This window comes from Aethina tumida, chromosome 1 (assembly GCF_024364675.1).
Source record: "Aethina tumida isolate Nest 87 chromosome 1, icAetTumi1.1, whole genome shotgun sequence".
Taxonomy (NCBI): Eukaryota; Metazoa; Arthropoda; class Insecta; order Coleoptera; family Nitidulidae; genus Aethina; species Aethina tumida.
Genome location: NC_065435.1, coordinates 67,841,052 through 67,984,399, shown reverse-complemented (window position 1 = coordinate 67,984,399; position 143,348 = coordinate 67,841,052). Strand labels below are relative to the sequence as shown.

The 143,348-nt window shown below is 30.2% G+C and overlaps 14 protein-coding genes and 2 long non-coding RNA genes across 22 annotated transcripts; 8 read left to right on the top strand and 8 right to left on the bottom strand.

Annotated features, from left to right (window-relative positions):
* Positions 1-8,148: 8,148 nt before the first annotated feature.
* LOC109600284 (uncharacterized) lies at positions 8,149-8,881 on the bottom strand. Its single transcript, XR_002191607.2, has 2 exons — positions 8,773-8,881; positions 8,149-8,713 (listed from the first exon to the last, which is right to left on the bottom strand). It is a non-coding gene; the product is annotated as an uncharacterized LOC109600284 (long non-coding RNA).
* Positions 8,882-16,250: 7,369 nt separating this feature from the next.
* LOC109600096 (uncharacterized) lies at positions 16,251-19,022 on the top strand. The gene is made up of 3 exons (XM_020016176.2): positions 16,251-16,410; positions 17,505-17,729; positions 18,634-19,022. The coding sequence occupies exons 1-3, from the start codon at positions 16,350-16,352 to the stop codon at positions 18,846-18,848; spliced, it is 501 nt and encodes a 166-aa protein (XP_019871735.1). The 5' UTR covers positions 16,251-16,349; the 3' UTR covers positions 18,849-19,022.
* Positions 19,023-24,972: 5,950 nt separating this feature from the next.
* On the top strand, positions 24,973-28,018 carry LOC109600181 (uncharacterized). The gene is made up of 3 exons (XM_020016275.2): positions 24,973-25,130; positions 26,838-27,161; positions 27,609-28,018. Exons 1-3 carry the CDS (start codon positions 25,079-25,081, stop codon positions 27,821-27,823), a joined length of 591 nt encoding a protein of 196 aa, XP_019871834.1. The 5' UTR covers positions 24,973-25,078; the 3' UTR covers positions 27,824-28,018.
* Positions 28,019-30,257: 2,239 nt separating this feature from the next.
* On the bottom strand, positions 30,258-30,957 carry LOC126266536 (uncharacterized). The gene is made up of 2 exons (XR_007548856.1): positions 30,875-30,957; positions 30,258-30,590 (listed from the first exon to the last, which is right to left on the bottom strand). It is a non-coding gene; the product is annotated as an uncharacterized LOC126266536 (long non-coding RNA).
* A 1,162-nt stretch (positions 30,958-32,119) lies between these two features.
* On the bottom strand, positions 32,120-33,397 carry LOC109600200 (uncharacterized). The gene is made up of 4 exons (XM_020016315.2): positions 33,230-33,397; positions 32,920-33,050; positions 32,673-32,855; positions 32,120-32,621 (listed from the first exon to the last, which is right to left on the bottom strand). The coding sequence occupies exons 2-4, from the start codon at positions 32,975-32,977 to the stop codon at positions 32,407-32,409; spliced, it is 456 nt and encodes a 151-aa protein (XP_019871874.2). The 5' UTR covers positions 32,978-33,050; positions 33,230-33,397; the 3' UTR covers positions 32,120-32,406.
* Positions 33,398-33,673: 276 nt separating this feature from the next.
* Positions 33,674-34,767, top strand: LOC109600192 (uncharacterized). The gene is made up of 3 exons (XM_020016303.2): positions 33,674-33,836; positions 34,011-34,172; positions 34,222-34,767. Exons 1-3 carry the CDS (start codon positions 33,767-33,769, stop codon positions 34,449-34,451), a joined length of 462 nt encoding a protein of 153 aa, XP_019871862.1. The 5' UTR covers positions 33,674-33,766; the 3' UTR covers positions 34,452-34,767.
* Positions 34,768-34,985: 218 nt separating this feature from the next.
* On the bottom strand, positions 34,986-36,243 carry LOC109600165 (ADP-ribose pyrophosphatase, mitochondrial). Of its 2 annotated transcripts, none has more exons than XM_049969788.1 (4): positions 36,121-36,226; positions 35,643-36,075; positions 35,440-35,588; positions 34,986-35,391 (listed from the first exon to the last, which is right to left on the bottom strand). In XM_049969788.1, the coding sequence occupies exons 2-4, from the start codon at positions 36,053-36,055 to the stop codon at positions 35,105-35,107; spliced, it is 849 nt and encodes a 282-aa protein (XP_049825745.1). In that variant the 5' UTR covers positions 36,056-36,075; positions 36,121-36,226; the 3' UTR covers positions 34,986-35,104. The 2 variants fall into 2 exon arrangements, with proteins under 2 accessions (XP_049825745.1, XP_019871816.1); XM_020016257.2 differs by having other exon boundaries at positions 34,987-35,391; positions 35,643-36,059; positions 36,121-36,243.
* Positions 36,244-37,203: 960 nt separating this feature from the next.
* On the bottom strand, positions 37,204-41,075 carry LOC109600115 (short-chain dehydrogenase/reductase family 16C member 6). Of its 2 annotated transcripts, XM_020016209.2 has the most exons (7): positions 40,939-41,075; positions 38,913-39,217; positions 38,325-38,560; positions 38,108-38,269; positions 37,484-37,683; positions 37,282-37,431; positions 37,204-37,218 (listed from the first exon to the last, which is right to left on the bottom strand). In XM_020016209.2, the coding sequence occupies exons 1-6, from the start codon at positions 40,968-40,970 to the stop codon at positions 37,329-37,331; spliced, it is 1,038 nt and encodes a 345-aa protein (XP_019871768.1). In that variant the 5' UTR covers positions 40,971-41,075; the 3' UTR covers positions 37,204-37,218; positions 37,282-37,328. The 2 variants fall into 2 exon arrangements, with proteins under 2 accessions (XP_019871768.1, XP_019871759.1); XM_020016200.2 differs by lacking the exon at positions 37,204-37,218 and having other exon boundaries at positions 37,269-37,431.
* An 8,456-nt stretch (positions 41,076-49,531) lies between these two features.
* LOC109599978 (epidermal retinol dehydrogenase 2) lies at positions 49,532-76,714 on the top strand. 2 transcript variants are annotated; one of them, XM_020016038.2, is made up of 6 exons: positions 49,532-49,658; positions 66,491-66,866; positions 73,226-73,350; positions 73,418-73,528; positions 75,722-76,086; positions 76,379-76,714. In XM_020016038.2, the coding sequence occupies exons 2-6, from the start codon at positions 66,623-66,625 to the stop codon at positions 76,629-76,631; spliced, it is 1,098 nt and encodes a 365-aa protein (XP_019871597.1). In that variant the 5' UTR covers positions 49,532-49,658; positions 66,491-66,622; the 3' UTR covers positions 76,632-76,714. The 2 variants fall into 2 exon arrangements, with proteins under 2 accessions (XP_019871597.1, XP_019871605.1); XM_020016046.2 differs by lacking the exon at positions 49,532-49,658 and adding an exon at positions 52,026-52,155.
* Positions 76,715-77,115: 401 nt separating this feature from the next.
* On the bottom strand, positions 77,116-84,570 carry LOC109600327 (FAS-associated factor 2). Its single transcript, XM_020016470.2, has 6 exons — positions 84,379-84,570; positions 82,624-82,948; positions 80,946-81,230; positions 80,546-80,877; positions 78,060-78,233; positions 77,116-77,995 (listed from the first exon to the last, which is right to left on the bottom strand). Exons 1-6 carry the CDS (start codon positions 84,433-84,435, stop codon positions 77,816-77,818), a joined length of 1,353 nt encoding a protein of 450 aa, XP_019872029.1. The 5' UTR covers positions 84,436-84,570; the 3' UTR covers positions 77,116-77,815.
* Positions 84,571-86,807: 2,237 nt separating this feature from the next.
* On the top strand, positions 86,808-108,366 carry LOC109600317 (NPC intracellular cholesterol transporter 1). Of its 3 annotated transcripts, XM_020016458.2 has the most exons (12): positions 86,808-87,069; positions 93,726-94,006; positions 95,733-96,126; positions 101,027-101,219; positions 102,571-102,711; positions 103,163-103,829; positions 103,894-105,044; positions 105,102-105,332; positions 105,389-105,864; positions 105,918-106,266; positions 106,893-106,972; positions 107,282-107,424. In XM_020016458.2, the coding sequence occupies exons 1-12, from the start codon at positions 87,001-87,003 to the stop codon at positions 107,285-107,287; spliced, it is 4,038 nt and encodes a 1,345-aa protein (XP_019872017.2). In that variant the 5' UTR covers positions 86,808-87,000; the 3' UTR covers positions 107,288-107,424. The 3 variants fall into 3 exon arrangements, with proteins under 3 accessions (XP_019872017.2, XP_049817928.1, XP_049817935.1); XM_049961971.1 differs by lacking the exon at positions 106,893-106,972 and having other exon boundaries at positions 107,282-108,366; XM_049961978.1 differs by lacking the exons at positions 102,571-102,711; positions 106,893-106,972 and having other exon boundaries at positions 86,809-87,069; positions 107,282-108,366.
* An 867-nt stretch (positions 108,367-109,233) lies between these two features.
* LOC109600605 (protein smoothened) lies at positions 109,234-114,445 on the bottom strand. Its single transcript, XM_020016781.2, has 10 exons — positions 113,926-114,445; positions 112,383-112,707; positions 111,741-112,160; positions 111,463-111,687; positions 111,208-111,409; positions 110,978-111,148; positions 110,521-110,908; positions 110,273-110,462; positions 109,950-110,216; positions 109,234-109,890 (listed from the first exon to the last, which is right to left on the bottom strand). The coding sequence occupies exons 1-10, from the start codon at positions 114,235-114,237 to the stop codon at positions 109,403-109,405; spliced, it is 2,988 nt and encodes a 995-aa protein (XP_019872340.1). The 5' UTR covers positions 114,238-114,445; the 3' UTR covers positions 109,234-109,402.
* Positions 114,446-115,972: 1,527 nt separating this feature from the next.
* LOC109600043 (60S ribosomal protein L37a) lies at positions 115,973-116,968 on the bottom strand. Its single transcript, XM_020016113.2, has 3 exons — positions 116,813-116,968; positions 116,360-116,488; positions 115,973-116,158 (listed from the first exon to the last, which is right to left on the bottom strand). Exons 1-3 carry the CDS (start codon positions 116,813-116,815, stop codon positions 116,012-116,014), a joined length of 279 nt encoding a protein of 92 aa, XP_019871672.1. The 5' UTR covers positions 116,816-116,968; the 3' UTR covers positions 115,973-116,011.
* Positions 116,969-117,271: 303 nt separating this feature from the next.
* Positions 117,272-119,909, top strand: LOC109600052 (F-actin-capping protein subunit beta). Its single transcript, XM_020016125.2, has 4 exons — positions 117,272-117,414; positions 117,728-117,936; positions 118,869-119,041; positions 119,097-119,909. Exons 1-4 carry the CDS (start codon positions 117,412-117,414, stop codon positions 119,534-119,536), a joined length of 825 nt encoding a protein of 274 aa, XP_019871684.2. The 5' UTR covers positions 117,272-117,411; the 3' UTR covers positions 119,537-119,909.
* Positions 119,910-120,589: 680 nt separating this feature from the next.
* On the top strand, positions 120,590-133,854 carry LOC109608742 (serine/threonine-protein kinase Tor). Of its 2 annotated transcripts, XM_020025268.2 has the most exons (17): positions 120,591-120,935; positions 120,994-121,211; positions 121,322-121,908; positions 121,963-122,123; positions 124,387-124,680; positions 124,737-125,168; positions 127,670-127,938; positions 127,992-128,334; positions 128,388-130,134; positions 130,192-130,429; positions 130,485-130,799; positions 130,865-131,097; positions 131,153-131,434; positions 131,490-131,704; positions 131,763-131,976; positions 132,030-132,189; positions 132,243-133,854. In XM_020025268.2, exons 1-17 carry the CDS (start codon positions 120,713-120,715, stop codon positions 133,596-133,598), a joined length of 7,287 nt encoding a protein of 2,428 aa, XP_019880827.1. In that variant the 5' UTR covers positions 120,591-120,712; the 3' UTR covers positions 133,599-133,854. The 2 variants fall into 2 exon arrangements, with proteins under 2 accessions (XP_049817913.1, XP_019880827.1); XM_049961956.1 differs by having other exon boundaries at positions 120,590-120,935; positions 121,322-122,123.
* LOC109600557 (fructose-bisphosphate aldolase-like) lies at positions 125,083-127,617 on the top strand. Its single transcript, XM_020016724.2, has 2 exons — positions 125,083-125,168; positions 126,364-127,617. Exon 2 carries the CDS (start codon positions 126,454-126,456, stop codon positions 127,549-127,551), a length of 1,098 nt encoding a protein of 365 aa, XP_019872283.1. The 5' UTR covers positions 125,083-125,168; positions 126,364-126,453; the 3' UTR covers positions 127,552-127,617.
* Positions 133,855-143,348: the final 9,494 nt, after the last annotated feature.

Here is a 143,348-nt window from a genome sequence, read left to right as displayed (position 1 = left end):
AAAGTGATAGAAAGTTATAAATTGGAATAAAATAATTATTATTATTTAATTATATTATTTTATTTAACTTAATTTATGTAACAAAATAAAGTTTATTTAGAACAAATACATACAACTTACCATAAAACTGCAATTTTTTTTATCAAATTTTACATAAAATTTAGTACATTACAGATTTCCCACGCGCACAATTCCTGAGACATTCAGTCGCATTGCGGTCATCATGCTTTGACATGGGTATAATATAGACGACAAATTGCTCCCCATACCATAATGAAATTTCATTGAAATGTATAAAATTCTTGATGATTTAGTGGAACATCTCGTCTATATCAGGCGAGAACTCAACGATCATCAGTGTACGGCATATGTCATTCGTTGTTGTTTATGATCGAAGATCAAATGTTAGCATCGCAATGGTGTGTTTTTCGTGAACAAAAACCTCAATTTCCGAACCCTATCGATACCATAACTGGAGCAAAACGAGGTCTTGTAGCATTTTCTAGCTGATCACCCAGCACAATTGCGAGGGGGCACTGAATAGTTCCTACTAGCTCTGAATTGAAAATATCGAACTTTATTTTCGGTAATTTTCTTTGGTCTCCCACTTCTTGGTATTCTTGAAGTAGACTTTAATAAAATCAAGTACACAAGTGAGACGTAATATTTTGTGCAACTGGGGAATTTGATCTGACTGATCACAGATTCCAATATTCTAATCTGCGCCTCTAAACTGGAGTATTTACTTCTAGAAATAATTATCCGAATAAATATCGACAAATACCTGTGCAAACACTATTGAAATAAATTATCTTTATATGTAGAATTTGATAAAAATTAATAAAATAATAATTGCTTGTAAACACAGTCAAGTACAATTATAATAAAATGGGCCCATTTCAATATCTGCATCTTTGAACATTAATTGGTTATAGGCTGAAAGAATTGTCAAAATTACAGTAATGAAGGTAAACTATTTAATTACGATATACTGTTAATATCAAATAAATATGTTGTTAAATAACATCTTTTTAATGAGATATCACTTTATTCCCCATTCCCATTGGATAAAAATTAGGAAATTGAAGATTTTGCTACGCTTTTTGTGTCAAAAACTGTCCCTCTGTGACTGTAACGCCTGTGATACATTTTAAATGTGTCACCCTGTATTAACTTTATCATATGATTAGTTATCATTATATATATACCATACTCTTTGCATTACAACTTATAAAGCATACAAATATCAATTTGGGTCGGAAAATAAATATGGAATCACATCATTTTTCGCTTTAATGACTGCTTTAATTCGTCTGTTGAGATAATGTCCGTTGTGGAATGTTTCTTAATGTTTGTTTTATTTTATGCCATACAGTTTCAGAGACATTCTGATCAGGACTGCCGGAAGACCAATAAAAAACGTTGGCTGCTCTATCCTGTTGAAAAATGTAATTTTTGCCAATATCCGGTTTTTCGATACTTGTCAGCAGACTATTTCACAATATTTGTTGATACTTTACAGCATTCACAGTCCCATCAATATATTTAGAAAACTTCTTTGGGAAGGTTTACGATGCATTTTAGGCAATCATTGTCAAAAACCTCATGTTTATTGCGAAGAACTCGATTTCGATAATCACCAACACAAAAAACATCGAATTTTGATTCATCGATAAAAATTACCCTGGGTCAATTTTCTACTGACAAGTGCAGCCTTGATTTTGCCAACGTAAGCCTGTTTTGCTTTTGTTTGGACGTTAACGGTGGCGTTTCTTTTGCCTATACACATATGAAATTTTTAATGATACACACCTTTAAGTCATTTTATATTTTACCTAATAAACCTTAACTCAACATTTATGAATCCACTTGCGACAGCATTCCTTTGATAAATTTAATCAAGTTTCATTCATCTACTTTAATTTGCCTCAAAGTAATTCTTCGACCATTTTTACATATTATTATTAATTTCTTTTATTCTCTTCAGAAACTAATTTTGGATGACTCGGGTTTTTACCTTTTTTTCCAGAATATTTCCAGATTGACTATAATGCCCAATTATATTCCAGACTGTTGATGTTAAGTTCATCTGTTACTTCACGTATGTTTTGCTGCGACAATAATTTTTAACCACTAACTCACAAATTTTGAAACTTGCAGCTATACCACGCACCATTTAGTTCACTTAACGTAGCGATTGACCTAACACGATAACACACTAGTAACATTTTTGAATTTTCTTTTTTATTAAAATTTTTAGTTTCTCCAATATTTAGTTGTCACACAAAATGAACATATTTTTCTTAATAAGTGATAATGGAATAAATATTTTGTTTAGTGTATTTTTAATCGATAATGTTTATTTAAAACTAATTGTATAGCATTAACTTTTGGAAAAAAACTCGTATATCATACTTATTTAAATTATTACTTAAAAAATTTTTAAAAATTAATAATTACTCAGCTTATTACTTAATATTATTTACCTTAATTTATAATTACCTGTTGTAGGTGGCTGAAAGAGTTTTCAACAATAATTAAATCAATTAATTGTTTATATAATACAATTGTATATTTTAACTTAATTTAAAAAATAATTAAATATATTCATAATTCATTCATTTATTAAAATACATTTTACGTATAAGAATAAAAATCAAAACAAATCGTTTATTAGTACATAGCCTACAAATGTACACGTCAAAATAACACAAAAAATATTAATAGATATAATATATAATCGGTACAAAAATAAATATATGAAATACAAATTATGAACAAGTCTCAATATATGTATACACAAAAACAAGTATAAATTATTAACAAGATACAATTAAGTAAACTTATACTTCATATAATAAGTTACAGGTACTTTGATTCTCTTTCGAGACGTACCTTTCTTCATCACTTAAAAAAAATCGTCGTATTTTGAAATACATATACACAAAAAGGAGTATCAGTATCGACAAACAAATAGAAATAATCAGTAATAGAACATCTAGTTGGTAGTTCACATGATTTTGGGATCTTCTAAAAAAAAAAACGATAACTATATCGATAATTTATAAAAGATGATTTACTTACCGATGAATAAACGTATTGTTAATAGTAATATTTTTTGCCATAACTTGAACGAATTCGTGTGTGCGACAATTGTATACTGATGTTTGAATCTCACTCTCTTAGTCTTATACTCCACGCTTATCTTGTTATCTTATATCAGTGAGTCATAATCTTTTTTTCGTCGCAACACCATTTTTGGCGATTTCAGTTCACTTATTTTTACAAAAGTAATTTATTTTATTCTAAAATATACGCCTTTTTTGCTCAGTGCCTCTGAAATATGGACTTCCATTTGGTACTTTGGCGTTTGGTTTCTGGGTTATTTTGGAAACATCACGTTACTCTGAAGAGTAAACAGTGGGAACTTTCATTAGCCCAAATCCTCGGTCAAAATAAGATGAATTAATGATTTGGACATACCCAATTCCATTTTCATAAATCTCATTATTATTAAAAATAAAATAAAACTTAATATTCGATCTTTGTCCTAAAGACAAAAATTGCCTTAACCTAAATGACTACATGTTATTAAAAACCTTCAGTTTAAGTTGGGACGTACCATGGGTTTAATAGTATGGGATGCTATTGCTTATGGTAGTAGGTCACCTTTAGTTTTTATTAGAGACAATATGACGTCCCATCAATATGTGGATGACGTTTTGGAGCCTTATTTCCTTCCCTACATAAGAAGAGATATCGGATAAATTTTTCAGCAAGATAATGCCCATCCACATATTGCCCGGAATACATTAAACCTAGAAGCCTCCCATGTGAATTTACTGCCTGGGCCACCCAGATCTTTAGATCTTTTCCATCGAACATATGTGGGATATGATGAGGCAACGCTTAAGGAATTTATGGTGCCCTCCACGGACTCTTATTAAACTAAGACTTCAGATTCAGTTCGTCTGGGATGAGCTGCCACGACACGTCAGTGAGTGCTTTAATCAAAGAGGGGCTCCGACCCATTACAACAGTGTTACTTTCCGAATTTCTGAATGCCGTTTCAGGACATCGTGATAACATTATTGTACTGATCCGGATGTCGCAATGGAATTGGTAGAGAGGATAACCAAGGAAATCCAAGCGATGTTTGAAAAATACGAAGCCAAATTTCCTGGTAAATATAGAGGTAGTGGAGAACACGAGGTCCAATCGGAATTTGGATGGACGAATGGGGTGGTTTCAATCTGATAAAATCGAGTACATAAACGACAAATGACACTTTGTGTAGATTGCGAATTTGATCCGATTGCTCACAGATTTCAATGTACCCCAACCCTTCTGATATGGAGTGTTTACGCCTGAGCATAATTTTCCGACCCGCACAAATACGCAGCAATGATTATCATTTATTCTTTTTATGATTCACATATTTTATCTCAAATTTGGACGGTTGTTTGATAACAATGATGATACATTGGAAGATTCGATGATTCATTGATAATGACACCAAAAGTGTAGTAGAAAGACAAAAACAATTTTTTTGATTTTTCATCAAATATATTATTAGTATTTCAATCGAGTGAATGCTTTTTGCATTTTTTTTTTCTTTTTTTCTTCTAAATTTTATAACTCGTAGAAGTAAATATTATAAAATGCCCAATTTATTTGCTCTGACTAAAACGACAAAAATGATTTAATGATAACATTGAAATGAAATGTTTCAGTCATAATCAGAAAACTGAAACCATAAGGTTTCAGTTCTCTGATTATTCCATGAGGAATCGATGTGATTGAATTTGGAAATTGATTTAAAATTTTATCACCTAATGGTGGACTTACCAGCACATCTAGTAGGCTCATCCGTAAGGCTCCCAATTATTTGATTTTATATTCTGTTAAATAAAATACTTCTATCTATTTTGTTATACTTATACAATATATGGAAATACTAATAAGTAAGATATTTGTTTTGATTCCCTGCTTATAACTGTAGAATCAGTATATATTTTATAGGTCAGTTTTTGTAAAATTTTAGTAAAATTCATTCAAAAATTAATTTTAAAATGAGTCACCGAAATTCTTGGGTGATAATAATCTGCGTTATTACTATATTAAATAAAGTGTTATTAAAAAAATTGGATGATTCACCTAGATTTTGGTATATCACATTATCATAAGGTTATGATGTTATGATTATACTAGATTATAGAATGAATGTCAAAGACCAATAAATAATATTTGATGGTTAAATTCCCACAATACTCACCTCGAAACAATCAAATGAAAAATGATCTACAGCTGATGAAAAGTTAGTTTAATACAATTTTTCCCACAATAAATAAATTCGGTATTTTATATATTTAATTGACAATTTATTCATTTACAAACATTTTAACTACTATCAAACTAAAAGTGAATAAAAAATGATATCATTCTGATACAAAGAAGAAAAAAGTAGTTCTTAAGTATGCTGGCTAATTATAAAAAATTTGACGTAGAATTCGGTTTTACAATAAAAAAATTGGCAGTTATCGTTGTAGAGACTGCCGATAGAAGTGAAAACTTAGAACCTTTAGTATTAAAATATGAAATTTCATAATGTCTGAATTAAGTATCAACATCAATCTGGTTTTCACATCTATTGACATTCCGAGCAACAATTATATGCATGTTTATGTGATTTTTTATTATTCAAATATATTACAGGCTGTACAAAATTATGACAAAATATAAATACAATTCATTTGAAATAACAATTAATATACAATCATATTAATTTCAATGTACTTCATTTTTAACATTATTTTAATTGTTTGCATCATTATAATCATTAATTTAATTAATTAATACTTAGACTTTTTATACTTTCAATTATTTAATTTAATTTAATTTAATCGTTTAAATCAATCAAGATCCATTTGTTCTTCAGTCATCTCGTTTCCCTTACTACTTATATATATAACAGAATTAAAAATAGCCATTGCCAGTTCCTTATAGAAAAAGATCTAATCAAAAACCTCGCTTGCACCGTTCAAATGATTTTTTTTCTTGTTTCTTACGTTCAGTTAGCTATTTAGTGGCAAACTTCCGATGTTGGCCTGATGTGGCTTAAAATTAGTAATTAAACAGTTAAAAATATAAATAAATATTCAAATAATTTATGACTGGAATGAATTCAAAATCGTTATATATTGTTTGGAATTTGAAATTTCACCAACTCAGACATTTTTCATAATCGTATGAAAAATGTCTGAGTTAGTATTCAATTCGTTTCCATCCATCCGACAGTATTCAATTCGTTTCCATCGGGAAACGAATTGAATACTGTCGGTACCGGTGGTAATTTAATCTTCTTTCTAAAGATTACAATGTGATCAGACTGGCTGTTCGATTTTTTAAGTAAAGTCATAAAAACAAATTAAAAATACATGTGAAATCGACAAGGATGATCAAACAACGATTTGGCGCATCCACCAAATTTACTATCGTTATTTAATAATATAATCAGATAAGATAATACACCAAACAAATTTGATGTTACGAAAAATAAAAAGGACCGAACGACCCAATATGATATTAGAGATGTGAAAGTATACTCAATGCGTGAAATATTTAATTTACTATTATATTTATTGAATAATGAGAAATAAAAAATTTGTTTTTATCAAAAAAAAAAAAGTAAATTAAAACAAATCTAATTGTTTGAAACGTTTACCATTTTTGGAATATGTGTAATTTAGTTAACGAAAAAGATGTTCTCCTCTTTTATGACAGTATTATAGAACCAAAAACCGTTATTTTATATTTCATATATTAATCGTAAAATAGTAGTATAAAGTTTATTTTAAAACGTTTTCTTACCATCTATATGTGGAAATTATCGAACTTGAACACTTGTCGAGCGATGGGGTCTCATTGCACAATGAGATTGATGTTTAACTTGTAAAATGTTGGCGTGTGTGTTTTCAAAAATAGTGTGAAATAATATAAAATAAAGTTTGAATACATTTTGTTTAATATGACATTTTTATTATTTTATAGAATTATGAATTTGTTTTGTATATGAGTTTTATATTGATCAATAGTCGCACAATACAGTTTTTCTTTATGCAAAGGTTATCGAATTCTAAACATGTTTGAATTAATGTATGTTAAATTTCATTAAAATCTTTTAGACCAAGTACACCAAGTAAGTTTTCATAATTAGTGAAATTCTTAAATTAGTTACATAATAAACACAATAATGTTGTGAAAGATATAAACAATTGTTTCGTTTGTTTCATTGGTTGAAGTGCTCTTAACGAACTTAAGTCACCACCTACTTCATCCGTTCCTAATAACCAAGTTTATAAAAATTCTGGTTTTCGTTTATTTCGTTAGATTTTACCATGTTTTTTCATACTTGTAATTGATTTTCTTTATTTTATTTCTTTTGTTTTCCCATTATTTATTATAAATTTGTATATATGGATGTCCCAGAGCAGCAATATCCCGGATTCAGATATAACACATAAAACTAATAGGAAGTTCCTATAATTTTTTCCAACGGCATTCTTTACGCAGATATAATTAATTTTTTTAACAAAATGATTCAATAGTCTAGAACAGTGTGGTGTGGGTTTTCTTCAGAATTATTAAGTAATAGTAGTATAGTTAAAAAATTTATAAAAGGGAAAATATATACCAAAAATTCTACCTGTGACATATTAAGGTATTCTTTATATTCTTCTGCTTTAATCTTTAATTTAATAGTTAAAGATCACTTAATAAAAAATATTAATATAATAATTGTTCTCTAATAGAACTTTTATATAGATGTTTTTCAACTACAATTAATAAAATTAAAATTAAAATAGTTTGTATATAATTTTTTTATATTTATTACACATAAAAAATAAAGTTATTACCTACTGCTTCATACTTTTCAACAAATAAAGTGTAAGAGTGTAAAATATAAAAGGTTTAAACAGGGCAGGACGTTTAGAACGATGTATAATACAAACAACATATTTTAGGTATTTCGAAGACGCATATTTTCCAGGTCGCTTCATATCTTATGACTTTTCGAATTTTTTGGACTGTTCAATGTGATAAATTGGGTGAAGGAATGAAATAAGACAAATGATACACTGTTGAATTTTATTTATTTTTACTGTTAAGGTAGTTCCTCCAGTTTTGGTGAAAACGCCAGATATTAATCGTAGGACCATGATGTGCAAGGTGTCAAATTTTTAAACTTTTTTCTACACCATAAAAGAATAATCTATTTTTTATATAATTATAATTTTATAAATACGTAATAATATATAGCTATCATGTAAGAATTTGTTTGTAGATACACATCTATTATTCTATAGATAAGACGCCTGTTTGACATTGGATTCTCATTTCAATCGTTTCTTTTGTTAAACGTATTTTTTTGAAATTCTAGTTGCTAAATGAATAGCCATTTTTTTATGAAGGCAAAGTACTACTACTACTAGTAGTGTTCTTTTGTACTTGCTACACATGATGTCCTATAATTAGGAACAGTAAAAAATGCATTTCATTATTAATTAAAGATTATATATATCGTGTATATGTCATTGTGAAAAGTTTTTAAAGGCACAATAAAGAATATATGTACCAACAGCCAAGACCATAAATACTATTATAAAAATAATATCGATATTACTACTATTTATTTTTTTCATTAGGGTACCATCTAAAAATAACACATTTAGACATCAAACGAATAAATTATTAATTAAAAAATTATATTACCTATTATTAGCCCATCAGTAATTTCAATTAAACGAGTGATGTTAATCCACATTTTTCTTGGTTTATAAAAACCTACGATAAATAAATTATGAAAAAGTTTTCTTGTAATAATTAGTAAAAAAGCATCAAAATTGTCACTCACCTTATAAAAATGTAAACTAATCTAATCTATATGATACATGTATATGCTGATCGATGCCATCATCGATTAATATTATTTATCAATACACGAACCGTACTATCCATGGGCATGACACTGTGTCACTAGAAATTCATTGGTTACGCGATAGAAAGTTCAATGCTAATATATCATGTTACAGCCTGCAGCCAGAAGACGCACCGGCACATTATCAAAGTGCCTTCTTGGCGAATTAGTATGAATTGGCGCGCACCGACGAATCACATTTTATTCGAACATTATAAACATATACAGTGGGGCTCATTTGAGCCTCCATAAAATTTTTAGTCCGATTTTTACAAACTTTTTTTCAATTTTAAAGTGTGCAATGTATATTTATAGACAATTTCTCAGAATCATTTTCCACAGAATTATGGAAATGGATAATATTTTTACGAATTGTGGTATAGGGTGTGCTTAATTAGATTTTCTATAAAAAATTTGTTAGTGTGATTTCTTCAATTTTCATGCCAAAAAAATTATCCAGTAGGTTTGTGCATAAGTATATATTTACATGCAATTGAAAAAAATTAAAATCACACAAAAAATACAAATTTTATAAGAGTGTCCCACTTTGAAATGAACGTCACAAATCAAGCATATAAATAAATAATTTGTAACACTTACTAAATCTTGAATCTGAAGGACAGCAGAAAGGAATTACTAATCACCACCATAATACTGTGGAATCAATGAATCCTATTTACCATCCGGTATCGTTTCTTGTTTAGGTCTTTAAGAGATACGTTTTTTGACTCGGAAAAAAGTATTGAATGTTATTTTATTTGCAGTCAGTTGTATTTAAATTCTTAACATGTTCAATCGGTTTCAACGTAGTAATGCCTAAATACGTTTACATTTCATTTCAATTTCAATTTAGAAAAATAGTAATTGAATTTTATGAAAGTGGCAAAAACATTAAATATTACTCAGAGTATTATCGACATAAGCCAGGACGTTGACGAGATACCACTTTCAAGTCAAAATTATAAAAAGGTCCTCCCTCAAATATGCAATATCAAGTCAAATCATGGAAGACATTTTTACACAATTTTATCTAGAGCGTCCCGTTTGACGTTTGCAAAATCCCTCTTGCCATGGACTCATTTGGTGTTAAAAAGTCACTTAAATGTGGAAAAAAGCTGATAATTGTGAAAAACTGCAATTTTTTTTAGTTATAAATAACTATTTAGTCCATTCTAATGTTATTCATCTCAAATGGGCTGTTGATACAGGAGACCATTTTAAGAAAAACTAATCTACAGTGAAGGAATATTTTTAAAAATTGGATTTTTATGCCCTTATATTTTTCATATCTGTTGTAATGGTGTTAAACAAATTCACTAGTTTGTGTTTACCGGTATACTGTTGATTTTAAATTCTTAATATATTCAATTTCAATTTAGGAAAAGAGAAGGCTCTCCCTCAAAAATCTTTGCAAAACATCAAGACAAATCACGAAGGAAATTTGAACACAATTTAATCTAGAACAGTGAGAAATCGCCTTACTGGTGCAGGACCACGTGGTCGAATTGCTGCACAGCTATCAAAAAAAAAACAGAGCGTCCCGTCTGGCATTTATAAAACCCCACTTGTCGTGGACTCAGGAAAAATGGAGTACTGTCCTTCAGAGTGTCGAAAGTAAATTTAATTTGTTTGAGTCGGATGGTAGAACATTTGTAAGACTGCCAGTGGGGCAACGATACTATTTTAAATACCAAATTCTTACGGTTAAACATGGTGGTGGAAGCATTATGGTCCATCCAATGTTGAATCCTTTATACAAGTGAAGAGTAAAATGGATCCTTTTCATTATAGGGACATACTGGATTCGCTGAATATTTCAACAAGAAAACGCATCTAAAATTATTAAGCAGTAAGTTCTAATGAAAAACTTGATTATTCTTGAATGGCCGTCTCAGTTCCCCGATATAAATCCTATTGAGTATATTTAGGAAGTATTAGACCGTCGCATTCAAACAAAAAACATCAAAAGCAAAGAAGAACATCTTCAAACCAATCAGGAGCAGTGGCAACCAATTCCTGTTGTTACATTGCAGAGACTGACATATTGTTATATCAATATTGTTCTTGTTAATTTTTTATTCATATTAACATATTCTATACTTCTTTCCAGACCAAATTGGTTTTTTATTAAAAAAATTATAAACCTGTAAATATAATAATTATCGTGATTAAGGGACTTGCAGTAAATTATATTTGTTCAGGCTTGCAAGAAGTAAACAAATATTCCATAATTTTTTCCACCACTCTCTGTCTATAGAAACAAAAACTTAAACCAGACGCTTGGATCTAGTAAGAAACATAGAGTTTTATTTGTTTTATATTTTTGTTTTTTAATGTAGTTTAATTATGTAATTCTTATGTAAGAATTTTAAAGAAATTGTAATACTAATTACAACAATTATAGTTACAACTTTAATAAATGTTAGAGCTTGTGTCAAAGGATCCACATTGGATGTGTGTGTTAAAAGATATCAGTATCTGAACTTTTGCCAATAAAATTTACTAAAGAAGTAAATTTATTAAAATCTTTAAGCCCACCCACGTCAGATGCTGAAATTGTAAGTGAAATCTGGTGTTCCATGACTCAATCGGTACAAAATTTGTGGATAATACCCAGGGGCACTGTTCAACAATTTTTGCTACGAGTCAGTTGAAAATTCATCCAAAAACTTCACACCATCGATCGACAGTTCTGTGACATCCCCCCAATTCCCTCTCAATTATTTGAAAAAGGAATGCTGGAACGGATAATGTGAAGGTTTCGCATCTTTCCAAACGAGTTTCCTAACAAAATATATCAGTTTTGATTGGCGGTTAGAACAGTTATTAGCTGTTCGTTCTGGTGGTCTTAATACTTCTTTACAGATTAAACCTGTTTCGTCCGGAATAAATATACTAATCTATTTAAATGTCAATGCAAGTTGCTTGCAATTTTTCACCTTTCTTCGATTTTCGATCGATAAGAAGCCGAGATAGGTTAGTTGTTGTCACGGATCCTATTTTCTTTTCGATCATTTTTTCCCTGACATCTTTATTGGTTCCGACGAACTTAGTTTCAACATCGAAGATAAGTTGTCATCCCTTGAAAGCATAACCCCAGCAGAGGTACAGAGATTATTACAGTTTTTGAACACTTACCAACATATCTGGGTTGACCCAAAAATACATTAATAAAATATAGCTATTTATATGGAAGTCTAAAGGATATTTATTATATTTGGGTGTAATAAAATACGCACAATCTGTCTGTCCCATAACTATCGTTCGAAAAACAGGAGAAATACTTATAAGTATATAATAATATATACAAACAATTCAGAACAAATTATCAGTGAGATCAAACAGGATAAATTTTCTTAATAAAATTGAAATTCAGTAAGACTGTGGAAATATTTAACACGTTCCACACTTCGTTACTCATAAATATTTTATTTTTTCATAAATATTTGTTTAGTCATTAAAACGACCTTTGTAAAAATTTAGCAACAATTAACATTGTGTCGCACTTTTTAGCTTATTTTTTAATAAATGGCATATTGACGCACTACTAAAATGTACTCCAATTGCTTTTTATTCATTGAATATCTTAGTATGACCTGAAATATAAATCATACTTTATAGAGGTTAAACTTATAATAAGCACATTTTTTGCACATTAGTTTTTATATACTGTTTACTTTTTATGGCATAAACATACTATCTGGCTCAATGTCAAAAAGAATTATTACAATTATAATATAAAATGTAAGCTTGTCAAGGAATTTACTAGTTGAAAATAATCTTTTACATTGTTCTTCTCCATTGACTCGGAAAATGATTAAAAAACAAATATGCATGAACCAATAAATGCACAAGATATTTTTACATCATTGTGATTTAGTTAATCATTCTTACATTCAACAATTTTGAAACACTAAAAATTAAAAAAAGTGTCATTTAACATGGAACATTTAGATAGATAAAAATACTTATTATATTATAATCTTATCAAAATGTATTTTTAATTTAATCTTAATGAAATAAACAATTGGTTAAACATAAAGTATGTGCGTAATTTCTACTCAAAAAGTTTCATATTAAACATTAATAAAACATAAAAATTGGTCACAAGAATATGTAAAAGGCAACTGATATTAATATAAACTTAACTTTCAATATCACATTCTGCATTTGAAATTCGCCACTACTAACAAATATCTTTTTTAAAAAGTATTCTTATTTTATAAGGGGTATACGGCATACCTTATTAACTAACTAAACTGTTAGCTAGTTTGATGCAAAGCGCAATTTTGTCTAAATTAGTAATTAATTTATAAATTATCCAAAACAATTTGGTTAATATTAACCTTACATATTCATGTGTTAAATCTGAAAATGTTTTGCAGGACCATTTTGAAACATTATGATCGTATCTTTTTTGACTTCGTTTTTTAGACAATTTTTTTTAGTAAATTAGCTAAGAACTATAGGTGCTTACATTATAAACTAGGAAAAGCATTAGTTAATTAGTCAATTGAAAAATATTCTGCTTTTCATTTAGGCACACTATATAGGATAATACCTAATATCTAGCTGGAATTTAATTAACCTTAATTTCTATTGGGTTGTTCGGAAAGTAATTTCGTTTTTTTTTCTCTCTGTGAGAGCTTCGAGGATAATCCCAGTCCTTTCAAGTGGTCATAAACTGTTAAATTTGATAAATTTAACCTCAATCCGATCTCACATATTGTTATTCGCCGGTGCGCATCAACTAATGCCTTTATCGCGTCTTTATCAGCTTCAACCGACCTTCCAGAACGTGGTGCATCTTCGACATCAAAATTGCCGGATCTAAATTTAGCGAACCAGTTCTGGCACTGGCGTACTGTCAACACACCTTCTCCATACACATCGGTCAATTTCTTTCTGGCTTGAACAGCATTTATACCCTTTCTGTAGTAAAACAGTATGATATGTCAAAAATACTGCTTATCGCTCTCCATATTTAAAAGGGCACCAACCAAAAACTACTGCGTAGAATTAATTGGAATTTTTCACACACAAGCCTTGCTATATGAGCTCTCAATGCATATAAAAATTATACGGCTTAAGTGTGAAGTTGGGTGCAAAAAAATACAATTAAATCCTCTGTCTGGAAAAAACGAAGTGACTTTCCGAACAACCCAATATCTGATAAAATAAATGAAATTGCCTTTTCTATCAAAACAGCTAACCTATTGTTTAGTTTATAAACTATTCAATTATTTTATGAATTTACATAATAATTGAAACACACATATAAACTTAATACTATAATAATTTCTATAATTAACAAACTGACAGAAAAATGTGATTTATAATAAAGTAAGGATGATCGAAAAATTAAGACTAGAAACAGGACATCATTAAATTACACAATTGATTACGGTCATTCATGACACAATAGCATTGGCAAATGAGAGTACAATGGAAGCAGACCACGTATGTACCGAATAATTAAAGTGGAAGACACTGTATTGTCCGTAAGACATCATTCATGATGTCCGCTTCGTTAATCTAGAGGTCAATTATTTAATCAACAATTAGTGGGAGACGGGGGTTAAGCGAATTAACCTTAAACAGTACAACACGGCTAGTGTTACGAAATGCCGGAAGGAAATCACCCAAAAACGTTCAGAAACTGTAAACGTACCAAAAACTTTAACTTTCCAATTATATTTTATTAAATCTTTTATATAATATTTAAAAATATGAGATTTTTAATAGAAATTATTTAAGGTGGATATTTTTCGAATTTTTTTATTGTAGATAATCAAACGTGAATGACTCACTTTATATGTAATTATTGTTGTTTATTGTTAATGTTAATTAAATTAGGTTATGTTGGGTTAAATTATGTTTGCTTACGTTAGGTGAGTTTAGGTTAGGTCAGCTATACTTTTAATATAATAATAACAAATAGTAATGGTTTTAAAGAAATGATTTGACGACTTGAATCGACATGGAATGTTATTGTAAATTATAAATAAAATTATAAATATTACCACATAATAAATCATTGCTGTTGTTTCAAAAAATATAAAGTAGTAAAAAACTAGAAATCAATAGTATTTACTACCTCCACAATCAATAAAATTGAGTTTAAATTATACATATTGCAAAATTTTAGTTTTATTGTTATGATAATAAAATTCAATTTAAAAGTTATATGAGTATGTTTCCAATATTTTCCCAAACAATTTGTATTTATCATATTCACTAGTCAATAATTAATTATAAGCAAAGGTGTAAACCTTTTATATAATATTTAAAAATATGAGATTTTTAATAGGAATCGTTTAAAGCGGATAATTGTCGAAAAGTTTTTTAGATAAACAAACGTGAATGACTCACTTTATATGTTATCATTGTTATTTATTGTTAATGTTAATTAAATTAGGTTATGTTTGGTTAGATTATGTTTGGTTAGGTTAGGTTAGGTCAGCTATACTTTTAATATAATAATAACAAATATTAATGGTTTTAAAGAAATGATTTGACGACTTGAATTGATATGGAATGTTGTTGTAAATTATAAATAAAATTATAAATATTACCACATAATAAATCATTGCTGTTGTTTCAAAAAAAATAAAGTAGTAAAAAACTAGAAATCAATAGTATTTACTACCTCCACAATCAATAAAATGGACTTTAAATTATACATATTGCAAATTGTTTATTGTATTGTTATGATAATAAAATTCAATTTAAAAGTTATATGAGTATATTTCCAATATTTTTCTAGAAAAATCGTATTATCATATTCACTAGTCAATAATTAATAATAAGCAAAGGTGTTAATTTGTTTTTTTTTTTTAAATTTTAAACATAATATCTGACCAAAACATAAACAAATTGTTGACGATATCTAAGCAGACTTGTATTTATTAAATAAGAAGTTATTTTTAGGTAAAACTGTCATCAGTTGCTAATGAGTACTCAAACAACTTTTACGACGAAAATTAAAAAAAAATAATATTATTAACACTTAAAACATTACTCATTAAAACTTGGTAAATCTCGTCACTACAGAAATAATTACTAGTGATTCATTAAAACGCTTGTTGGGCTTGTTATTAAGAATAAATTTTATTCACACTATTACAGTTAATAAATAAATTACCATTATAGATCAGATCATAGTGAACATCATGACGAATACGTTAAATAGTAGGTGGACCCGTATTGCTCACTAAGCGGTTAAATTGAAGAAAAATAGTGGGGGGCACAATAATCTGTCTTAAAGCTCCCTATGACGAAGGATCTGGTGCATTTCGTGTAAATTTATGCTACCACGCGGTTTCCCAAAAAGTTTTTTCACTGTTTCCAAGGTGCGAAATATTTTGTGATCATGTATTCACAATCGGTTGTGGTAGCCATTTTTGGAATTATTTTATCTGTTGTTAACAGTGGTAAGTGCACAAATTTATGTCTTATTTTTGAACTATAAACTTCCACATATTTTTCAAAAATTCTGTTTTTACGTAATTTGTTTTCGTATTTAACGATTTCAATTACTGTAAGATACCTTCAGCCCTTAAGTAAATTAAGTTAATTTTTTTACAGTTTTCAATAAAATATTTGTGCATAAAAATAATAATATATTTTACTTGAATAAATATTTTTTTATACTCTTGTTTTAAGTGTTAAGTTTAATTGAATTATTAAGAATTTTAAATTTGAAAATCTGTGTTAGAATTATTACGTATCCATAAAATGTTCCAAAAAAAGACGTAAACAAATGATGGTACGTCGCAATGGAACAAAACAAACAAATTAAAAAATATTTGAAAACAAATTATGTTGCATATTTATCCAATTAGTATTCGGAAACTGACGAAAGGTTCCTTTACAAAGTACCCGTAACCTTACAAGTTATTAAGTAAATTATGAATGATTGTAATAACGTAACATTCTTTATGTAATAAACAATTTTATCTTACTTTACAATTAATGAAACTAATACAAATTTAATCTACCATTTCAATATAAGTTTCTTGTTTGAAAACGAGATGTTTCCGAAGGTTGCAATTTACATTTGCATTCGAACATAAACTAGATGACAAAAGGTTGGTTCTTAATTGAACGGTGTAATTAGCCGTCCTGTTGAATCATCCAATAATTTCATAATTTAAACGACTAAAAAAAAATAATTAAGTATTTTCGCCCACTCCATAACAACTAAACGACCGTAACTGAAATAATTTTAATCGGAGATAATTCAAAGATATTAAAAAAAATTAAATCGTACCATTTGATGTTTGTTGTTCTACAGCATCGACAAATTTATGCGGATTACATGTTTCACTCATTTGCATATTTAATGTTTATTTTTATAAATTGTGTCATGTCGGAATGATTTTGCACCGAACAAAAACAAGGTAATTGCGATGCGGTTTAACATAACAATTAAATTGAATTGGATCTGAATATATGTTGTATTTATTTATATATCAAAATCTCTTTATATTTCTATTATTACATTTCTTTGCCGATAACTTTACAGGACTTGCCCTTCAATGTTGGAAATGTTCGTCGGACTTCGATATTACTTGCAGGGATCACTTCAACGTGACAAGGATACAGCAAAACAGAAGATATTTCGAACAAATTAACTACAGTGGGAGGCAACAGGCTGCCGGCAACAATCCTCAATTGATACATTGCGATGAGATGTACACCTCCAGCAATTATGACACCATTAATGTTTGCATGAAGAGGGAACACACCAGTAAGTTACCTATTTTACAAAATGACAACGTTACCTACGTTTTATATTACATTAAATTAAAAAAAAAACTATATGATTTATTCGATGCTATATTGTATATTATTAGGTACTGGTAACAAAACATTCTTTAACATAACTTTTATTCAACAAATAGAAAATTATAAATAATTTATTGTCTACATGCAAATCATGTCACGAGAAAAATAATCTGCAAACTGAAGAAAATATCACCCTCTTCATCAGAATTCAGCAGTTTATTACGGAAGAAATTAATAAATGACAAAAATAAATAAAAATCATATGATGAAATGTCAGAACTATGTGGTGGATGAGAAAAAAATCATCATTTAACAATAACTAGCCTCTAATGTAATATGTGACCTTACGTCGTAATGGAGAAACAGAAGTAGCAACAATCCTTGATCCAGACCGGTGGGAATAGTCGTGATCAGTCAACCATTTTTAGTCGGATATAACAATACAATCAATAAATGGTTTATTTACGTTACATACACCGTAAATAAACCAAGTCACAATTGTCAAACGCCTGTTATTCTCATTTAATTTATGTGAAATCCATTTTATAAAATTTCCTCCATAAAGCCTTTTTTTAATGGTTGCTTTAAGCTAAACATAATTTAATTTTATTTGGTAGAACAAAAGATTAAACATTATTTATACAATTCTAAATAAAAAATAAAATTTTAAAATGCCTCCACCTTTAACGAGTTCAATGTCAAATTTGTTTTTGTCAAGTTCATTCAACCATTGGCCGCAGAACTTTTTGGCTAATTAATTGAACCAATGTCAATAAATATTGGCCATGGTCAGTTCAATATTGCATTACAAAAACAACGGACGTACCATTGCTACGATACCTAATGTCGGTTTGTTTTTGTTGCAGCGCCCGATGGTAAAAAAGTGGTGAACAGAGAATGTCAGCTGGTGTCGAGGAGCCTGAAGGCCGGACAATGTCCGCCGGAAATCTACCAACGGTTCCCGGACATAGATTTCTGTCAAACTTGCAATTACGACGGATGCAATTCGGCGACCGGTTTGAAAACTAACTTGATGGCCGCCTGTGTGCCACTGGCACTCCTTCTGTTTCTGCGAAAATGAAGTTCAGAATTTTTTTTCTCCAATTGGAAAACATGAATAATGTATTTACTTAATATTATAAATTATAAGACCCACCGAAATGTAAATAGATAAGAGTAGATGACAAGTTAAATTGTAATTGTGTTAAGTAACTTATGTACCTAATTGAATAATAAATAAACGTGTTTCTATTCATTTTGTATTGACCCCTATGATTTCGGAATTGATTTTTTCAATTAATATTGTATAAGGGCGGTCCCTCATTATGACTATTGAACGCTATTTACGCCGTGCATTGTGAAATATAAGCACCCTACTATTAGTCTCAATAAAAAGGGTAACTTGAAACCCCTTTTTATTGAGACTAATAGTAGGGTGCTTATATTTCACAATGCACGGCGTAAATAGCACGCCGTAACTTTTGCACGCCGCTGTTAAATCAGATAAATTTTAAATTTATTCTGTTGGACAGAGTCCTATCCATATAAGACAATATTAATATTATCATATTCGATATGATGATATCTTATCAATAAATACTTGCTATATATTAGTAATTAATTAATAAACTAATTGTTACAAATAATAGATAAAAGTAATTTACAATTTTACAATTTTCTAATAAATAAATGATTATTTTATATTATCTATCATTTTGTAAATTTATGTTTATTTACATTTTCCAATATCACTATTTTCTTTTACAGAATGCTACATTTTTTGATAGTTTTCGGTGCAATTTAATAATAATATTTTGATATTTTGTGTTAAAATGGGTGAAAAATTAGGAAATTTAGAAGATCAAAGAAAATTATTTAAATTAATTAAAACTTAAGTTATAAGGTTTTAATTTTTTCAGTGAGCTTACAACTGCTTTATTTTAAAAGATACGGTAAGAAGAATTGTGGACATTAGAGCAAATGTCTCAAGGTAACTAGGGAAATGTTCTAAATACTATAATTGCTTATTAGAAAGAAAAACTAAAGAAAAATATTTTTCATGTTTTTTTTTTCAGAATCACTTTTATTAAAGTTTTTCTACACTAATTCTATTAGTAGTTTCTGTCAACAGACACATTCACTTGACCAAATGTCATAACTATTAATTTAATCTTTAAAGGAAATAACGTTAATTGATGCCTTTTTCTATTATCCCATACAAAATATGTGGATTGAATTTAAATATTAAAAATTAAACACATTTATTTTACTTCTCTTGATATATCTGGAATGAAAAGGGAATTCGGATACATTTTTATTGAGAGCCACAAATAATCCTTCAAAGAGCCGCATGTGGCTGTAGAGGCGCAGATTAGCCACCCCTGACTATCCTATTGGGATGTGTCATATTTTTTTAAATTTATTTAATTATTTTATTATTCACAAGAGAAATAAATTTTAAATAAAAATTTGACATTATATTTATCTTAATATTTTGACTAAATGTTATTGTCATATTTTCGTGATGTTAAGCAGTATGTAATTGATGATAACAAACTGTTAAACTATGAACTAAGAAGATCAAATACATACAGGAATTAAAGACAAGATAAAATTATGTATATAAACTGTTCCAAGAAATTAATGTATTATTAATTGATTAATAATAATCAATTATGAATGATAATTAATTGATTAAGAAGTGTTCCAAAGTTAATACGAACAATGTACTATTTACTTAAATAGAAATATTTATTAACAAAATTATAGATGGTACATTAATTTCTTGGAACAGTGTAGAATTTATAGTTACGTTAACATTAAACAAACTGTTTTGAATATTTTAATAATTAATTATTAATTTAATGTCATAAACTGAAATAGATTAGATTTGAAGCAATCAATACTAAGTCACTAAATATTCAAAGCAAAAATTGAAATTAATAAAATAAAAATTATATTCTTCATATTTGGTACCACTATTCAAAATTACATTTATAAACAGGTTTTAAGATTGTTTTGTTTCATTAGTTGAAATTCATACAATATCGAACAAATCAACTACAGTGGAAGGAAACAGGCTACCGACAACAATCCTCAGTCGACACACTGAGATGAAATATACAACTCCAGCAATTGTGTGCGACTCCATTAATGTTTGTATGAAGGGGGAACACTTGACTATTATCTAGAACTTTAAAATAGCTTATTTGCATTGCGTACACCTAATTATGCTATCCTTACTTAATTTATCTGGAATCGAACTGTTCAACTGTTTGATGAAATTCGTTGCACGAAGCTTCTTTCTAATGATTAATTCACCATAATTTATATCCTAACATGATACACGAGGATTTTGCCCGATTTATTGGCTTAATATTTTCGTTGGTACAGGTTTCAAGACAATCTTCATTGCATTTATAGCCAATTATCATTATTACACAAAATTTTCAAATTATTGTAAACAATTATTATAAGGATTGCACACTGATAATTATTAAATTTTGGTAAAATAAATAAAAATATAAATATACTTACACATCCGTTTAAATTTAATAATTAGATTACAGGTAATAAATATTTATATTCAAGGAGTAAGGTGTGACTCTTACGTGTTTTATTGCATTTATGCCAACACCTATCTTCTTTATACGTATAATAGCATAAACAGTGCCATTATGATAATCAAAGTAACAGGAAACCGATTTTAAATACTGGAACGTATGTATAAAAAATTACCTACCTATATTAGTTATGTTGTTAAGTTTTTTTTATAAAAGGAAAACGTTTTTTTTATAAATATTATTAAATAAAATACATATGTCAAAGAACTTAAGATTAAATATACAAACTGAGGTATAAAATCTATAGCATGACATCATCGTTAAAATTGTACGGAGGAATATAGTATTATGATAAAATAATTAAAAAATTAGTACAATATAAGATTATATCTAATACTAATGTGCACATAAATAAATAATTAATATAACAATATAATATATAATATAAATAAATAATTAATTGGGTATCCAATATAAAGATGTAAATGTGTATTTATCATGTAAGCATGCTTTAATTTTAAATATTACAAAAGATGCTGCTAAAGTAACTACTTATCAAAAATAATATTGTGAAACCCATAAATATGTAATATATAATACAATAAATATTAGTAATATTTTTATGTACATTATTAATGCAAAGTCAGTTATTTATGTTTGACGAAAGGATTTTTATTTTCATTTTCAAAGAAAGCTACGATAAACTGATTCCACAATAGCTTTGTTGACATTTTCATACATAGGTTTTCTCACACTAAGCCTCATTGTAGGAGTTGTTTTTAAGACATTTAATTGAAATAAACCCTTAATTAAATGTACTTCTATTTAGAATTTAAGATGTTATAATCATGTAAACATCAGTAAATTGTAGGAGTTTCCGGTATTATTCTAATCAATCGGTAATTGGTTTTAAAATCTGGAATAAATTTATTTCTTCTCTAGTGGATAAAGTTGTGTGTACTAATCTGAACTTTTGCTTGTCCCAGGTTGCGGGGAAGAATTCAAGTTATGAATTTTCACTTCTTGAGTTAGGACCAAGGGTATTTTGGAAAGGAATAGTCTGAGAGGAGGTGTGCGGACCTATGAGTTTTTTGAGAATATGGCACATATTTTTCGTGTCTATCGGATTTTGGTTAATTTTTACTGTGATTAATTGGGGAAGGAGTTTCTTTCTTTTTTCTGTTGCCCTGGTGTAGATTTTTGCATGCAGTTTATAAGATATTGGGATAGTCCTTTCTTCATTTCTTCTTTCCGTGATTTTTTCCTTGTTTTTCTGAAGATTTTTGTTCGTTTCTTTGTACCAGATGGTCATTTAATATTTCGATGGGTTTTCGTTTGATTGAGGAGTGTATGGAATAATTGTATCCTAAGAGGGCGTATGACATTTGTTCCTTGACGTTTAGAGATTTTCTTTTTTCTTTCATTATCCTAAGATGTTCCAAGATTGTTGAATGACATCTTTTATTCCATTTGACTAGGGTTTTCCGGTGTTATATAATGAATTTGAATTTTATGAAATTTGAATTCTGTTCCATTGTCGGCCTCTATCATAAAGAGAAGTCAATAGTGGATTACGAAAATTATAAGTGAATTTAGGATGTTTACTGCAGTTGCACCTTCTATTGGATAGGCTTGTGCGTATTTAGAAAAAAAAAAACGTTGATGATTGTTAAACATTTCCTCCGTATTTGTTGACTTGACAAGTAACGCAGAAATTTATGAGTTTTTTATTGTTGGCCAGTAGAAATATTTAATGATGTGTTTTTCGGCTTCTGTTATTCCTCGGTGGTTTGTGAATCCTTCAAGATAGTCCTTTATTATGCTCATTTGCCTTTCAGTATTGTTGACATCCTCAACGAAAATATTACACTTTACTAGATCATATGATTTTTCTTAATACTTCGCATATTAGTGGATATAAGTCTTCATTTTTAAAATAGATTTCGTATTTTCTTCAGGGGTCAATGTAATTTTTAAAAAAATTAACGATATTTTCTTCGATTTTATCGACAACTAAATGCGGTGTTTATTAAAAAATATAATGTACGGGTTTTAGTATGATTTGGTCAGTGTAATAGTTTAACGGTTTTTAGATATAGAGTACTGCATTTTCCTGTGCAGTATGCGTGGTTATGTGCTTGCTTTGTCTTCGGCGGATTTATCTTGGGGTTGCAATTCTTCAAGTAACTCGTTGATAACGGATTGTTCTTCTGGGTTTGGGTATAAGGATATTCTTCAAAAGTGTTTGTCCATCTTCTCTGTTTCATTTATGTTGATTTCTATTTTGGATAATGCGTCCGCATTACTATTCAGTTTATCTTTTTTGTAGACGATTTCGTAATCATATTCTTCTAATTTGGTGTTGGGGTCCTTCATGTTCATTAGATAGTCCAGTGGTCTGTGGTCTGATGTTTACCTTTCGGTAATCGACAACAATTCTCCATTTGATTTTTCCTAATGCATCTGCCTTCTTCGGGACTATCCAAATTGGGTGATTGACTTGGTCTAATTATTCCTTGGTCTAACATTGATGAAATCTGTATTCGGACTTCTTCTTTGTGAACATGAGGATATCTGTAACTCTTCATGTAAACTGGGGTTTTCGTCTTTTGTTTTGATGTGGTTTGTAAAAGTCAAGACGTCTTCGTGGCGATGTAAAATATCACTGTATTTTTCACACAGTTTTATAATGTGTTTCTTTTCTTTAGAATTTAAATGTTCCCTTCTATTGATGGTTTCAATGTCGGACTTTTGTTGTAGTTGGTTTGTTTGAAAAAGTTCGAAGAAAAAAAAATTCTTGAAGATGATTATTGTTACAATTAGTACATTTGTGGATTCTGTTGATTATTGCAATTCGTCGGATCAGCGTCCAGGTATTAGCATGGGGTCAACGTTTTGTAATTACCATAAGATAGGTATCATCGGAAAGGAAAAACCTGGAGGAGTTTAACTGCGACGGGAGAAATTCGACTTATCAAAGGCTGTGCCAAATATTTAGTACAATCAAAATCGAATTATCGAACTTCGACTAATAAAAGTTAACTCGAATAATTAATAATACTTAATAATTGATTACTAGTTAACAGGGTTACGAAATTTTTCGGTAAAATAATAGTTATTATCAAAAAGAACTCCTATAATTTTAATACACAAAACCTTTTTATTATTTTTTGTAAGAAAGCAAAAATTTTTTTTTTATTTTGACGGAAACTTTAAGGAGAGGAAAATTAGACATTTGGATATTATTATAAATGTTATTTGCATATAAAATATATAAGTATAAAAAATATAAGTAATTATAAAATGGGTATTTGTATTTTTATATTGATCTCTAATGTATTTAAAATTGGAGTTTTGGAAAAAAAGATGAGACTATATACAAACATAAACATCAAAATATTAATAATTTCATATAAATAAAACATATAATTACGGCCCCTGCCAAATCTATACACGACACGCCTAAAATAGTACTGATATAACAATTAACAAGACGAATTTGAATTGTCGCAGTACTAATCGAGCGATTCACCTTCACAATTCCAATTACACACACCATTTCAGCAATTAACAGTACCCTGATTTTGCTTTTCGTACGGTTTTAGAAGCAAACGACGTAACTGGTGGGAGAGGTCTCATTGGAACCCGCTGTTACGTGAGACCCGCAGGAAATATTCTTCAGAATCGTTCGTACGCGGTCGCGCATATTTTTGAGTGGTGCCTGAAGCGCGTTGTTTGTGCTGAAAATATGGGTGCGAATTTGCTTGGTGTCGTTATTGCGTTGATATGTTTGCACTACGGTAAGGGCTTTATCTCTGTTGGTTTTGCGATAATCATTTTAAATATTGTGTTTATAAGTCATGTTTCAACAAATCTATTTCAATTGTTGGAAAATTCAACATTGACTTTCACTTATCTGTACGTATGCCCAAACTGCGCATCAGGAAGTTTACGAATATATTGTGTACCTTTTGTATGACATTTAAATTGTCACGGGTTTTTGATCGTTTACATTTTTGGCGCTTTAAAAAACGGTTAGAGAATGTTTGTTTATAAGCATATTTTCGGCAGGTACCAATACCTAAATTTAGAAAACCTGTTTGAAGAGTAAAAACGTAGTACTACTAGTACCATTAAGAAATTATATTGTGAAATCACTGTTTAATTTAAATGCGTCGATATAATGAGATTTCCTTACGTAGAAAAACATTAATAATTTCAAGGTGTTATAATTAATTATATGTAATAATCGTTAGGTTGACCATAATAAAGTAACAATAACCCATTGTGTCACGTATTTATTATTATATGAGTATATATCTAATAATGTAATTTAATGTCAGGATCTCTTTTACTAACACACGAGATTTAAAACATTGTTAAAAATGGTTATAACACTGAATAATTATGTTTCGCAACCTTGAATTGCTTCTAAACAATTCAACAAAAATAAACAACCTGCACTTGTTCTAGTTGCAGGCTAAATTAGTATAGTTACTGCACTTTGATAGTCCATATACATTTACAAGCAGAAATCTTGTCTTAAAACAACTGCTAAAATATCATCTATAAACCTTGAGTTGGAATACGTATTGCATAATCATAATTACATTTGTTTATTACTTAAGTCCCGCCCGAAACAATTGCACTGAACAATATGGTGTTTACTTGAAACATAAAAAGACGTTTTAGTTATCAAGGTCATAGGTAGAAAAAGTTAAAATAGTTTAAATTGCAGTTAGTAAGATGAAGCATTACCACATCATACAATTATTAACACGGTGATTCAAGAAATACAATAATTTTATTTTGAAAAAGGATACGTTCTTACCTATCTTAGCCTTAGGAATTGGCGTTATGAAATGATGTGCGACATGTCACAAATAATGTACAATCAGTAATTTTCACAAATAAAATCTTATTAATATTTCATGTTATTAATTGATTTATTAAAACAAAAAAAATATAACGCAGTGTACAAGACAACGTTAATATGCATAAGTAGTAAATATACTTAATTAACAATAATTTCGTAAATAATATGTGATTCATGGTCCAAAGTATGCGGAAATATTAAATAATTTGTAACCTGTGACGTACATATAATTATTATGTGTTTGTTTTGTTTGCATCCTGAATAATAGTCTCCTCCATGTGTATAACAAATAAATCTATGATTCACAAACATAGAAATATTTTGGAGAAAATGCTATTGTTAAATTCACAAAGAATACCTATGTACTTAAATTCCATTGTTTATAGTAACCTCAGCAAAGACTATTTCCCAGCATTATAAGGACAACATCATTTATAATGACTGCCTCAACCGATTGTTTTAAGTTAATTTAAGATAATTAATGTTAATTTACAATAATTTAAGTTATGTGACTTTAATTTTATTTCTTTTTGTATTTAAATAAAATATGATATGAATAAACTTGATTTAATAATTATTAATTTAATAATTATAATTTTATGTAAATAAAAATATTCAATGACTATTTCAGGTGATGCACTTCAATGTTGGAGATGTTCTAGTGATATAGAACCGGCTTGCCGTGACCCCTTCAACTTCACGAATTACATAGGAGGAGGTGGTTACAACAACTACGGTAGCCAGGGTTATCAAAGCGACTACGACAGAAATCGACAATATGATAGCCAATACGACAGAAACTACGATAGGAACTACGATCCCAACTACCAAAGGGGCTACAACAGGCCTGCTCAACAATTTTCTGGAAGGACGTATCCCCAGTTAGTCACATGCGATGATAACGAAGCTAACTTGAGAAGGATGAAGAATATCTGTTACAAGAGGAAACAGACGAGTAAGCCGATATTTATAGTGTTCTTTAAATAATAACCCAAAAAATTGCACACCGTCATTATAAAACTGTTGAGAATATGCTAGTGGAAAAATCCTATCAACACTATAAATTACGCCCAACGTCAATTTAAAAAATGGTTGACCTACTTGCTGGCAACGATTACACGTGCATAGCTCTGTTACGCGTTGTAACTGTGTTTAAATGTCTTGGACTTTCACTTCTTACTTTGTTTACTACCGGCTTCACGTAGTTTAACGGTATTCAAGAAACAGACAGCTATTGACGGAGATATTTCGATAGTGGGGCACCAAAAATGGAATGATGACAATTTTATGCCATGTGATAAGTTATATGACTTCACTTCTGAGAGGGATTGCAATTAATTAATTAATTAACAAATTTTTTCATTTCCCTTAAAAACACAATTAAATGATTTTTGTTTTTTAGATGCTAATGGTTATACGACCATCATCAGAAGATGTGAGACTGTACCTTTGGATACATACGCAGGAACCTGTTACGATCCAGTCCAAAGGGGCATCAGTGTCGATTTTTGCGAATACTGTGACTATGATGGTTGCAATTCCGCCACCGGGTTGAAGATTACTTACTTGACAGTTCTTATTACATTAATTGTATCGTTGATCCTTCCTAAGTTGTGAATTAAGTGCGCGTTAGTTGACTTGATTATTTTATAAGTGAAAGGTGTTTATGGATTTTGAAGACACGTGGACAATCTAACATATATTGTTTTATATAGATGTGTTAAGTTTTTCTGCATATAGTAGATCTATTGGTTAAATTCTCATGTTTCACTTTTAGTATATTTATTTGAAAAATAAAATTTATTAACAGTTTTTGGAGTTTAATTTAATAAACCGATAATAAATTAATGTTAGATTTTGATCATATCTAATCAAATACCCGTGACGGTTAATTAGATAAGGCAGACAGGAATAACGTTAATATTAAGATAAAAATATTTTAAAACATTTTTTTTTAGTTTTTATTCTGAATATAATATTCAGACTATTGTAGAAAGGTAATATGTTATAAAACAGATAATTAAACAAGTAGTAAAATTTATATATGGAATTTACAAAAGAATTCGCGCATCAAGCATCGTAAACTGTAGTGCGTGTGGCGCTTAAGAGCGGGGACTCCCACTATGAGACTAAGTTTTACTGTTTCTGTCGCTCATAATGTCTCTTTCAAGATTCAGGCGACACAAATGGCTTCTACTATGTAATTTGCCTCATCTATGAAAATGATTGCATTGACATAATATTAATATCAAAAAATAATGTTTTTATTCTTTCCTTCTGTAGAGTTCGCATTTTATCGAAAGTACGTTTAACTAACTAACACATTTAAACGACTAATATGCTCTTTATTAATGTGTGTTTTCCCGTTTTAATGCACTCAATAAATGTAACGATTTATCTTTAGTTTCGTTAGTTTCGTTAGATTCTTTCGATTCTTTCGGTTCTTTCGATTCTTTCGATTCTTTCAATTCTTTCGATTCTTTCGATTCTTTCAATTCTTTCGATTCTTTCGATTCTTTCGATTCTTTAAATTCTTTAGATTCTTTCGATTATTTCGATTCTTTCGATTCTTTCGATTCTTTAAATTCTTTAGATTCTTTCGATTCTTTCGATTCTTTCGATTCTTTCGATTCTTTCAATTCTTTCGATTCTTTCGATTCTTTCGATTCGATTGTTTAGATTCTTTAGATTCTTTCGATTCGATTCTTTAGATTCTTTAGATTCTTTAGATTCTTTGGATTCTTTGGATTCTTTGGATTCTTTGGATTCTTTGGATTCTTTAGATTCTTTAGATTCTTTAGATTCTTTGGATTCTTTGGATTCTTTGGATTCTTTGGATTCTTTGGATTCTTTGGATTCTTTGGATTCTTTGGATTCTTTGGATTCTTTGGATTCTTTGGATTCTTTGGATTCTTTGGATTCTTTGGATTCTTTGGATTCTTTGGATTCTTTGGATTCTTTGGATTCTTTGGATTCTTTGGATTCTTTGGATTCTTTGGATTCTTTGGATTCTTTGGATTCTTTGGATTCTTTGGATTCTTTGGATTCTTTGGATTCTTTGGATTCTTTGGATTCTTTGGATTCTTTGGATTCTTTGGATTCTTTGGATTCTTTGGATTCTTTGGATTCTTTGGATTCTTTGGATTCTTTTCTTTGGATTCTTTGGATTCTTTGGATTCTTTGGATTCTTTGGATTCTTTGGATTCTTTGGATTCTTTGGATTCTTTGGATTCTTTGGATTCTTTGGATTCTTTGGATTCTTTGGATTCTTTGGATTCTTTGGATTCTTTGGATTCTTTGGATTCTTTGGATTCTTTGGATTCTTTGGATTCTTTGGATTCTTTGGATTCTTTGGATTCTTTGGATTCTTTGGATTCTTTGGATTCTTTGGATTCTTTGGATTCTTTGGATTCTTTGGATTCTTTGGATTCTTTGGATTCTTTGGATTCTTTGGATTCTTTGGATTCTTTGGATTCTTTGGATTCTTTGGATTCTTTGGATTCTTTGGATTCTTTGGATTCTTTGGATTCTTTGGATTCTTTGGATTCTTTGGATTCTTTAGATTCTTTAGATTCTTTAGATTCTTTAGATTCTTTAGATTCTTTAGATTCTTTAGATTCTTTAGATTCTTTAGATTCTTTAGATTCTTTAGATTCTTTAGATTCTTTAGATTCTTTAGATTCTTTAGATTCTTTAGATTCTTTAGATTCTTTAGATTCTTTAGATTCTTTAGATTCTTTAGATTCTTTAGATTCTTTAGATTCTTTAGATTCTTTAGATTCTTTAGATTCTTTAGATTCTTTAGATTCTTTAGATTCTTTAGATTCTTTAGATTCGTTAGATTCTTTAGATACTTTAGATTTTTTAGATTCTTTAGAAATATGGAAATTTCAATTAAATGTTTGTTTACCTATTTAGTTCAATTTTCATATTCTGGGTGGCACAGTTTTGAAACAGACTGTGTATATCAATTCACAGAAATTAACGCATCACACCAATAATAATTGATTATTATTAATATTTTATGAAAACGGAAAAAAAAATAAACGTATACACTCTACACATTTATTTAAAAATAGGTTTTTATTTATAATTATTAGATGAAATCTAAAAAAATATTGTTTTTTTTTTAAATATTAATAATTAAATTTTATGATTACATAAAATAAAAATTTGAACTTGAATATGAGATATTTCCTCCTCTCTTGCGAATAATAGCCTCACACCTTCTATTCGTACTCAAAATTTTCATTTATTTGTTTTTCCTTTAATTCTTTTAACTCTTTTCGGAATTTTTTTACATCAATATATAACGTTATAATTAAAGTCAGAATAATGAAAATTACTAATATAATTAAAATAGTTAACCCACAATTCATAGCGTCTGTAAAAGAAAAAAATTTATTAGTGAGTATATCTATACTGTATAGTAAAATAGAATAACTATTATAAAATTATTTCATGTATTGATTACCATTCCATTACCCTCTTAGCTTTACTCATACAGGATGAGTTTTATACTATGGTACAAGGAAAATAGTACTGTTTCTCTAGAAATATATATATTAGAACATTAAATACGTTCTGTCTTAAAAGATGGTACTCCAAATGGGCAATTTCAAAATAATATACAATAATATATACATATACATATATTCATTTACTTACATGAAAAATTATGGCGAGATGATAAAGGAATGCGTACCACGTACAACGTACATATATGTAAATGTTATAAATTCTACTTTTACATCTTATCTTATCAGTAACAGACCCTTCTATGTGTTAGATGGCGCTGGTTTTATTGCATTGAAATTGTTAAAATTTCATGATATTCTATTAAAAATGTAAAATTAAAACAATTTCGTGTTTTAATTTTACACTGCTTCTTGATGGAAAAAAATATCGTTCAAGCGAAGCAATGGCTTGAAAAGTGTTATGAGGACTCCGCTCCAACAGAAACAACAATAAAACGTTGGTTTCCTGACTTCAAATATGGTCGTAGTGGACGTCCAAATGAGGCAGTAACACCAGAAAATAACATCCACAAAATTTTGAATGATCGAAAAGTTGCGTGAGTTAGTTGACATCGTAAAGATATCAAAAGAAATGTTGGCTTTATATTGCATGAACATAAAGTGGGTGCTGCGTTTGCTCATTGTTGACCAAAAACAAAAATGATACTGAGTGTTTGGCCATAACAAACCGGAATGTTTGAGAATATATGTGACAATGAATGAAATATAGATCCATCACTTCACTCCGGAATCAAAACGATTGTCATCTGAATGGACAGCAACTAGTGAACCTCGTCCCAAGTGTCCGAAAGTACAACAATCGGCTGGAAAGGTTATGGCCTCGGTATTGTGGTATGTGCGTGGTATAATATTCATAATATAAGGGAAATACCATTAACGGTGAATATTATATAGCGTTATTAGATCATTTGAAGGACGAAATTGCAAAGAAACAAAATTTGTTTCAATAAGACGACGCACCGTGTCACAAGTTAATCAAAACAATGGCAAAACTACATGAATTGAACTTCGTATTGCCTCCACATCCACCCACATCTAAAGAATCTAAAGAATCTAAAGAATCTAAAGAATCTAAAGGATCTAAAGAAATAGATAATATAATAAATACAATATTTTATTTTAAACAGTATTTTTACCTCTATTTACATAGAGATTTTGATTCTACTTATTTATTCTTTTACTTATTATTTATTTTTTTAGAACATGAATACATGGAAAATTGAAATAACTTGACCTCAAACGGTCGACCCTAATATTACTTAAGCATCATATTATGTTGTGTAAAATTTATATTTACTATTTTCTTCTATTTTTTAAAGTCGAAATTTTTAAAATATGTATTAAATTATCAGGTAAGTAGGTGTTGCAAACATGGTCAGTTTATGGTATAAATTTATTAATAAAAACACTCATATAATACATTAAAATTTTTAATTATAAAAATATCAAATATATTTTATATAGGTACATTAAATTATTATAATGGACGGATTATTAAAAACTAACAATGTACATAACATGTACTAAATACATGGACAATTAAAATCAAATGAAACCATTATGTACTGTACTGTATAAAGGTCACTACAATATTTCTATTGATTTTAACAGTAAGTTGTCTGAGATTCATAAAAAAACTTACAAAAATTCAATATAAAATGGTCATAATAGAAGCTGAAAGCAAATCACTAGTACAGAAACAATTCCCAACAATTTATTTGAAAATATCAAATTTGCAGAGTTGCATTCATCTTCTGAACAATAACACTCTTCCCAAAAAACTGCATTCTCATACACTCCCCAATTGCAAACACCAGTTACAGCAGTATCAGCTACAGAAGCACACCTCCTAATCACTTGTCTCCACCTTCCATCCCCTAAAATTTAACAAATATTATATTGTAAATTGGATTATTGGACTCACTTACAAATAAATCCTTTTGGGCTTTGTTGTACAACTTTCATACAAAATGAACCTGGCATATGACTTTCTTCAGTATTGCAATCAACTGCAATGTGGTTACTTTTGTCAAACTTTTTATATGCTCCACAGTTATCTTCACCCTTTGGATCTTGATTGGAACTGCACTGGTAGCATCTCATTGCCTCCCCTTATATAAAATATAATTTGTATTACATTATATAAACTTATACTGTTGCTGGTTCATTACTTACCAAAAGATATAAGGCACAAAATTAACAAAGCTATTAAGGCACTATTTTCTAACGCCATTTTTATAGTTACTCTGTGATTGTTTTTTATAAATTGTCGTGTGGGTAACCTTTTTACAATCAATTGTGTACCACTGAAATTAAATTATAAAATGTATGTATGTATATATATATATATATATATATATATATATATATATATATATATTTTAAAATATAATATATATAATTAATTGTAATTTATCATAATATACAGAGAACACATACATCAGTTGATGTTATATGTGTGCTACAAAGAAAATAAAAAACTTACTTATGTTGTATGAACGGTGCTTTAAAATTACAAACAAATGAAAAACATTCAATAATATTAGACACGTTAATAAAAGCCAATTATAATTAATATCACTGTTACTAATTACACACAAAATTTGTAAATAAGCTTATGTCAGTTATGAGTAACCTCAAAAATGGGAGTGTCACATTTCAGTGACACCAACCTTTTTTCTTGAAATATTCGTAATAATATTATTGCATACTGATATTCAGAAAAAAAATTGTATTAAATTACAAAAAAAAAGAAAATTAATGTTCTATAATCATAAATAATTAATGATAAAAGTTCGATCAAGTTCATTTATTTATTTTTTGATAAGGTAGTTAAATCTTATAGAAATTAGAAGAGATTATTAATGGTAGTTTTTAATTTTACTAAAATCAGTATATAACTAACAGATTGGCAACACTGTCAGTTTAGTTTATTAGGGCCATAACCACCTGTTTGTGTATGTTTGTATTTAAATTTTAGAAATTTTCAGTTAAAAAACTATATAAAATAAACACATAAATAATGGAGAAAACGAATCTCAAAGTTCTGTGCCTTGTCGGTTTTGTGGCATTAATATTTGCAGTCAAAGAAGGTATGAGTTTAAAAATTTCTTGGTGACACTCCTTTAACCAGGAAAATAAACGTTTTTAATAGATTTTAGTGTGTTAATTGAGTAACTAATATTATCGTCTAATATACATTTTATTATCGAAAATATAACAAAAAGGTTACGCCCAGATTTTAATTATGTGCATGTTAATTTTAGCAAGTGGAATTAAATGCTGGGACTGCAGATCCGACGCCGATCCAAAATGTTCTGATCCATTTGACAATACAACTTTTGCCATAACTGATTGTAAAAAACTTGAACCTCTGAGTTATTTACCTGGTGCATACCCGACAATGTGTAGGAAGATAAGACAGAAAGGTAAATATATAAAGATGTGTAATTCACATAACTATTCTGTTTATTCTAGTGCATGGTGTCTGGAAATATATTAGGAGTTGTGCATACTTGGGCGAACCAGGTATACAAGGTGATGAAAGATTCTGTTTAATGAGGACTGGGACTTATAATATTTTCATGGAATATTGTACATGCAATACCAAAGATGGATGCAATACTTCTTCAAATATACATATCTCATATAAATTAGTTATAATGTCTCTTTTCATTATTTTACTGGCTTACAAGAAATTTACTTAAATAATTAATTATAGTTTATTTTAGAAAGATATGTGAAAGCATGACTGATATGTGCCTTTTTTATATGTACATTTTTTATTGCAATTTGTAAGACTATAAATCCGTCCTACCACAAAATACTTATAGAATTATTATACTCATAGTTAATTTAGATTGTAACATAATGATGCACTTCGCTAATTGTTTTTTTTTGTACATAGTCTACACAGTTTTTATATTTTTATATAGTCTTTATATTTATAAGGCGAAAAGTTGTGTTCAGCTTTTAACAATTGTTTTGACATTTCAATTTTTTGAATAAAATAAAATAATTCTGTATTATTGTTTTCTTTAAGTCCTACAAATATCTTTTCTCTCTTCTTTCTATATATATATATATATATATATATATATATATATATATATATATGTATATATATATTAGTTTTAAAATTATTATTAGTGTAGATTGTAAGTGTGTTAAAAATGTTTAATATAACATTTCAAAGTGCTTAGGTTTCTCATATAATGTATTAAAATATTGCTTGTAGTATAAAAAATATTTTATTTATAAAAATTACAACTGAAACTATATAGTTTACTATTCTGTTACTTAGACATGAACTTCTTTAATATGACTAAATCTCTTATTAGGAACATAAACTAGATATTGTTTACCAATGTGCTTTATGTAATTCAGCAACACTTTTAATAAAATTAGCATGACTGGCATACAAATCAATATTTTTGTCAATATCCATCCATGTTACACTTTTAGCATCATCTCCAGCTTTTAAAGCGATCTTTCCAAGAGTTTCACCAGTTTCATCATGAAAATTGACAGCAACTGTTTCCATCCATGCATTATCTGTATTTCTTGGGTCATCCACATACCCTTTATACACCTCATGTCCATTTTGAAACAGTTTTTCAATTAAGCCAACATCTTTTTTTCTTTGTTCTGGAATGAAAGCTGTTTAAAATAATTAAAATATGTACACTTATGTACCTTCAGTGACTTCAAGTGAATTTAAAGCTTCTTCCAAGAACTCCCTTTTTAAAGTTTCACTAATTTGTTCTCCAGGATCTACCATACCTCCAGGAAGAGCCCATTGTCCATTGTCTCTCCTCTGAATTGCACAAAATTCCAGTACAGGTCTTTCATGAAAGTAAAACAATAACAATACTACAAACATTAAAAAATATACATACAATTTAGTGTTCTCATTTATAATTTTAATGTTGTGGTCACGCTTCCACCTGGTCACAATAGGATCAGCAGCATGATTAGGGCCCCATCTGCCAAGTCGTCCGCGCCCCTTTAACCCAGTTCTGCCCATTGGGTTTAAAGGTCTGTTGTCAACTACTTCATAAGGCCCATTAAAACTGATACGATTCACTTTGCCATCAACCTCATTCCATTTGGGTTTGAAAGTTGGCACTTCAGATGGTGGATCGGCCCAAGATTGGTTCAGAATGACTTTGGCATTGTATTCAGGTGGGTTGTAACTGTCCAACTTGTAGATCCATGACACTTCCTCATCTTTTAATGCAAATCTTTGTATTTCGCTCAACGGATAAAGAACGGATCGACACTTTGTGTGAATCATCTTGAATAATACCATCAAACTGAAATTTAGTAATTCTACTTCAAGTAATTAATTAGATTTAAATAAATTGTTATACATACAAAATTGTTTCTATAAAGAATTTTATACTTTGATTTCGATTAGAACATAGACACAAGCACTCGAACGAAATATAAATAGGGGAATTACCAAATAAAATTATAAATCAAAAAGTTAGGTTGGAAAAACATAAACATAAACTAGGCAACCACATTAACTATATGTTATGAATTTTTCAAACAATATTTTTAAATAAGTGATAAGATATATTCAAATAAACACATGTTCAATATTGAAAAAAATATGTAAACATCTAATTCTTAATTAAAAGTAAAAAAATAATATTTATATAATAAAAATATATTATATTTATTAAATGTAACATTTAGCAATATTTAGCAATTTTTATTTGTGATCAAAATTATACACACATAAGGTTTAATACATTGTATATCCCTCATGCACGTCCTCTGCATACTTTCTATGAGTTTATTCAATTCTTCTTAATATATTGGCCCATGTCATACGAGTAACATGCTTGAACTTTTCGTTGATTTCGCACGACATCTCGTCTTGACCAGAAACGAACTTGACTATCATCATTATATAGTCCAATTCTACCCTCGTCTGTGAAAAATACAAATTTCCATTCTTCCATTTAGTGAACATAAGACTTTGCCCTTTCCGGCCGTTGTTGCTTATTATTGCGTTGCAATGGTCTTCATGAACGAAAATCTGCATTTGCCTCCGTACCATAATTGAAGAGATACGAGCATTTCTTAGCTGACCTGCGAGGGAGTCGATATAGATCTGCACTGGGTCTCTCTATTGCAAATATTGATCTTCATTTGCGGTAATTTTTCTTGGTCTACCATTCCTTACTCTTTCTGAAACAGAACCAGTTTATAAGTACAAAAGCGACAAATTGTGTAACATTCCAGTTGCTTTACTCTTCTCATCTGGAGTTAATTTATGTCTGGACATAATTATCCAAACAAATTTAGATAAATATCCGTGCAAACACTACATCTATATTTTATAGGAATATCTCATTTTTAATTAATAAACACAAAACACATTAATGGAATGGTCCATAACTCTATAATTACTCATCCAGCATTGAATAGAGAATGATGTAACCCAAAATCATTCTCTCTGAACTTAAGAATTAAATAAATTCTGATTTTAAACAGTTTTATTAACAACAACATCTATTATATTACTCATCTACAGCATGCTAAATTCATAATAAATATTCACAACAAATAAATCAAGCAGCTTCTACTTCATGGAAGTTGCGCATTCCCATCATGGATTGGGGTCCTTGTATTACCCTGTACATGAACGCCCAGCCCAATTTGGCCGGAACATAACTAAAATAATTAACAAGTTAAAAATGTAAAATAATAAAATTTTTATTGTTACTTTTTAAGTGGCAAGATGAATCGTGAGAAGGAAGGCATAGTGACAAATACTTCTTCGCGGCGAATGGCTGTGATTATTCTTTTAGCCACGTCTTTCGGTTCCAACATGCTCATGTTTCTTGGTTTGCAGCCGTCAAACATGCCTGTGTTGATGAAGTAGGGACAGACTAGTGTCATATTAATCCTATCATATCCATGAGTCTAGAAAATTATAGACAGATTTTAAATTATATTTAAATATTCTGTTTACATATAAATTATTAAATAGAAATAATTAGTATTAATGTAAATATTGTAAAAAATTGTTTACTACCCATGACTAATGACAATAAAATTATGAACCTTTTACCTGATGATCATTGCATTGAATATCCTTATTAACCGGAGAAAGTAATATAAAAAGGTAGAGAAAGTACTTGTTTTTGTTATTAATTTTTTTGCATTTTCCATACAACCATGTGATAATAGATATAACAAAGCTAGGCCAATTAACAAATTCTTCATCGCATGCATTTTTGAGCATAGCAAACAACGATTTCTAAATTTACAAAATTCAATAAAATTCACAATATTCATGAACAAACACTATTTTTCCAATTATTAGGAAAACATTTGTCGTATTTACCTTTAGTTCAACCAATAAACTTTCATGAAAACCAATCGTGGCGTGTTTAGTAGCCGCATAGTCAGTGCATTTGTAAGTTCCCAGCATTCCCGTTAAACTGCCAACTGTTACAATATGTCCCTTCCTTTTCTTCATCATGTCAGGAAGAAATGCTTTTACAGTCTAAAAATCATCAATTAATAATAGAAATTAATAGAATAGAAATTAATGCCAATACCCAATAATGGGAAAGAATGTTAACTTTGTACGTCTTCTCAATCATATAGTCGGGAATGTCCAGAAGTGGTTGTCCGCAAACCACTCCGGCGTTATTAATAAGAATGTCTATCGGACCCAAATCTGCTTTTACTTGATCTGCCGCCTTATATACGTCTTCTCTATCGGATACATCTACCAGGTAAGTGTAGATTTTAAAACCATCAGCCTCGATTTTATCTCTCACTTTCTCCATTGCTGAAAGTATTTTTAGGTTCATTTTTTTCTTATGGATTGTATTCATAAAAGATTAAAAAATCTAGAATACAATCTAAAAATTGTATTTTCTGTGACATTATCATCATAAATTTACAAATCTATTTTAACGAAACATATAAAGAAACGCGAACAAACACATTTGAAATTAAAATAAAATATTGTAAACAACAATAGCTAGATGTTTTTAGGGTGAATAAATGTATTTATAATACTGCTACAACAAGAAAGTGCAACAATATTCTACACTCTAACAAATAACAAATCAGTTTACAAATGCACATTTTTAAATAACCACAGCGGGAAATCATGAATTTTTCTGTTAGATCCATACCTTTCTCATTGTTATCCCAAACAACAACTCTCGCTTTGCACCTGGCCAATCTCAAGGCCAGCTCTTGACCGACACCGCCAGCACCACCAGTAACAAGTACCACTTTTCCCTTCAGGCTCTTCTGTGCTCGCAGGAACGACGGTGTGAAAGTCAAGATCACCGCCTCTGTTATGTAGTAAATCGCGAGCGTGCATAGAATGGTCATTTCAATTATCCTGTTGACTATGTCAGTCGTCACTTGCCAAGTCCACAGTGCCCATATGTAGATCAACTGGCCGGTCCATACGACCGATTTGTATATTAAGCTGAAATTAAAAAAGACTATTAAATAAAAGTATTGCGACTGATTTATAATTATAAAGAGTTTATATTAAAACAAGAGGAGGATTTTAATGTTGACGTTATAGGAAATATTTAGTCAAGAACAGGAAATGACTTTTAATGCTGTTTTAAATATAGATTCTGATTGTAAATATATTAATGTATATTAATCAATTAATTAACATTTAGCATAATTATCATTTTTTAACAAGCTAATTTATAACTAAAAATAATTTTTTACATGTAAATTTACTGCTCTTTCTATAATTTAAATAACACCAAGAAATAATAATATATATAACGAAAAATGAATTTTAGATAGTACTTTAAAAATATATTCAAGCTATAAAATATAATAATCAATTAACCTTGATTTTTGTAATATGTAAATCAGTATAAGATATTTATTTATTATATCCAGTTTTACTACTATTTGTATAACTTAACATTTATAAATTTTTCATATATTTTTTAATTATTTAAAAAACATTATCGACAAGTAACTTTATGAAAACTGTTCAATGATATGTCATATAAAATTATAACGGCAAATTTCTTAAAAACTGATGAGAAGATTTCTTCTTGGTGAATTCTCCACTTTCGCTTTCTTATCTGTTGCGCTGTAAAACAGATTTTCACAAGATTCCATTCAACATTTCAAAATAACGTTCGTTAGTTTCTTAACACTGACGTATTTACTTTAAGTAATTTATAATAATATATCATTAGTAGATGCCATTAAAATAATTTTACATTTGTCAATATGTATGCACTTTTAAATACATTGCTGCAACACATCTCAATAATTATTAATAGTATATCATAAACATTTGAAATATACTTTTTAATAATGAATGAAATAATAATGTTATAAAGATTTATTTTATTAACAATAAAAAATATAATATTAAACAATTTAAAATTTTGACATTGTTTTGTCAATTTTATTAATTTAAAATTATTGTTTAAAACAAAATTGAGTACATAAAAATAGATATACGCAGAATTTGGAATATATTTTTGAACATCTTGCCTTATTTTATATTAAATTTATGAAATTTAAAAAAATGATTAATAAGAATACTATACTGAATTGTTCTATATTTGTGTAAATATTGAAATAATTTTGTAAACCGTACCCCTGTAATAACATATCTAAAGAAAGATTATCACAAACTTTGTTCATGTCATAAAATTGTCTTGTATCATTCGACATTTTTTATAATTCAAAAAGGCAGCAAATTTTATTAGAACCATGGAATAAAATGTTAAATCAAATAATATCAAGTTTCGAATTTTTTTCTCAGAATTATTGTAATTATTGGTGCCAACAAGACGCACAAGTAAAATTTTGTCTGTTGATCACTGTTTTCTGTAATGACATCTTTCATTTATACATTTTCATTTCTATTTGATTAAATATAATTTTAAAACTAAAAAGAGTATAATATCATACATACATTTAAAACTTATATTTTCGTTTAAGTAAAAACTGTTTAAATATTATATTTAAGGTTTACCGGTACAAAACCCGAAATAACGGTAACATAATTTTAAAAGTCCAGTTTTATTATTGGCAATAATTCAAAGGCAAATTAAAAATTTGTTAAAGCCGTTGTTTATTCACAACTATTATTCATTAACAAATTTCTATTGCTTTAATTCGTTTATTCGCATCATGTTTCAAAAAGATTTCGGTACTCACTTGTTCAGATACTGCATGTAAGTCTGCGTCATGTTTACGAACAGCCGAGAAACTATTAAACAAATCACGTAAATTGTTATCTCGATCGAACCGCGCTTGCTGAATGTTAAACGAAGACTCCACACGCGAAATTGGGAAACGCCGTACGTCTCGTTCAATTTCTAGTTCTCGTGGCTAATGGAGAAAATTGTTTGCAGAGTTTGATGACCCAGTCGCTAAAACGAACACGGCAATTGAGCCTTTCTCCGTTGTCCGTAAACACTGGAACATGTATTTACGTGCTTCGATGTTCTTAATGCCGGATGATCTTGTCCAGGTCAGGAATTGTTTGATTGATTGATTTGATTTGAATTTTGATTTTCTTGAATTTGGTCCTTAATCAATTTTATATTATTCCTTAAAGTGCTTGACGTAAATTTATTTGTCAACATTTAAATTGTGTAGTCATTTGAGTGTTAACATACATACAATAAATTTATTCATTGCTTGCATATATAACATGATATTTTTTTAATAAAATTATATTAATTAAAACTGAATTTTGATTTGTTATTCAATTTTATAGCTTATTGCATTTTGCACGATTAAATCAAATTAAAATATGATTCAATTTTAACAATCAAAAATAATTAAATTATTTTTTATATCTCAATATTTCAATATATCAAAAATATCAAAATATTATTTATTTATTGTTTTTTATTATTTATTATACAAATATTTAAGAAATGCCATTTACTTAGAAAAAGTTAATAGATTTTTTTTATTATTTTTTTTTTTTTTCAATTTTGGTTAAATGTATGACAAAAATTGTAAGGAAATTATACAAAATTAACATAACTAATTAACTTCATTAATATCCTATCCCATATTATATTCAGATTCAGATTTGACTATACAAATAATAAAGAAATTTTGACTTTTTAAAAATAAAATCTTCCTGAACTAGATAGGTACAAATAAAACATTATTTAGTTACATATTTTTAAATTTAAACGTTTATAATAGTTATTTCATTATAAAAAATTATTCCGTTGAAACGACGGTTAACGAACGTTTTTTTTTTTGTGAATTTAAAAATTTAAAATATTTTTCTTAAAATTGAATTGCTTATTATTGTTTTGAAAAATATATTTTAACTTTTTATTTATTCTAGAAAGAAAGTCCGTATATTATTATTCTTTTTCTCATAAAAGACAATTTGTAGTGGAAGTTTTTGTAATTGGGGAAATACAATTAATAATTTTTAATAAATTGATTACGAAGCCCACCCTGAACACATAAGGTAATAAATAAATCAATGGCCAAAGTCACTAATTACTAATCACCGCTTCCTTGGGATCAAAACGAAGGAAATATCGACAGGATGTGTGTGCAGGTATTTTTGAAAAACTAAATTTTAAACATCGATAAACGCTAAATGTTCAATAAATTTAAAACCGTAGTGCACTTTCAAATTTGTAATTATGTGTCTTGGCTATTTATTAAATAAATACACACTATCGCTCATATGTAGAGCAACAAATTTAAAAAAAATCTTTATTTACTTAGGTTTTGTACAATATTTTATTTCGGACAGGGTTCACAAGTAAAGCAACCATGTTCAATACAATTGATTTTATAATTTATTTCTGTGCACGACATCGTTCTTTAAAGGTAAAAATGCCTAGAAGTGTCTATTTAACGATACAAATTAAACAACAAATTGTAGAAAAGTTCCGAAATGGTGAAAAACAGAGTAAAATTCCAGTAGATTTAAATTTAAACCAATCGATCGTTTCAAGAACGATTTCCAATTTTAATAGAAGGAATACACTAGAAGGAGTTCCCAAAAGTGGTAGAAAACGTAAGACTAACAAAGCTGTGAACAGGAAAACAAAAACGCTTTTTGTTCACTACACTTTTATCAGCGCATCCCGCATAAATCAAAAAATAAACGAAGTCAGTATGTTGGTGAGTACCATAAAATGAAGACTAAAAAGATAAACTATAGAGCAGCGAAATTACTATTTGCAAGAGAACATATGAACTGGACAGATGGACAATGGAAAACAATTTTGTTTTCCAATGAAAGTCTGCTCCAATTATTTAAATCTGGCGGTATTTCAGATGAGAGGACCAATTAATGAAAAGTATAATCCCAAGTACACTAAACCTACTGTGAAGCATGGTGGAGGAGACGTTATGGATTGATAAGTTTTTCTGGGTTTCGCATGGGTCCACTAGTTAAATTAGACGGGCTAATGGATCGTTTTGTTTATCGTGACATTCTCAAGAATCATATGTTTCCATTCGACGAAGGTAACATCAGTTGAAAGTGAACCTTTCAGCACGATAACAACGATACGAAACATACGTCTAAGTTAGTTAAAGAGTGGTTCGCTTCTGAAGGAGTACGTGTCATGCCTTGGCAGCACAAAATCCAGACCTCAATCCGATGGAAAACCTTTGAGAAGAAATTGATCGGAAAATCCATTCAAAAAGTCTGTCAAATATGAATGAACTCTACGAAGAAGTTCAAAATCACTCGAAAGAAATTTTGAACGATTATATTGAAAAACTACTAAAATTAATGAAGAAAAGGTGTTAAGAAGTTATTAAAAGTAATGGGTATGGTACTAGAAACTAAATAAAAGAATAATATGTGCATAAGGTTGTTTTATCTTATATTTTTCAAATATTAATAAATACCTAACTAAACCCACTAATAAACAATTACATTCCTGTATTGCTTTTATCAAACATACTGCATAACTGACAATAATATGGATATTTAAATGTACACTTTTATCAAGACAAATGAAAATTTCTAAAGTTGCACTACATATGAGCGATAGTGTATATATTTATAAAACAGTATAATTTGGAATTAATAAAAAAATAATGTTTGTCTTTTATTTTATTTATGTTTGATTAATTTTAGTATAAAAATATTTATTAAGGAAACACGTACTTACCCAGCTACCATGTTAACACGATAAACACATAAAACGTGAATATGTACTTATTTTCGTCTAAAATAGAAATTTTATATTCAGTTACGAAATGATAATTTCTAAATATTAAACGGAGAAGGGAGAAACCAAATTATATTTTAAAATTCTCACGTACTCTGACATAAATTGTTTGTGTTATAAAAAATAATTTTATTACGGTTGAGTTTAGGAATTTTTAATATTAAGTATTATTTTTGTAACAACCAAAATATATATCACAAATTTATATTATTTTCCCCATCAAAAATATACAATAGAAATACAAATACGGGTAAATATAAATATGTACATAAATAACTAATACATTTATATGTATATAAATCCTATATACTATAATATAGAAAAATAACTTATTTTTATTTAGTAAATTGTAAAAAGCGGTTCATATACAAAAACATTTTCAGGAGGATATTTATTAGTTCGCAACAATAACAGTGAAGTTCAATTAACTGCAAATGTAATATCTTTAAATATAGAAAATACAGACTCGGATGTTTTGTTCATTCATTTTTATTTAGTAAAATCCAGATGACATCCAGCTAATATTTTAATCAAATAATCACATAGGATAATTATTCTAATCCTAAATGCTTATAAAAATTTTAATTTACAATTAATTTGCATTTCATAAACGATTTGTGCAGAGACCGCATTCCCTGTTTTACAGATTTTTTGTTTATTTTAACAGCACTTGAAGCTGAATTATTGTTAATATCTTCTGAGAAAAGAGTAAAAATATATTGAATATTCAGGGTTCTTAAATTCAGTGCACAAAGATTAATCACGTATTCTTTACCTGTATTTTATTATGAATTAGAATTAAATTATTATGGTATAACTGATCAATACTTTTGTTAAAAAGAATTTATCTATCCTGAATATAACATTTTTTTTTGTTCAGTAAACTTTTTGCTGCACCTTTTTGAAAGAATAAAAACTTGTTCTCATAACATCATTTTACTGCACTAAAACTTTATTTATATTTATAAAATCATACAGTTAAGGTGCCATGTTAAATTAACTTTTCAACAAACATTAAAATCATGTGACTGATTTTTATAAAAGTGGCACAAAGCAATTGAAAAGTGTTACACAAGAAACTTATTTTTTTGCAGAATCGTTAAGAGAGTTAAGAGTTCTTTTGATGAAGTTCTCACACGACCCTGAGTGCTATTGAAGATCTGAGTTCGAGGTGAGTTGGAAAGTGTCCTGTTTTGGTTCATCCTTATTAAAATTTTATTTATCGATTATTCTTTTAACCAATGGCTTCTTGACAGTTTTCGGTGGTACACATTGTAAAACTGCAAATCATAAAAGCAATTCCTGTGCACATAAAAAAATTCTTAAATTGATGCTAATACACACCACCGTGATGTTTAGTTATAATAATTTAGTTTTTGGTTTAAAAAATTAGAGAATGTGTTCAAGGGTTAATTATTTGCTGTATATAATACAATAAATAATACAACTACTTTATCATTTCTTTAGGTAGTTTACAACCGACTGTAAATTTTATACTTGTCTTTATTTCCACAAAAATAAAACCAAACAAGCATTCCTTTCTTAATAATTTATTTAATTCTCTCTATAAAAAGCCATTGTTTACCCGAAATTTTATTCGTGCAAGTCAGTATAGTGCTAGATTACTATAGAGTGAAGATATTAACTAGAGAAGAAATGATAAGGGCGGTAGGACTTTTGGAGGGTGGCATGAATCCAACTCAGGGTGCAGTGGAAATGAGCAATACTCAAAGCGTGACTGTGGGTCGCCACTTGTATGAAAACAATCTACATAGTTGTCGACCTTTGAGTGTTCAACCGTTCTCATGGGAAAATCGAGGAGTTCACCTTTTGTGGGCACAAAACCATTATTTGTGGCAAAATGAAAATAAGGCACATTAGGTATTTCAGTGATGAATCTGGGTTTAGCTGATTCTAGAAGAGTGCGTGTGTGGAGAGTGTCACACACTACAAACCACCTTCGCAATGTCCAGGAAGTGGACTCTTTTCGTTATGGTCTGAGGACAAATCAGTATCGGAGGAAGAACCGATCTCATTATGCTAGAGAAGATTTTGACGGGTAGATCATACGTGGATCAGATACTGACACCAATTGTCTTTCCATATGTAGCAGCGATTAAGCTGAATTTTTGGAAAACAACAATATTGATATGTTCTCATGACCAGTACAGTCCCCCGACTGAACCCCATCAAACACTTGCGGGAGATGCTTCAAAGAAAAGTCCTTCTTATGGAAAGGACAAGAAACAACAAAATAACTCTTTTTAAGGTTTCACGATGCTTGGAATAAGATTCCTCAACATGATATCGATAATCTAATTCTGAGCATGCTTAAACGATGCAGAGAAGTTGTCACGAATCGAAGAGGTTATACAAGTTATACATACTCTAATAACATTTTTTAGAACAACAGATTTTTTCCAAGAGGGAAACAAATTGTTCAAAAAAGAGCATAAGTATAATTTGATTTTGAAGGCTTTTTTTAAAGTATAAAAAAATATTTCACAAATTACTCCACACATCTCATTTTGATCATTTGTTGACTTACACTTTTTTCCCAAGCGCGCCAGAATTCATATTATTATGATTTAGTTCACGGTTTAAATATATACATAAACAACAACTTGCTAAAAATAAACCTAGAAACTGTTTGACTTTGTTCAAATAAGAAGTTACATACATATATACGTATCTACTTTACAATTCATTACATTTCATTTTTATTTCCATTTAAGGCATTCACGTAAATATTGGCAATTTGTGTTTCTCAGTTTATCTCAATCCAGCGAAAAGAATTAACAATATTATTACACTGCCAAGTACGAAATTAGAGTTATTTAATATTTTAGTCAATTTCAGCTTTCTCTTTGAATTCTAAAATGATACTAAACAGTAATCTCATTCTACACAAAATGTATAAAATCCGTATACATAAAATATAAATTTAGTTTTTGCAAGTTTACTTCACACTGTAGTGGACTATCGCTAGATTATATCGTTTTTAAATGAAAATGTTTATTAATCCCTTGTTTGCGGCAATAATTGTGGTGGTTATACAAGACCGCTGTGGAGATTCCGAAACGGTTCGAAACTCGTCTCTGTAGGGTGCAACGAGTGCTTTAGCCGTTCGAAGATACTGGTTTGCACACCGAAAACCTAAAGAGCTACCAAAGCCAGAAACTATTGCTTTATTATCTGCGGTAAGAAACCGTACAGCTACAGTACTTTCCTTTCAAAATCACCTACAAGAATTGAGATATGAAAATGTTAGTTTATGGACCATTCGAAGAAGTCTTTATGCTGCGAGACTATCTTCTCGATTTAGAACCAGAGGGCCTGTACTTTCTCGAGAACACAATATTGCAAGGCTAAATTTTGTATGAGAACACTAGAAATGGACCGTAGATAATTGGAGTCGGGTATTGTTCTTCGATGAATCTCATTTTTTTCTCATGGTCTCAGATAGACGTGTGAGATTTATTGTCGGGCGACTTCAATTTGATGGAGGTTCAGTTATGGCATGAGGAGGAATTTTATCGAGGATGAAAGCCTTACTGCACAGAAATACCTAATGTCATGATTATTCTAAGAGAAAAATCCACTTTTATGCATGCTAATATATGATATGTACATATCTTCATCAGATTCAAACGAATGGGACAATGTCCCACAGGGAGTTATTTGAAGCATGTCCGGTCATATGCAATCTCTTATTGGTGCCAGAGGAGGAAACAGCCTTTATTAAAACCCTCGAAAACACATATAAAATAATGTTAAAAAATTATTTTTTTTATAAATTTTGCAGTATGTATAAATGAGTCATTTTATTTGATTATTCACAACAAAATAATTGTATAAATTCAATAATTTATGTTTAAGCATAAAAAATCAATAAACATTACCCTAATTTCGTGCTCGGCAGTGTCATTACAGAAATGAGTAAATTATGCTTCCAACGTACTTTACAGTGTTAATCGAAAGAGAAATAGCTGAGTTACATAGAAACTTCATGAAATCTTCTAGCTTCAATCACTTTCGCTATTTGAACAATTTTTTTCAACAAATAATTTCATTATCACACGTCTGGTAATATTAATGAAACTATTCATGAAAAGAAAAATAAACTAATATTTAAATTTACTAATAAATTTCAAATACTTGAACTTAGTAGAAAGGTTTTCATTGATAATTTGTTTCTATTTCATCCAAATGTTAATAGAACAATTAAACTTTTTCAACGTTATGACCACCTTCGCTTTTCTGGAAAAAACTAAATAGTTGAAAAAAAATCTGGAAATCGAATTTGAGTATTTTGGTATGAATATGTCTTATAATTTGCATTACTGGGCAACTCAGTTTGCTATTTATCTTCGGTTTGCGCAGTTTATATGAATGAATAATATCGAGATTTAACTGCAAACTTATATTTATACTTATTAACTTCCATATCAATATTTTATATCCACTTTTGATCTGCCAAGACATAAACAATTGAATAAAAACCACTGTTACCAAAAAACAGATCGTCCCTTTTAGCAATATAAAAAATATAATAGTTATTTAAGTAGTGACAACAAATTCCTGTTGACAAATTGTTGCAGAGCCTGGTACATTTTATGCCTAAAGGATACCTACCAAACAGTGATAGAAGCTAAAGATTATGCCACAAAATATTTGAGTTAATTTTTTATGAATATTAATTAATAAAATATTCCTTACTATTTTCCAGACCAAATTGATTTTATATAAAAAAATAAAAACCTGTAAATATAATGATCATTGTGATTAATGGGCCAAACTTGCAGTAAATGAGAGATTTATTCAGATTCGCAACAGATTAAGGATAAGAGTAAGTTACATTTGTAAATAAATATTTCATACTTTTTTGCATTACTGTACGTAAATAGTCCAAAGGAAAAAATATAATATGATATGAATATTTAAATTATTGTAAAGAAATGTAAGACAAACTATATATATTTAAGAAAAATTAAAACAAAATGTGATATCCTTACGGTGAGACTAAGATGTCATGGTAGTTGCCTAACGCTCCCCTTCAAAAAGTAGCAAATATGGACTTACATCATGTAAGTCGTGTGAGACAACTTTTTTTTGTTTTTGTTATTTTATAAAATTAACTTTTAATTTTCTGAGTTACTATGTATGTATATCTTCATATATTTAATAAATTATATATAACATCATTGAAATTTTTACTATCTGAAAGCAGTAAATATATAAATTTATTTTATAAAATTAATTAATGTTATAAATAAGAACATAATAAAACATTATTTAAAATAATTTATGAGCTAATAAATATAAAAAATATAATAGTTATTTAACATATTTTTATTTATTTACAAAGGAGTACATTAATTAATACACATATTATTGTAATTTAATAATTAAAAAAATGAAATTATGTTGAGCCAAGAAAATTATGCATACTCTTGAACAAAACACTAAATTTAACTTATTTAAAACAGAATTAGTGAATCGTTTTAAATTGAAACACTTCGTTAATACGCATGTGTCAAAGCGTCGCGACGTCCATTCCATGCGACGTCGTGTTTATGCGGTATATCCGGCGAGTAAAAATGAACGAAAACCATGATTCGGGCCTGTAACATCTGAAGTGCATCTGCGTCTCGATCAACATTCGATAATTGTTATTTATTGCGACTGGTTTTGCACCGTTTTGTAAGTGAAAGGATATTCGTTGCATGTTTGGGTATTTAGGTTATGTTTTTGTTTTTGTTGCATTTGGTTCCGTCGATTTTTTTTGCTTAAAATTAAATTGGTTGTTACGTGATTCATATCTTAATTTAAGAATAACTTATTGTGCTGACTTGAGCAATAATCATTATCAAAAATCATCAACAATAATAAATTATTATTTTTATTATTATATATAATTATCGCTCCTATATATAAAAAGAAGGATAAAATTTTTATATCTTTGTAACCAATTAAAATGCATTATAAATATGTATTACCAATATAGTATTAGCAATAAATGCAGGAAGGTATTTTTGCAGAATATTTTGTAATGCCTTTCAGCATTTATCACATGAACTGGTTGTAAAATATTTCCAAACACGCACAATATTATTCAAAATGGATATAAACAGGTTCATTTAGAATACATATTCTAGATAACTCTTATATACAGTAGTTGCCATAATTATAGCAACTTATAAAAATATGTTAAAAATATGAACTGTACTGCTTGAATTGGAAGCCAGTATATATAATATTTGTTTTCTTTTCTATTATTGTTGTGTCCACTATGCAGTTGGTCAATATATGTTTAATCTTTAAAAATAGTATTCGTTTTGAAATAAAATTATACTTTTTTACTGTATAGTATTTCGTTCCTCCTTATAAATTTCAATTAATTATTTACTAGTGGTTTTGTGTTTATTATAATTATTTAATAATAAATCAATCGTAGTGACGTTAGGACCAAGAGAAATACTTAAAGATTACTAACAGTTTACGGCTAAATAAGTCAGTCGTTTCACACAATATTAAAATATTAGAAAAACTGAGCAAGCTACGAACAATATTGGGCGAGTTAAAAAAAATTATAACTGGATAATTCAAAATTAAAAAAATGTTCAATTGTTATCGTTAAGTCTAATTAAAATTAAGCAGCAGGAAATGGAGCTAAAATTAGTTCATGAATTGTGAGAAGGGAATGAGGGATAGTTTGGTCGAAGATATATTTAAATAATATTATATTATTCATGTTGTCAATAAAAATTGCTTGCAACATTAAAATTGCTGTATATGTAGAATTATAAAATATGAAAATATTATTTTTTAAAATATCACATTAGTAAATGAAAATTATTGTATCAATTTACGTTACATAAAATATGAACCAATAACAAAATTTAATTTCAAGTTTTATCCATTTAATTAATATGTAATACATATGATAGCAATTTTCATCCAGTCAGTTCACGTTTCAAACAATCAGATTGTTTGAAACAGAGTGGAGACTGATTTCTTGTAAGATATGACTCTGTTTATGCTTGCAATACTTTTCGCTTTTTTCGCGACTTTTTTCTTGGTATTTGTCGAATCATAATTTAACATCTTTAAATTTTAAGTGAATTTTTTATGAACAAAAAAAGCACTAACGAAAAGAAAACAACTTTTAAAATTTACCTTAACATATTGTATTGGACTACTGATTGAAAATTGAGGTAGGTTGTATTTAAAAATATAAAAAACAACACAATATTTTTTAACATATATGGCAGACATTTTTCGGACCTGTTGAAATTAGTTGAAGTAGTGTGAGAAGGTGGTTCATGGATTTAAAGTCCAATTAACTAGACCATTGAACAGTGGGCACTAGTAGTTATTTGTGAGGAGTCTACATTTAATTTATCAAAAAATTTTGCTTACAAGCTATACAAAAAGTTAGCTAGTTTTCAGTGGAACATAGAGGTGGTTCAATTATACTATGGGGATGCTTCAATTCTTCTGGCGTAGTTCTCCTTAAACTGACCAAAGCTTCTATGTTTTATCTCGCCTGTTTCAATCTCCAGATATAAACTCTATAGAAAACATGGGGGATCACGTTTATAATCAAATTAAGTAAAAAATAAAATAAATTACACAAATTTCATTTTAAATTCGCTATTATTTTAAATATATTTCTATTATTTTTTTAATATGTGAATTTGTTGTAATTTGCAATTTTTTAATAAACTCTAAATTAAATGAAAATTTATTTACTTAATATTCATGTTAAGATATAAATTGAATTTCAGCTTCTATGTCTGACATTGCCAGTTGCTCATGTTCTAAAACAAAAAGTTGATTGTAACTCAAAATAACGCACACTCATCCCGCAGAAAACTTTGACGACAATTTTTAACGTACGTGCGAAGAAATCGAGAGGTGCGTTGTAAAAAGACAAAACTTTCGATTTTTTCCGATCTCACGCACAAATTTCGTCTGTTACACAATGGACTCCTTCCACTTCTTCCGCAGTTTCGAGTGTTCGTTTCATGATTTCAAGGCGACACACTCAGCCGAAGTCGGTCCGGCCTAACGGCAGTGATATATCATCGTTGTTGCCAAATTTCGGTACTGACAATAAAGCGGTATTAGTCAGCAGAAGAAAGTATTTTATTTTTTAGGAAAAAGTGGTTGGGAAATTATACTCAAATTTTGTAATGTAAGTACTATAAATTTAGTGTTATGTTGAATTATAGTTGATTATTAATCGACCCTTCATACCTAGATATTAATAAAAAAATACTTAGATTTTTTGTACCATATTATTTAAGCGTTGCTTAGCGATAAGTTACATTAAAAATTAAAATTTGGTTTGCACTGTTCTTTCTAATTAAAGTTTAACCTATGTCGGCTAAGCCATTCTTAAATTTAAGCTGTCAAATTTTTAAACTTAGTGCTCGCTTAAAAATAAGTGACACAATTTAAATTTTTTTAACAATCTTTTTTTTTTGTTTTACATCTTATAAATAAAAGAGAAATTTTTTAAAACATAATTGTTGAGTATATTTAAGAGACGCTTACAGAATTTATTAGAATCATTACTTGCAAATTTTATCTTAAATTAAAACATTGTAATATATAATATTTTTGTGTAAAATTACTCTCGTTTAGTAATTATATACATATTAATTATAATATGTTACCTAAAATTAATTATAAATTGATGAATGTTACTTCTCTACTTTGAAAATTTGTAAAGCATAATTACAATTATAATTTTTCTGATAAAAACGCTTCTTATCTATTGAGATTATAGTATTAATTAAAATATTCCTACAATTTAACTATAATCAACAAATATTAATTAAATATTTATTACGTGATGATATACCTAATAAATAAAATAAGTGATAAATTTATTTTCTCTTTTTTATTATGATTACAAGAATAATTGAAAAAAATAGATTAATTCTAAATAAAATGTAATGAAGTAGATAAAATTTGAAGCTCTGAATACTTTGATTTTATTAAACTTTTATTCATTTTAAACTTTCACATTAAAATCTTTTAAATTAATTAATTATATGGTTGTTTAATATTTAGTAAAATTTGGGTATGTTTTTGTGGTAAAAAAATTATATTATCTTATGCCTTAGTTTAGTTTTTTTTTAATTCTATTAAATAAAAATATTTATAATATAATTATATATATTTTATATTATATGACATTTTTTCATCAAAATATTTTTAATTTAAATTATTAATTTAATTTAACAAATATTATTTTTCTAATATGAAAATTATTATAATATAATTAAATATTACTTTTATATTAATTGCGGTACAATTGTTTTTAGCTAGTGACACTTGTGTGATCTTTTCATTTTTTTTTATTTAGTGATGAATATTTTATCTAATTTAATTATAATTAACAATAATTAATCAAATATTTTTTAAATATACAATTTTGTGTCAAACTTATAAATTGCAAATTTTTTATAAATATTATTATATATTATTCTCATATTCTTCACAAATAAATCATTTTTATCTTATAAAAATACTTTAAAAATCATATTTTTAATTTTATCATTTTTATGAAGAAATAACTCATTTAAAATTAATACTAATATTTGTAAACATATTTAACAAGATTAAAATAAAGAAATAATAAGAACTTAATATTATATTTAAAAATGTACGTACCATTGTATTATGAGTTTTTGCAAAAAAGAGACAATTTTAAAGTTTCATAACATAAAATTATGTATTTATTGCCTAATTAATTTTCATCTATCTCTAATTATGCAGCATTTTGTCTCATTGAGACAAACCTATTTAACTACAAATTCCATTGCATAATGTATAATTCAATATTGCTGCTTTTTAAGAAGTTTCATTGCGAATTTGATTATGAAAACAAGCAATCTGAAACTTTGCAATAGTTATATAACAACAGTAATCAAATAATGATTATTGATTAATGTTTCATCCATTAAACTTGTAATAGTTTCACACGCATAAACTCTTGTGTTAAAATTACACTTGTATTGTTTTATATTTAAATAAATTGCCCATATTTTATATTTTTAATAATTTACGGTTTAACTTGACCTGAAATTAGAACCTTGTTCTGTTTATTTGGTCTATTAGAACGTTTTAAGAATGAATATAAATTTTAACGTGTTAAGTGATTTTCTCTATCGATACCATGGTTTTTATTAAATAAAAGAGTTTTAATTTATTAATATATGCAAACATAAAAAATTAGTCAATCAATAATTATTGTAACATTGATTAATTAAGGTTACATTAAGTTCTTCAGTAAGTTAAAAGTATCATCAAATATTCTATAAAGTCATTGTTTATAAGATTAAAAAGTGAATCACTTTATCCCATGTGACATAAAGTTCTCCACAAAAATACATTTCCATATAGTAATAACCATTTAGTTTAGTTTTAAGAAGAGTTCCCTTCAGGACTTCACACAAAAAACTAATTTAAATTTACATACATTTATGTTGATTTTAAATTCACAGAGTTTTACATAATTTGTAAAATGATGGAAACATTCCTAATTTAGTTTTTGCTATATTTATTTCTTAAGGGTTTTTTTATAAAACTATTGTTTATATAATTAGCATCTCTAAAGAATGACGTGAATCACTTCTTTCAATGCCACATAAACATTCTCTTTAATTAGACATTTCCATATAGTAATATAAATTTAACACATTGTTAAGAATGGAGTTTGCTTCAGGATTCCACACAAAAAGCTAATTTAAATTTACATACATTTATCATAACTGTTCTAAATTCACAGTATTTTACTTAATTTACAAATGGAAACATTCCTGATTTACTTTTTGCTTATTCGTTTTATAAGAATTTTTTTAACATTTATAAAGAATGAAAAAGTTAATCACTTTTTTCATTGCCATATTAATATTATCTAGAAATAGATCCCATACAGTAATAAACATTTAGCAGATTGTTAAGAAAAATATTCCCTTCAGGATTCCACTCAAAAAAGCTAATTTATAATAATTGTTTTAAATTCGCAGATAGTGTTTTACTACTACATAAACATTCCTAATTTAATTTTTCATATATTTATTTCAAAAGAATGTATTGTAAAACTTTTGTATATTAAATTAACATCTATAAATATTAAAAAAGTGAATTACTTTTTCCAATGTGACATCTCAATTTCCACACAGTAATAACCATTTATTCGATTGTTAAGACAAGGATTCCACAGAAACGCTTATTTAAATTTTATACATTTGTCATAATTATTGTTTCAAAATTCACAGTCAGTGTTTTACTGAATTTCCAAAATAGTGGAAACAGTCCTAGCTTAGTTTTTGCTATATAAATTTCTTAAGGTTTTTTATAACTATTGTTTGTATAATTAACATCTATAAGGAATGAAAACGTGAATCACTTCTTCAATGCCACTTAACCTTCTCTTCAAATTGACGTTCCCATATAGTAATAACCATTTAACAAATTGTTAAGAAAATAATTCCCTGTATATAATAATTATTTTAAATTTACAGACAGTATTTTACTCAACTTACAAAACAACACTGGTATACAAGGTTTTGAAATGGAGCAACAAAACAGTGCTTGTAAGATAATTTGGTGCGCTGAATTCGAATCTGTAATTGTTTTTTCTCTGCTTGGCCAGGTTTGCGAAATATAAAATATCTTTGTTTTCGTATATTTTTAATAAAAAATCGTACATTTATTTACAAATAAAGGGAATTTCAAAAGTGAATGACAGTGTGTAAATATCGTTTGTATTTCTCTGGATCAGTTTCACGAATCGTCCAGTAATAATCTCCCAGCATACTTTTTTCACATAAACATTTTCTTTAAATAAACATCCCCATACAGTAATAACCATTTAACATATGTTGAACACGTATTAGTTTTTGCTATAAATATTCGTTAAGGATTCCTTAACTATTGTTCTTTCTATACCACATAATATATATATATATATATATATATATATATATATATATATATATATATATATTATATTCAAATACACATTTCTTGTTCCTCTCTTTGATATTCCACACATAAAGCTTATTTAAACTTACATATGTTTATTATGATTGTTCCTAATTCGCACGCAGTTTTTTTTTTTTCAAATTTCAAATTAGAGTGATTATGACCAAATATAGATGATTAAAACCACTTTCGATTAAGTTATTGCTGCAATGCTAAGAGATCAACGTTCAACTTTTACATCTTTTAAACCAGTTGAAGGTCGATGCCAATCAAAACCCGTCAGGTGTAAATACTGTTTTGATCTAGTTAACTGTACTTTACGCAATATTTAAACTAAAATAAATTCCTCTATCTCGTCTTGATTGTTATCATTAAAATATAATTAATAATAATAATAACTTTTCATCGAAACTAGTTTTGATATGATCTTAAATTTGTCGCTAGACATTCATGGCGTGAATTTACAAAAGTTAAACAGGTTGTGCAATATCTGAGGATTTTACGATTTTACTTTAATACGTAAAATTAAAAGAAATTCGGCTTTATTAACATGTAATTTCATTAATTAACAATACGCAATTGGCCATTCATTCTTCCTCAACCCAATGGAACAATCTCATAATTATTAACGTTATCTAATTGCATGAATAGTTTCGCGTGTGTAACAATAAGAACTTCTTCCTTACATACACATGATTTCCTTATGTAAAATATGTAATAAATTTCACTGTTTTAAATAGAAATTTCTATTCTCCGCCACGCCACGTTACAAAATAACGGCCAATTTGAAACTGGCATGTGTCACAAAAATTCTTCCTAAAGGTCGAAATATGCGTGCGGTCGAAAAATCTTGCAAAAGATCGCCAGAAGCTGGTTTCGCGTTGCGACAACCGTCACACGCAATCTTCGAACGAGACGATTGTAAGAACAAAAAGTCGACGATCATAATTACTGACCATAATACGTGCACATTTGTTATTATGGTAATTTAATAATGTCACGGTTACGATTATTAATATATCGGGCTTCCGTAACCACAAATCAAGGTTGGATGTTAAAATCGTCTGTAAATATTACTGGAAACTGTTTTTCTTAATCAAATTACAAGGCGTTCTGAGACAAATAATTATGGAGGCACACTTTATTATGCAATTGTGTGGTCATAATTTATTGAGGTTTATGAACACATGAATTTTTTTTATGTTCACATTTAATTTATTACTATAAAATTAACTGTCTGAACGATTTTATAATAATAACACTGTGAACAAATTCGGTACGCTATTCTGAGGTTGGGTTAAGTTATAATTAGGTTAGTCTTCTATCTAATTATTATTTGTAGAATCCAATGTCATTATTTTAAACTTGTTTATAGGAAAAATTAAAAAATTAATATTAATATAAATTGCGTATATACAAAAATAAAGGAGAAAGAAATAAATTAGTAACATTATTTTAAGAATAGATCACGTTTCAACTTTAAATTATTGTTAATTTTAATAAAATGCAATATATAAAAAGGTTTTATGTTCACATTTACTTAATTTTAATTTATTGCTATAAAATTATCTGTTATTAGCAAAACAGCCCAATAATACTGCGAGGATAAGAAGGTTGGTTATCGACTGATTAATTTTCGATTAATTATTTGAAATTATTACTAATAATTAATATTAATAAAATTGAACACAAAGTGTCTTTTAAATTTGTTTTATGTTAAATGTTGTTAATTAAAATTTATTGTTATAAACATAACTGTTAATAGCAAAACAACTTAATAGTACTGCTAGAAATAACAATTTGGGTATTTTTTGGAGATTAGATTATTTTAAGATTCAGTTTTTTCTTGATATATAAAAAAATGATTATGAGAAGAATTGCAAATATGTAAAAGAAAAAGAAACATATTAGAAAAACTATTTTTGAAGTTAGGTTATGAATAAATTAATTTTATTAATATTAAGCTAAATTTTACTTAGTAGTAGAGCAAAATTGCTTAGTAATAGTGTTAGGAATAAATATAATGTATAATAAATGAATTGAATTGAACGGTGTATTGGTGGAAGTAAATAAAATTTGTAGATAGATAGAGTGAATGTAATATTTAGGTTCTGGGCCAAAACGTTTATTTATAAATTCATATTTTCATGTCTTATAATTAAAAAAAGAAGTTTGTCAAAATGAGACACATTTTATGGGAATGTACTGATTTCAAACGGAGTACTCTGTATGTAAGTAAAGTAAATTTTTTTAATGATATAAAATGCTAAAATATATAAAAAAATAATTAAGAACATTATTGAGTTTAAATTAAATTATCAAATAGATAATTAATATTACAGATGGCTTTAAGACTGTTTAAGAATCAATAAATTGTATCGACTAATCTTTGTATCAATTAACATAAGGTACTTAAGTGTTTAATTAAAAAGAAACTTGGTCTATGTCAAGGTTGTCCTTATGTAATTTTTAACATTAATTTAAAAAGTGTGAGTTAAATTAAACTAGTTTAAGGTGACTGATGAAATTGGAATTTTAATTAATTCGATTTTTTATTTTAATTGACCAAAGAATGATTGTTAAAATATGCCCACTTATTTATTTGATTAATTTAATTAGTTTTGTTTTGTATAAAAATGGCAAGAAATGCATTTCATAAAATATGCAAAAATTAATGTCGTTAAAATTTATTATAAGATTATGTTTAATTAAAACCAATTTCCTCGTTTCGTGACCTGAATAATAATAAAAACCCCTGCTTGGTTGATTTTAAAAATACAAGTGAGTGGATGTGAATGTATCAAAAGGTTCACAATGTTGGTGTTGTATAATATGAGTGTGTATTTAGAAATTAGCCCATTGTGACTTTTGAACATTAAAAATTTACTTGTTTTATTTATCATTTTCTCGATTCAACGCTAACAATCTTGGGTAATTAACTTAATTTCACCATTGTTTAGTATTGCACAATAATTTTCTTCAATTATTTTTGATAGCATAATTATTTGTTTAATTTAAATTTTCTGAACAAATATTTATCAGTTGTTATAATTATTTGCTTATTTTTGTTTTAATTCAACTCTTACAATTAACAATGTCTATAAGTCTAAATTAAAATGATTTGAATTGTTTTTACTTCTAATCTAACCAAGAGCCAACCCTAATCATTTTGAATAGGCAATAATTAGAAATTAAAATGTATATTCAGATTTTCGTATGACACTTTTCTTTGCACAAAATCACAATGTAAATTCTTGTAAACATCACATTTACAAAAACATATTAGCAAGATTACAATCTAAAGCCTTGATTCTTGAACCAAATGGTATAATAAAAGATCGCACAGTCTCTGTACACTTTGTTAAAACATAATTAACGGTTTGTCATTTGCACAACGAATTTCGACACGCCATTCAGTTCGCGATCTTATTGCAGTTACCTTAGAAAGTCATATATATTTTTTAAAGCAACTGTTGCAATTTCCAATACGAAAACGGTTCTTCGGCTTTTGAAATTGGCAAGAGCCTGAAATGCAGTCGAGGCAGATGTTTGTGTCGAATTTAGTTAACATGTTTGTGCAATTTTGTGTACAATAGTTTTATGGGTTTAATTAAAATTTTGTGAAAAAATTCCATTAACTTGGCGTCATTGATGTTCAGCCAACCTAATCCAACCTCGCCCAATCTAAATAAATTAAACTTAACTATTTTTCTGTTAATTGTATGTTCGTACAAACAAGCACTTTTCTTCAACTAAAGCGATCATCAAAATTAATTGACAAATACAATTTACCTTTTAATTGAATACGAGTTACAAAACTTTATTTGGCAACAAATCTCACTTATATTAGACAAATTACTACATTGCAATGTCATCTGTGTTAATAATATTACATTTTGGCTAACCAATTATTGACTTTTTTATGGTGAACGAAATAATTTTAACCTAATATTTAAAAAAAATTAATAATACAATTTCCACATTAGTATTATGCAAAACCATGCGTAGATTTATTTTGCAACAAATAGATTTGTTTTAACCTAAGTTAAACGCAATTTACTTGACCCACTTGAATGTATGGTTTATTAAAAATATTAGTTAGTTATCTATTCTAGACCTAAAGTAATTAGAAACATTGGTCTGAAATAGTTGTTTTGTTAGAATTAAATATGTATAATTTTTATTATCATGGACTGATAGTAAAAGTATAAATCATCAATATCCAAGTTATGCAATTGTTAAAGTTTATTACAACATATTTCATATAAAAAATTCTAAAAAAGCACTTCATTTTGTTTGCTTAACCATTATAGTGATCCTATTGTTTGCTCAGTAACTTTCTTTATTTGTCATTTTGTACAGGTGAAATTGCAAGAAAAAACTTGCCAGTGAAGATTAGGTAAATTCTATGCAATTATTTCAATTATGAAACCACCTATATTAAAATGAAACTATTTATTAGTTATCAGTTGTAGAAAGTGATGGATTAGTTATACTTCATTATTATTTTATCTCATCTACTTGAAGGAGATAAAATTTAAATGGCCAAAGTTTCTCTCCAACAATAAAAAGTAATAAAAAATCGAACTGAATTGTTGGTGATTTTTTTATCGTTACGTACTTATTTTTTATTTTTAATTTAAGGATAAATTTTATGTCTTAAGAAACCTGAAATAAACGACATTTTTTACTGCAAACAAAATAATAATTGCAACCTACAAACCTTCAATGTTTCCTTAGTTTATAAAAACATGTTTTTTAATGACCCGCTTTAGTACATCTGGAAATTTTGCATTGAAAAATGTGAAAAATTCCATGACTTTAAACAAGGCAAACTGAAACTGGATTAAAACTGAACATCCTTGCATGTGTCGTTATTTTTATTTTTATTTTCTTTTGCATTGTGCTCATATGATGTGTATTTTCTCAATAAATTTTGCATTTTTATTTCTTAATCGCAAACAACGTGAAGGTTGGTCATGGGGAATATACCAGACACATTATTTCGACGTACCGTCATTATATTATCGAAGTTTGCATTAGAAACTCAAAAAACATGTAGAAAAATTCTTAATTTCACCACAAACAACAATAATACAATTACAGTCAAAACAACCGAACGCGACACGAGAATGCTAATGTGAATTTCGTGTTAGTCCCGCAGAAATTGTTTCCTATAGCAAATTGATGTGTGTGTAATGATCATAAATGGGTGTTAAATTATGTGAATTGTATTTACATGTATGTTCATCGTTTATTTCCAATACAAATTGCCTGTTTCGGACGAGACACTTTTTCATAGAGATTTATTTGTCTGCATTTGTATTCTGGTGAGGTCGAGCTCATCGTTTTGAAGGTAATAGATAAATGGTTGTGTAATTAAAATTCTAACGTTGGTTGACCTCGCTTATTATTATTTTAATTGTGCGGGAAAAAATTAAATAATTTTGATTGCAAAAGAACAACTTAACATGGAAACTTTTTGCAATTTAAGATGATTTATTTTATTGAAATTATACCCATATATATGAATAAAAAATTCTGAACTTTGTTTTTATTTTTTACTAAAAATTAATTCAAGGAACATCTTAAGTGTACATATTTTTATGTTTGGCTAGTTAAAATTGTTGACTGATGTGACGTAGGTTCCTTGAATGAAAACAAGGTTGATTTGTGAAGTTAATTGAGAGGAGAATTTCAATTTTTTGTTTGTTGAATTAATTACTAATTAAAACAATATATTATTCTATAAAAAATATTTTACTACAATAAAAACTGTAAAAAATAATATATGAAAAGTGCTTGAATAAAAATTGAAGGAGTTTTTCTTATTTCTAGTCTTAAATTTATTTGGCATCTTAAATTTATTGCTCGTTGTGATATTATGTAAATTTTGTAAACTAAAGTTTGACTGAAGACATTAAATAAAGCCTTCGCATTCTAATTTCATTTTATCCGAGATTATAATCAACTTATAACATATTAATGAAAGAAATATAATATCATAGAGAAAAAATAATATTTTCAAGATAATGTTAAATCTCTATTTTTATTTATTTAGTTTTCAATTGTAGAAACAAATGGATTAGTTATTCTTCAAAGCTTCTCTAACTAAAATAAGTAATAAAATAGAATTTTATAATTAATAACTTATATTACAGATAAAAAATTTACAGTATGATAAAGGAAAATTATGTTATCAAAATAATACGAAATATAAACATTATGAGATATTTTTTTACCATTTTTTTATCGAAATGTTTGAATAATTGGAATATAAGATAAGATCATATTGATAAACTAATTATAATAAATTAATAAAATCATAATATTATCAAGGAAAAACTATTAAAGTTATACGAAGTATAAAGATTACGAAAAATCTTTTTGTATTTTTTATTTATAATGGTATTAAAAAATTTAATCATTATTTCATTCGAAGTACATTATAATTAAACTTTGTCTTTCAATTAGATAACCATTAAAATGAAACTATTTATTAGGTATAGATTGTAAAAAGTGTATAATTATACTTCATTATTTTTTTGTCTCATCTTCTTGAAGAATATATATTTTAAATTACTAAAGTTTCTTTAACAAAAATAAGAAATAAAAAATCGAATTAAATTATTGATGAACTGATTATGTGATGTAGGTTCTTTAACATAAGTTTAATCGGTGAAGTCGGAATCTTCAATTTCAATTTCGTTTTAGATAAAACTACGATGAATATATTAATATTATTAGAAATCTTTTAGAATTGATGTATTTTTTAAATAATGTATTAAATAATACATATTATTAAATTAATTAAATATAACATAATAATTATAATTTATGTTTCAATTAGGAAACCACCTATATTAAAATGAAACCATTTATAAGTTATCATTTGTAGAAAGTGATGTATTAGTTATACTTCATTATTCCTTTATATCATCTACTTGAAGATATACAATTTGAATTATTAAAGTTTCTCTAACAAAAATAAGAAATAATAAAATCAAATTAAATTATTCTTTAAAATAAGTTTAATCTTTCAAATTTAATTTAAATTTAGATAAGACTTCTATCACGTTAATAAACATATAATAAAAAAAAAGAAATACAATATCATAGAGAACAAACACGAGAAATGTTTTTAAATTTTTGAAAATATATTGAATAGTTTCTTCTGTTCGAATAAAATTATATATATAATTTGTGTTTAGATTTTAAAAACACATAAAATATTAAAAAATAATATTTTATGTGTTTAAATATATAATAAAAATATCGGGAAGTGATGATGTGAAATAGAGTATTTAAAATAAAATTATTTGATAGTCAGTCTTTCATTTTTAATTTCATTCTAGATAACACTATATAATACATTAATAAAAGAAAATGTTTACAATATCATATAAGAAAAACCAGATTCTCAAGATAATATGAACTGATATATGATAATAGAACTTTTTTATGCAAAGGTATACGAGCCCCGTCTTAGTGAAGGTGAAAATTTAACATGTTATAGGAAAATTTATTAAAATCAGTACAGGTTTCAATTACATTGGAAATATTTATTAGCTTTTGGCCTATTAAATTATATTTTTAAGTAACAAAGAAATAAAAATGTTAAGAAATCTCTAAACAGATAATCAATGAAAATTAAATTAAAAATTACCACAGAGTTACATCGCCTTTTCAACTCATTACCGCCTGGATACGTCTCGGCATAGTGCCGTGTGTGTTTGGCAATCATCTGATGTAAAATTGTTCCAAATTTCTTGAAGACGAGCACTAGAACGAACGGTTCTTGCGGGATGTGATCGATTGATGTGATGATATTCATGAAAATGTTTAAAAAATACTCCAATAATATGTAAATAGACAAACAATCGCATATTTAAAAAAAAATGTTTGCTTAACATGAAATAAATTCACAAATTTTATGTTTTGAAAGGTTGAGCCATCTTCAATGAGGTGGGGCTCGCATTACATAATTTCATTATTGTTTCTTCCAAAAATTAATTCGAAGTCATTATAGTTAATTGACTTTTTTATATGACGTAGTTTTATTTGTCATTAATTTAAATTATGTATAAATTATGCATTGGTTATTTCTTTTAAAAAATACATTAAGGAACAACAATATTATTAAGACGTTAATAGTGATGTTTATATTTCTTATAGTAATTAACCTAAGTACACTTGTTACTTGTGCTTATTTTCTTCTTCTCATTAAATATTTCCTTGAGGTATGTTTGAAACACAACAGAATTATAAACAAGTTACAAGAATATAATTATAAAATACATTTAAAATTTTGTAATTCAATTCCACGCTCTTCTACTATTTTCCACTCGATAGCATTTTACCCAACCCGTCGATATCAAATATAATAATTTACAAAATTCAATCTCACAGCATTCTCATTATATCATTATGCGTTTAACAATAATCCTGCGGTATTTCAATATATGAAAATTACATGTTTTCACGAAACTAATAGACTTTCCTGCCACATATAATATTATGCTAACTGAATTATTGATTCGATTTGTAATGATGTGATTCCAAATACTTTTTCTTGCACAATGCGAATACAAAACGCATTTCCTGCAATAACATAAAGACAAAATCATTATTACAATAGGAAATTAATTGATTGAAATGGTAAAAATAAAAACGCAAGTAAACGAACCCGACTAAACAATGCACGAATGTTCATTCAGTATCACGAGCATATATTTCCAAATCGCGATTTACAAATATATGACTTTCACTTTTGTTGAGCAGCAATTTAAAACGGCAATTTGATTTTTCTATTAGCGCGAGCCGGCAAATTTATTTTAGCATTTTGATCGTGCAATATGGAATTTTCCAACAAAACCTTCACGCCAATAACAGTGTTCTGAACGTAATTCGAGCGACCGTTCACATTTGTGTTTTGTGCCGACAATTTTAGTGTTTGGTATTTATTGAATTCATTTTATTTATTTGCAACTCTCAAAATTTTCAGTAAATTACACTTTGGTAATGGTAATTTAAGGTAATTTTCGACAAATTATTTTAAATTTATTTTATAATTATTTGTTTAATTATCAATGTTTTATGTAGTTTTGTATTACCTGTTTTTGGTAATTTTAAGTATCATGATAATTAAAGTTTTAAATATTGTTTCACACTGAGAACTTAAATTCATTTTGAAATATTGAGGGTGTTGATTGTTTTCTGTGACGTAGTTTCCCAAAACGTAAACAAATAAGGAAGTTTAGAGCATACAGTTTTGAATATATTTTTTAATAAATATTTGTATTGTATTATATTATGTTGTTTTTGTAAAATATTATTGCTTTGCTCTGAGATTTTTTTATTTTTTGTTTCGAGTTGTGTTATGTATAGCAAAAACTATTATTCTATTAGTCTGACAAATTTATTCATGAGCAATGAGTTTATGCATTAGTTCTCACAATAAATACACAGTATCAACATGTTTAAGATACTTTAACAAGCACTAACCTTATTTTGCTATTCGGAGATATTTTTTACTATTCTATGATTTGATTAGAAAAGATAGTTTCATTAAAAAATGTAATATTTATTTGTATCATCATTTAATATGCAATGTTTTTATAAAAATTTTAAAAAATATAAATTCAATGGACAACTTATAATTTTATCACTGTTTTACCTAGTATAAGATACTCTCAAGAAAAAATACTCTTCCTTATTTTTTTATTTTAAATGAGAACCAAATTTGAGCTGAGTTTTCCAAAAATATATTTAATTGTTGATATAATAATATAATAGTAAATTTATCAATTATCATAATTAATATTTTTAAAAAACTAATTTATATATGTTTCAAACATGACAATATCTTGCCATTTATTAGAATTATTGTTATAAAATTAATAATAAATGTTAACTCAAAATTCAAATTATATATATTTGAAGAAAGTGATTTTTTCTACATTTTAAAAACAAATTCAATTAAGATTTATAATTGTAATAAAAAAGTTGCACATTGTCTCGAAATGTTATGTACTTTTTTAGAGGTAAGTATTTTATATTACGTAAGAATTGGGAAGTTTTTACTATTTGTCAAAAGAATAAATTAAACAAAAAATTATTATACTTTTTCGAAATGAGCCAATGTCAGTTTTTGTAAATCTTTGTGAAACAGTCTCAGATAATAAAGTAATTTTTATAAAAATTAAGCTTTGGATACTTAATTCGGCCCTCTGTCTTGTTTGGAAATACTCGGTATAAGACAAAATCAACAAATTTGTGACACCCTGTATATCTATTGACATTTTTAATTGTCCTTCCAGACAGTAATTATTGAAATCGGGTTATAAATATAAAAATTAGAGGGATGTCTCCGTCTTAAATGGACTACAACGTACAACTAATTATAATCATTTATAATTTTGGTCCCATTAAAGTATAACTAGGCTTTGTTGTGCCGAAAACCTTGCATTAAATAATTAATCGGCGCACCGCACCGTCCAACTAAAAAAAACAATCCTCATCCGTTTCAGCCGAGTCTGGCGTCACTCAGCCTTGCGGCCGGCAACGCTCCTGTTCAAACTTATAAAAACGATGATGTGCAACGCACGGTGATCAGTGATCGCACGCGCTTATGGTTAGGTGAGCTAGGTGAGGACGGCGAAATGGGTGTCGACTCTTCGTTATCCAAGTCCGTAATGGACATTGTCGGTTTCCTGCTGATTTCGGCGGCGTACATCCTGCAGGCTGTGTTCAGGGCGTGCTTGCCGAGGAAGTGGCAGCAATTTAAGGACATCAGTGGTGAAATTGCACTAGTGACCGGTGGCGGTGGTGGTTTAGGCAGACTGTTGGCCCTACGTTTGGCCAAATTGGGTGCCACCGTTGTTTTGTGGGATATCAATGTTCAGGGTGAGTACACATGTTTTTCTTTCCTGTGCATGTTCATTTCAATTTTTTTACTGAAGGTAGAAATTGAAAGTCGATGTTAAGAACATATATATATATATATATATATATATATATATATATATATATATATACCCCTTTTTAATTGCTTTGATAAACTGTTGAAAAGCTTATTTCAATTTTTTCACTCAAATATGAAAGAAATTTATATTCATTCTCATGATTTCCAAATTTTTTAAATTTTTATTTTTTATTCTGAAAGTCTAAGTTTTGAACATTTTCAATTGTTTACGAAGGTTTAACAAATTTTGGTAAATCAGCCTCATAAAATCTTGGAAATTTTCTCTTTTTAATTATTTTCCTAAAATTGTGACTGTTGTTAAATTTTCTAATATATATTTAGTTTAGTCTTAAAAAAGTGAAATTTTTGTGGAAATTTCCAAATTTTGCCCAAAAAATTTCAAATATTCAGAAAATTTTGCTTAAAAATTGAAAAATTTTGTGGAAAGGTTACCTAAAAGAATTTTAATAAATTTTGCCTTAAAATATATAATATATATTTGAAATTTTCAGTTTTCATACATAATTTCAAAATTTCATCGATGTTTTTACCTAACATTAAACGAAATGAGAATTAAATGGACATTAATGGTTTCTTAGATTTATTTAACTTAATCACTGGACTTTTGTCCTTTACCTTTAAAATTTGTATGTACTTTATACAAGCTAAATTAAAACATAAAATATATTAATTAAATTAACATTAAATTTATTATGCCAATTACTGTTGTCTTACTAACAAAAACCATTAAGAATTTTACTAATCACATAAATGTGAACATTAGTTTTCGACAACAAAGTAGACTCCTTAATTATTTAAACATTTTTTCTCATTATACTTTTTTCATTTTATTAACGGTATTTTTTAATTTTCATTTCATTTTCTATCAGAAAATATAAACATGTTTTTGTTCTAAATTTTACCTTGTATAACACCTGAGATTGCGTGTGAGTATAAATTAATTCTTTAAATGTCAGTTCTTTCTACATGGAATTGATAGGTCAATGCTAAATTTCTTTACATTTTCTAGGTTTTCTCCTAATATTATTATTATTGTTTAAAACGTTAACGAGAAATGTAATATTTTTTTTTCACCATGAAGCTAAACAATTTTAACATTTTATGTAAATTTTAAACCGTAAACCGGAAATGTAAGTACCGAAATGTGACATACACAATAAACAGGTGCTACAAAATGAAATTCTAATTTCACACATGTATACAATGGACATATTGTGCAAAAAGTTTCTCCTATAAATACGAAAACAATTAAAACTAAATGTACAATCATATATGTTAAAATTTATAAAAAAAATTGAAGCTTAAAGATTTTTTTAAGCTCAACTGGAGACTAGGTCAAATAAATGAGGTATTGTTGTTAAATAAATTATTTTAATTATCATAATTAATAATCACCGATTACCTTTAACCTTCGAAGGTTTAATCATATTTAATGTAGGTTAAACAACAATATGATATAAAAGGCATTACATAAAGTAATTAACTATTGTTAATAATGAATTATGTATACCGAATTAAAATATTCTCAAGTTCCGATGATAAAGAATATTATAAACGGAAATAATTAAATTATTATATCGACCAGGAATAGTTCATATAATTAAATAGAATTATAAACTCCACTATAAATTAAATAAAATAATATAAATAACAAACAAATGGATAATAAGATGTTATAAGAGGTCAGTTAAATAAGAAATAATAAATAACAAATAAATGGATAATAAGATATTGTAAAAGGTTAGTTAAGTAAAGAATTATTTATTGATTTTTTTAAATTTAATTCCAATTATAAACTTTATTTATTATTGAAGTACGTATTTTTAATTATTAACCACACTAACAATTCCTTAATTATTATTTATTTATTGAAAAAAACTAAACATATATAAATTTATTTTAATTATATTTAATATAAAAATTAAAATATAAAAATTATATTTTCCTAACTGTTTCTGGAAACTATTTCATTTGGAGACAATTAATAAAGTTTATGTATATTTATTTATATCAATTTCAGTTTAATTATGAAATATGTATTGAATTCTTGACAAACAAAAAATTATATTATTGTTTATTTGAGTCATTAAACTTATTAATATGGCTTGTTTTCACAGATAAAAGGTTGCACATACTAATTAAAGTTGCATTAATGTTGATAATTATTTAAAGTTAAATATGGAACTATAAGCAAGACAAAAATATTTATAAACAAAATAACTCGGATATTTTAATAAATTATCTATAAAATTGTTAAAACTTTTGTTATATCTACATAAATGGTCAAGATCTACAAAGACGTATTGCAAAATTCAACACTAAAACAAGGTATGGAAATGATGCAAAGAATGCATCATTTCCACACCTTGCTTTGTTTCATTTTCTTCATAGTATCTATGTATACAAGAAAACTGTGATTACTTTAAACATTTGCTTTTTTGTGTTCCTTTAAATTAATTTTCTGACAAACGCTTGCCACTAGCGACATTAACGAGGTATATCTGTTTTGAACACAACATATTGACGAATAAATATTACCATTCCAAAATCATGTACAGTGAAAGTCAAAAAAGTTGCATGCGAAGTTTTATAACGTTGACATGATTCTATCAATAAAAATATAAAATTGAAAATAAATCGTTAACTGACACCCTGTATCTCTGTCATTGACATTTTTGTACTAAGACAATATAAAGCAAATCGAACAATTTTCACCTCAACAATTTGTTTAGAATTCTACACAGGCCTTTCAGGGAGCCCTTTATAAACTAATTTTTTAAGCAACTCAAGAAACTAAATTTTGATCATTATTTTGTTGTAGATTATAAGAAATATTCCGTACGACTCTTGGCGTACTTTAAAATCCTTGTAACTGAAAATTCTTTAAAAATATTGTCTATCCATTCTTTTTGGAATCACAATATTTGTGTCATAAATATGACTTATTAGTTAAATGTATGCTAAAACTTTAAAACTAACATTACAACAAGAAATATACGTGTTATTTAAAAATTTGCAAACAAAATTTGCATTTATTAACAACAAAAATAAATGTTCAATGATAATTGTTTCAATTACCGATACAATTTCAATGATAACGTTGACCTCACGTGTTTTAAATTGTATTTTCGCACACGATCTCAGGCTCCCGCAGATTAAATCATTGAACTGTAATATTGTTCGTTTTTTATATTAAATATAAAAACCATAAACAGACATTGATTGCATAATCGTTTGGCTTTACGCTGCCAAGGTCTAGGTTATTGCACATGAATCATTAATTCCTCTAAATCGTTTTTTGGTAAGTGACGAAATTCCTTTCGGTTTTTAATTAAAATGATTAGATCGACGTTTCGTTTTACATCTGAGAGCAACGAGGTGAAAGTGAGCTCCTGAATTATTCACGTACAAATATTGTTTCTTCATTTTTTTACAGTACACTTCGGCTTCGTGAAATATTTGTCGATTTCGCAATTTTTTATTGCGAGAAAAATGTATTTTCTTCAATAATTAAAATACAATGTAAACAAAAGCTCAACTTATTGTTATTGATAATTAAAAAACCGCGTAAAACAATGCATTAAAAATACAAAAGTAAAATGAATAATAAAAATTCGTGTTAATAATTATGTAGACCAAGGCCGGTAAACCTCCAAAATTGTGACGTAATTTGTTTGCATTTATAAATAATTAATCTCAACCGTATTAATGATAAACATCTAATGAATAAATCGTATTTAAGGCTCTTCCTAAGTTCCAAGTTTTTTTATTGCATACTAAACATAAAACAAGTGAATAAGTAAAAAAAGTAAAATTCTTCATAAGGAATGTCACTTTCGATTATTTTATTTTATTTCGAAGATTATTTAATGATTTATATTATTTAACACATATTGTGTCACATGCAATATTTAAATATCAAATTATGTTTGTGGTTACGGTTTTATTCTTTACAAGAAAACATTTCAAGGTTTATTTGTTTAAAATTAAATTCAGTGTTTTCTTCGGTTTGTTAGAGTAGATTTCTTGGAGAGTATTGAAACTGTTTTTAAATGATTAATAAATTGTTGAAAACTAGTTGGATAGTAGATTCCAAAACTGTTTAAGTGCCTCTTGTAATACGAACACCATTTTGATTAACAAATAAGAAGTTTAATATTTCAAGAAAAACTCGAATAGGCACATTTTTACAGCGTATGCGCCTGAAAGTTTTAAAAGAGTAATTACATAAACTCGAATAAACCTGTTGTAAGCCACAGTGTCCACAGTGTATACCAACGTATATAAAAATTGTACTTTTTTGTAGTAAATTATAAATTATTATTGTTATTAAAGAAATTTATAATTTTATAATTTAGCAATTTCGATTTGATAAAAAAATACATTTAATAAAAATTTAAAACAAATATTTATAGGCTAAATAAAAAATCCAAAAAAGTTTTGTTGTTTTTTGTTATTTTATTACTATTTATTAATATTTACGATCATCTGGCGCATTGCGTTGCATTATAATTTACTATTATTATTAATTACCATACACGCACATTTAAATATTAATTACACAATAGTAATTTATCCAGGTTAATGAATTGATCTGATTATTAATGAGTTAATTTATTCTGTAACGTAATAAATAATAAATAAAGTGTTTCACACATATATTTAATGTACATATATTGTTTTATATTGAATATTAAATCTGTCAGATTCAGTTTTTTTACCCAATTTTATGTTGGTCAAGTACTTTTGACATAACTTTCGCAACATGATAATATAAATTAGAATCGTCTTGCGATATAGAGTAGTGATCATAATTATAGCAACTTTTTAAAATGTTAAATATTATAGCCATAATTATTTTATTTAATGTGGCTATTAAAATAATATTAATTTACTAATGATGTTTTATACTATAGTCTAAAATCTCTTCTAATTTTATAAAATGCTACATAATTTTGAAAGGAATTTTTATTGACTAAATAACTAACACCTATTTTAATATTAATACTTTCTATAATAACAGTTTTGTTTCGACGCATATCCGTGACATAAACTCGACCAATTTCAGAATATTCTACTATATTTATTCAAGCTTCTATGAAGAGTTATATAGTTTGTATAATTATTATGTCAAAATTAATTAGACGTGATTTCACCTGTTTTCTATTTGTTAATGTATGAAAATTGTGACGAACAAGGCAAAACATCTATCATCATCTTTTTCTGGAATCGTTGATCGTTTTTTCAATTTATGGACGCAATTTTCTTTGTCATATTTGTCCAATATTTTTCAAACGATTTACTCACTCTTGGTAAAGTTGAAATTTAATTTACAATGTAAAATACGGTTTCACTAGGTCCCATTATTAAACCATTACAAATTAATAAGTAAACGACCACAAGTAAAAAATTTGAAATTCACTGAGCAATGAAAATATATACCTGGTACAGCTCCTCATATATTTAACATAGAGTTGCTCTCATTATACCAACTACTTTACATTTACACGTTTAAATAATTAGTTACATTTGTGAATTTCGCAACAAAAATTTCTTAAAATAACAATGTTTAATTACATGAAAATAAAACGCAATCTGACTAATTACTTCTCTACAACTGGTATTTTGGGCGAGAAAATCGAAATTCAGGAAATGAAGATGCTAATTAATCACAGATATAATTGAAAGCATTTTTTAAAAATAATTGCTGATTAAGGAGAAAGTACATAAGTACTTATGCATGATTGACATAATGTCGAACATTATTTAAAGAAAGTTAAATTTTTATGTTACACATTATACAATCTTTATACGTGTTACCTCATTTTACCAAAAATTCACATAACTAACGAATAAATTGGCATAAAAATGAACATTAAGTATTTAATAACTATTTCGTGTACTTAGTACTTGTCATTTTTCATTACGATAATTAACTAGGAACGAGACAAACGCACACAACCGTGTTGTTTTTACTACTTAATGGACCCATAAAGACATTACTAAATTAATAATAATGTTTACATTTAACTTATTAAACAGTTTTCAAACACCAACTTAAAACAGGGAATCTGCATAAGTTAATGGTAATCTTTCACGACTTTCTTTGCAGTTAACTGCGTTTTTCCACCGACAATTTTATACCCAATTTAATTCGGTTGCATTAAATTTCTCCGTAAATGCACGTGCATTGACATTTCCTTATCGTTAACCTTTGTGGTACATAAATTTACTGATGTCGAAACGCATCATTCGCTACAATATGTTTTTGTTCTTGCAGGCTTGGAAGAAACTGTGAATTTAGTGAAGGGCATCGGTGGTACCGCTTACGCTTTCAAATGTGATATTGCAGATAAGGACGATGTGTACAGAGCGGCGGACATAACGAGAAAAGAAGTTGGTGATGTAAGAAATTTATACAATATATTTTTTTTTATTTTTTAATTTCAATTATATTGTTTCGTAATTTCAGGTGACCATACTTATAAACAATGCCGGCGTTGTGTCAGGCAATTTGTTGTTGAACACTCCCGATCATCTTATCAAGAGGACTTTTGATGTCAATATCATTGCGCATTTCTGGGTAAGATTCTATTTAATTGTGTCTATATGAATTATACGTACGGGGCTTGTTGCCTGATCTAGAATTAAAGTCTCCGCCCTTCTCATAATTTATGATTATGTTTACTACTTTTAATATTTAGTGCCAAACAATAAACCTGATTTAAAACTAATAAAATGTTTACTGTTATAGTTTTAACGAAAATAAATAATTTTTAATGCGAAATGTCATTAAAATTTTCCATAAGTTTTTATTTATCTTTTAACTGTAAGTTTCTAATAAGAGAATTTATTATCATCGTCATAAAATTTTACCACAAAAATATGAGGCGTTTTTTATGAATTAGTTTTTATTTTAATGGATTTGATGTTTATTAATTGATAAAAAACTTTTAATATTTATATAGATATTGAATGTACAGTGAGATCATGATAAGTCATCAAATGAGAAACTTTTTAATGGAACAAGATATAGAACATAAAAAAGAATCATATAAAATGTTGTCAGTCTAATTTATACCATAATTTTAACATGTTGACATATTACCCAGTACCCTATGGACACGATCAGCTCTTTTTAATAGAAAAGGTAGTCTGTGATATCTCATTTAAAAATACTTTTATTTTCCATTCAATACTGGCTAAAATGGGGTTAGTAGTTAGAAAGTTATGAACGATTCATTAATGTTAAATAATTCTCCAAAATAACTCTTCAGTGCTTATAACTAAAAAAAAATCGACGGTCCTACAAATAATAAGTATTACAGGTCAAGGTTTACAAAACAGAACACAGTGTTAGTATTTCACTAACTTCTGAATTATTAGTTGTGCTTATAATATTTTTTGGGGAGGAGTTTTACTTTCTACAACCCCACTGTATACAGTATGTCCATTTGAGAGTAAATCTAACTACACTACTACTGGATTAAGCACCCCCTGAAATAGCTATATACTACATTTCATAAAAAAATGCATATTCATAATTCTGTGAAAAAAATAAAAACTATATGAGTTTATTTTTTAATTAGGTAATCTATAGAATAAACTGTCGAAGTACAAATTATCATTTATTATTATTTTTCAACAAATAATGTTAAAACTCTAAATTTCGTAATTTAGTAGTAAAAGGACAATTAAATGATGGATTGATGGAAGCAAATAAAATTTGGGTATTAGAGCATAAGCTTGTATAGTATTATTAGTATAATATTCCAATATTCTTAAAAAATAGGATAATTTGTGTTATTTTTCATTCTGTAGACTACTTCATTAAAAAATTAATTCCTTACAAGAAAATGACTTATTTTTTTCACAGAATTAAAAATATTTTTAATGAAATTTGGTATATGCCCATTTCAAGAGTACTTAATCATTGCTAGTATTATTTCTTCAATTTTCATGCCTAAAAAATCCCCTGTAGGTTTTGGTTTTGGACCAAAAAACGTGACATTTTGTATAAAACTACATATTTTCATACTTTACAATAAAAAAAATACTAAAATCAGACAAAAAATACAAATTTTATGAGAGTGTTCCGCTTTCAAATACGCCACACTGTATATATATATATATATATATATATATATATATATATATCAATATATTTCAATATTAATTAAGATTTTCTTTACTTTAGTAAAATTGTCAAGAAAGAAATGTTTTTTTTTTTTAATTTTTTAATATTACTTTTTTTTAATACTAAAAATTGTTTGTATTTACTACTATATAAATTAATTTAATATTTTTATAATGTATATATTCTTTTTTAAAGGTCTATTGATTTTTATTCGTCATATAATATTCGAATTAATTTAAATTTAAAATTCTTAACCACAGTTTTTTTTTCATTGTTCCGAAAACTATTATTATAATATATAAATACATTTTAATATATAATCATACTTAACCACTAAATATGTACATTTTTATAAAAATACGTACATGTACGATTTAATAATTAATCCTCATAAATTTATTTATCGAGTCTTATGTAAATGTCAAATACGTAACCGTGATTCGTAAAAACACTGGCAGATTTCTCCCATTCGATTTTAAGCATTTTTAGTCTGTTTGATTTTATGATTCAATGCAAAATTTGAAGTTGCAGCTTTATTTACTCTCTCCTATTACGACACGAGTACTTGACACGCATAATTTTCTACGTAATTGCGTCCAATTAATTTTTTCTCTTTATTACTCGCACTTTTTTTTGCAGACTGTAAAAGCGTTCTTGCCCAAGATGATCGAGACCGACCACGGACACATAATCACGGTGGCTTCGATGGCCGGTTTCGTCGGCACATACAAACTTGTGGATTATTGCTCCTCGAAATACGCGGCGGTTGGCTTCGACGAAGCTCTAAGGGTGGAACTGGAGGCTCAGGGGATCTATGGCGTGAAAACGTCGGTCGTTTGTCCCTATTTTATACAGTCGACTGGCATGTTTAATGACGTGAATACGAGGTTCCTGCCCACACTGAAACCCAACGATGTTGCTGATAGGATCATTGAGGCTTTGCAGAAGGAAGAAACTGTTGTTATGATGCCTAATGTGTTTAGGATTGGCTTAATATTGAGACTGTAAGATTTAGACTGCTTACAATTTTAATAGTAAATAATCAATATTGGATTTTAAAATCTGTAGATTTACATTGTTAATATTACAGTTAGCATATTTTGTATAAAAGGTGTCAATTGAATGTGACACAAACACTAAGTAAATACATCGGTACGACATTTACATGTACAGTAAAATACAAATCATTTAAATAATTAAATGAGTTTGTATAGTTTTATTAATTATCTATCTACTCAAAACTACATAAAGAATCATATAAATACATATTAATTGATGTTATTTATTATTTTTCAGAATTGTACCCTGGTCAGTTGTTTCCATGTTCATGCGAGGATTGGTGCTGGATCCAACCCCACATCACAATCCAAAAATAAAAGAAAAGACGGAAAACGGCAACATACCGAGCATACCGAACGGAAATATCGAAGAAACAATTGATGGCTGTAAATCTAAAATTGAGAAAATCGACGATGTTCCGAAGAATACGGTGAAACACGCTGTGGCATCGATACAGCATCGGAATGTCAATGGCAAAAATTTACATTAAATTATTTGTTGTACATTTTAGGATAGTTCAGTTATTTTGTTACATAATTTGTAGGTGAATAAAATATTTTTTAAGAAAAAGTATTTTAATTTTTATTAAGATTTCAAAATGATAATGATATTCCAATTACAATTATCATTTATTTACTACTTCAGAAATGGGAATCTTTATAGTGTCTTGAAGAGAATGCCAATTTTATTTGTAATGGGAATTAAAAATTTTATACTAGAATTTGCACCACTCCTCTTAGATGGATTAGTGTACACTAAACTAGATTTATTAAATAAGACGAAGTAAAATATTACAATTTAAACTTGAAGTTTAACTCAACAAATATGAAATATATTAATAATATATGGCAAGCTTTTATGGGATGGTGGATTCATTTACTGTCACATGTTTATTAACACTTTCATACAAACCATAAATATCTGTATACTCCCACAATTTTATTACGTTATTTGAAATATGAAAATAAAAACACTATTATAACAAAATTTATTTATTCTTTACATATTTACATAAGAAACCAGAAATATTTCCTTATTAAAATATTTACCCTCATGTGTTCTGTTTTCAGAGGATAAAAAATCACATAAGTGCAATATAAATGCTTGTTAAAATATAAAATAATCACATAGTAATAGTTTAAACGTGTTATCACATCAAATGCTACTGAATCCAATGTCATTTGTATTAATTTTACAAAAAATCTTAATGTAGTAACGTACTTAAAAAATTACACTTTGAGAAATTTGATGTATTTACACAATTACTTACTTATGTATTGTGGTAATACTATTCTGGATATAGAAAAATACACATATTATTGAAAACGAGGAAGTGGAGAAGATAAAAAATAGATGTGCTTTAAAATCGAGACATTGGCACTACTGAAAATTTTTTATCATCACTACAAGAAACAAAGTATAACTGCTCTCATACTTTGCATTTGCTTGTATAATTTCCCTTAAACATAATTTCAACAAATTTAATCCTAATGTCATAACTATAATCCAATGAAAAAAAAAATAATAGGAATTAAGTAGACCTCAGCCCATTGAGTGGTCTAAAATCCGACAAACAAAAAAATCAGACGATGATTAAAACTAAATTACATAAATAAGTATGTGAAATGAGGGCATATCCTAAGAGCACAACTATAAAATGTCCGTTGTATGATTTTAGGCGTCCAGGTCGTTCACAAACAGGACTTCCCGCGTTTTCAAGCCGGCCTGTTCTAGTGTCATGATCGATTCCTGGGAGTTGTTGGGCCTGCAAGGCAACACTCTTTTCGGGAAGTTCGTCGTGATCTCGAATGAATCGGGCGCTTCCGGATGGCAAAATACGAAATAGAACACGTGCTGAAACAGAAGAGAGACGTGTTATATCCAATGTACGATTTCGCGATCGATCGGCGTTAATTACTTCTAGGGAATGTGTCTTAAGGAAACGCCTATCCAAGCGGCTGCCGCACGGCAATTTGAATACCACGTGCACCACGTCCGGATGTGAAGAGTCCGGCTCCTCAGGCACTTTGTGGACCGATTCGATTTTCTCTTTCTTGATACTGAGCCTGCGCGCCTCCTCGGCCTTCTTCTCCTGCAACACCAAGAGACGTTTAGATTAGATTTGCAACTGGCCATTTCAGTTCAAATCGGACATATGGAAAATATATTTGATTATCACAATTTTTTTTAGTTTTTTTACAACATTATGAATACTAAACTAAAATGAATATTTTTCTTCAATATCACCAAGACAAATCAATAAAAAATATGTTATTGGAAAAAAGTATGGAATATTCATTTACTTGTTACAAATGTTACTTAATGTTTTTCCTGTCGCAAATCTGAACAAATCTAATTTACTGCAAGATTAATCAGTTAATCACAATGATCATTATATTCGGAGGTTTTTGTTTTTTTGGTTTTGAAAAAATATGGAATATTTTATTAATATTCATAAAAAATTATCAATAAATCATACATTTCAATATTTTGTGGCGTAACCTTTACCTTCTATCACTGCTTGGCATTTTTGGGGATAAAATTTATCTCTGCAATGTATCTACAGGAATTTGTGCCACTACACCTGTATGGGTTGAACATTGCCTTGTTGAAATAATCAACATCTCTCCCTCGGCAAATAATAACATGGTGTTTTCCAGTTATGCCAGTGAATTGAAAACGATTCTTTTTACTTTGCTACTTGAATCAAGGTTCCAACTTTGGATCAAGAAAAACATCCCCAAACCATAATGCTTCCGCCACTATTTTTAACCGTAGGAATTTAATATTTAAAATGGTGTCATTGCCCCACTGGCCATCTCACAAATTTTCTACAAATTAAATTTACTTTCATCACTCTAAAAGAACAGACCTCCATTTTTCTTGAGTCCATGACAAGTAGTATTTTGCAAATGTCAGACAGGACGCTCTGTTTCTCTTTGATAGCAGTTGTTTTTTAATTGCAACTCGGGCATGTAGTCCCGCATCATGCTACTAACATCTAGATTAAATTGTGTCGAAATTTCCTTTTTGATTTGTATTGATGTTTTGCGAGGATCTTTGAAGATTTTTTAATTTTGTTAATCTTGGGAGTGTTTTTGTGTGGACGTCCTGACTTGCGTTGATTTTCAGCACCAACTTGAGTGTGGAATTTACACAAAATCTCAGTACTCTGAGTAATATTTAACCTTTGTGGCACGTCATATCAAAAAGTAAACGTGTTTAGGCATTACTAAGTTGAAATAAAATAATATGCCATGCTAGTCAAAAACCGTTAAATATTTAAAAATGATTTATCTCTTTAGATGTTTTAGAATACAATATATCGAATTGAAATTGAAAAAGGTAAAGATTTAGGTCCCAAACGGTGCTTCAAAAAAATATATATGCATGACGCACTGTTATGGTAATTTAGATATTAATTATAAAAATTTAAATTTTTTTCTTTTTTTGCTGTGCTTAATGAGTATTTCGTGTAAAAATGTGGTGGAAAAATTTTACTGAACGTAGTATCCGATGATTAGGTTTCAAGGTTGTCGTGAAATGTGAAAAATGTGATCCAGTGTTAAGTAAAAATTAAAAAATGTGAAAGACTAGAGAAATAGAAAAACCAATACATGGTTCAGGACTGGACAGTTTCATATAAGTATAAATATTTTAAAAGATAATAGTAAAAAAAATTGACCGAAAACTTATATATCTCGAGCAATTATCAACAGATTTTCTTCTTTGCAACTGCGATGTTTTAAGTATAACCGATTTGGAAAACTAACTTTGACAATTTTTTAGGGCTGCTTATATCCAAAAAAAAAAAGGAAAAAAAGGAAAAAAATGAAAAAATGTCAATCAGTCGTCATTTTGTAAAGTCAAAATAAAAAAAATTGACTACGTACAACGGAAACCACATTTCTGCAGTTCTAATGTATTTGTTAATTTATTTTTTATTCAGATAATCCCCTTTGGAACACGTCCGTGAACAGTGAATATTTTTAGACTACGTCTGATCGAAAACAATTTACTTTGACAATTGTCGAATGGCACAAATAAAAACGGATAAAAATCATGTAAAATGTTGTCAATGTAACTAAATGTTGCTACATTTTTTTACAATTAATTTACAATTTACGTAATTACAAATATTTATAATATACGTAATTAGCTCGAATATATACCTCTTCAAAATATAAAAATAATGTGACAACTTTTATATTTCATAATTGATTTTGCCTTCAAAATATCGAAAAAATCAATCTAGCCAAAAATATGTTTAATTTAGGATATATTATTTTCGTAATTTTTGTGATAATTCGAACAGAGCTCGAACAGAGCTCGAACAGATCAAAATTGTAGATATCAAAAAATAATACATTCATAATTTGCGTTTTGTCAACTACAATATAATACCTCTTCGATGCGCAATCGTTCCGCTTCCTCCTGTCGGCGTTGCTCCTCCCTGCGACGCTCCTTCTCCTGATCGGCACGCAGCGACTCCATGAACGCCTCATCCTGATGCTGGCGCAACGACCGATTTATGCTGGCCTCGACGCGATCGGCACGTGCCTGCACCAAATTCCTATCAAACTCCTGGACGACGGCTCGCAACCGTTGCACCAACAGACCCGCCTCGCAGTGGCCCTCCAGCCGGCCGACGATCGTCATGTGGCCTTCTTTCAGGACGAGCACGCCGAGGAAGGGCCTCCGGCCGCCGCATTTGACCGCGTTCATGGTGCGTCGACCTGCGGGTGAGACGTGTCATTGCGGGGTGAGAGCACACCATAAAAATTAAAAAAAAAAACTAACAAACCTTCGTCGGAATGGGCTGAACATCCCCAGAAGAGGAAGTGCGCGTTTACATACTCCACCAACGATCTGTTGGACAGCGTGCTCCTGCAGAACAGCTCGGTGTCGGTCGCGTCCGCGTCGTGTAGATAAACGAGCAGGAAGCGGAGTTCGCGCTTGGCGTCGTTCAGCGCCTGCGAGAACGTGCCCTGGTAGAAGACTGGATGGGTGCTGCCGTAACGGTCCTCGTACGATCTGATGAACTCCATCACCTCTTCCACTGGATCGGTGCGGGGACGGTATTCGATTCCTGTTCACGCGGGGAAATAACTTAATTTATTCGTTATTTCGACTGTCAAGATTACTACTAAGTTATTTTAAGGGATGTGTTTTATTAATCAAAACGCATCAAAACGTGAAGAGTAGGAATTTGTTGAGACAAATGACGTACATATAATGAAAATATGATGTCAATAAATAACATGTACCGTTCTCTTTTTTTCTTTTTGACAATGTCAAATTATTTTGTTTTTTCATAAAAAAATAGCCTTCTAAATAATTTTTCCAATAACTATAATGAATAATATTATAAGTAAAAATATAAAAAAATAAGTATTTTTTTTTGTTTTTAAAACAATTTTCCTGAAAAGACATGCTAATAATTTTACCACCTGTATTTTTTTCATAATAAATGATTGTTCATTTCACATAAAATTGTTCTTCCAACTGAAATGTTGTTGCTGTTTAATATACCAGTTCATAAGAGAATTTGGAGTTCCTTTTAGGACTAAAGAAAATTTTTATTAAAATAATATGTGGAAATTAAAAAACAAAATAATAGAATAAATAATATGTAAAAAATAAGAGAACCATGTTCATTAGAAAATTTACAATAAAAAATAAAATATCTAATTAATTACATTTATTTTACTTGATAAATTAAAGGATTATTATTATTGAAATTTATAATAAAAATTTTTAGATCCAAACGTAATAAAATTGGCAAGAAAATACGATATTATTATATAAATGGCAACAATTATATAATTTATAATAGAAGACAAACATAGTTTAAAAATAAATAAAAATAAGTTTGTAAACATAGTAATTATGATGATTAAATCTTGTATATTTCTAAATTATTTAATTTATTGAATTTGAACTTAGTTTTGGAACTAGAAAAATTGGCGTATTCCTGATATGATTTATAATTAATATATGTTTCATATACTTGATAAAGTTGGTGCCAATAAAACATTCACAAAAATAACAAAAATATAAAAAAAAATGTAAAAATTTCAATAACAATAAAATAAAATTGCAAATAAAATCCAATAACTAGATTTGACTTCTCTTACTAATGAGAAATAATATTATTTGAAAGAAATTATAGAATTTTCATATAAAAAAACCTTAACATTTATAACTAAAACAGAATGTAAAAGTACAGTTTTAGGACAAATTTGAAAGACATTATTATTGGAAAATTTGTTTTAACTTTCTAACCAATTCTTCAATTTACTTATTTTTCCTTCAAAACTCAATCGCCTTAACTGCTACTGACAAATATTTGAGCAGTGTCTAGCGTAACGACCAGAAAACGGGACATGTTACTCTTAATTGAAAAACGGCGAACAATTTCCTTGGACACCCCGAAGAGGGCACATCTCACCCGCACGGATATGCAGAAAACGGAAACGAACCTAGCATGCGTCTGGCGATCTGCACGAAGGTGACGACCGTGGTGTAGGCGACGTTGAACAGGAGGCCGAAGATGGCGTGCATGACGCCGCGGAGGCCGGAACCGGAACCGTCGGTCGGCGGGGCGTAGTACGAGTGCGCAGGCAGCATCGGATCGTCGCTCACCACCTGCGGCGGTCGAGTCTCCACCGCGTAGACTGACGGTCTGCCCTCTCTGATGTTTAGCTGCTCCTGGACGGCCACCTCGAGGTTCCACGAGTGACGGGCCAAGACGTCCCGGCATATCGCTATGTCCTCGATGCCAGTCAGGTTCTGAAACTCGAGGACCTGGAAGCAGAAATCAAACAATAACGATTAAATTAATTTACTGCAAAATAGATGTGTGATGTTCAAATTCAATAGATAGATATACATAGATATAGAGAGATATACATAGATATACATATACATATCAGAAATTATAGGATGATAAATTGAACCGATTGTGTATCATTTATATTATTTTAAAAACTTTATCGTCTCAAGATAACAGATTATCAAAGTAATAATATAGTTCATTTTATCAAAAATGTAGGCTTAATGAAGTCATTGATACTAGGTATTAGAGTCTTATATTATTCTTTTATTATTATATACAAAGTTGTTCAAAAATATATAGATTTCAGTTTAGATAAGTCCTTTAAATATAATATTGATCTAATAACAATAACAAAATAAACCTGCATATTAATTCTTAATAAGAACTTCTTTCTCCTTAAAATAAAAATAAATCGTTCCACGTAATATACTCAACCATCAATTAAATATAATTATCGATAATGTTGTATTTAAAATACTTATTACTACTTTTACTTTACTAAATTTTATGCTTGAAATACAGAATAATCATAACCTGTAACAAAAAATAACTAAATTACGAATTACATTCTACTACAGACAACTAATTCCTTAAGACCCGTTATATTTTCAAACCTTCATTAAAATTACACATATTGTACTTAAAATACTTACTAATAAATACTTTTATTAAAATTTTAAATTAATTTAAATAAATTATATCAAAATACATCTAAATTGTAGTTCTGTAAGAATATTAATTTATTTATTTTTTCATTTTAGGTTCATACATCTTCAGAGACAAATACTGAGAACTTAATTCTACATAAATTTTATTTGTAATTTGATGAAGTTGGCATAAATACCAGATATATCTAAATTAAATTCAATAGAAGTTTGTGTACCAGTTTAAATTTTCAACAAAATTTATGTCATAATACCAATATGACAATTCGCCATTGTCATTGTCAATGACTTGTTTATTTTAACATTTTAAGACCTTTTTCATTTCTATAGAACTTTCTTTTATTCTGGATGCAATGTATTTCGTTATGAGTTTTATAATTTACAAAGTCTTACTCTAATAAATATTGAGCTGAAATCACTATTCCATTCCACAGGTTAATTGTACAGTTTTTTTAAAAGCAGGCATTCATATTGCCATGTAGATTGAATTGCATTTAACCTACTTACTTTACACTGTGTTAATTTATTCCAAACAAAAAAAATGGCAAAAGTTTTATTACATTGTGACCTAAAACTGACTGAAAAACTGTTACACTTAAACCAACCATTTTAAGTTGTTAATTACAAAAGGCACAGATTTAACTAATTAAACCATGGGGAAAATTCCAAAAACATCGCACTGTTAATCTACGTTCTGCATTAAAATAAACAAAGTGACAATAATTTTTCCATACCTTTTCTGTCTGTTCGCCAGTCAGACCTAAACCGCCGTTCTGATCCAGATAATCCATGGTGCTTCTAAAAAAACTAAACTATGCCCTAAATGCAAAAACCCTCTTTAAACCATTTATTTAGAAATTCGAACAATCCTTTTTAACACGAAACGTCATCTCCGTCTTCACGTAAATGGACGACTTTAGGGGAACTTGTGATTTGTCACGATTACTCAGCAGGGCTGCCAACTGAATTGACACTGTCCAAGTGACAGGACACAATAAACAATTTTGATTGGATTCGATTGTTATTGAATTATTGCGTCGTCTTATTATTTAAATTAACCACTTCAATTTTTTATTAATTGAGATTTATTATTGTTTTGAAATAAACTAAATTTTAGTCGCAGAACACCGATCCGACAGATCCGTGAACGCACGAACTGTCTCTCGTGTGTAGTGCGAACAATAAATAGGCGGATTATTAAAATTTAAGTTCTTTTTATTAGTATTTTTTTTTTATTAAGAAAACGAAACAAAGATTTTATGGTAGTTATTTAGAAAATATTATATGATGTTACTATAAGTTATACAGTGAGATAATGGAGTGGAGCAACAAACTTTAAGTGAAATTTATATAAAATGTGCCTAAAGGTGGTTTTGTCATATCTTATTTGAATATTTCTATTCTCTATTCAATTGCTGGTTAAAATCAGATGAGTAATTAGTAGTTATAAAGTTATGAGCTACTCATTTTATATATTATATAAAATCTAAAAAATATTTCGTATACAAATCAGTATTTATCCAATAGAAAACTGTTTTACTATTTCGTCTACTTTTGTTGTTAGGTGAGCAAATATGTAATGTATTCTACCCAGACGACATACGTCTGTTCAACATATTCTTCTATCTTTTTATTTCTATGTATTTTATAACACATTGAAATTTTTATTCACTGAAATTGTTCTCTCTTTGAAAGCCCGAGTTTCACAGAATGTCAAAATTAAGTAAACGTAATAACTGACTTGAACGTCGAAAAGATCGAGTGCAGTAAATAAGTGTGTCTGTGGCAGTGGCGGCTCGTTTCACTCTAGTGAGGCATATTACATATACAAAAAATTTTATATTTATTTACACATAATTAATAATATATAATTCAAATGATCAGTACTTATATCATATAAATTTAGTCCGCAAAATAGACTTTTTTAATTAATATCCTGAAAATATGCAAAATAATTTATTCTTTATTGTACTTCTGTTTAGCCAATCAAATATACCGTACCAATACATAGTAAATCCGCGTTTTTTTGTTCCGTATTTGTTAGAATTCAAATTCGGAATTGGGCGATTTAATTCTTTAACAACAAACATTTTGTCACAGTAATTTAAACTGGAAATACACATTTATTTAATAAAAAAACACGCCTTATCGTAATAAAAAGGTCATGTAATATTAAAAACCTTTCCACAACTTTATCCACCAGGCACCCACAGTACAAAGTAGTTTTTGAATTGGTGTGAAGAGACACAATTAAAAGTATCTCTGGAGAACTTCATCGAAATTTAATGTAAAATTGTTATTGCTTCTTTAATTGTCGGTTTCACAACATATTACCCTTCTCCTTAACTTATATTCTGTTTTAAAGAATAAAAATTTAAAACATTTATATTTTAATATTAACGTTATGTCAATAAAATCGTTTTCATAGACTCTGCGACACCTGCCTCATATCAGTAATCGCCATTATTATTTGCCTTTTCCAAAAAATAGATGTATTCATATTTTAGTATTTTATTTTATAAAAGCACCATATACAACTACTACTAAATTGTTTATACAACAGTAAAAACCTATTTTCTAAAATAACTAAAAGTTCGCAGTTTAAATTCATTTCTTGAGAAATATTTTTTTCATGATAAAATATTTTTAACTGTCCATTAAAAAAATAGATTTATGATGTAAAAAGAGACGCAACTAGAAAATTACTCTAACTTACTTCGTTTTATACATGCTGTAACTATATAAAGTATATTTGTTGAATCTTTGATTCTACCGATTGTAATTGCTGGAAATATGTCGAAAAGTTTACCCAATAAACCTAATATAGAAATAATATTTTAAACACTAATTAATAAATTATTACAATGTAGAAGTATTATGGGTCATCGTTTTCTGGAATAACAAAATTTTAAAATTTCTGTAAATAATATTTTCGTATTAATGAATTATTTCATTATTATTTTTGAATATGTTAGCTTACAATTATGTTGGTATAATGTATTAGTTAATATAGTTTAAGATCAAAATAACTTAATGACAAGTGTCCCGACGCATTCACGAGTAGCAGATCGCGAACGTTCGATTTTTTTAGGCAACCGTCCTTTCAGTTAATACCGTATGAATTGCGCATGTGCGGTTTTCATGTTCATCGTTCGATGGAAATTGTCAGCCGAGAACGTAGACGAGTCAGTTTTTATCTGTCGTTTGTTGATAAAAAAGGTGTGGGACAAGTACATTATTTCTAACCGCCTTAAATAACAATGGTAGTTGCTTCGAGATAAGTTCGAACGTTGGTTAGAGTGCTTCGAGCGGATTCAATTCGGTGGAGCCCGAAGCGGGTGGTGCACGTAAAAAATATGGCTTGTGTACCTTTACTGACAAGACGTTTGTTCGTTTGTGTGGTTTTGTTCCTATATTTATGCACGGTAAGTGTTTACATTGATATTACATTTCTGTTATTGTGAACGTTTTCGATTTTGTACATTTCCAATTCTAATTAGGTTATGTATTTATTGGAAATGCCTTTTGGAGAAAGTATGTTAATTATACAATATTTTAATTGTACAGTTAGACTATTTTGGAAATAAATGTTGGAACACTGTTCGAAAATCATACAGAAAATGTATTGGTACTTCTTGGCCTTTAATTTGGCCATGAATAAGCTTGCTAAATATTCTTGAAATACCTTATTGTTAATATGTTTTGTACCTGTCCAAATTATTAATGATACTTCAAATCTTTCATTTCCTGATTTTCGAATTGTTCACCTCAAACACTTACCTATTGTTGAGGCATTTAATTCCAAGAAAACTTTATAGTTGACTTCAATTAAAGAACGGTACTCACTTTCATCGTGCTTATTTCCTTTGTATAAACCGTAAAATTCACTATCCTACTTTTACACGAATATAACTTTAACTGACAATTGATTAAACTGTACTGGTAATTATTTTGTTTGACAACAGATCGAAAATAAGTTTAATTATACGTTGCTAAACAATTTTTGTTAAAAAATAAATAAGTCAATTTAAGAAACATTGTTTTGTTTCTAAACCCTTAAAATTTATTAAATACACTTGATTCATTTTTCATTTCCTGTTTTTTGTATTGTCCACCCGAGACCTTTATCTGGTCATCTAGGGACAATTAGTTCCAGGAAATTTTAGTGATTGATTTCCGTTAAAGAACTCACTTTCATCGAGCTTCCCTATGCTTCCTATTTCCTATATATATAAACCGTAAAATTTACTATCATACTTTTTGGTAATAACCAAATCCTTATCAAGTTTTCAGAAAACCAGATGAACTTGTTAAACTTGTTAAACAATATTCATTGCTAACAAATTGTGTACCTGTCCAAATTACTTGAGAGGCTAATGATTTCTATTCCCTGATTTTTTTTATTATTGTCCTCAGTATTCTACCTGAACATAATAAATTTCAGAAAGTTTTCATAGTGGATTTGTGGATTTCAGTTAAACAGCTCACTTTAATAAATGACACATGATAATAGATTAAATTAAACCAGTAATTATTTTATTATTATATTTATTTATATTGATGATAGATTAGATATTTCACTTTAATTTCATTATGACTAAATAATTTTTCGTTCAAAGTTAGCCAATTGCACTAATTAAGATTTATAGTAGTAAATTTATGAAATTTTGATTAAATTTATTTTTTAATGTGGTATCAGAGGATGAAATATGTACATTGACCACAACAATGTGATAGAGTAAAATATTTTAATTATGAATCATTTTATATTTAATTATTTACAAATTTTCAGTAAAACTGAGTCACTGACCGTGTTTTATCACTCGACGTTTCCTTTGTTTTACCCCTACTTTATTATTGTATACAGTATAAAATACAAAGTTCCGTGTCTTGAACGAAATTTATTCTCTTTAATAATTTGCCGATTGAAAGTGATATTAAAAAAATTGAAAAAATATGAACTACTATTAAATGCATTTTAAATTAATAACAAAATATTATATGTATCAAACAATATAAATAATAACCGGCAATTTTTATAAAATATATTTTATATTTCGAAAAAGTTGACCAAGGTAATCACAACTAAAAATTTCTAATTAGCGGCAGTTTCAACCGACTAGTTTACATTGAACATTTGCTTTAGATAAGATTAACTCTCACAGTCGAAAGTAATTCCATTAAAAAACTATTGTATTGTTAGCGCAAGTCACTGTGAGAATTGTTAATTTATAGTTTTTAAAGGAACAATTATCACAATCTGCTTACGTCCATTTAAAGTTTATTAAAATAAATTTTAAACGATCAAAGTTATAAACATATTTTCGTCACAATGAATATTTACGTGTGTTTTACCAACGAACATTGTAGTATACTGATAAAACGTTTGTTAATTATCCATAGCAGTGGTCATAATTATAACAACTTATTAAAATTTATTTAAAATCAGCTGTAGTACATGTATTGACTGTCTTTGTATATTATGTTTATTGCTTTTTCTGGTATTGTTATATTACAGATTTTCTTAGTATATAGTATTTCATTGGCCTGTGTGAATTTCAGTTTATTATTTACTAGTAGTCTCTTTGCTTATTATAATTATTTACTATTGGGTCGTAGTGAAATCTTAAACTGCAAATAAAATTATAACTCAGCTTTACCAAGACCGTGAGAACCAAGAGTTTACGGCTAAACAAGTTAATTGTTTCTCATTTTATTATAAAAATTAAAGAGTGGCGACTACGAAAAATATTGTTAATAAGTTACAAAAACTGTGGAGACGGGGGTAGCTTTTAGTGGTGAGTTTTAATTTAATTTATTTAAAAATGACGGTCTGCTTCCTAGAGGCAACACTACATAAAAACTTTATTATATCCACTGTAAAATATGGTGGTGGTTCAATTATGGCATGGGAACGCTTTTGGGCCTTTGATGAAGACCTCTTTCATCGTAAAGGAGGATATATAGACTGATTTATGGGATATATTAAATAATACTTCGTTTCCATACAAGTAACGATGCTATTAAGAATTATCAACTCTACAGAAAACGTGTAAGATTACGCTGATAACTAATTTTGTCATAAAAATTATACAAATTTACAATACAATATATAAATATAGGATTCTGTTTAAATTAAATATTACCATGTATGTGCTGCTCAATTTAGAAAAAAATATATAAAAATTATATATAAAATAAGAAAAAAAATAGTTTTTAGAATAGGGTATAAAAAAAGTAGTTATTACTATAATATTTCACATTTTGAAAAATTTATTATAGCAACTACTGTATATCTTAATGAGAACATAGACGGTCACTTGTTTCTTTACAAAATTTTTAACATACATTTCCCATAAAAAATAATTCATGGTGCGTGTCTTGTCGTCGATGAAAGCGTGATTCATAAGTTATATATTTATACAGGGGACACAAGCTTCCCACAGAACTTAAACGGAGGTAATTTGTTTAATTGAAGCAAATTGTTCCAGTATAGGAATCAATAACTTATTCGGATTCGTCTGCCTTTACTAAATGTAAGAGTTTTGTAATTCGCAAGGTTATATACATTCGAATTGGTTTGAAACCTACTCTAATAAAAACAGTCTTAAAAATAAACCGCATACGCACTAACGTCATGTTATTTTAACGCGTTGAAAAACATGTGCATGTTTATGCACGATAGTTTTTCGCGAATATTGTTTGTCCATTTTAAAAATATTACCATTAAATTGAACGAAGTTTGTTTACTCGTTTCTATATTGGGGGGAATCTGTGCATTTGTTTATAATGCGGCGGAGTTATTAATATCGGTGCCGAAAATATGTCAATGGTGTCGAGAAATTGGATTTGGACATTCGACACCAAACACACACACACACGTACCATAGGCCAAATACGGATTAAAACTTCCCAAGGGCGCATGAGCTGATTTGTAATTTGTAACCCACATTACCATTTTTAATTTTTTTACATATGTAATCGTTAAAAGAAGTCTTCCTGCTTCATTAATATTGTAACAATTGTTATAACACTCGGTGATGCAACAACAATTCCATAAGTGCTCCGAGAATCGTGTTTCCTGCGAAAAGTGGTTGCAAAATTTAAATTTAAAACGTAAAGGTGTAAGGATAACTTGTTCGCTGTGTAAAATGCACAAAGGTCGCCAATCGTTTCATTGAAAATGTTCAGAGGTCGATGGAAACGGTGGACTCTTTATGTAATTACCACGGAATAAATAGCCTTATGGTCTGTGTAATTACGTCCCAGACATGCTGGGGTCATATTCTAGGGGTCAAATTTCTTATTAATGTTCTCACGTTTCATTATATGATTGGTTGATTGTTTTTCAATAACATATCTAGATTTAGAATGATTTGTCTTTTATTCTATTATATATAATAAAAGACTAATTATGATGTATTGGCTTTTAAATAATTGTCTGTTAACTGGAATAAAGTAGACACACGTAATTTTTAATGAAGTTTTTAATGTTGCATGTATTAAAAAATTGATTGCATACGTAGAATGAAACTAGGTCAACTTCAACATGGTAAAACAATATATGTTATATTTATGTTTGTGTGGTGTTTACATCAATTAAAAAATCCACCAAAATAAAACATTTGCATTTATAACAGGTTTGGTTAAAGAAAACTGTGTACGGTGTCAATATTTTTCATACATTTAAAATTTAGAAAACAAAAATTCAAGATGAGGTACGAATCGAAAACAATAATATAAACTTGTTGATCCCAGATCTACAAGAAAAAACCCTGGTTTCTACTTAAAATGTGGAAGCCCAATTTTGACTTCTTTAGGATCACATTCAATGAGTCTAAATTTAATTTATATAAAAAATAATGGTTCTACTTACGTCAAATATCCCACAGCCTCAAAACTATACAAAGCTTGTTATAACCACCAGTGAAACAATAATTTTTCGGGTGGGGCCTACACCTAAACTGATTTATATACAGGGCTATATTAAAAAACAATTTGCTTTCATATATTAATAATAAATTATTTAGTTAAAAGTACTCATTAACCTATTTCAAAATATCAGTTATTTACACACCAATATAAATGCAGTGAAAACCAAGAAATTATGTTGTTAATTACAATAATGATCAAAAAGTGTATAATTATTAAATTAAATATATTAAATTGAAACTCAAATATTTTTTATGCATAAATGTAGAAAGCGACGAATATAAAAATTATGTTTTAACTCAATTTGAAAAAAGAAAACTGAAATAATTGCTGAATAACTTTTTTTATTTGTAATCTAAACATCATTGTTTAAAAATTATTATAAATTGAGAAGTTCCTGAAAATTTATTAATTAAAAATACTTAATAATTAATGTTTCTAATAATCAATAATTTTCATACTAAGCTATAATAAATAAAAAAAATTGGAGAGAGAGAGAGAAATGAGTATTTATGTTGTATATAATATTTAAAAACTATTAATAAATATTCATGGTAAACTTTGGATATTTAGAAAAATGTATAAAATCGCAAATATTAAATAAAATTATTTCGTAATGCACAAGTCGGCTTGTTTAAATGATAAATATAAATATTCTTAAAATTTGCTTAGTTCAAAATTTTATCATGTAATTGTTAATTAATTTCCAAGAATTTTTATTAACATATTCTACAAATATAAACATAACTTAAAAAGAAATATTTGACGGTACAGTTATAAATTTAAAAAATATGTGCAATTTATTATAACAAATATAAAAATAAGATAAAAGGACACAAAACTAATCAATAATATATTTTATGATGTATTTTTGAACAAAAGTAATTGTTAGTTTCTATTGAATACAATTTGCTTCACACTCTTATTCACATTAACAATATGTAAAATAAGTAAACAAACATTCGCTGAAATAGGCCATTAATTCCAACTTAACATAAGTTATGTCATCAGTGTAATGTTGCATGTTACTCATTAAAATACAAATAAATTTTTAGTTTATATACAAATTTTTTTCTAATGTCGTGTAAAGTTCAAAGAGTAATTATACGTATTTTTTTTGTTGTTGTGTCTCATTTTTATTATCAAGGACGTTTAGGTAATAATAAACTACTGTAGGCCCATAATTTAAAATAAATAATATTTATCTTTATTAATATAATTGTACGGGTCTCAGTTTCAAATCAAATATTGACTTATAATTACTGTTTAGTTTTTTTCTGCTACATGCCATACATCAAGTCCAACTAATAAATGTGTACCTATATTTACAAAAGTTTCAGACATTACGACCCATAAAATTTCAAAACAAAACCTGACGGTTCCATTGAAACGCATTTGCCAACGAAACTGTAAATAAGACGATTGATTTATTTTTTAAATGGAGTCCCAGCCAAAATAAAATGTTAACATTCGTAGGTTTTTGCGGATCCATCGGGTTATTTAAAAACTTCTAATTTTATTTTCGGCAAACAGTCTATAAATATCGTGTATATTTCGAAATATATGATCTGCAACTTCTTTCAACGTTTTATAGTAATTGACAACAATAATTATTCATTTGTGTGTTCTTTAATTGACAAATATCTAATTAATATTTATATTTAAATTAATTATTTGATTTTATAGCGTATAGTAAATAATTAAAATGATATCAATGTAAAATGTAAGTACTGGTTTATGTTAATTATGATAGTAACTAAAAATTTCTTGTGACGTCAGTAACTGAGTCATCGACGAGTTTTGTACAAGAAACTAATTAAGGCGAAATAATCGTAACTGGAAACCTTGAAGCGATAGGTGAAATGTGGATGTATCGGTTTATTTATATAATATTAATATAATTAAGTCCTAATCAATGTCCAACGTGCATTTGTGTTAAATTAATGTGTCTAATTGATTGTTGTTCACATGAAAAATATGCCTGAATTGAGTCATTTTATGTTTTCGATATTATTATTTGAATAGATAAGACTCTTCCATACATTGTTGATACAGTTGAAAATTTGCGCAATGTAAATGACTCATATAATAATGATTAGTATTTCTTAGGATTAAGCAAATCACTCATATTTTTTTTCTTTTGTTACAGACTCATGCAGCTGAATCGAATGCCTCGACGAGCCGCAAAGAGGCGGCCGCGGACGGCCCGGAGCCCCCTCACTGCATCTGGTACGGCGAGTGCAACATGAACGCGTTCATGAGGAAACAGAACTGTCCGTACAACGGCACAGCTAAACCGTTGCAACCCAAGGGCTTGAAATACCTGACGAAGCTGTGTCCGGAACTGAGTCCGGACGCGCTTTGTTGCAACGCCGACCAACTCGAGACGATGGACTCGAGCATCGATTTGGCGGCCAACTTGCTCCAGAGGTCGGTCACTTGAATTTCAACACTTGCTTTCTTAATCTGTCTGATAAGGCGACGTTTTGCTGTCCAACGCTGAGGTTTTGTACTTTTTCTTAAATTTATTCGATTGCTATTCATTACAAATTAATATTGCTAACACAGGTAACAAAGCATCAAAAAAATCTCAAGTTTTTAATGGACATATCGATAACAATCGATATATTGCATTTATTGTAGTAATTTTTATCTGTTTAATTAAATAATAAACGAGACTGGATAAGTGGGTGTTTCCGTTGTTTTTAGTCGTCTAGTTTAATTGACGTTCTTTTGATAAATAGAAATAAGGAAAAATAAGACATTAAAAAATCATAGTTTGTAAACTAATTTTTACAATATTTTATACAATTTACCTTTAGAATATTTGGAAGTTTCAGAAGAGACACTTCCCTGATCCTGCTTTAGTTAAAATACTACATACTAACTACCACATAAATATAACACTAATTAAAAAAGAATTATTAATTAACATTAAATTTGTTGACATATTTAAAATAAAATAAACAAACATGGTTGGATGTACTTAATTAATTTGTTGTTCATAAAGGCTTTAATATTTTAGATTTTTTCAATGTATAACTATTCAACAAAAACAATGGTGTTTACATATAAAACAGAAGAATCGCAAATTTACACTATAAGAAACATGTGAAATTGACCAGATGATTCACCAAAAGAATTCAATATATTTTGAGCCAAAAAATGAATTGATTATTCATATTCAAACATCTAAGTTTTGAATTATTCAGTGAATGTCATTAGTTTATTCTGTTTGTTCTGCTTAAACTTCGTATCATACGTTTTTATTATTTTGTTTACAATATTTGTAGTTAATTTTCCTTAAACATTATTGGAGTCAGCAAGAGCTGCTGTTTTAATTTTATTTTAGAACCCTAAGGATAAATATTACTGAATAAGGGTGGCACAAACGTACAAAATAAATTATTAACATGTAATTGTCATTGATTTTACAGCTTTCAATTTGTTCAGAATAAATTTACTTATTCATAAAGGATTTAATATTTAAGGTTCTTTTGGTATATAACAATTTCATAGTAATGTTTTATTTATATTTATTTTTACTCCTAGAAACAAATTATCGATTTAACAAAAAATTTAGAGTTTAAATTTTATATATACAAAAAATAATTGCTAACTTTATATGATTAAAAACTTGTGAAATTGACATACACCAAAGTACTCAAAATATTTGAATGAACGAGTAAATTTATTTTATACACCAATATTGGAACATCTAACTTTTGATTAAGAATTTTAATTTATTCTGTACTTTACTCTTATAAACTTTGTATTATTTTAACTGTTTTTTCAATATTGTAGTCAATTTATCTGAAATTTTATTTTTGTACCATAACTATAAATATTGAATATAAAATGGTACAAACTTGTGGAGTGGACGTACAGAATAATGTATTTTTTTGGATTTTGTTGTTTATGATCTGTTCATTCCTCCACACTTTAGGTGTGTTAAATTTTGTTATGTAAAATAAAATTACTTGTTTTTTTCTGACTTCTATAATTTTGGATCTTAAGTTTGGAAACATGTAAGCTTTTAAGATTAAATTAAATCAGTACCAGTGAAGCATCCTTATCATTTTACTTAAAATCAGTTGCACGGATGGATAATAAAATTCAAAATACTGAAATTATTTATATCTCTTTTTGTTTCCAGATGTCCAAGCTGCTACTCAAACCTGGTGCGTCACTTGTGCCAGATGACGTGCAGCCCGCGCCAATCCGAGTTCATGGAGGTGAAGAAAACTGCCGTCAACAAGGACAAAATTCCGTACATCACCGAGATCGATCTCTACGTCGACGAAGAATACCTGACCGGCACCTTCAGCTCCTGCAAATCGGTCAGCGTGCCGGCGACGGGCCAGAAGGCTTTGGACTTGATGTGCGGCCCATGGGGCTCTTACAGATGCAACGCGAATCGTTGGTTCACTTATATGGGCGCGGTGGCCGGCAATCCGTTCGTTCCTTTCCAGATCAACTACAGGAACAACAGCGACGGAGGGTTCAAACCGATCAATCCGAAAGTCGTACCCTGCAACAAAGGAACTACTGTGAGAACTGATTTTTATTATTGCGCGTTCTTCCGTTTCACTCTAAACTGTTATATACAACAAGTAATCTTTACACAGCGTACTAACTTTTTATACTAGGTTTTAGATTCGCTAAATTTGTAAAATCGCATTTTATGAAAACATTTAATAATACGTGGTGGTTAAATAAATATGAAGGTTGGGCATAATTACAGGAGAGCGAACAAGAAAGTACAAATATTGACCATTCATAAACATGCTTATGGAAGACGAGTACTCGTGTCAAATCTATCTGATGAAAAATGGACGAGATCAATCAATTTTAAGTAAATTTATGTTGATATAAACTCCGCAAACACAGATTACAATGTTGACACTTACGATTTTAATTTTAAATTAGAATTAAATCTGCAAAAAAATTAATTTTATAGTCTAAATTCTATTCTAAATGATAGCAAACTACTTCCTGCTATTCTTTTTGATAATAAGTTATTCCCTATTTTATGGAAACTTTAAAATATTGGTAATGGTAATGTAATAAAAATTACGAGTGTATAATAAAAGTTTTCATGGTTCGACGATTGTTAAAACATTTTTTATCGCATACCGACAAGGTGTGAACTAACAACTTTTATTATTTGTTTGCAATGAGTAAAAGTAAATACACTGCTCTATATTATGTACTTTATTACATGGTACGAATTTGGTGAATGACTTCTTACCTCCATATATTACATAACTTATTCTTTATTTCAATAGCATAAAATATTATTTTATGTTATTGAATATTTTTTGTTTACATTTTATTAATAGGACAGGTGTTACTATTTAATCAATTTACTTGACACGTACGTGGAATTTAGTATCACATGTGCGTATTTACTATTTATCTGATTCCATTGTGAAATAATTTCATGTGATTAAAATTGTGGACACAATTTGCATCCCAAAAGTATGCCATAAATAATGTGAATCTGAATCGCAAAATCTCACATTTGGTTAACAAAATTTATACAAAAAATTGACAAAAATCTGTAATTGAAATCTGAAATGAATAAATAATAATGCATATTGTATATTTATCAGCGTGACGAAAAACAAATAAATAATACACTAAATTACGAATCTCATGGGTTATCATTTTAATGTATCAGTAAGAGGAAACAGCAGATAAAAATTTATGGATACCCAAAACGTAATTTACACAAAAAACGTAATATCCTGATGGTTTGATATCAACAACCTTCAGTCAATGTGATTTCACTAAGTTGTTTGTTTTAATGTTAACAACAGTAGTTTAGAGATTTTTTGAAACATATTGTATTATTTTCTGTAGCATAAAAAGAAATTAATCTATATGAGACTGCAGGAAACACATTTTTAAGTTATCTATAGCATAGTAGTTTTAAAAGTGGTAAACTCTTAACAATTTTTCTATTATTATCAACTCTTTTGTTCTAGAGAATATTAAGAACAATAATCTTAAATGATAACCGAGGTGCGTCATTTTTTATTTAATATCTGCAAAATTTCGTCTTTCTACACCAACTTCTGTTCTTAAATGTCTCATAAAGACAGGTTTAGAAAGACGGTGATAAGATATTGAAATAACAGGATTACTAACATCTAAAGTATTCTGTTTTTTATTAGGCTGATATTTATGTGATTAGTAATATTTATGAACCTTCTTACTGGTTAAATTGAACGCATATAATATTGTGATGTTTCTCATTAAGATTACACTCACATTGGCAAAAAACAGCAGAAATTGACGTATATAAAAATTCAATTTTTATTTAATTAAATCTCAGTTAGAGCAAAAAATACGGAACATGTTCAAGAAGCAGTTTGGAACTGCTTCATTAAAATGATCTTATTTATCCTATGACAGATATTAGATGTACTTCTGTGTGTTGTTCCCTTTTTTGTATTGATTAATGCTTGAAAATTATGAAAATCGAAAAGAATACAAATTACTTTTTTTCATTACCAGTCATAATGGTTTAAAATGTTCGTTTACCTTTTCCTAACATTAAAATAAAGTCTGATTCAAATACGACAAAAAATACCGTTTTTACAGGCTAATACAATACGTGTCACTTTAGTTTACAAAAATATGACCTTTTAGAGACACTTCAAGGCGGAGGCTGACTTAAAAAAAACAGTCATATTTTCAAATTTTACGTTCATTTCCATGTGATGCATATGATCGTACAATTACTAGAAATTCTACTTATGAGTGAAAATTGAATTTTGTCCAAGTGCTTTTAAAAACAAACCAATTCAGTCGTAGATACAAATTGTTGCTTTAAAACTCGTGTAAGGTTTGTTTACTGGGTTATTTAAACCGATCGCATAATTTTACGTCAATTGCCATTGCAATAACAATACTTGAATCGTTTCCTTAACGACATATTGGGACTTCGTGAATAATATTTTAGTTATTAGTTATCATTCAAAGTTAATTAAATATCGTTCGTCAGTTTTAAATGAATGTTTAAACAAACATTTGTTAAAGGAAGCGATTTTGAATGCAAATAGAACTGCAATGTGTCAATTATTCATAAAGCTCGATTGCAATTCACAAATAACATGTTGCGTAAATCCCTGTGACTCAATGTTGAGGACGGTTTCGATAAAAGAAAGTGTCTAATCGGACGGTGGCGGAATTTTAAATTTGCATGAACGGGGTCAATGGTTATTTCTGATTTAATACTCACATCATCAAGTTCCCAAACTTATTATTTATTATACACCATAATCCTCAATTCCTTTTTAAAAAGCGCTCATAAAAATAGTGATTCTAATGATTGATTTTAAATATGACGTTTAATTTTAGAAATATCCAAAGCTTATATTTATATCCCCTTCATTAGACTATTTCTAGATTTCTCGACCACCCATTTTTATGTGGGCCTCCTGCTGCCCACTAACCCCCTAAAGGCCTCCAGTGTCACGAATTCGTTATCGTCCACTTTGAGGAATATTGACTAGCACGTAACTTTAATTTATGATCGATAAAACACTTCATAATTCATTTAAATTAACATGAAAAATAATTGTTTATTTTTTGATAGAAAATGAATCATATTTATCCGAAATCGGCGTTTAAAAATAATTCGAATCAAACTGGGCGAATTACACACATGAATCATAATATCGGATAATAAAAAAGCATATTTTTGGAACTGATCCCTTATCTCGAACGATTATCTTGAACGAATAATAATTTTAAAAATATATGAGTTAAGAAAATATATACATATTTTGTATTAATAATTTTATTATCAGTGTTGTTTCTTATTTACATACAATACCTAAAATAAATAAGATTTTATGCAAAAATATCTGATGTCGGTTAACAACAAAACATATTTGTGAAAGTGATCTTTTGTCTTAATCGATTTTCACTTATATAAATACAACTTTTTACTATACAGTCTTTCCTTGCTCCGTGTAAATTTAAGTAGATTATCTACACAATAATTATTTCGTATGTTACTATGAATCTCTATTATTATTCCAGTATTATGAAAAAATTAAAATCATAAGCAATCTATTCTTATAGTCAACACAAATCAAAGTCAACCTAGAGGAAATGGGACTTGCTGAAATGAGTTCAAGGATTGTGAGGAGGTTGAGGGATGGGGGTTTGTTTACAAATAACACCCCTGCCTTCTATTAAAAATGTGAAGGCCAGATTTCCATTTGCACAGGATCTAATATGTTACGGGGATCCTTCTCTGCATATGGAGTAGCTCCTATAGAGGGACACGTGGACCGATTTATATACAGGGATATATATATTGATATCAATGCGGTTAAAAAATGTGTTTCAATGTGATAAGCATCCCAAACATAAATTCAAAATTATCGATGTCTTACCTTGGCCGTCGCAATCTCCAGACATGAGACCTTTAGAAAACATTTGGGATAAATGATAAATAAATTCGACATAAAAATTATATAAAATTGAACAAACCCAGGAATTAGAGGAAGCTTAGAGAATACGATAGTATATTGAAAAATTGGGAAAAAGATATTAAACAAAATATTAATAGTAAAATAAATGTTACCCGTTTAGCCTTTAGCAAGTTATAGAATAAGTTTTTAGAATACATTAATAAACTATTTTAACAGCTCACATTAAATAAATAAGTTACGATATAATATTTAATATCTTAAAAAACTATATTAATTACTGTATATGTGGGTTACGAAAAATTTACATATTTGTCTTTAATAATTTTACAGTAATAATTATAATTTACATACAATACGTAAAATAATTAGTTTATGCAAGAATATTAAAATTTATTTGCAATTTACATTTATAGAAAATTAGTTATATTTACCATAATAATTGTCTAAAGAAAAATAATTTCAATAAAAACAAAATTAATTTCCCTTTCCCAAAATGGAATTTCAAAACGCGCCCCCTTTTTTATTTATTTAAATGCATTATTACGAAGTATGACTAGACAACTATAGCTTACGAAATCTTTTGAGATTGTTAAGATCATAAATATCAATAAAATTCTTATTAATTATTCACAATAATAATTATTGTTATCTTTAAACGTTCTGGACAAGGTTAGATTAATTTTCCAAAAATATGCACAAACTAAATTGATTTGTCATTACTGACTCTCTAATTTTGTTTTGTTACATGCAAGAATTACCAAATTTTCTCTTATTATAACAATTATTTGTGCTTCCTTTGTGTTTTTTGTTTGAGTAATTATGTAAATAAGTTATATTAGTTGACAAATTTACGTTATGTTGTTTGTTAATTAGCACCTTAAACAAGTAACGTCATTCTACAATTCCTATTGAAAAGTTTTACTGATTAACCCAATTATCTTCGTTTTTCCTTCTATTATTTATGTTATTTGATTTTATGATTTTTATTTGTTTTTAGGCCTCCTCACCAGCGTGTAGCTGCGTAGACTGCGAGTCGAGTTGCCCCGTACCTCCACCTCAACCCCCAAAACCTGAACCTTTCAATATCGCCGGCTTCGATGGTTACAGTTTCTTGATGGTTGTTTTGTTCCTCGTCGGTTCTTTAATGTTCCTTCTAAGCGTTTATGCCTGTTCAACACGGATGCAGTTTGGTAAGTCGGGTTGTTGATTTTAAAATTTCGTTTATTAATAATTATTAATGTTGCTCTGAAAACAAATAGTCGTTTTGGAGGCAAGTCAGACTACTTCCTTACCATGACGTAAAGATAGATTAATTTTAATTATTTATCATGCTCATTTGCTATGTGATAACATTTTTTATAGTTAGACATGTGGATTTTTCAATTTGATTTTTACTGCAATTTTATGCATTGTAACATTGTTACTAAGCCATAAGGCTTATGGCTATTATTGACGAAATAACTAATTTTTGTTTTTTAATAAAACTAATATAAAATGACAATTAAATATATTATCAACTATAATATTTTTAAAATATCGAAATATCTAAATTACATTTTAACCCATATAATAAATATGATTTTAATTGATTAATAAATTTTCCATATAACATTTTTAATTTAGCATAAGCCATAAATTAGTTAATTGCTGACTTTTAAGTTTAAGTGTAACAATGAATATACATACATACTTTGAGATTTGAATTAATAATCATTTAAGAATCTACATTGATAAATAGGAGAATGGTAGCCTGACTTTGCACAAATTAGAATGTATAAGAATTTACATTTTAATATTGAAAAAAAAAATCCATTTTCTAGATAAATACGATGTTATGGAATTTATGGCATTTTATTGGAAACATGCATGAGTGGTGAATTTTTTTGCTCATTAAAATAGTTTGCCGTCATGTTTTTATTTGGTTATCACCCTATATGGAGTTTAATTTATTTAACACCTTATGGGCTTTTGGTATTTAATATGTATTCTAAAGACTTATATCAATTAACGTGGTTTATTATTGATTAGTTTAAACGATATAGAATTAAGTCTTCAGAAAACATGTACATATTTAAATTTGTTACTAATGTTTTAATTTTTATTTTGGTTTAGCTACTAATATTTTTTATTGTTAACCTAAATCCTCGAATTCCAAAAAATTCCGCGTGTTTACCGTACACTTAAATATTTACTTTTCGACATTTGTATGTATACATTTTTGTTGGGTCGTTTGGAAAATTTATGTTCATTACAACAACTTTTAAATACATTATGGATTGTGTTAATGGCGACTCGTATTTGACGTACACAACTATTTATAACTATTTACATGAGAATTTGAAGAAAATAGCTCCAATTTATTGGAACATTCTTAGAAATAAATATAAAATTATGTGTCGCATTAAATATGCAAATGTTGTTAGGAACATTAATTTTCCTTGAGGCGATTTTTTGGAAATTTTCGGGAATCGCGCATTAATATCATAATCATCATACGGGTGTAAAATGGGCACATAGAGAGATTTGGTTGGTTGTTTGCAGTGACAGGTTTGTTAGTGGCGGGTAGTGACGAAATGAGGGCGGCCGTGGGTCGGCGATTGGCCAACGCTTCTGAACGACACTCATCCCAGGTGGCGCTCGACAACGAGGACAGTCCCCTACAACAGGACAGCAAACGATCCAGTACGTTAACCAAAACAATTTGCAAAAAAAAAATACGAATATTTCAGTAGATCTATCACACGTTACGTATCAGTAATCGATGACGAAACGCGCGCGAATTGATTTATAGTTGATTTGAATCTCAACTATTACACCTTTTTGTTTCTTTGTTTCTAATTAATATAAACAATGGTCCAACAAGATTACATCAGTAAGATGGACGATGGACTTTGACGTTTTTGCATGTTGTTGCCTTTTAGCTTTGATGTGTTAAATAAGCATGTTTAAATAACTTCAACCATCAATGTTCATCATTGATAATTGAAAATTGGTTAAGTGGTTTTAAAATTTGGCTGGGATTATTGGTAACTGGTATTGGGACCGAGGTGTTTGTTGTTCTCCCGGTAGTTGCACATTAAATTCTCCGCAACAACAACCGCTAATTGTTACTAACACTGACTTGCAACTTTAGGTGTGACATCTGATGCTGGCCACGAGATGGACACCCATTCCATAAACAAAGTGCCCGGCGATTACGCCACGTCGACGTTCATCGAACGACTGGGTGCCAACACCGATTCCATTCTGCAAAAGTTCTTCGAAAAGTGGGGCGTCGTGTGCGCCGAACGGCCGTGGGTCGTACTCTTCTTGGGATTCTGTTTGGTAGTGGCCCTCGGACATGGCGTCAAATACCTTAAAATCACCACGGATCCAGTCGAATTGTGGGCCTCGCCATCCTCACGCTCTCGTGTCGAACGTGAATTCTTCGATAGCCACTTCGAACCGTTCTACAGGAACGAGCAGCTGATCATCCGTTCCGTTAACATGTCAGAGATCAGGCACAACACTTCGGACGGGGTCGTGATTTATGGCCCCGTGTTCAACGACACCTTTTTGAAGGCGGTGCTCGATCTGCAGCAACAAATCAAGAACATCGCCAAAGACACTGATCACAGTTTCGACAAGATTTGTTTCGCGCCCTTGCGCACCGAAGGACAAAAGGAGACCAACACCAACGAGTGCGTAGTACAAAGTATTTGGGGCTACTATCAGGACGATGTGGAGAAGTTCGATGAAACGTCCGAGGATCCAAATGGAATGATTATCAATTATCTCGATTCTTTCTCCAATTGTGCCCAGTAAGACCATCGAATTTTGCGTTTTTTATGTATCGTATATAAGTTAATTTTTCTTTTTTTCCAGAAATCCCTATAACCCAGATTGTCTTGCACCTTATGGTGGTCCAGTCGATCCGGCGATAGCCCTGGGTGGTTTCCTGCCACCCGGTACGAGTCTGTCGCAGAACCCTCCATACAACAACGCGACTGCCATCATTCTCACCTTCCTGGTCAACAATTATCACAACAAAACGAAATTGAAGCCCGCAATGGAATGGGAGAAGAAATTCGTCGCCTTCATGAAGAACTACACCGAAACTATGAAGCCAGACTTCATGGATATCGCATTCACCTCCGAACGTTCAATCGAAGATGAACTGGACAGGGAGTCTCAATCGGATGTGTACACCATATTGGGTTCCTATTTGATCATGTTCGCCTACATCGCCGTCTCCTTGGGACAAGTGAACCAATGCAGCAGACTGCTGATTGATAGTAAAATCACCTTGGGTCTTGGTGGTGTCATAATCGTGCTGGCCTCTGTCGTCTCATCCGTCGGTTTCTTCGGATTCGTCGGACTTCCAGCCACACTCATCATCATTGAAGTTATTCCGTTCCTCGTGCTGGCAGTGGGAGTTGACAACATTTTCATTCTAGTCCAAACCCATCAGAGGGAAACACGCAAACCAACCGAAACACACTCGCAACACATCGGCAGAATATTGGGACAAGTCGGACCGTCCATGCTTTTGACCAGCGTTTCTGAGAGTTGTTGCTTCTTCTTGGGAAGTCTGTCCGATATGCCGGCCGTGAGGGCGTTCGCCTTGTACGCCGGTTTGGCCCTGCTCGTCGATTTCATATTGCAAATCACCTGTTTCGTCAGTCTACTTTCGCTCGACACGCTGAGACAGATGGGCAACAGATTCGACATCTTCTGCTTCATCCGCGGCTCTAAGAAAGACGGTCCGTCACCGTCCGCTCTAGTCAATCAGGAAGGTCTGCTTTATTCGTTCTTCAAATCGCTGTACGTTCCATTTTTAATGAACAAAGTCGTCCGGGCTGCCATAATGATACTATTCTTCGGCTGGCTGTGCAATTCGATCGCGGTCGTTCCTCACATCGAAATCGGACTCGACCAAGAACTATCGATGCCTGAAGATAGTTTCGTTCTCAAGTATTTCAAGTTCCTAAAAGACTACCTTTGTATCGGACCCCCGATGTATTTTGTTGTCAAAGGTATAGTTTTATTGCTGTAATGATAGATTTTACATTAAAATAATGATGGACTTTCAGGTGGATTGAATTATAGTACTCCGGCGGCTCAAAATAAAATATGCGGCGGCCTATATTGCGACACCGACTCGTTGATTGCTCAGATTTATGGCGCATCACGTAACGCCAACACATCCTACATTGCTAAGCCAAGCTCCAGCTGGTTGGACGATTATTTCGACTGGTCAGCCGCCGCCAAGAAATGCTGCCGAATTAACGCCACAACTGGAGAGTTTTGCCCACATACAAGCTGTAAGATTGCTTAGTTTTATAGTTTTAAACATTACATAAAGATTCATAATTTACAGCGAGTTGTAGCACATGCAACATCTCCTTCACCGACCAACACCGACCGACTGCCCACGATTTCGAGCGCTACGTTTCATTCTTCCTTCGTGATAATCCGGACGAAGAGTGTGCAAAAGCGGGTCACGCCGCCTATGGTCAAGGCGTTAACTACGTGACTACTAACAACACCGACTTGAGCACCGTCGGCGCCTCCTACTTCATGGCCTATCACACCATTCTGAAAACGTCTGAAGACTATTACGAAAGTATGCGAGCAGCTAGACAAATCGCCGCAAATCTGACAGACACAGTGGGTGCGGAAGTATTCCCGTACTCCGTGTTCTACGTTTTCTACGAGCAGTATCTGACTATGTGGCCGGACACCTTAAAATCGCTGGGTATTAGTTTGTTGGCCATTTTCATCGTCACTTTCCTACTCATGGGACTGGACATATTTAGCAGCGTCGTTGTCATCATTACTATAACTATGATCCTGGTAAGCTATTGAACTACACTCGTTTTTTGTCAATCTATAACTTGTTTTAATAGGTCAATTTGGGTGGTTTAATGTACTATTGGCACATCACCCTGAACGCCGTCTCTCTCGTGAACTTGGTGATGGCCGTCGGTATTGCCGTAGAATTTTGTTCGCATTTGGTGCACAGTTTCTCGGTGTCGATAAAACCGACGAGAGTCGAAAGGGCCGCAGACGCATTGGCCACGATGGGTAGTTCCGTTTTCTCCGGCATCACTTTGACGAAATTCGGCGGCATCATCGTCCTTTACTTTGCCAAGTCGCAGATATTCCAGGTGTTCTACTTCAGGATGTATTTAGGCATTGTACTGATAGGCGCCACACACGGTCTTATTTTCCTACCAGTGTTGTTGAGTTATATAGGTAAATCTTGTTTGCTTGGTGCATGAGGGTTTTTGGCTATTTTTGCGGTAACTAACAGCACTAACTTTGCATAAATTAGTGAATATCCAGTGAACAATGTGAAAAATTCCAGTCTAAAAAGTTATTTTAATGATCCAAAATCAAATTATCCTACGAATATTGTTCATTGGAAATTTTAGTAGTGGCAATAGTTTTATTAACAATATGCGACTTTATTTACTTTTAATTACACATATCTCATCTATTACTTTCATTTGCTTCTTGTTTATTTTGTTTACATAAACTTGTATGGCTTCAATATCAAGATTGTTAATAAACCTAATCAGTTTATTTTATGTCTTGTTAACACAAAATGTTACTCTGCCGTTATCCAATGTTTATTTTTAATTTTTTTTTTGTTGTTATGTCATATAACTTTCATGTATAACAGTTAGTAGTTTCTAACCAAAATAAACATTGGTTGCTTCGATAATTGCTATTACAAATGAACAGTCAATAGAACACAAGAAGCCAATAACAAATTGATTCATTGACTGTTTATTTTCTGTAAATACTTCGGTAGAAAATTGTATTTCTGGCAAGTGAAAATTTGGAACATTGTGCATGTGATATGATCTTTTGTACAGGATCCCCCATGAATAAAGAGAAATTGGCGAAACACAAGGATTTAAACGGGGACCATATCCAGGAGACTGAGTTTAGCAGAGTAAGGATTTTGTCTCGTTCTATTTTATGTAGCAATTTTTTTCATCCTCACCCCACTAATCATAATCATTTTCCTAACATCCCGTTTGTCAGATACTGTATTGTTGCTCCAGATATAATTATTGCTTTTTATCACTTTGCATTTATTTTTATTTTTTTATTGATATTGTATCTGATTATGTTTGGTTGTAGACTAACAAAATAGTTTAATAAACAAATTTAACTTAGTAATAGTTATTAAAAAATCAAACAGTTTTATCAATTTGTCTTAATCTTTAAAGATACATTTTAATTAATAATTTTTTATCAGGCGTGATGCAAAATAAAAGACGTCCAACATCATTCGCAACATCATCAACTTTATCAGATTCGGGAGAGGGAATTACAGTTGTGTCACCATTGTTGCCTTCCACTTCGAGCGCCAATTACCATGCTATAGTTCATGATCAGGATTATCCTGAGATATAATTTAAATAACCACTACTACTTAGGTCAAATATGCTTAAAAATGACATTATAAACCAATACCAAGTGATCTTAACTATAAGTGCTAAGTGATTTTTTTGAAGCGATGTGATTTTTATATAATGTTTAGATAAAGGTCAACTAACGTGGGAGCAGCAAAGAAGACTACTGTTATATTGGTCGTTTTTAAATTAATAAATTATTTGATGATCTTCTTTGCCCTCCACTGTTAGAATATATATATATATATTGATTTGTCGTCCGAGTCATTGTAATCGTTAAATCTAAACCAAAGTATTGTCTGATTTATTAATGTCCTGTTGTATAAACTAGGCATCGTGGTTAACCCTATATCGTTTCCACACTGCCATTTTTTACATGAAAATAGAAAGCTTATACTATTTTCTCTAAATTGACAAATATTTATGCCGCGAAAAAATGAAACTACGATTGTACTTATCGAGTTTAGCACTCGATTATTTTTTTGTAACGAAAAAGAAAACAGTGACCAGTTTTATGCAGTATTTTGTTTGTCTTACTGAATTTCAAGTATTTATTTTTGGTATATATTTATAACATATCAGAGTGAATATTTATTTAAAACTAATAACTGGATGTGATTTAGTTAGAATTTATATTTAGATATAAATTATTTCTATGGTAGTAAAGCTTATATGGTTTTAATTTCACAATTTGCATTCCATCATTAAACCACTTTGGGAGTTCAAATTTTATATTACCAATTTTTTCGAATGATTTATGTGTAAAATTCACACAGGGTCTTTTTAGTATTTAATAAAAATTAAAAAATATATGTAATTGGACTCTTCACCATTAGCTATGTTGTTAGTAAATAGATTTATACTGGATACTGTATTATTGTATGTTATTGTACAGGTATTTTATTTAAATAAAAATTATTTTATATAACTGTTTTATTTATTTACTGGCTGTTTATTATAATACATGAAAACTAGCAAATGCATTTTATTAAAATATTAATATTTATTAATAAAATTTGGTATGTATTGATAGTACTGTTTTATTGGAAACATAACTCAAGAGGAATTATGTAACACCCATTTTGACCAGTAATATGTAGGCCCATCTAGCAAATTCAGACACACAGCTACTGTCTCAGCTTCCTACAGATCAGATTGTTAATTTGTTTCTGAGATTAGTCAGTTCGGAGAATGAGATGTCCAGGGCAAAATTGAGTTTGTTTGAAACACGCAAAATCTGCGATGCCTCGAACATAAGGTACAATTACGGACCTTAATACTTCCAGTATATAAGAGTGTGAGTTTGTAGTCCCTTATATACATAATCAAGGGCCTCCTTACCTAACAATTAGAGTCCCAAATCATTACACACTCGTACAATACAGAATATGCTGATTTATGTTTCTCTTCTTGTTGATTCTTTCACAACCTTCTTTCATCCCCAAGCAATCCGGGATTTGTAAGGAAACACAACTGTATTCCATTTACCATCCCAATTCATTCGGTCATGATACCATTCCAATCTTCACGCCGATATTGAGAAGTCTGCGGAAGCACCAAATGCGAATTGTAACTGTGAAGACCTGACAGGATGGATTATTATTGACCGTACAGCAAATGATTGACTTAAATTATATTGGCAAGTATCAATTTTGTATTTTTGTTGTATCTTTTGATCGTACAGAGCTTCTGGTTTGACATGAAAAAAATATTAAATTTCATATAAAAGCAAATCTAATAGTTAGAGTTAGTGTTGTTTTTGGGCAGTTAACGTCAGTCAAATTAAACAAGCAAACGCATTTATATATTTAATATAAAACAGTATAAAATTTATACAAAACTAGTCATTACATATCTAATACTGCACTAGAAAATTTGGTATTTCCTACATAACACTACAATTCCTAAATGAGAATATTGTTCATAAAATAGTAGTAAAATACTAAAATAATTTACAGTTGAACTCAATATTTTCTATTAGAGTCATTTAATATGACCATTTCCTCTGAGCTCCCGTATTTTCTATATTTCTCCTTGGACTTTTTAATTTTATCAAATGATCCGTTCATATCACAGTATTTCTTATACTTTTTGTTCTCGTTCGTCTTCATTTTCTTACTTTTGTGCTTCTCTTTTTCTTCAGTCTTTATGTTCTGCATCTCCAAATCGAATGCGGCCGTTTGGCTGACTATGTCATGCGCGTTCGCCTGAACGGCCACATCATTCGAAGTCTTCGATTGTCTGCTGCCCCTGTTCTTCTCGTAACCAACGCTCACTCCAGAATTCAAGGAGCTTTGTACGAGCTGCTGGATTTCAGCACACGAACTACTGTCACTATCCGTATCGTCGGCGGGCCTGCGAGTTTCTTCTTCGCTGGCTGAACGACTGCTGTAGTGTTTTCGGGCTGAACGTTTAGAACGTCTTGATTTCTTACTCGAATGCGAGTCTCTTCCTGTTAAATAAATGGATTATTACAATTGCAATGTAGGCAAACAATAGCCAGTAACTAACCTGATTTGGAATATCGTTTTTCCTGTGCACTGTCTTTATAGTCCGAATCTGAACTGGATGGAATTTCTTCAATTTGTACGCCACCCTTTTTGCACAGCGATTCAACAAGCCACTGATCATTTAGATCCATTGTGGGAGCGTTGCTTACTTTAACGTTGAATTTACTTTCGGATATTGTTACAGACACGTTTTCATCCTCACTTATGTTCACGTCCCTGTTGAAAATCTTAGTATTGACGATGTTGTTGATTTGCTGATTGTCCAACCCTGTAAAATAGCAAACGATCATAAATTGTGCATTTAGTTAGCGTTTTATTACTTACCGGCATTTCCTAATCTTCTATTCAAATTGGGTGCGAAATTTTTCGTATCACCACCGGTTATGGCGTTCAAAAATTGGAAATGCGAATCTAGACTCGTGCTGCTTTCTCTTTTGTACCTGTTTTTGCGAATGTGTGAGCTTCTCGAGTTGCTCCTCATCCCGTGTTTCTGTCTGTGTCTTCTGCCGTTCACCTACAATCAATAATATGACATACAAAATTCCTTTGCAAACGTTCACGTATCGTCCCACCTTTCTCCTAGCTTTCAGCTCGGCAATTTGAACTGATACTTGACTGTCACCCGAGTTCCTCCTGCTTTCGATGCTGACATGTCGTACGTTTAAGCTAAGTTCCGAATCAACGGACATGTTATTGCTTGAGACGGAGTAGTTTACTTCATTAGGCACAGCGCCTCGTCTGTTAACAAAACGTGGCAAATTGGCTGCCCACGTAGTGCTTAGTTCGTTACTACTAGCGGCACTGTTTAACTCGAACTCCAAGCCGACGGGGTCGGTGTGACTGAGACATATTATTGAGATCTTACCGCCCTTGTTGAACACCTTACGCTTCGCAAACGCCTGGGCTATTATTTTGTGCTTCTGGTGTTTAGTTTGTTCGTCTTTTTCACAATTAAATTTTCTGTAAATCGATTTAGTACAGTTTTTGTTTAAATACGTCAATTTGTAGAATTAAAACAAACTTACTTACTTCCTAATATATCTTCCCCAGGCGTGCAAGGTGGCATCACACCAACACCAAGACGCCATAGCAATTCCGGAGCCAAAAACTGCCAAGAGTTGTAACTGAAGCATCGCCACGCTCGGCCTAGATTCCTGTTTGCAGTGGGAGTGATCGGTGCTCAGACTAGTCAATTTACACCTTCAATTTATAAACAAATTAGTGATATTTCTAAAATGTTGAGTGAACAATAATCTTACATTATGTAGGAGTTCAAGCTGGACGTCCAGGAATCGGTGTTAACCGAAATGTAATGGTGGTAGCCGAAGGTTATGACGCAAAACATGACCATAAACACCGTGAACACGCTCATCCTGACAATATTCGAACGTATTTTCCTACTTGAATGTTCTGATATTATGTCACGACTCTCCATTTTCACTTTCGTTAAAAGTATAAGACCTATAAGAAGTTACTGGTTAATACCAAGGTTGAATTTAATGAAAGCAACAAACCTTTGACGATTATATATCCGGATGCCAACATCGTCGCAGCTAAAGGAGCTAGAAGTAAACCAGTTCTGGCAGCTCTATTAACGAAACCGACGAAGCATATTCCTGTAACGTAGTCACCGTCTATTTCTCCTATTGCCATCGTGGTGATAGTCAAAATTAGAGGTAGACTCCATGAAATTAGGTGGAAGTAGGCCTTTTTCTTGTCCACCCTCTCCTGTATTTTCCCTGCAAAAACGTGTGGGTGTGAACAAGTTCCCGAAATGTCCAAAATCACTTACCTAAAGCTTGTAGCGAACTCATGTACCAAGCGTAGCTAAAGATGACGAACCACACTAAACCGGCAACGAAAAAATAATAAACCATGACGAAAATAATGACGCACGATAGATTTTCGCTTGCGCTCGGCTCGGACTTCCTTAACGTTCCGTCTTTCTTACAAACGACATCTTCTCTGGTGTCGTTGCCCAAAAATTGGATAAGCCATCCGAAATACGAAATGCAAAAGCACACGTTGATGTAGAAAATTGCTAGGGCCGGATATTTGTTTGCCGTTTTCCAGTCTATGATGAACGTTGTGCTGGTGAATAAATTGAGGGCGATGCATATTAAAACGCAGTATGCGATTAGCTTGTGGATTTGGTAATGTTCATTTTCGGTGTAAAGGGAATCTTTGCACTTTAAACCGCAACCTTCAACATCTGAAATATAAATATGAACATTAAATTTGCAAAATTTAAATTTTACAGTAAACCTCGATTTGCTATGCTATGCTGAATAATATCTTAAAATCTACAATTCTGTAATGATGAAAAAAGTTTGATTCAGCATTAAACGTACAATATAACTTTTTACTAATAATTATGATTATACAGTGTATGAGAATTTAATTATTAGTGCCTCGATTGTTCATCGAAACATACCTGGATAAAACCAATCTTGTAAATCAGTCTTGATTAACGGATCCATGCAGAAACCGGTGGTGTTGAATTTCACCTCCTGAATGTCGTTCTTGCATTTTGGCGGAAACAGCCGCTCGTCCTCGCAGTTTAAGAATTCGGGAAAAACAGAACTATTGTACAAAATTTTGCACGGTTCCAACGTCACTTTGCACATCTCCCTAGACGGCAGATAAACGTTCCCGTCCTCGCATTTTGGCATGTACAGTGCACACAAGAACGGCTGGATAACCGACCAACATTTAGGGATGTAACGGATGAACTGATAGTACTGCAGTTTTTCTTGAACCTACAATAAATAGAAAATTACATAAAACATGAATAATATGCGCTTATATAATAAAATGCGTGTTTTAAAGCAATTAAACTAACAATTTTACTTATATTAGAGAACAATAACATCAGAAAATACTTATTTATTTGTAGAGTTTTAATGAATAAAAAATAAAAGAATATTGAATGCAAAAGACATTTTCATTATAAATGGGACACACTGTAAAATATTTTACTTATATTAAAAATGTTATTTTTTTTAAGAAAATATGGAACATATTTATTTACAAGGTTTTAATGGATAATAATTAAAATAGTAGACAATGAAAGAGAAATTTTCATTTTAAATGGGCCATACTGTAAAACAATTTACTTATATTAAAGAACAATAAAATCAAAAAAGATGGAACATATTTATTTATAGGGTTTTGATGGATAATTAAAATACTAGTCAATGAAAAAGACATTTTCATTTTAAATGGGTCACACTATAAAATATTGTTTTATTAAAATACATTTCAATTTCTTGACAAATGATATTTTGACATGTTATTAAACAACAAATATTGTTTATTCAAAAATTTTGGTGAATAATAATGTATTTAATCATATAACAATTTAAAAAACTAATTTTAAAGATACAAAACGTATTTTGTTCTATAAAAATTTGCAATTTGAAGAAATTATGACAATTTTTAATATTTTATTAGTAAAATGTAATTAATTTAAAAGAAAATGGTGATGTAAACATGTAATAAATTATCAAAATATGCAAGATAAAGACTTATTAAAAAACAACTAATAGATACTTAATACTATTTTAAAAATGATATGTATTATGTAATAAAATTATTAAGCACACTGTTAATAAGCACATAATAATGTTAAAGAATATAATAACTAATTTAACAAAAATATAAAAAAAAATACTAATAAAAAATTATTTTAAAGAATAATTAATATTGTCAATAATTTATTAAACTTATAAATTCACTACCATGTAAAGAAAAGTATTTCAAGTTCACATTACTAATATCCTGGGTCGTTGTTAAACTAATTTCAAACAAATTAATCACGCATCCGAATAAACTTGAAAGACGCTCTCGTATCGATATCGTTGAACTTGTTTATGAATGCCAGGTCAATTTACCAAGAAATTACGATCCGTACGCACCGTCTTGGTCAGCGTTCCAGCTTCTTGAACGTTTACAACTCTATTTTTATACCTACTAACCTTTTCTTGGGAATTCAGGTCGGTGAGATTGAGGGTGGTCGTTTTGTACGGCAACTTGGCCCCCATGCAGGTGTAATTGTTTAATATCGGCTCGCAAGTTGCCGGCCGTTTGCTGTAATCCAAGAACGATTTGTCCAAGAACATGTCCTCGTTGTTGTTCTTGTGTCCCCGGTGCTTGATGAACGGGGCCCGTTCGCTCGGCGATTTAAATTTAAAGTCCTCATCGGTGCCCACCTCCTCCAGGATGTTGATGATGGAATACACGCGCACAATGCACAAGAAGCACAGCAACAGTCTCATCTTCGTCTTCATCTAGCACATATTCGTACATTCGGTGGAATCACTGGCCAGACAATGGGGTGCACATGTTTCAAATGTTTTGGACTTGTTTGTGTTGCGTGTTGATGTGGACGCGAGAGAAACCTTATTGGTGGTCCGTCGCGTTGGACAGAGAACGATGGACCACCCGCATCGCGAAGAAAAAGAACGAGACAAGTGCGATGCGCAAGTGGTTGCGCGCTGGCACTACTTAACACTCCTTCGCTGGATTAAGGGAAATGCCTTTGCTTACGGGGGATAGTCTGAATATTTGTTAATGTTACTGTCCCAATCGATAATTTATTAGTCGCATTAACATATTCACACGTGTTAAGAATAATAATAGTTAATAAAATATTAGCAAATTTGTGAATGTTGAATATTTATTAATTTATGCAGTTGTAGATTAATTAAATATATAATTTGCAATTAATTATATATTTAATCTTTGATGGCACTTTTATAACTAATAGATTTGCACTCAACCAGTTGTTAAAAATATTGCTTTGACATTCAATTTGAATCAAGATGATATGATATATTGTACAACATTCTCACTAGTAGACTAGTACTCGTATATATAAAAATATGCTTTCTTATACATGAATGTAATTAAAAGAAAAATTTTAGTAGATTTAAAATTAAAAAAATATATTAAAAGTTTTAAAAATAGTGGTTTTATTAATTTTTACCAGTAATAAAAAATAAAGTGAGCAATAATTGTTTAATTTATCTTCTTTTATCAATTACCAATAAATGATTTCATCAAATATTATCCAATCTTTTTAAAGTTTTCTATTAACGTTTAAATTAATATATATATATATTTTATATATTAGCATTATCATATTCCAAAATAAATGAAACTAACTTCCTTCAGTTATTATATAGCTGCAACAAATATATAATCTAACATAAATCATCATTTATAATTTGAAGATTTTATGCAGTCGAAAACTATTAACTATTTGTTTTGTCACTACAATTACAATCTGCGTATATTGGAATGATGTAATCATACTAAAGTAACATTAATGTTAGTAACAAAACTTAGTTACGTGATTAAAATAAAGATGAGGCTACTACTGCATAAGTTATTGCAATATATTATTTATGTTGGCCTGGTCATGAGAGTGCTTTAATAATTATGAATTTCTTTAAGTTAAAAACATTTTTAATTATTTTCAATTAAAATTAATTATTCTATTAATATTGTTATTTATTCTCACTAAATAATATTAACTTTGTTTTTTAAGAATAAATTTTCTGTATATTGGATAAAAAGGGCGTTTTATTTCTATTTATTTTATAAACCTCACATCACATAAAAGATTATAATTATCCAAAAAAATTTCTATCTGCTATAGTAAGAAAGTTGTTAGAATATTCAGTTTGAAATCTTTAAAGAAATATGTGAATAGTTTATCAAAAATTTATTTCTCTTTAAAAAAAATCAAAAACTATCACCTATTTGATCAAAATAGAGCAGTATAGTGTAAGCCAATTTGTTCCATGTTTTTATTAATTTACAAATATGGCACACACAACCCTTAAAATATAAATGCAATAACTGCACAGAAATTCCAATATAATAATAACACAACACTCCAAACACACATATAATAAAAATATTTTATAATCAATCAATTTAATTTGTAAAATATTTCCTTACCTGTTAAGAATTTTTGATAAGAGGAATTACAGACACTGCATTAAAGAAAACAAACTGTTGGTTTTTCACTTATTTTATTTTGTTACAATTATAAAATTACTGTTCTTTAACTTCCCTAAGACGTCTGACAGCGGACCTGACTGAGGCAGCAGCTGTTGTGGAGTACACCCATGCGCCTCCAGCAACAACACGCTTACAGCGTTTGCATGACCAGATTCCTACTACACTTCGCTTCATGGCATCCTACAACAATAGTAACATAACAATCAATGAAACTCTAACAAGTTTCTGAATGAAATTAATTGATATATTTATTAAATTAGCGGCAAAAGAATTAACAACAGATTGAACCCCTAATTAAAAGTGTTTGTAAACGAAATACGACAATAGTTACTAGAGTGTTACATTCAATTTGAATGGAGAATAATAGAAGTTTTAACTGACCTTTCCACAGAAGCTGCAGGAATATTTACTGTGTTGGGTGATTTCCATCTTTTTCACCATTTTACGAAGGGAAGCACCGTAACGGGTACCATATTTACCGGTGATTCCAACCTTCTTCGTACGTTTGGCCTAAAATGCAAATATAGGTTATAAATAATGCTCTGACTAAATCTTGTTTTGGTCATGTTTGACATATTTTTAATATATTTTAACAACAATTAAACATGTTAAAAATCAGGTAAATTTATACAAGTATTCAAAAATTTCTAATAAGTTCTTTTTTAGCATGTAAACATGACATAACCTAAATACAAAAATTTAATAACAGACACTTATATAAAAAAATATAACAAAACTCAGGTACGGAGGTACATAATAAGTTATTTTATGTTGAATTATTGTAAAATTTAATTAGGATGATCCAGATAAATTTGAAAAAAGTATTTAGCTCACCATTTTGCTGTAGCTACTTTCGTTGCCAAGTTAAAAAGAGAAGTTTGATGATTACGGATTACCAACATAAACTTTTGCGGTGTTGTCACGTTTAAGTGATTGCTCTTGAATTTGGTACAAAAACGTTGTCTATATTTAAATTATATTAAATAAAGAAATAATTAAACAAACCTATAGAATAATAAGTCATTAAATAAAGTACATTATTGGTCGCAAATTTTCAAAAACAAAACGATAAAAAAAGAAGTTCAACGAACTTTCCTATGAAATTTGGCAGCGTTGTGTATTTAAAGCTGTTTATCTATTAAAAAGTTTAAATAATGCATTATATTAAGTATAAGAAGATTGTAATATAATTTTGTAACTCAATTACGTAATTTATTACTCCGAAATGTTCAAGCAAGTAATAACAAATTCACTTTAAATTTGTACAATCCAAATAAAATTTGACAGGTGAAGATGTGAAGACAGCTTGTTAGAAATTGCAAATGAAATTTATCTGTCAAAAATTAGTCACCAAACTGTTTGGACGTTGACGTTTTGTTTTCTCATCAGAATTACTTTTAAACAATTTTTAATTTTAATTACATCTATCTAAAATGGTAAGGCATTAATATAGCTCTGTTTTAGCACAATACTTTCCGCTGCCTTCGTTTACTTGCTTAAATAAATATCGGAATGTCACACCCACTGTCTAGGCTAATGTGGTACATTGAGATGTATTTTTATACCGTAAAATAATACTACACATAACTGTACTTTATTATCTTAACAAGAAATAGTTGCAAAAACATTGTGCAATTTCATAATGGTGTGGTGGAATATACATTTCTTGGTGTACATAAATAGAATTGATTTTATTGGATGTGATTTAGTAAATTAATAGTTTTATTCATGTAACCTTTTTTGTTTAAGGGAGACCAATTCGATTGTGCATTGGACTTAATGCGTAGGCTTCCCCCACAGCAAATAGAGAAAAATCTTTGCGATCTGATAGATTTAGTTCCTAGTTTGTGTGAAGATTTATTGTCATCTGTAGATCAGCCATTGAAAATTGCCAAAGATAAGGAAACTGGGAAAGATTACTTACTCTGTGACTATAATAGAGATGGAGATTCATACAGGTTTGTGATATGATGTCTTTTGAAAATTTGTTGTAGACTAAATGAGTTCTATGAAAACAAAAAATTAAACATTTAGTTTTAATATTTTTCTTATTGTTAAAATTAAAATATGTACTCTATTATTATTTAAATATAAATATTTCAGAAATTTTATGAATTGTGTAAATAATTAAATATTCATTTAGTCAACAATAATTTCTTCCTTATTTATTTATTTTGATTAATTGTTACCACTTCACTATAGTTTTATATCAAGTAGACTTGCAATATAATTTGGAAAATTTTTCTTCAAAAATTATAACCTTTCTTTAAATCATAGAAGATTAAAGGAAATAGGAAACTTCATAATGTTTCAAATATGTAGATGCTTTGTTTGTTAGTATAAATACAGATATATAAATCTGATAAGTCAGTGAATATTTTGTCAATGGAAGATCAGAAAATTGTAATATTATTTCGTTTGTTATAATTATAAATGTCCACATATACTATATTTGGTAGACATTTTTTATCTCTCCAGTATACTTTGAGTGTAACTGACACTTGTAAGATAAGTAAAGTAAACATGTTAGTCAATAACACAACAGTTGTAATTTATATTGTGATTTTATTATTTAGATAATTGTAAGAAAAATTTGTATACTATTTTATTCAATTAATTTTGCGAATTTACTCATTTGTAGGTACAAAATTTATGAATCATAAATATTTGTATTCAGAAAAAATTTATAACATTATAAGTACTTTTTTAATTTAAACATACTATTATTCAAAATCATAGATAAGTGATATAAACTATGGTAAATCACATGCAGTAAATAGAGTTTAAATGTATAACCATAAATTCACTTTAATTAAATACTTTATTTCTATTAATTTCTTTATGCTCTAGAGTTAATACTTTGGTGGTTGTAACTTTTTCGTGTTTTTAGGTCACCATGGTCCAATACGTATTATCCTCCCTTGGACGACGGTTCTATGCCGTCGGAGCGTTTGAGAAAACTAGAATTAGACGCGAACCATGCATTTGATCAATACAGAGAAATGTACTTCGAAGGCGGTGTCTCATCCGTTTACTTCTGGGACTTGGATCACGGATTTGCTGGTAACATTATCAAAACGACCAAAAAAAAAAAACCTTTAAAAACATGTTGTTGCAGGAGTAATATTGATAAAAAAGACGGGTGACGGCAGTAAAAAAATAAAGGGATGCTGGGATTCGCTTCACGTGGTGGAGGTGCAGGAGAAGAGTTCCGGAAGGAACTCCCATTATAAAATGACATCGACCGCTATGCTGTGGCTGCAGACCAACAAACAGGAGTCTGGCACCATGAACTTGGGCGGCAGCTTGACCAGACAGATGGAACAGGACGCGACAGTCAACGACGTGAATCCACACATCGCCAACATTGGGCGAATGGTCGAGGATATGGAGAACAAGATTCGCAACACCTTGAACGAAATTTACTTTAGCAAAACGAAAGACATCGTGAACAGTCTGAGATCGGTACAGCCGTTGAACGAGAGCCGCCAGCAGTTGGCGCTGAAGCAGGACTTGGCAGCCGCTCTCCAACGCAGACACAACAAGTCCGACAACTGATGCAATCAGGTCTACCATGTAAACTATGAGAGCGAATAACGATAATATCCGACTTTAATTTATCTTCACTTCTGTCCATAATACTAATTTTGTAGACGAGGCACCAGGTGCAATAATGAGGTGGATAGTTTGGACGGTATTATGGAAAGAACATTGCCAAAATAATGGAAGGAGCAGTTGTTTCAGTATAAGTCCTAATTTCTTCTTCTAATTTATATTTATGTAACTATAGGCATTTTTAATTTAACGTTTTTTACTATTACTTCATATTTTATAAGGCTCAAGAAGTACACTTTCCACTTCCAGAGTTCTATATTTAAATTATATATTGTATTATAAATTAGTAAATTTTAAATATAAATCATTTTTGTAAGTTTTTTGCATTTATTTAATAACCACTAATTTTTGCCACAATGTTAAGTTGTTACAACAAGTTGTACAGTACATTTTAACAATATACATAGTGTTTTTGCATTTATTTAATTACCACTCTTTCTGTATCATATTATATTCATAAATACAGATTAAATGTCTGATTCATTTTAATAGAAAGACTCATATTTATATTTATTGATTTTTTCTTGTTTGTCATGAAATTGTTGAAAATATTTATGCAGTTTTTTACATTTGTTTATTACTTTTTGTAATTGAAATGTTTTAAAAATATATAGAATCATTTAATACACTCACTGAATGGTTGTTTTAAATAAAATAACTTAATATAATAACGAACAAAAATATAATTTGCTAATTAAAAAATACGGTAATTACACAGATGTAAGTTAATATAATATTAATTTAAATTAGAAATAGAATTACAATAAAATAATTATTTTAGAACACGAGTTTACCAAATACACTTTTGAGTTATTGATCATAATTATTTTTATTGATAAAACAATATTAGAGAGTTGTTTATTTATTTCTTAAGAGCTTATTTTATTTATAAGGTTACATAGTTCTACTCAAATCAAATATTTCGATAATTTGGGACCTGCAAACGCCATCTATATTTCACCAGCACAGTACATCAGTTGGTATTCTATGGTCAATTCTAAATAGGTCTTTGGTCTCCTCATAAACATAACCTACCAAAAAATTTCTCTTTTATGGTAGCATTTCGCTAAGATCGGAAATGTTTGGTTGATAAAAAGTGATTGAAAAACGCGTACCATCATGTCGACGTCAGCGATGCAAAATTTCGTGACCAATCTAAAATCGAAGAACGAGCACGTTCGCCTCAAGAGTGCCCAAGAATTATCGCTGTACGTGAAGAGTGAACTGCGAGAGGCCGCACAAGATGAAATCACTAATTTTGTCGAGGAATTCAATCATCAGATCTTCGAAATGCTTACCAGCAACGATGTCAACGAGAAAAAAGGGGGCATCTTGGCCATTGGTAGATTTTTGAGTTTGTTTACAATATTCGTGTTCTTAGTGTTGTTTTACGGTTTCAGTGTGTTTTATTGGGGCCGATATGGGCGACATGGATACAAGAATCGCTAGATTTACTAATTATTTGAGGAGTATGTTGCCTTCGAATGATATTGGTGTTATGGAACTGGTTGTGAAAGCAACTGGCTTACTCACTGAAGTGTCTGGCACAAAGGCTTCTGAGTATGTAGAGTTTGAAGTAAATAGAGCTTATGAATGGCTTAGAGGAGACAGAAATGAGGTAACTATGTAAAACTTCATTCTAAAAAGTTTTAAGAAATATTTTCAGTGAATCATATTAAGTATATTATTATATGTTGTAACATCTAACCTAACCAAAACAATCTTTAGGGAAAGAGACATGCAGCAGTCCTCATGTTAAAAGAACTGGCCATCACAACACCCACGTGTTTTTACCAGCAAGTCTCCCAGTTCTTCGAGCTGATATTTTACGCAGTGCAAGATCCAAAACCGGCGATCAGAGAAGGCGCAATCGACGCACTCCGTGCCGCATTGGTCGTCGTAGCCCAGAGAGAAATAGCGAAAGAAAAACAGAAAACGTCGTGGTACAAACAATGCTACGACGAATCCGGTAAATTGTTGACCGTTGAACGTGGCGAACGGATCAGGGACGAACGCATTCACGGTTCGCTGTTGATTTTGAACGAGCTTCTTCGTTTTTCGAACGCCCATTGGGAGAAGAGGTACACGCAACTCTTGGACAGCACAGATCCGACCAACTCGATGGAATTCGAACAGTTCACATTCGACCGGCCGTTGTTCATGTATGACATGCCGAAAAAAACGGTCACGCATGTCCTGCCCAATTTACAACCCGAGAAACTGATTATACTGGAGTCATTCATTTGTAGGCAACTGGTATTAGATAAATTCGAGTTTATATGTTTGGACGTATTAGCGCAACGTTTTGCTACGAAGTATGTGTTAATTAGTGGTTACATACCGGGATGGTTAATTTCTTTTTGTTACAGGGCTAGTTTTGTTCAACAAACTTTGCTGGCAATTTTGCCGAGGTTGGCTGCGTTCGATAAAACAATGTTTGTGACTGAACACTTACCATCCACTATGACTTATCTTTTTAACATTTTACAAGGCCGAGAAAAAAATAAGCTGCAAGCGTTTGTCACAATTGGTAAGTAGAGAAATATAAAATTGGGCGGAAATTCAGCATTTTAATTCGAATATCCGATGGCCACTATTAAAACCAATAATTGTCATTGAAAGAGTACAAAATGGAGTCGATAAAAGAATTTTCGTTGCCAAATGTCAGTTTATAACATATTTCACATTCCTCCACAAAAATCTACTATTTCATCGACATTTCTTATTTTAATAAATATTTTCATGTTAATACTGGTTGACGCCATATTATAATAAAAAAGAGAAGCGGTATACCTCAATTGAATACACCAGACACACATACACGACCAAGTAGTTTTTGAAACTGAAAAATCGGCAATGTTCGGGAACTTCGTTTGTGTCGGTATTTGGAGTTATCTCATTGGCTAGAGGTTCGCCTCAACTCCCCTACCATTAACACAATAGCCCAACCTTAAAGTGCATGCGCGAATGTTGAAACCAAATAGAAATATTTAATATTTACTGATGAAACTAATTGGCGCGAAGAGGCAAATTTAAAAGTGCCTCTGGAGAATTTGCGCACTTAATATTCATTGGAATTTAATATAAAACTGTTATTGCTTGTTTAATTCTACTTTTACAACATATTACCCTTCTATCTTAGTTTAAATATTGAATTATATTCTATATTATTAAAGAATAAAAAGATAAAAAACATATGTTTTAATATCAACGTTATGTCAATAAAAACCTTTGTCATAGGCGAGATAGTGTCCCACCTGCGTTCTCTGGATAGCCGTCATTGTTCAGAAATTAAGGTATTAATTAAAGGAGTTGGGTAGAGAAATGATAAGTAACTGTTACAATAAATAGCAATTGTTTATTATTACTTTAAGGCCTTTGGGTCCACACACTGAGGGACAGTTTTTAGTAAAATTGATTTGCTCTAATTAATTAATACATTAAAATCTATCAAAATGCAAAATGCTCTTGTATATGGCGTTAATTTTTTGAAAGTACTGGCAAAATATGGTGAGAAGTGACCTCTATAATCTCTGTAGCATTATACAGTGGTGACCAGACAAATAGCACAAAATTTAAAATTAAACATAACCTAACATTTTATTTCATAAAATTATATACGCTTTTTTGCTTTTGTCACACATCTTAAAGACGACCGATATATTACCTTAAACGACCATAAGTAGATTTAGTTGGCCAAATAGCACATTCAAATATATTTATATTTTGTTAACTACTAGTTAACAATACTTTTAATAGTAAGAATTTTAATTCTTAGTAGGATTTATATTATTTTATTGAAAAACACACTTCAGTGGGAAAAAAGAAGCATTGCACTCCAGAGAATAGTGAATTAATTATCAAGAAACATAAAGGTCTAAATATTGCTGAAATCTCGTAAAACGTAAGTGCTCCTGAAAAATGTTTTACAGTGCATTAACAAATATGAAACAACACACTCAATTGAAAATACAATAGGAAAATCTCACAACAATAAGAAGACTCTTTATAGACAGACAAAGACTCAGTAAACAAAATGCTTTCTCGTCTTCTAGGCAGATAAAAAATGAATTAATTGAATCTTGCAATATCAGTATGTCTAGTAGAACAATTAGACGTCGAGTGAATGAATAAAACTTGCAAGGAAGCATTTCAGTGAAGAAACCATTGGCATCAAAAGAGAATATTAATAGGAACATTAGAAATTAGGAAATTTTATGGTTTTGGGTTACTTTTTTACAAAAAATTATTGGTGAAACGGTCCATGTTTCATGTATAGAGATATGATGAGAGATGTGATGGAATTATTTGCCAACGATAATTTACTAGTTACTTGTAATTTTATACATGATAATCATGTTGAGGTTCTCGAATAGCCGACGCAATGTCCCGATCTAAAACGTATAAACGACATCGATTAAAAAAACATCAAAAACCGTCAGTTACTTGAATTGTGTCTATTAATTGAAGACTCGTGGAATTTAATTTCAAATAAATATATATTTTAATATGTACTATTTCTATGAGCAGCATTGTGCATTTATTTTGTATAACATTTGGAAGAGATTATTTTGATTTAGGCACGAAATCAATAATTGTAGAAAAAATATAGTGTGATTATTTTAAATATAATTTCCTAATTAACAATAAATAATAATGTGTGCTGTTTCTCTGTATACCGCTGTATATTCAAAATTAAAATGTACTCATTTTTAATTAATGATTTGAAAAAGTCATATTAACTAGTTAAAAGCTTTTGAAATTCCTTTTATAATTTGTTGTTTCTAATTTAGGTCTTATTGCGATCGCTGTCGAGGAACAAATAAGTCCATACGTAGATAAAATAATGGAACAAATCAAAATAACACTTCCCAGAGTCGAGTCTACGTTAAAAAAGCGCACTCCCATTGATTCGTGCGTCTTCAAGTGCATCACATTCCTGGCGCGTGCCCTAAAGAGCCACGACAAAATGGAAATACCACAACTGCTGGATCAAATGTTGGCTACCGGGTTGACACAGTCTCTGACTGTCTGTCTGAGAGAGTTGGCCAAAAGGGCTCCTGAGCACAAGGAAAAAATAAGTTTAGGTAACGTTTATTAATGGAAGCACAGAATACCATACCACCAATATTGTTTCATTTAGGCCTCCTGAAGATGCTCTCGGTGATCCTTCTCGGCAAGAACCTGACGCATCCGGGTATGCCACGCCATCTCGCCATAAACGTCTCTTCGCTGGGTGGCAGCGTCGAGAACTCCACCCAGATAATAGTTTTGGCGTTGCACACGTTGGGCACGTTCGATTTCGAGGGCCAGCGTTTGTTACCGTTCGTCGATCGTTGCGCCAAACATTTCCTCATTCACGATCAGACGGAAATTCGTTTGGAGGCGGTTAAAACGACGTGTCGATTGTTGAGGCATGCTATACGTAGCACAACCAAGAACCCATCAGAGAATATTTCGAAGACGGTCGGTTTTGTATTATACCGGCTGTTGGAAGTCGGACTCACAGACACGGAGGCCGCTGTACGGTATGGGGTTCTTGTGTCTTTGGACTCCACGTTCGACCACCATTTGGGTGAGTATAATAATATTTTACCAAGATAATACAATAATGTATGGATAAACTGAAGAAAAAGTTTTTAAACCCCTTTTAGATTACCCTATTACAGAACTAATTCATCATAATATATGATATATAATATATTTCAGTACAATTATACTAGTTTACAGCATCATTTTACTTAATGTGCAATCCAGAATAAACCACAAGCTCGATCGATGATGATTTCATTAGAAAGGTGAGTTTATTATGCGTCCAACGGTACTTAATTCGTTTCCATCGAATAGTTTTTGCTTTAAAAAGTTCTAATTTCATGCAATTGACTATATAGTACTATTTTACTTATTAGTTTATTTAATCACGGATATTTCAAACTATTATAGACAAACCCAGACGAAGTAAGCAATGAAAATGTTAGGATAGAAAGAATATTAAATATTTAAATTTATTGCAAAATTTCTGATTCATCTTTTTAAACTGTATAAAAATCTTCGATTAGAACTTTCTATCAGTCCAATAGTTGCTCGTCTCTGAAGCTCTAATATTTTCTTTCTATTTCAGGCATGTTTTCGTGAAACCACTCACATTCTTCGTTTCGAACAGCTAGATTTTCTGGGAAGAAAACCAAATGACTGAAGAGGAAATGAATATTAATTACATTATTTGAACCTAGAAATTGAAATTAAATAGTCATTAAATACATTTTCGTTATACCATGTAATAAATTGAAGACCATTTTATCCGATATTGATCTGCTAGGACTTGAAATGTTTGTAAAGTTTAAAATATTACTCAAATGGCGAAAGTGATTAAAAATCCTCAAAAAGATTATGAAATTTGAATTTTCTATGGATGTAAGTCAATTATCTTTTATCAGATCAAAATGAATTATCTATCTTTGAATATATAATTTACTCATTTTTTTAACTAAATGTTATTAATCTCAGTTGAGCATTAATTCGGGATCTGCTCTAAGTAACTGGTTATTCTATAAATGAATGCCTCAGATAAAAGAAAAAATAATTTTAAGGCTCAGATTATCCATACAGTACTGTAATATTATATATATATATATATATATATATATATGTAATATATATATATATATATATATATATATATATATATATATATATATATATATGTAATATTATGGCAGTAACAATTATTATTAATTATTCCTATATTATTTTTTACATGGCACTATTAGTAAAACTGTTTTCCATAGTAACAACAGTTGTCAAAATTACTTGTCATTGTGCTAATTTAAACTGAAACTTACCCTGAACACTCGATCGAAATGCCCACCCTATGGAATTACCCGGACACCGCCCTTCAAGATGAGCTGCGCAAGATCGCCAACGCAATAGTCACGCCGGGAAAAGGTATTCTGGCCGCCGACGAATCGGTCTCGACCATGGGTAAACGGTTGCAAGAGATCGGCGCCGAAAATACTGACGAAAATCGAAGAAAATACCGTCAGTTACTGTTCACCACATGTCCTACCATCGGGGACTACATTTCTGGGGTGATTTTGTTTCACGAGACGGTTTATCAAAAGTCCGACTGCGGGGTACCTTTTATAGAACTGCTGAAGCAAAGGGGTATAATTCCAGGCATAAAGGTCGACACCGGAGTTGTACCGTTGTTCGGGGCGCCGAACGACGAATGTACCACCCAGGGCTTGGACGATTTGGCCAAACGTTGCGCCCAGTACAAGAAAGATGGTTGTCATTTTGCTAAGTGGCGTTGCGTACTGAAGATTACGGAAAATACACCCTCTTATCAATCTATATTGGAAAACGCTAACGTTTTGGCCCGTTATGCCTCAATTTGTCAAGCCAATCGAATAGTTCCGATCGTCGAACCGGAAATCCTTCCCGATGGGACGCACGACATGGAACGGTGCCAGAAAGTCACAGAAACTGTTTTGTCGTTCGTGTACAAAGCTCTGCACGACCACAACATTTTCCTTGAAGGGACCTTGCTGAAACCCAACATGGTTACACCGGGACAGGCTTTCAAAGAGAAGGCGTCCCCCGAAGATATTGCTCTGGCAACGGTCACAGCCCTTCAACGTACCGTTCCACCGGCCGTGCCGGGTGTCACCTTTTTATCCGGTGGTCAGTCCGAGGAAGAGGCCACAATCAATCTCAGCGCAATGAACGCACTGGAGGCGAAGAAGCCGTGGGCGCTGACATTCAGTTATGGTAGAGCGTTGCAGGCTTCAGTGCTGAAGGCCTGGGGTGCCAAAGACGAGAACGTTAAAGCCGGTCAAAATGAGCTGTTGAAACGCGCGAAGGCTAACAGCGAAGCGGCACTTGGCAAATACGTGGCGGGAAGTGTTCAGGGCACAGGCGGGGAATCCAGTTTATTCGTCAAGAATCATGCATATTAATATTCGAGCAATTCTTTTACTATGCTTATATTGCGAATTTATTTAATATACAAAATTTTGATAGACCATCCTAGTTTTCTTTGAATAATTCAATGGAATTACCATAAATCACTTTCAGCTCAGGCGGAGTCTTTGGCGGCCCTCTTCGTTGCGCTTCAGGACGAGAAATTTGAAATACGTGAAGTGGCATTGTTTATGATTGGTCGGTTGAGTTCCATGAATCCAGCCTACGTAATGCCGTATTTGAGGAAAACGCTGATTCAACTACTGACCGAAATGGAATATTCTGGCACCGGCCGCAACAAGGAGCAAGGTGCCAAAATGTTGGATCGACTCGTGGTTAGTGCTCCGAGACTTATCAGACCATACATGGAACCCATTCTTAAGGTAATATTTTCTGTATGCACATTTTTATTTATAATATATGAGTGGTTCTTCAGGTTCTTGTTCCTAAACTGAAAGAACCGGAGCCCAACCCTGGCGTCGTCCTCTCGGTTCTGACGACTATCGGTGATTTGGCTGAAGTTACTGGCGGTGACTCCGAGTTGCAGGATTGGATGCCACAACTGATGGACAAGCTACTAGATATACTGAACGATGCGTCAGTGCCAGAGAAGCGTGGTGCCGCCCTCTGTACCTTGGCCAAGTTGGTTGGTGCCACTGGTCACGTTATAAAGCCTTACAACAATTATCCGAGTCTGCTCGATGTACTTATCAATTTTTTGAAGACAGAGCAACAGCCTTATATTAGAAGAGAAACCATCCGAGTGTTGGGATTGTTAGGTGGGTACACGCCATTAGGATTTTAATCAGTTTATCAATTTTATATAATTTAGGTGCTTTGGATCCTTACAAACATAAAATGAACCGCGGCGAGATCGATTATCAACCTGAAGCTCCAATTTTAATCCCGATGACGGATAAGAACGTCGGTGACGATGAAGGTTTGAATTCTAGCGAGATGCTGGTTACCATGAGCTCCAGCACTCTTGAGGAGTATTTCCTCGCTATGGCTATATCGACTTTGATGAAAATAATAAAGGACCCTGCTTTGTCGCAGCATCATACAATGGTGGTACAGGCTGTTACCTTTACATTTAAAAGTTTAGGAATAAAATGTGTTCCGTATATAGCTCAGGTGCTTCCCAGTCTGTTGAATGTTGTCAGAACGGCTGACATGACATTCAGGGAGTTCCTGTTCCAACAACTCACCCAACTGATTTCTATTGTAAAACAACATATCCGTAATTACTTAGACGACATTTGTGACTTAGTAAAGGAATTCTGGACGCCGAACAGTACAATCCAAGCAACCATAATCATGTTACTCGAGAACATAGCCAGTGCCTTAGGTGCGGAATTTAGGGTGTACTTGCCCCGCCTGATACCTCAAATCCTGAGAGTTCTACACCACGATACATCCAAGGACAGGAGGCATACCATAAGACTTCTGGAGTCGCTGCACAAGTTCGGAAACAATTTGGATGATTACATGCATCTCATATTGCCTCCAATAGTGAAATTGTTCGATGCTCACGACTGCCCTACCGCCGTTTCGAAACAGGCCCTGGAAACGATCGATCAGCTGGCCCAAATCCTAGACTTCTCAAACTTCGTTTCGCGCATCGTCCATCCCTTGGTCCGGACCATCGACAACTGTCCCGAATTGCGACCAACCGCTCTCGAAACGCTGTGTTCGTTGGTGATGCAATTGGGTAGAAAATTTAAGACCTTCGTTCCCATGGTTAACAAGGTGCTGCAAAAGCACAAGATCCAGTACAAGGATTGGGACCTGCTAGTGTCGAAGATTCAGAAGGATACCACCATGGCCGAGGATTGGGATCTATCAAGACCTCGTGGTAAACCGAAGAGTCGCGCGGAAGCCGAAGTGGTACCCGACAGCACGACGATACAGAGGCTCAAAGTGTCTGAACTTAATCTCCAACAAGCCTGGACGCAAGACAGGAGAGTTTCCAAGGACGATTGGTTAGAATGGTTGAGACGTTTGAGCACCGAACTTCTTAAGCAGTCGCCCATTCCGGCTTTAAGATCGTGTTACCCACTAGCTTCCACTTATTCACAACTGCCGCGTGATCTCTTCAACGCGGCGTTTGTCAGCTGCTGGACGGAACTGAGCGAGAACACTCGAAAAGAACTTATGCAATGTCTGCAGAAGGCCCTGACTGTGGATGTGCCAGAAATTACCCAAACCATACTTAATTTGGCAGAGTTCATGGAGCACTGTGACAAGGGTCCGTTGCCTTTGGAACTTGAGCTTTTGGGTGAACAAGCTATGCGATGCAGGGCTTACGCGAAAGCTCTGTACTACAAAGAAGAAGAGTTCCAGAGGGCAACGACAGAAGAACAAAGCGCCCAAATTGTCGAAGCGTTGATTTCGATCAATAACAAACTACAACAAAAAGAAGCGGCCGAAGGCCTCCTTCAACACGTAATGCAAAAGGGCGGAAGCCAAGTACAGATCAGATGGTACGAAAAGCAACACAACTGGGACAAAGCACTCAGATTGTACCAAGAGAAAGACTCCGGAGAGTTTGATGAAGAAGCATGTCTAGGTCAAATGAGGTAGGACTAGAAACACTTAAAACTTTAAAATCAGTATAAGTTTTATAATATTTACAGATGTTTGGAGGCACTTGGTGAATGGGATAGTTTGCACTCTCTCGTCGAGGAAAAATATACGTTGCTTTCAGAGGATAATGTGTTGAAGGCTAGTCGAATGGCTGCCATCTCAGCGTTTGGACTACATAACTGGGAATCCATGGAACAATACCTTAGCGTAATTCCCGAAGATACGATGGACGGATCCTTTTATAGAGCTATTTTGAACATACACAAAGAGGAATACAAGAAGAGTCAGGTAAATAATCTCTTTCAAACAATTTACTTTTATTATATTAAAATAATATTAACAGGAGTACATTGATATGGCTCGCGACCTCTTGGATACTGAATTGACTGCGATGGCTGGTGAATCTTATCAAAGAGCCTATGGTGCTATGGTTCAGGTGCAAATGTTGTCCGAACTTGAAGAGGTTATGCACTACAAGCTTGTGCCTGAAAGGAGACAAACTCTAAAAGAGATGTGGTGGCAGCGACTACAGAGTGGTCAGCGACTGGCCGAAGACTGGCAACGAATCATACAAATTCACTCTCTTGTACTGCAGCCACACGAGGACATTCACACTTGGTTGAAATATGCGTCGCTGTGCAGAAAAAGCGGATCAGTTGTAAGTTATTGCATTCTTCTTGACTATATTTTTGTATATATTCATGTAAATTACTTATGCTACAGATGCTATCGCATAAAACGCTGGTAATGTTAATGGGTTATGATCCACAAACGGATCCAAACAAACCTCTACCTATAACCCAACCGCATGTAACCTTTGCATATACGAAACATTTATGGGCCACCGACAAAAGGCCACAGGCGTTCAATAAGCTGTCCCTCTTCCTAAAACAGTTTGACCGAGAAGACACTGACGACCATCTAGAAAGTGAAGACAAAAGGAAATTGCTGGCAAGGTACGCAATTTGCCACCATTTTCCATATTTTTCTTCTAATTTTCTTAAATTTTAGATGTTATTTGAAATTGGGCAGCTGGCAAGAGTCACTGGAAGGAATATCCCGCACCTCGATTGTGCCTGTACTTAGGTCGTACCAACAAGCCACGGAATTCGATCCTCAGTGGTATAAGGCTTGGCACGCTTGGGCTTACATGAACTTCCAAACTATTAAAAAGTACAAAGATAAAGTTACAGCCGATACACAGCTCGAGACTTTGGTTCGGCAGGACTTCCAAGACGACGAAACTATGGATCACACTAAGTTAATAGTGTCTGCTGTACAAGGTTTCTTCAGGTAAACAACAAAATTTAAATATGTAATGATATTGAGTTAACAATAAAAATTTAAGGTCTATAAACTTGTCAAAGGGGAGTTCTTTGCAAGATACTTTGCGTCTATTGACCTTATGGTTTGATTTTGGTCAAATGCCACAAGTTTCTGACGCTTTGGTGGAAGGTATAAGACTGGTCGAAAAGAACACATGGCTGCAAGTTATTCCACAATTGATAGCCAGAATCGACAGTAACACAATTCATTTAATCCATCGTTTATTAGTAGATATAGGTAATTATACTCTTTCAAACAAAATATTTCAGTTTAGTTCATGTTAGTGTAATTGTAGGAAAGACTTTTCCTCAAGCGTTGGTGTATCCGCTTACGGTGGCAGCAAAGAGCAATTCCACTTGGAGAAAGTGTGCAGCAAACAAGATTTTGACTTCGATGAGTGAGCATTCTCCGACACTCGTTAATCAAGCGAAGGTCGCCTCAGAAGAACTAATCAGAGTCGCCATATTGTGGCATGAAATCTGGCATGAGGGTCTCGAAGAAGCGTCTAGGTTAGTTCGATTCGTTTTTTATCGGTTCCATTCACTTATAAAACATTTTTCAGATTGTATTTCGGTGAAAGGGACGTGGATGGTATGCTTAGAATTTTAGAACCACTGCATAGAATGATGGAGAGAGGACCTCAGACTTTAAAGGAAACGAGTTTCAATCAGGCGTACGGCAGGGATTTACAAGACGCCCACGATTGGTGCCAACGATTCAGAGTAATTTATTACATAATTATTTGTTGTACTAAATCTTATCAATATATTTACAGATTTCCGGCAACACTCGTGATTTAAATCAAGCCTGGGATCTATATTACCACGTTTTCAGAAGAATTTCGAGACAGCTACCTCAAATTACTTCTCTGGAGTTGCAATACGTTTCGCCCGAGCTCCAACGATATAAAGATATGGAGCTGGCTGTGCCGGGCAGTTACGCTCCTGGTCAACCTTTGGTGCGAATTTCCGAATTTAACAGGTCCCTCGAAGTCATCACCTCAAAGCAACGTCCAAGAAAACTCATCATTCGTGGCAGTAATGGAAAAGATTACATGTTCTTGTTGAAGGGTCATGAAGATCTCAGACAAGATGAAAGAGTAATGCAACTATTCGGATTGGTCAACACTCTTTTGTTGAAAGATCCAGAAACGTTCAGGCGCAATCTTACAATCCAAAGATACGCCGTGATACCGTTAAGTACAAATTCGGGTTTGATCGGTTGGGTGCCCCACTGTGATACATTGCATACGCTTATTCGTGATTATAGAGAAAAGAAAAAAATCCTGTTGAACATCGAGCACAGAATCATGCTCAGAATGGCGCCTGATTACGATCATCTCACTGTCATGCAAAAGGTGGAAGTGTTTGAGCACGCCTTGGAAAACACGCATGGTAATGATTTGGCAAGGTTGTTGTGGCTGAAAAGTCCGTCCTCCGAGGTGTGGTTTGATCGCAGAACAAATTACACCAGATCCTTGGCAGTCATGAGCATGGTCGGTTATATTTTGGGTCTTGGAGACCGTCATCCGTCGAATTTGATGTTGGATAGGCTTAGTGGGAAAATTCTTCACATAGATTTCGGCGATTGTTTCGAAGTAGCGATGACTAGAGAGAAATTCCCCGAAAAAATTCCGTTCCGGCTTACAAGGATGCTCACGAAAGCCATGGAGGTGACTGGAATCGAAGGAACATACAGAAGTACATGCGAATCTGTGATGTCGGTGTTGCACCGAAACAAAGACAGTCTAATGGCGGTCCTGGAAGCTTTTGTGTATGATCCTTTGTTAAATTGGAGATTAATGGATACTACGACAAGGAATAATCCCGGTGATGATGCGACATTTTCGACGGCCACGTCACATGATCAAAATTCTATTGAAAGTTTGACAATGACCATTGGTAAGAGAACTGTTTTACTTTCCGACGTGGACGATGACTCTCAGCCAGAAGCGGTTAATAAAAAAGCAGTGACAATTATTAATAGAGTTAGGGACAAGCTGACTGGACACGATTTCAGTCATGAGGAGGAATCGTTAACTATTCAAAAGCAAGTTGATTTATTGATTCAGCAGGCCACTAGTAATGAGAATTTATGTCAATGTTATATTGGCTGGTGTCCATTCTGGTAGAATGGATTTTTATTGGTTACTTTTTTTTTGTAAAACATTTTATTATATACACCCAAGCTATTGTTTTACCTCTTTATTTTTGCATATATTTTTTTCACAAGCTAGTAGGCTGTAAATAAGGCTAAATAGAATTTATAAGTTTTAATATACAAACTTTATAATTAATGGGATATATTATACCAAGTTTTATTATTGTATTATTATTTGATGAAATTATTGTAAAATTCTTAATACTTAATAAAAAATTTGAACAAAATATACCGTATTTTTTAAATTTAAGGCAAATTTAAAGTGAAAAATATATATATTTTTGAAGATATAAAATAAATTCATTTTTATACATATAGTTGAGATTAATGGACACTACAATAAAAATTTGTGTTAAAACCAATGTGAAAAATGAGAATAAACTTATATTTCAATACTTCCAATTTATATTTTTCAATGATTTACATAAAATTGCTATTGAAGTATTTATAAAATATATAAGAAATCAATAAAACACGATTACTGAAATTGTCCAAAGTATTTTCATATTATTTTAAATGACACAAAATACGTGTCTTTATTGTTTTAACATCAAAAATGTAGATTTTCGTTCGGGTTTGTCAGCTAGTAGGCCTTTTGGTCCGTTGGTCCGAAATTCGCGGTTCGCGCAATTCCGAGAGCACGTTTGGAGGTGCGAGGCGCGCGCCTAAAATTCCACGCGCCCTTATTCCCCACCCTTGTTTGTTATCGCATTCCGCCGACTAGGAAAATGAATCGAGGAATTCCCAGATTACGACTTCACATTGCCACGCTCAAATACCGGCGCTTTGTTCTTTGCACGGACCATCGTATAAAAACGTCTGTTTTCCGGCATTTTTCATATGGGGCTTTAATAACGGGCTTATTTTTTATGTCGCTACACTGTGGGAGATTTTTGTCGCTCGTTTTATTTGATGTAAATTATGTAATTTAAAAACATTGAACTTTCTTCCCGTTAACAAACTCGACTTATTGCTTCGATAAGATTATGCGAGATAAACGGAATGAAAAACGTTAGCGGTAGTATTTTCACTTGCGTTTCGTTAATTAAATAATGAAAGTATTTCACATATTACTATAGAATTAAAATAATTGTTTTTTATATGTGCAATACTACTATAGAATTAAAATAATTGTTTTTTTATATGTGGAATACTCTCATTATTTAATCAACGAAACGCATGTGAAAATACTACCCTACCGCTAACGTTTTTCATTCTGTTTATCTTGCATAATCTTATCGAAGCAGTAAGTCAAGCTTGTTAACGGGGAGAAAGTTCAATGTTTTTAAATTACATAATTTACATCAAATAAAACGAGCGACAAAAGTCTCCCACAGTGTAGCGACATAAAAAATAAACCCGTTATTAAAGCCCCATATGAAAAATCCGGAAAACAGGCGTTTTTATACTATGGTCCGTGCAAAGAACAAAGCGCCGGTATTTGAGCGTGGCGATGTGAAGTCGTAATCTGGGAATTCCTCGATTCATTTTCTTAGTCGGCGGAATGCGATAACAAACAAGGGTGGGGAATAAGGGCGCGTGGAATTTTAGGCGCGCGCCTCGCACCTCCAAACGTGCTCTCGGAATTGCGCGAACCGCGAATTTCGGACCAACGGACCAAAAGGCCTACTAGCTGGCAAACCCGAACGAAAATCTACATTTTTGATGTTAAAACAACAAAGACACATATTTTGTGTCGTTTAAAATAGTCTGATAATACTTTGAAAAATTTAAATTGGAAGTATTGAAATATGAGTTTAATTTCATTTTTCACATTGGTATTAACACAAATTTTTATTGTAGCGTCCATTAATCTCAACTATATGTATAAAATTGAATTTATTTTATATCTTCAAAAATATATATATTTTTCACTTTAAATTTGCCTTAAATTTAAAAAATACGGTATAAATTGTTTAAATTTTTTATTAAGTATTAAGAATTCTACAATAATTCATCAAATAATAATACAATAATAAAACTTGGTATAATATATCCCATTAATTATAAAGTTTGTATATTAAAACTTATAAATTCTATTTAGCCTTATTTACAGCCTACTAGTTTGTGAAAAAAATATATGCAAAAATAAAGAGGTAAAATAATATATATATATATATATATATATATATATATATATATATAAAATAACCAATGAAAATCCATTCTACCAGAATGGACACCAGCCAATATAACATTGACATAAATTCTCATTAAATCAACTTGCTTTTGAATAGTTAACGATTCCCCCTCATGACTGAAATCGTGCCCAGTCAGCTTGTCTATAACTCTATTAATAATTGTCACTGCTTTTTTATTAACCGCTTCTGGCTGAGAGTCATCATCCACGTCGGAAAGTAAAACAGTTCTCTTACCAATGGTCATTGTCAAACTTTCATTACAATTTTGATCATGTGACGTGGCTGTCGAAAATGTCGCATCATCACCGGTATTATTCCTTGTCGTAATATCCATTAATCTGAAATTTAACAATGGATCATACACAAAAGCTTCCAGGACCGCCATTAGACTGTCTTTGTTGCGGTGCAACACCGACATCACAGATTCGCATGTACTTTTGTATGTTCCTTCGATTCCAGTCACCTCCATGGCTTTCGTGAGCATCCTTGTAAGCCGGAACGGAATTTTTTCGGGGAAATTCTCTCTGGTCATCGCCACTTCGAAATAATCGCTGAAATCTATGTGAAGAATTTTCCCACTGAGCCTATCCAACATCAAATTCGACGCATCAAATTTTGCAAGATTATTGCACATTAAAAAGCTAACATAAATTAAGCAGAATGTAAAAAGTAATAAATATTACTTGCACATTCAAAATATCTAAATGTACATTCTGTAAAAAGTAATTAAATATAACAATATTATTTATTATTAAATACCTCTTTATTAAAGAAATATATTAAAGTGAAATCACAGATACACAAATAGACACAGATACAAATGTTCCGCCTTATAAAAATATTTCGTTGGGTTACATTTTATGCTGGACCCTGTTTATGTAGAAGATCCAAGATACCGACACTAGAGCAACAACCAGATGGAACATATGTGAACGACATTTATGGACTAATGTGAATTCAAGCTCAAATAGAGCTTTTATGCCCTGCGCGCGCAGGATCCGTAAGCTTCTCACCGACACTGGCTTGTCGAGTGGTATTCACTTCCAAGATCACCAAAGATGGAACCCTTCTGACGGATCAAGAGTTATTTTTTGGAATGAAGAGGGGGAAATCTGTAAAAAGACATTACCTGATGGAATTTAAGATAGTGTTAAATTTTTATCGACTAAAAACCCCTCCGAGGTACCCACTACTGAGGGCCACAATCAACTAGGGAACATATATGGAAAACATTTATGAGAAGTTTGGACAGATATCGAATTATATATGGGTAAAATGAACTCAGAGGTCAAAAGGTGCCAAGTGTCTTTTCTGCTCACTTGAGTGTCGAAAAACTAATCGGAAAGATTCGGGAACCTTCCTTGAAAGGATTGGAATTGTATTGGGATTCATTAGCCACAGATTTCATCCTTCCTATGGATGGAAAACGTAATTTTATTTTCCCTTTTATAGACTTTTGGTTCTATGGTGAGATGTTTTTCTCTGGTCCGTTATTACATTTCAGTAGAGTAGTATACATTTTACATTATAAAGAAGATATTATTTATTCATTTAATTGAAACACATTTTATATGTATAGTTTAAATCCATCAATCAGTGCTCTATTTAATGTTTAGAGTCTATAATAATAATATAATTTATGCTTTTTAAAAACATGTTTTTCCTATATTTTTGCAAATTTAATTTGTTCTCATAGTCCTCTAACAAAAATTAATAGGAATTATTTAAAAATTAAGGAAAATTATATACCTTATATTATATTACACTTATTCTTAATACCTTTTTTAAAATTTTTTTACATAAAAGCACGTGCTCCATTTTAATACACGTACTATCGCGTTCATAAGTGGTCTGCCACTTCATTGACTTCAGGCCGTAAACGGTCACATTCTGTATTACCGTGCACAGCCGAGACGGCCTGATGTCATTGAAGTGGCAGACCACTTATGAACGCGATAGTACATATATGTGCGCTTTTCTGTCATTTTTATTGTATTTGTTTATTAGCGGTACCTGCATTACAAAAATTTACATTGTATTCACATACTTAAAAGACAAGATGTATCGCAGCAAAATCTTTTCTTGTTTTGCGAATTTTTTTTCTTTATTTGGAATGAAGGAGGAAAAATCTTCAAAAGACATTTCCTGGTGGAATCGGAAAGAGTGCTGGATTTTTACATATATATATATATATATATATATATATATATATATATATATATATATGAGGAAACTCATATATGGATGGAAAAATATAGAATTCATATATGCGGGGCATATATGGGTGCACTGAACTAGAAGACGAAAGCAGGCAAAGATGCCAGCCCACTGTCGATTGGGGTCGGGAGAACAAGACCAATCAGAGAAAGATTCGAAGATCTTCCTAGGGTAGGATTGAAATGGTGATTGTATCCATTAGCTTCCCACCGCCACTGGTTTGTGGAGTGGTAGTGAGCCCCAGGACCACGACACGGTGGATCCATTCTTGGGTTGTCTTGCGTAGTTGTTTGTTTTGGAATGAAGGGGGGAAAATAGTCAAAAGACATTTCCTGGTGGAATCAGAGATAGAGTCGGATTTTTACCGACTAAAAACCCCCCTCAATGGTACCGACATCAATGAGTGACATATATGAGGAAACTCATATATGAATGGAAAAAGTTTAGAAGACATATATACAGGAATTTCCTAGGAAGAGATTGAAATTATGGTTGAATCCGTTAGCTTGCCGTTATATTATATAAAAAATAACTTTTGACGGTATTTCGGAAAAAAGTATTTTAAATAACTATATTAACAAACTTTTGTTAGTATAGTTTGTGGTGGGTTTTAAACTACTGAAGGATTTTAAAGTATTAGGTTGTAATATGTTTCTAAAAATTCATTTTCTTGATTTCCATCTAAACTTTTTCCTTGACAACTTAGTCGCTGCAAGCGACGAGTACGGGAAACGATTCCATGCTTGCCGATTTCTGATGGATATTAAAACGAAATAATCTGTTATAGAGTTATAAAACAGAAGAGAGAAAAATCAAATTTATTTATTAATTCTTATTTCATTCAAGTTTTAAAAACATTTTTATTAATTAAAAATAATAAAAATCATGTAGCCCATTTAATATTTATTAATGAGTAATAACACAAAAAATAGATAAGAAAGTTGATTAATGCCCCATTGAATTTAACACTTTCACAGAAATTATTGCATATTAATAAACCTGTGACAGAGTTAAACATCGAATTCTAAAAAAATTATCCTTTTTGTCAAAGTGTTAAAAATATTTTAAAATATGAACTATAGTAGCGACTTAACGCTTTAGTTCTCACCATCAATGCAATTAGCGAATATGTTAACAGACAAAATTGAAATTGTCTTGTTGGCATTAAGAGATAAATTATTTGTGGGGACTAATACTATATTTTTTTATAAAATTTGAAGTAGACTTACGGGGAACAACTTGTTGCTATTTTTTGGTTGTAAAAAAGTAAACTTTGGTTTAAGATTTGTATATTAAAATAGTGTGATGGGGGTATTTCCTTCTGAAAGAGACCATATTTTTATAATAAATGAATAAAGTTAATAATTATATTAATTAGAACATAATTTAGTTACATCACGTGTATATTTTACTGAAATACCACTAACAATTTAAATAGATTAAAGAGACGAGGACGTTTCTAACACGATAATAAATGAACAATGAAACTATTCTGGGAATGTGATAAATTCAGAGACGAAAACTTTAATGTTTCATTAAATGCGCCAGATCAAAGTAAATGAAATATTTCAGAAAATCATTAATTATACTCCATTAGAGTTAAACTTATATTATAATTTTTCATAATCAGTATAATTATCTTCATAGTTTTACGAAGTAAAATTTTATAAATAATATAATTTCATATTTTTTAGTTTTATTTACGACCAAACGTGCCAATAATATTTGTCTTATAATTTTGCAATAAACCACCACAGTTAAATGACAACATCAATAAAATGAGACCAGATTGCCTTAATAAACACACATCTGGGTAATTCCTGGCTCCTCTCTTCGTCAAAAGATATGCTGCGATAGCTTTTCCAGCGTCAATCGAGATTAAAGCGATGAGGGACCTATAAAAAATAAACGTGTCACGTGTTTATTACGTGTCTTAAACCATTTGATGTAATTACATATGTGTGTTACAAATTGTAAATTGTCTTGTTTGACACATACAATTTCTTTTGCGGATATATAAACTTTTGTTAATTTTATACAGCTTGGTGCATTGGGAATATAGACGCCCTGCTACTCTTTTAACTTGATTTTAATAAATATTGGCTTAAAATATAGACAATAAAAACGTTTTGTGCAATGTCTATTATATTTTGAATATTCATTGAAATTAACCAAGTTATATACACTCGTCACAAAAAGTTTCGCATAATTGATTTTTGACTAAAAATTTTTACCTTCTAAAACTGTTCTAAAGTGGCAACAACGACACAACTTAGGAATGTTTAAGAAAGGTTTATTGCATAAAAATTAAAAAACAAAATAATAAAAATAATAATAAATCACTAAAGATGAGAAAAATCAAACAAAAAAACGTTTTTAACGCCAGTTGAATCATTTTTAAATCTGGTGTTACCGTCTTCGGCTCTAATGACATCCCTCATTCCATGTAGCAGGCTTGTTATAAGATTTTTAACGTAGTCCATATCCAAATGTTCCCATTTTTCATTTAAAACGTCTCCTAGCTCATCAAGACGTCTGGATCGATACTGTGGGCTCTTATGCATCTCTGTAGGTAGCCTCAAACATGCTCGATTGGATTTAGATCTGGACTATTTGCTGGCTAATCTAAAACTAGCCTTTCGCAGACAGTCTACAGTTATTCTGGAAACGTGCGGGGGAGCGTTGTCGTGCATAAGAACAAAATTGTCGCCTATTATAAGGACAAACGTTACTGCATTTTCTTCAAGAACCTTCCATAAGGTATATAAATACCGATCAGCTGTTAGAGATCCACGACGAAACACTATAAACTATGCGCTTCAAAACATATCATAATGCAGTCACTTCCACAATTTCGGTTTCCTCTACTATAATTTTGCACTTAGCAAATCTTTTACCTTTACGTCTGTATACTGGACTACGTGTATCAGATCTGAAAAGTAAAAATATGGACTCATCCGTGAAAAATATATTAAGTCCTGACTATTCCAATTAATGTGATCTCTAGCAAACCTTATTCGTGCGATACGTTGTTCCCTGGATAATAACGGTGTAGTAACAGGCATTCTGGGTATGATTCAAAATTCTCTTAACCTATTACTAACGGTTTTAACGAACATTTTTACAATTTGGACCCTGGACAAATCGTTTGCAGTTGTCGAGCTGTAACATGTCGCAGACGCATCTATCGGGAACTGGTCTTCTAGGGCACTCTCCTGTTTCTCTAAATCATTTTACAACCCTAGAAGCACTGGATTGGTTAATCCCCATCAAATCTGCCACATATTGCTGTGACCTGCCATCTTCAATTGGGGCCCCGATTTGGGCTGCTTGTTCAGGTGTTAATTACACATTATTTCTTTAAAATACCGTTATAAATATAAATTAGCAAATAAATCAAATATACACACCCAATTTTAAAATAAAAATAAAATTTTTCACAATATTTCTGTTTTTTTTTTATTTCCTGCATGCACCAGAATTTAAGATGGTGGTTTATATTCATCTAAACGAAATAATACACAAATATAAAAAGGTTTTAGTAAGAATTATGATTCAATTTTAATCTTTTTTTCTGTTTTTAAAATAATGCGATACTTTTTGTGATAAGTATATATATATATATATATATATATATATATATATATATATATATATATATATATATAAAATGTGCCATTTTGGCGCTCCAAAAACACGTCAAGTTGGTTTGTCACCTGACACATCCTTCAGTGTGATAGGTGGAGTCCTGTAATCTTTGTTTTTTTATGTACCCTCACAAAAAACAAAAGTTAACTCGGATGACCGAGGGGGCCACTCAATTATACCACTTTATCCTATACAGCGTCCTGGAAACTTGCCATTTAAATAATTGCACACATTTTGCGAGTAATGCTGAAGAGTTCCGTCTTGTTGTAAAATCAGTTCATTACATGCTGGGTCGTTCTCTATATGTGTTAGAGGTGGGTCGATCGCATTTTGTAGTAAATTCAGGTAAATATAGCCTGTTAAATTTTCTGGAAAGAAAAAAGGACCTACAATGGAATTTCCATAAATACCAGGCCACATATTCAACTTCTAGGGCTTGTGATCAATCCAGTAACGACAATTGTGCCGATGTACTATTCAGGAAGAAGGTATCCTCGTCTTAAAAATATGAAATTATCATTATTATTTGCTCATTCAGTTAAAATTTAGTCATTTAGTTTTTGTTGTAATCGAATTTGGATTTGGATAGAACTTGGCACGCTCGTGGTAACGGCCAATTGTCTTGTACTCAGTATACTCTCAGCAACTTTCCTCAATACTGCTATCACCGCGTGTTCAGTTAGTGCTGGATTTTTATACAGCTTCATTTTGCAATAAATGGAACTGTTTAGTAAAATTTGGGCATCAATTCGCGAACAATTTTGCTAGAAGCATGTTTGTCATGATGTCGTTGGTAAAACCACTCCAGAACCTGATTTCCACATTCATTGTTAAAAATCTCATAAGTAGTACACCATAATTGATATATTCAAAAGATTCAACATCAATTAAATTTTTGAACTTGAAATCGTTTATTTAATTATATATAGTGTATTTTTAGTGGGTATAGAAGAATATGCATCAATTGAAAAAAATAGATAAATAAAGCATTTCCTGTTTTCCTTAATGATCCAAAGAGTTAATATGTATTATGTTGAATACAAGTACTGATATTGACCAGTAAGAAAATTTTGAGAATTTTCAAAATTTCATATCATATTTACATAGGATATTACGCTTTCTCGTGAACGAAATTTTCAAATTCTTTAATAAATCTCAATGATATTTCTTATAACAGTTTTATGGTACTATCTGAAATAAAATCTGACATTTTCAATTCAAAGTAACGACAATCCACTCAAATAAAATTAATTACACTTTTTATACAACATAAAACAAAAAATACCTGCTGTTACCTTCCAAGGGGTTGAAGGTTGCGAACAAAAAAAAACTAATTTTGAGTATATATTGCATTCAGGAATGTTAGAGTGTTTGTTTATGCATGAGACAGGTTAATCATAGGTCTTTGTACATATTTCTTTACGAACTGACAGATTTCTGGAAAACAAGAATAGGAATTTATATTTAAAGTGGTCTTATCCGTCGCTTGTCTGACGTGATATTCTTTTGCTAGTTCATGCATTTCTCGGAATCAAATATTGAGTAATTCTTTCAACATTTATGACATCAAATGATACAAAATACTGTCTATTTTACAAAACTTTTTTTAAAATTCATCGTTTGACAACTTCTTTCTTTTTATCCTCTATGCTTCCACACTTTGTTATACAGAGAACCAACTAGTAAAAATGCAACTACAATACACCGATTTCGAA

Coding starts and splice junctions, on each gene's coding strand:
- LOC109600052 (XM_020016125.2), top strand. Junction 117,937..118,868: donor AGAGATGGAGATTCATACAG/GTTTGTGATATG, acceptor TCGTGTTTTTAG/GTCACCATGGTCCAATACGT. Junction 119,042..119,096: donor CTTGGATCACGGATTTGCTG/GTAACATTATCA, acceptor ATGTTGTTGCAG/GAGTAATATTGATAAAAAAG.
- LOC109600192 (XM_020016303.2), top strand. CDS start 33,767: ATGGAGAAAACGAATCTCAAAGTTCTGTGCCTTGTCGGTTTTGTGGCA. Junction 33,837..34,010: donor AATATTTGCAGTCAAAGAAG/GTATGAGTTTAA, acceptor TGTTAATTTTAG/CAAGTGGAATTAAATGCTGG. Junction 34,173..34,221: donor TAGGAAGATAAGACAGAAAG/GTAAATATATAA, acceptor TGTTTATTCTAG/TGCATGGTGTCTGGAAATAT.
- LOC109600096 (XM_020016176.2), top strand. CDS start 16,350: ATGTATTCACAATCGGTTGTGGTAGCCATTTTTGGAATTATTTTATCT. Junction 16,411..17,504: donor TTTATCTGTTGTTAACAGTG/GTAAGTGCACAA, acceptor ATAACTTTACAG/GACTTGCCCTTCAATGTTGG. Junction 17,730..18,633: donor CATGAAGAGGGAACACACCA/GTAAGTTACCTA, acceptor TTTTTGTTGCAG/CGCCCGATGGTAAAAAAGTG.
- LOC109599978 (XM_020016038.2), top strand. CDS start 66,623: ATGGGTGTCGACTCTTCGTTATCCAAGTCCGTAATGGACATTGTCGGT. Junction 66,867..73,225: donor GTGGGATATCAATGTTCAGG/GTGAGTACACAT, acceptor TTGTTCTTGCAG/GCTTGGAAGAAACTGTGAAT. Junction 73,529..75,721: donor ATATCATTGCGCATTTCTGG/GTAAGATTCTAT, acceptor TTTTTTTTGCAG/ACTGTAAAAGCGTTCTTGCC.
- LOC109600557 (XM_020016724.2), top strand. CDS start 126,454: ATGCCCACCCTATGGAATTACCCGGACACCGCCCTTCAAGATGAGCTG.
- LOC109600115 (XM_020016209.2), bottom strand. CDS start 40,970: ATGACGCAGACTTACATGCAGTATCTGAACAA. Junction 37,684..38,107: donor GTTTATTGGTTGAACTAAAG/GTAAATACGACA, acceptor ATAATTTTCTAG/ACTCATGGATATGATAGGAT. Junction 37,432..37,483: donor TTCATCTTGCCACTTAAAAA/GTAACAATAAAA, acceptor TAATTATTTTAG/TTATGTTCCGGCCAAATTGG.
- LOC109600317 (XM_049961971.1), top strand. CDS start 87,001: ATGGCTTGTGTACCTTTACTGACAAGACGTTTGTTCGTTTGTGTGGTT. Junction 96,127..101,026: donor CCTGCAACAAAGGAACTACT/GTGAGAACTGAT, acceptor ATTTGTTTTTAG/GCCTCCTCACCAGCGTGTAG. Junction 101,220..102,570: donor TTCAACACGGATGCAGTTTG/GTAAGTCGGGTT, acceptor GGTTGTTTGCAG/TGACAGGTTTGTTAGTGGCG.
- LOC109600165 (XM_020016257.2), bottom strand. CDS start 36,055: ATGGTATTATTCAAGATGATTCACACAAAGTGTCGATCCGTTCTTTAT. Junction 35,589..35,642: donor ATAAATGAGAACACTAAATT/GTATGTATATTT, acceptor CTTTCATGAAAG/ACCTGTACTGGAATTTTGTG. Junction 35,392..35,439: donor TTCACTTGAAGTCACTGAAG/GTACATAAGTGT, acceptor CTTTCATTCCAG/AACAAAGAAAAAAAGATGTT.
- LOC109600200 (XM_020016315.2), bottom strand. CDS start 32,977: ATGGCGTTAGAAAATAGTGCCTTAATAGCTTTGTTAATTTTGTGCCTT. Junction 32,856..32,919: donor TTTGTGCCTTATATCTTTTG/GTAAGTAATGAA, acceptor ATTTTATATAAG/GGGAGGCAATGAGATGCTAC. Junction 32,622..32,672: donor AAGCCCAAAAGGATTTATTT/GTAAGTGAGTCC, acceptor GTTAAATTTTAG/GGGATGGAAGGTGGAGACAA.
- LOC109600605 (XM_020016781.2), bottom strand. CDS start 114,237: ATGAAGACGAAGATGAGACTGTTGCTGTGCTTCTTGTGCATTGTGCGC. Junction 111,149..111,207: donor AGCTTGAACTCCTACATAAT/GTAAGATTATTG, acceptor TATAAATTGAAG/GTGTAAATTGACTAGTCTGA. Junction 110,463..110,520: donor AGCTGAAAGCTAGGAGAAAG/GTGGGACGATAC, acceptor TATTGATTGTAG/GTGAACGGCAGAAGACACAG.
- LOC109608742 (XM_049961956.1), top strand. CDS start 120,713: ATGTCGACGTCAGCGATGCAAAATTTCGTGACCAATCTAAAATCGAAG. Junction 127,939..127,991: donor ACATGGAACCCATTCTTAAG/GTAATATTTTCT, acceptor GTGGTTCTTCAG/GTTCTTGTTCCTAAACTGAA. Junction 131,705..131,762: donor TCGTTTATTAGTAGATATAG/GTAATTATACTC, acceptor GTGTAATTGTAG/GAAAGACTTTTCCTCAAGCG.
- LOC109600043 (XM_020016113.2), bottom strand. Junction 116,159..116,359: donor CCTGCAGCTTCTGTGGAAAG/GTCAGTTAAAAC, acceptor CTATTGTTGTAG/GATGCCATGAAGCGAAGTGT.
- LOC109600327 (XM_020016470.2), bottom strand. CDS start 84,435: ATGGATTATCTGGATCAGAACGGCGGTTTAGGTCTGACTGGCGAACAG. Junction 80,878..80,945: donor TTCAGCCCATTCCGACGAAG/GTTTGTTAGTTT, acceptor TCTCACCCGCAG/GTCGACGCACCATGAACGCG. Junction 77,996..78,059: donor TTAAGACACATTCCCTAGAA/GTAATTAACGCC, acceptor CTTCTGTTTCAG/CACGTGTTCTATTTCGTATT.
- LOC109600181 (XM_020016275.2), top strand. CDS start 25,079: ATGGGTGCGAATTTGCTTGGTGTCGTTATTGCGTTGATATGTTTGCAC. Junction 25,131..26,837: donor GTTGATATGTTTGCACTACG/GTAAGGGCTTTA, acceptor TGACTATTTCAG/GTGATGCACTTCAATGTTGG. Junction 27,162..27,608: donor TTACAAGAGGAAACAGACGA/GTAAGCCGATAT, acceptor TTTGTTTTTTAG/ATGCTAATGGTTATACGACC.